Consider the following 109,186-nt stretch of genomic DNA (forward strand, 5'->3'; position numbering starts at 1 on the left):
CATGTAACAAATGAAATAATTTAGGTCACGGGTGTGTCCCAAAGTTGATGGGTTTATTTGATCCCCTCGCCACTCTGGAAGTCACCCTTTGAGTTTCGTCAGCAACACATGACAACGATGGCCCTTCCAAGTAAGTTGGTAGGGGCAAGGGGCTGGTTTGGGATTCAACAAGAGTCTCTTTATGAAGCCATCCATCACTTCCTCAATAGCTCAGTGGGCAGAACTAGAGAACCAGGCACCCCGGGCGTCCTATCAATGGGATGGGGAGGATAGAGGGAGGAGAAAGGAATACAGGAGGGAGGAGAGGGAGGAGTATGGGACTGCTGCATTGTGCTAGTGGGGCTGTGATCTGTCACTCCTTCCCCTCTGAGAAGTCAGCGGGGAAAGTGATTAGGCAAAGCAGCCGCTCCTCCTCCTTCTCCTCCTCCTCTTCTGCCTTCTAATGCAAGTTGTGACCGTTTGCACTGTTAGAGAGCCTTGTTGCTATTTTCCTCACCTCTCAATGGATTAGAGATGCAGAATCGTCCTATCTCCACTTCCCAATACACATCCTTGTTTTCCCTCAATACACATTCAAGCACACACTCTTTAGTTCTCCCTCCCTCCCTCCCTCCCTCCTTCCCTCCCTCCCTCCCTCCCTCCCTCCCTCCCTCCCTCGCTCCCTCCCTCCCTCCCTCTCTCGCTCCCTCCCTACCTCCCTCCTTCCCTCCCTCCCTCCCTCCCTCCCTCCCTCCCTCCCTCCCTCCCTCCCATTCTCCTATGTTTCTCTAGCAGCAGGTTACCACTGATCATCATTCTATTTCAGACTTGTCATTGACATTGGTCAGTGAGCTAGCCATCTACCACAGGTTCACATTGAAGAGAAGTGCAGACCAAGCCAGCGCAGAGCAACACTCAGTCAGCACTCTTCATTCTCACCATTGTGTTTGACCTGCTTACTCTGTACAAGGTATCAGAAGTATGTGACGTTGTTGACCTTAGCTTGTCCCCTTCTCTCTCAGGTTTCCTAAACATTCAGGTCACAACTCAGCAGGTTTTATTGGCCCTCTAAAGTCATCAGCGCTTTGGGATTGGGTGAAAGCCTTCTGATGGAGTTGGTAATTAGTCCAATCAGTTTATTAGGTGCTCTGGTGGTGGGAACAGCTTTAGAGAAAAGTATACATAATTAGCAGAATACTCGTTTATTCAGTCAAGGTAAATGAAATTCCGAAGCTGAAATTGTTTTGATAGAAGTATCTGTACTGTAAGATAAAAACATACAACATTGAAATGAGAGGAAATGGGAGAGGGGGTCTAGAATGGTGCAAATTTTGTACAACATCATAACTGCTTCATCCACTTTTTAAAGGGATTCCCTAATACAAACAGTGCCGCTAACTTGTCGTGAAAGTGTATTTCCTGTGCTCTATTTGCGGTTGGTGCTCAGAGAATTGACAGAGTTGTAAAGAATCTCTCCACTGTGCCACTGAAAAAAAGGAAAGCTTTGGTCTTTGGTCTGACCCGTCCTCTTAAAACACAGGGATGAGTGAAAGGTCCTGACTCTGCATTGAGCCTCAGCTTAGATGTCAAACTATGGCATTCAATCTGCAACACCCCATTCTCTAAGACAAGGAAGCTGCACCCCCCTACTTCACTCGCACGCACACCCCTCGATAAAAGCACTGCCCATCTTCTCAAACCAAGGGTTCTGGATGAGCTGATGAGAAAGAAAAAGAAAACAAGAGTGGGAAAAGCCCCCGAAATAGCCCCCACAACCCCCTAACCCATGGGGGGCTTTCTCCTCTGACCACTGTTTGGGAGCGCCCCCCCCACCCCCCCGGCCCTTTCACCTCGGCACAATGGCGGCCTGGCCGTGTTATTTGAGGCACTAAAGAGGTGGACCTCCTCGCCGCCCCTGGGACAATAGCTCCCCCGTTGAGGCCTTTCTTCCCTTCACCTTTCTAATGACAGGTTTCATCCTCTCTCCCCTGACCTGAGGGAGGGGCCTAGCCTAACACCACCGCCTTCCTCCTGCTGACTGACCCTCCAGCCCTACCGCCTACCACTCCTAACACACACACACAGACGCATGAACACATACACACACACACACACACACAATCACAAACAAAATGGAGACCGAAAGAGATGCATACTATCTGTGAGTGCACTTTTTTGGGGTTGTTTTATGGTTACCGTACTTGAAGCTTTATCAAATATGCTAATATTTATGTAATAATGTATGATTGCTCATGGTCTTTTATTTCCTTCTGCAAAGCTGTTAAAATACATTTTTCCCGTCCAACACACGCCCACACACACCACCTGGTCCTCGCACACGCACAAACACACTCCCTGGTCCTCTGACTGGCCTTTACAGTAAATTCCTCAGTCATCAATTCCAAGCTGTGACCGTGGCTACCATAGGTTAATGCTTGTTCATTATGTGGACTTTCAGCATGGCAGCGGCTAAACTACACTCACTAGGGAAATCACTCTCCATGCTCTTACATAAGCTTAGGCCTCTCTCACTGATGATCGATTATGGTTTGGATTCTTCTGAAAGAAAGAATTTAGATGAAAGAATTTAGTTTAGATGAGTTTTGGACTGAAATTACCAGAAGTCATTATGTACATAACACCAGTGTCTTTGGTTTTGAATTAGTTAACGTCCCAAATCCGAACTTAAGAAGTGTGTGCATTACTCAAGTTGTCACGTAAATCTTAGTTTGACATCAGTGCATGACTGTCTTACGCAATGGTCAGAGTTAATCGTGTTCAACTCAAGCTTTTGGATGGGATTTGGGCGAGAAAAGGAACACTGAGTCCAGGACTCCCTGTGACTCTCTAGGACCAGGATGGCTACTACTTGAATGAGTCAATGTGACGTTCATTTAACACACATTTCAAAAGGAACAGTGGTCACTGGTCAGTCTGCGTTTTGGGGGACGTACTATCTGTGTTGATTGCAGTTTGTTTGGCTACGGTGTCTTACTGGAAAATAAATACCCTTCTTATGAAGTGTCCTTTCTAAGAATTAAAATAACAGTTTTAAGTACTAACAATGTGTATCTACACTGTAATTACACTTTACCTGTCTATGTTACTACAACCATAAATGTAAAAGTCTCAGCATTTAATAATACACATTGGGACTAAATAAGGATTTACAGGAGAAGACAATCCCCTAGTAAACTATAGGTAAGTAACCGCAGCGGTAGATATGTAGGTGGGTTCTGACATGGAGAGAGTGCAAAAAGAAACCTGCCAAGTGGGGCGACATGAGGCGACAGGGTATGACAAGGATGAGTTGTTTGACTGCAGGGCAGATAACCAGGATTCCCCGACCTAGATGCGTGCACACGCACATACACGCGCTCGCAAGCACACACATGCGTACGCACACACGAACATACATGCACACACACCACAAAAATTTCATAGAAATATTAGACACACACACTCAACATGAATAGACATACTATTCTAACACGCACTCGCACACACCCGCGCACACCTGCACGCGCACACACAAACACACACACACATTCCTCTCCAGTCCTCATGGCTCCTCCCTGGGGGGTCACAGTGGCAAAGAGGGGGGGGGGATTTCACGGTTGACCTTCTCCTCACGCCTTCGTGAGCCCCTTCACCCCCGTGTTGATTCTCTTGACCTAGTTGGCCATCCAGGAGCAAGCCACTTATATTACCCACATCTCTCCTCTCAGCACCATCTCACATCTGTCTGTCTTCTGCTGTCGGCCTCATCACATAATTGGGATTCTGGGTGTCGATTATTTTCAGATGAAGAGTTAATCCATTTTTAGCAACCCTTGCCATGTTGGTGATCCTGTCTTGGTTTGGTGCATTTACAAAACCTCTATCAAGTATCTCACATTATTCAACAATTAATGGGTCACATCTTCTTTGAACGACCTGTGCTGTTGTGTTCTGTGCTAGGCTGTTGTGTTCTGTGCCAGGCTGTTGTGTTCTGTGCCAGGCTGTTGTGTTCTGTGCTAGGCTGTTGTGTTCTGTGCTAGGCTGTTGTGTTCTGTGCCAGGCTGTTGTGTTCTGTGCCAGGCTGTTGTGTTCTGTGCTAGGCTGTTGTGTTCTGTGCTAGGCTGTTGTGTTCTGTGCCAGGCTGTTGTGTTCTGTGCCAGGCTGTTGTGTTCTGTGCTAGGCTGTTGTGTTCTGTGCTAGGCTGTTGTGTTCTGTGCCAGGCTGTTGTGTTCTGTGCCAGGCTGTTGTGTTCTGTGCTAGGCTGTTGTGTTCTGTGCTAGGCTGTTGTGTTCTGTGCTAGGCTGTTGTGTTCTGTGCTAGGCTGTTGTGTTCTGTGCCAGGCTGTTGTGTTCTGTGCCAGGCTGTTGTGTTCTGTGCTAGGCTGTTGTGTTCTGTGCTAGGCTGTTGTGTTCTGTGCCAGGCTGTTGTGTTCTGTGCCAGGCTGTTGTGTTCTGTGCTAGGCTGTTGTGTTCTGTGCTAGGCTGTTGTGTTCTGTGCCAGGCTGTTGTGTTCTGTGCCAGGCTGTTGTGTTCTGTGCTAGGCTGTTGTGTTCTGTGCTAGGCTGTTGTGTTCTGTGCCAGGCTGTTGTGTTCTGTGCTAGGCTGTTGTGTTCTGTGCTAGGCTGTTGTGTTCTGTGCTAGGCTGTTGTGTTCTGTGCTAGGCTGTTGTGTTCTGTGCCAGGCTGTTGTGTTCTGTGCCAGGCTGTTGTGTTCTGTGCTAGGCTGTTGTGTTCTGTGCTAGGCTGTTGTGTTCTGTGCTAGGCTGTTGTGTTCTGTGCTAGGCTGTTGTATTCTGTGCTACACTGTTGTGTTCTGTGCTAGGCTGTTGTGTTCTGTGCTAGGCTGTTGTGTTCTGTGCCAGGCTGTTGTGTTCTGTGCTAGGCTGTTGTATTCTGTGCTACACTGTTGTGTTCTGTGCCAGGCTGTTGTGTTCTGTGCTAGGCTGTTGTGTTCTGTGCTAGGCTGTTGTGTTCCGTGCCAGGCTGTTGTGTTCTGTGCCAGGCTGTTGTGTTCTGTGCTAGGCTGTTGTGTTCTGTGCCAGGCTGTTGTGTTCTGTGCTAGGCTGTTGTATTCTGTGCTACACTGTTGTGTTCTGTGCCAGGCTGTTGTGTTCTGTGCTAGGCTGTTGTGTTCTGTGCTAGGCTGTTGTGTTCTGTGCCAGGCTGTTGTGTTCTGTGCCAGGCTGTTGTGTTCTGTGCTAGACAGGTGTGTTCTGTGCTAGGCTGTTGTAATCTGTGCTACACTGTTGTGTTCTGTGCTAGACAGGTGTGTTCTGTGCTAGGCTGTGTTCTGCAGTGTTGTGTGTAGCTGCTGTGCTTCCCCTGTGCTCTGGTGTTTTCCCCCTCAGGGAAGGAGACTGGCACTGTCAGATTTCCCTCTCCCAGAATGAGCGCCTAAGTACTTCTGTCTCGCACTGCAATTTAACGCCAGGCCTGCTGCTGGTATACACTGAGTGTACAAAACATTAGGAACACCTGCTCGTTCCATGACATAGACTGACCAGGGGAATCCAGGTGAAAGCTATGATCCCTTATTGATGTCACTTGTTAAATCCACTTCAATCAGTGTAGATGAAGGGGAGGAGGCAGGTTAAAGAAGGATTTTTAAGCCTTGAGACAATTGAGACATGGATTGTGTATGTGTGCCATTCAGGGTTAATGGGCAAGACAAAAGATTTAAGTGTCTTTCAACAGGCTATGGTAGTAGGTGTCAGGCGCACCAGTTTGAGTGTGTCCAGAACTGCAACACTGCTGGGTTTTTCAGCCTCAACAGTTTCCCGTAGGAATCAAGAATGGTCCACCACCCAAAGGACATCCAGCCAACTTGACACAACTGTGGGAAGCATTGGAGTCAACATGGGCCAGTATCCCTGTGGAACGCTTTCAACACCTTGTAGTCCATACCCTGACGAATTGAGGCTGTTCTGAGGGCAAACGGGGGTGCAACTCAACTCATCAGTTAAGGTAAACCATTTTCTGCTCAGATGATCCCAAACAAAGACATGCATGCGAGGAAAGAGGGGGAGGGCTGCAAGAGAGTCTGTTGTCTGTTTAGTAAACAGATGATGGGAGCACCAACTGTAAAGTAGAGTAACAGGGGAAGAGGAGGAGAGGGAACAAGAGAAGTGGGCATGACACAGGGTCAGCGGAGCGGAGACCTATGTGGAAAGTGTTTACTGTAAATTGGATTCAGGAAGGGACATGGGCTACCTACCTGCCACCACTACTCACTAGGTCAAATCACAGAGTTAGACAAGGGGACAACAGCCCCCTGGCAACACACCAGGACTGCACTGGTTATGTGTGTGTGTGTGTGATTTATTTTATTTAACATTTGATCCCTATTAGCTGTTGAAGAAAAGTGTGTGTGGGGGGGGCATACCTTTTCCATCTGGGTGAGAGAGAAAGAGAGAGAGAAAGAGAGTGAGAGTGAGAGAAGTAACCCCTGCATTGGTCCTTGGTCCTCAGTGTGAGCCCATATGGTCACCAACCCCCTCACTCACTGACGTCAACATATGATCTGGGGTCTCCAAGTCTGCGTTTTTCACCATTTCAGAGCTCCAAGGTCAAAGACAAAAACGGAGGGGTTCCTAAAATCAAACACGGTGACACCCCCATCTGACCCAGAACTTCACCTGAGCCCCGTTGTTTTATTTGAACCCTAATAAATCCTATTATTATTTTTCTCTCCTCCCCTTTAAAAGGCCTGGGTTTCAAAGTGCTAATAAAATAAACTGGAGGGCCCCATTTCTTTATTTGTTTGTGCGAAGGGTGTGTGGGAGAGTGAGGGCGGGGACTGAGGTTTTAGGTTCGGGGGGGGGGGGTAAAAGGGACAGAGGTCACTGGGAACAAAAGAGCAGAGGACTCGAGAGGTCAAACACCCTGGTGTCCAAACTCCCTGAGCTGGCGTTGTTACAGGCCAGCGGCCCCGCTTGTATAATCGCCGGGTACGTTTTGTCCGAGAGTGTAGGATAGAATATATCACGGGCGCCCGACAGATGAACAATAGATCACATTTTGTCAGAGCCCCGAGTCAAGCGTTCTGGCTCTTTTCAGCTTGACCGTACATCTGAAGCGATGAAGATTAACCCTCTATTCACTGGCCTTGCGTTGGGATGACCTTTATGCCCTACGCCCGGCCAAACAATCTCTATAGGACACTACTACCACTACCAACGCACACCAGGTGCCTTTCCTCAGCAATTCAGCAGATTGGGATAGAATGGGGGGCATTCATGAGAGTTTACTGCAACGTTAGGTTTGGGTGACCCAACCGTGACCACTTGTTTTTCCAACAGGAAAAAGGGACCCCATAGCACTACGTGGAATAGCTACCGTTTGCTCTTAAATACTTCCTCAACATCCTGAGAATGAGGCATTCATCTATTCAGTATCTGTGCATGGTCTGATCATTTCCTATAGACAGGGAATGAATTATGAGTTGAAGTTACATTTATGAGTAACCATCCATGTCAGTGCATTTTGGTCCAACATACTAAACCAGGAAGAGACCATAAGGAAGACAGAGTTGATGCTAAAGCAGGCGCCGCACCCTACAGCCATAGGCTCATGTACCTCTGTCGGCTGTCACTCAAAATACTAAAAGATTCCCAACATTTATGTTTGAATAACTTACAACCTCTGACTAAAAACATGAACATTAAGTAATACTCAGGGGGCAAAGCAATAACATCACATGGTAATATGATAATAGCTTCAGGCTGTGCATTAAACATAAATAGGCTCTGTCAGCCCTCTGGGGGGCTCAGCATTGGTATTCCTCTATAAGAAGTGGAGCACGGAGCCGACTTGAATGGCAGGGCTGGTTGAGAAAAAGTTGAGAGAAGGTTGGAGGACAAAGTGCAGCCAAGCTACGTTAGGTGGTCTACAGAGGATTGACATGAGGGCCGGCTAAAAAGCTGAGAGAGAGTTGAGGAAAAGTTAAGAGTGGAATGGAGAAGGTTGAGGGAAGGGTTGAGAAAAGTTAGAAGAAGGCTGCATGACAAAAAAAAACTTTTAGAGAGGATGAGCGAGGCGGCTGGAAGTGGATTCAGAGGGGGTGCTTTGAAACAGTTGAGAGTGAAAGTTGAGAAAAGTTTGAAAATAGTTTGTGCGTAGAACATCGAGAGAAACTATGCGTGGGGGCCGAGAGCGGATTGAGAAAGGGTCCTAAACTAAAAACAGTCGAAGGACGATTAGAAGAAGAGGGAAGATTGAGAAAGGAACGAGAACAGGTTAAAAGACGCATCATAGATCAACAAAAGATCAGAGAAGATCAGAGGTTGCTGAAACGCTGACAGGGGGCTGAGAAAGAGAGAGCTTGAGAGAGGCAGGAGGGAGGACAGAGAGAGACGAGGTTGAAAGAGGGAGTCTTATCTGTGTCCCATCTGTCTTGACATGTACACTCCTCTAGTTGAAGCCCTGCAGGGGAGAGAATAAGAGGCTTGCATGTCAGTTACTGAGCGTGGATTCTCCAGAGGGCTTAGGGGTAAGGCCTGTGCACTCTGGCCCAAAACCAGCCTAACCAGCCCCAGACTCAACTCTGATGTCATGGTTTTCCACTGTCATGTGAGTCAGCGAACCATGCACGCCCCAAAAGTCGTCATCACACAAAGGCAGAAACTCAAATGTTACTCAATTTCATCATTTCTTTGAGTTTGGGGATAGAGTAGATATTTTTACACTATTTAACATTTTGTCTTATTTGGTAGAAAAGGAAAAAACAATCGATATGAACTGCTTTATTTCATGACTGGAGTTTGTGAAGAGGTCAAATATTCTTGCACCCAGAATAAAATAAGTGAAAATGTAAAAGGGCAAAGGTAGAAGAATGCTTCATCTAATGACATGATTGACAAATGTGCGGAGGAAAATGTGCAAAAGTGATTACGTGTGATTGATTGTTTGAAATATGCTTAGCCTCATTCTTAGTCTCAAATCACAACCCTTATCAGTATGACTATTTACTGACCATTATAACGTTTAGATCCAAGATGTTTCTCATCAAGAAACCCTCCAAGATGTTTTGCTTGACTTGGTTATACTGCACACCTGGGAGATCTGCCTTAATAAATACCTGATGTGTAGCGCCAGTTAATTCCCCTATAAAATAACTCCCTTCTTCCTGTGAGCCCGGCTGGTGTTTATCAAACGAGGTAACGTCCTGTCATGTGACCCTGGTTTCTCCCAGAGCCCACCTGTGTGGACTTTTCTCTTAATCCCTGCAGCCCTTTTCTCTGCTTTGAATACTTAGACTACTGAGTGTAACTAATTCTCCCCTATCTCTTTCTTTGTCCTTTTCTTTCAAGCCGCTTATTCACTGAATTCGTTAGTAGGCAGTGTGCTGCGAGAGAGAGAAAAACTTTCCAATTAAAGGACTTAGCAGGCTTTTATAATAGGCTATTACTGTCATCTTAAATCCAACACTTGTTTTTTCTCACATTGTGAAACCAGATAATGATTATTTATCAGATCAGTGTGAACATTTAAAACCTTTTCTGAAGTTTCTAACTTGTAATTAGTGTTTTGAATGTGATGTATTCCCTATTTGGACCTACGAGTGTACTGTGAAGACATGCCAAAGTATGTTTTTAATGCAAAATAGGACAATAAAGTTAGTACAAATCATCCCATATAATAGCCATGGGTCTTTGTAACATTTCCTACAATGATAGTTTTTAACGTGTAACACCCCCAGCTTTATCATTCAAAACATGTCAATTTAACAAGTGTTGTTACTAGTGGGGTTTAATTAAATGTGTTTAACAGGCTCTTCTCCCTCCTCACACATGCTGCACAGACACTGCAGCTGACCAGGGGGGCTGTGGAGGCAGATAGTCCCCTGGGACGGTCAAGCAGGCCCCGGCAGGGCCTTTTCTCAGAGTAGACACCCATTTGTTGCCTCCCTCCCTCCCTCCCTCCTCTCCTCGAGCCCCCCTGACCGCCAACCTGGAGGGGTCAGCTGTGCAAAAGGAGACCTGGTCCAGAGCCGGGAGCGTAAATCAGGGGCCATCGCGGGAACCCTGTCTTGCCCAGGGTCCCAGCCCGGCCTGGCACCATCACTCCTGGCTCTGACGTAGAGCAGGCTACCACTGAGGTGGGTTCCCAGTGATGGATCACCCAGACCGGGACACGTGGGCAACCCGGGACCCCCTGAATGATCCATCATCACCAGTGACCAGCCAGAGGGAAAGCAGCCTCTCTACCAGGGTTGGCTGTAATTTGTTTTAATTTTTAATATTGTCCATCCATGAATTTAATTTCCATTCAGTTCATGAATTGAAGATAACACATTATATGTCAACATTATTTATCGTTTTAAATGAATACATTTCAACGTATTACCAATTGGAAAGCAATTGATCCTAACCCATGCTACCTATAGACCGTCAGAATTTTCTGATTGAGTTCTGAACTAGCAGTTCAATAAACTCTACAAACTCTAATCTCATAACAACTCATGACTGATATCAACCAATCAACTTCGGCATTTTTGTTGCTACAGCACTATGCTATGCTGGTTTAAAATCGTTGACGTGTCCTCCTCGCCACTCCCTCATAACAGCACCTGGAATTGTGACAGGTAAATGTAATTTGCAGAGACAAGTCTTTGCTTCCCGAGGCAGTAGACTTTATTGCAATTGCCTTCACCCTTCGCTTTTTGCCCCTGTTGTAGTAGTTTACGTCTCCGCCTGAGGCCTGACTCTAATAGACAGGGTCATAAAATGGTTGTGTTACTGTTTTCTTTTTTCAAACCAGTGACACCAGTTGTTCACCTTCCTTACAGGGCCTTTTGTAAGGCCTGACAGGTCGTCTATTCCAGACAGGGACGTTTGTAGAAGTCAACCTTGAGTTGACTCCTATTCAATAAGGACCATCTTTATGAGCTTTTCAGCACTTAAAAAAATGTATGGGAAAAATGGCCGCTTGGATGGTTGTTTTAGCTCTGTTGAATATTGTTGATTTAGTTGCATATTTTAAAGTTATCCTGTTTGTTGATGTACTGAAATATTTCAATAAAACCTCCTAAAACATTAAAATGTTTACTAATTTATCGGAAAAACAGCACATTGGGAAAAGATGTTCGTTCACTGTTTGTTTAGGCTATCACCAACAATGTTTTCATGCCATTACTCTTACATGTTTTTGTAATAACAGATATTTTGGCAGGTCCTGGGGTTGAGGGTAGGACAAGAGGACCTTCACGTTGACACATACAGCCGAGACAGAAATAGAAACACACGGCCATGATAGGGTTAGGACGTCATTCTGAGAACCACCAACATCTTTCACCCTGTCTTCTGGCTCTAAGCCATCCACAATAATTAGAAAAGACAGGCTAATATGTCAAATTGATAAGGAAGTAAGTGAACTGTGATACACCCTGTATGTGAGTTTGACCACCTCTATTGACCAACCCTTTATATTCCACAATTTGAGTGATTATCCCCTGTTGCTATAACACTGACATTTTGTTATGGTGAGAAATGAAATAAAAAGTATTATGGGATTTAATAATTACTGCATTGAAGAATTGACAAAAGGCATTGTCATAATGAAATAATGAAGCCATGTCATCATTCTGTCAACGCTGTACTTCACATCAATATAACATTTGCACATACTGCCCTCATGTGGTAACATTAGTACTACATTTAGAGTTCCATTTCAAAATCAAAACACAGCAATTTTTTAAACCTATATTGCGGATGTGTATGCAAAGGTAGTATGCAAAACAAAAACATTACATGCAATATTTCATAAAATTTGTATAATGATATAATGTAATAAATAATGCCAACCACAAAACTGCCCCAATGCACCTGAGAAAACATACTCTTTATTCTGTCTTGACTTCTTGTACTTCTGCCCTCACATACACAACATTTAATTTTCAAACAAAACAGACACACTCCATCACTTCATATCATATCATATAGTTCAATGTACCACATACTACTGAACTACAAGATCTTGAGCCATTCTAGAGTCTAATCTAAAACCCAACTCTTCTTGAATTAAACTGCCAAGAGACCGAAGTCATGCTGCTCATTTAGAAACAACCTCTCAAGCAGTAATGAAATGATATCACACTAGTTTACAACAATGTTAATAGACACCATATTTAACTGCAGGCATATGGGCGTGCAGGTTTTTGTTCCAGACCTGATTAAACTACAGGCATATGGGGCGTGCAGGTTTTTGTTCCAGACCTGATTAAACTACAGGCATATGGGGGGTGAAGGTTTTTGTTCCAGACCTGATTAAACTACAGGCATATGGGGCGTGCAGGTTTTTGTTCCAGACCTGATTAAACTACAGGCATATGGGGGGTGCAGGCTTTTTTTCCAGACCTGATTAAACTAATCAAGGTCTTGAACAGACAACACATTTTAATAGATAAGTTAGTGCTGGAACCAAAGCCTGCACAGGCTGTTACTCTCTAGAACCAGGGTTGATGACTGCTGAGTTTCGGTCAGTCCCATCCAGCCTTGAGTTTCTCCTCCACCGTGTGGTCCCCCTTGGATCCTCCCATGCAGGGTGGGCTCTGGCTATACTGGGGTTGCTGCCCCACTGCTGGGGTGTCTTGGCCTGGATGGCCAGCACGTGGATACAGGTCTTCAGCTCCTCGGCTAGGGTCTCGTTGAGAAGGCGGTGGCGCTGTAGCAGGGAGAGGCAGTCGAATCGTGGGCTGACCACCAGGACTCGGAAGTGGGACTCGGATCCAGGGGGCACGGCGTGCATGTGGCTCTCGTTGTGGACTTCCAGGTGTTCTGGCTCCAGCTGCTGGGTGAGCTTGGTCCGTATGGCCCCCTCCATGAGCAGGTTGGGATCAGGAGCCATGTGGGGTCTGAAGTGGGCTAAGGGCCATGGTGAAGGTGTGGGTGGTGGAGATTGGACGAGCATAGCTGAGAACACTGGGCAACATTCAGAGGATTGGGGCAGGCGACGAAAGTAGCCAGCTTGCAATGAAGAAGTGGTCTGGTGTTCTCTCTTCAGGTTCAGAAGTTACACTCTCAGAAAAAAAAGGTGCTATCTAGAACCTAAAAGGGTTCTTCGGCTGTCCCACCTGTGGAAAGGGTTCTACATGGAACCCAAAATGGTTCTACCTGGAACCAAAAAGGGGACTACCTGGAACCAAAAAGGGTTCCAGGTAGTGAGATAGACTGCACTTGTGAAGGTAGTAAATGACCTTATAATGGCGTCAGACCGATGCTTTGCATCTGTCCTCATGCTCCTAGACCTTAGTGCTGCTTTTGATACCATCGATCACCACATTCTTTTGGAGAGATTTGAAACCCAAATTGGTCTACACGGACAAGTTCTGGCCTGGTTTAGATCTTATCTGTCGGAAAGATATCAGTTTGTCTCTGTGGATGGTTTGTCCTCTGACAAATCAACGGTAAATTTCGGTGTTCCTCAAGGCTCCGTTTTAGGCTCCGTGCTAGCCTCTCTACACTGGCCAACTGTTAAGGCAAGGGCTGATTTCAAGGTTTTACTGCTAACCTGCAAAGCATTACATGGGCATGCTCCTACCTATCTTTCCGATTTGGTCCTGCCGTACATACCTACATTTTCGCTACGGTCACAAGACGCAGGCCTCCTTACTGTCCCTAGAATTTCTAAGCAAACAGCTGGAGGCAGGGCTTTCTCCTATAGAGCTAAATTTTTATGGAATGGTCTGCCTACCCATGTGAGAGACGCAGACTCAGTCTCAACCTTTAAGTCTTTATTGAAGACATCTCTTCAGTAGATCCTATGATTGAGTGTAGTCTGGCCCAGGAATGTGAAGGTAAACGGAAAGGCACTGGAGCAACGAACCGCCTTTGCTGTCTCTGCCTGGCCGGTTCCCCTCTCTCCACTGGGATTCTCTGCCTCTAACCCTATTACATGGGTCACTGGCTTACTGGTGCTCTTCCATGCCGTCCCTAGGAGGGGTGCGTCACTTGAGTGGATTGAGTCACTGACGTGATCTCCTGTCTTATCCGGTGTCCTGTGTAAATTTAAGTATGCTCTCTCTAATTCTCTCTCTCTTTCGCTCTTTTTCTCTTTCTTTCTCTCTTTCTCTCTTTCTCTCTTTCTTTCTTTCTCTCGGAGGACCTGAGCCCTAGGACCATGCCTCAGGACTACCTGACCTGATGACTCCTTGCTGTCCCCAATCCACCTGGCTGTGCTGCTGCTCCAGTTTCAACTGTTCTGCCTGTGGCTATGGAACCCTGACCTGTTCACCGGACGTGCTACCTGTCCCAGGCCTGCTGTTTTCAACTCACTACTGACAGCTGGAACGGTAGAGATACTCTGAATGATCGGCTATGAAAAGCCAACTGACATTTACTCCTGAGGTGCTGACCTGTTGCACCCTCGACAACCACTGTGATTATTGTTATTTGACCCTGCTTGTCACCTATGAACATTTGAACATCGTGGCCATGTTCTATTATAATCTCTACCCGGCACAGCGAGAAGAGGACTGGCCACTCCTCATAGCCTGGTTCCTCTCTAGGTTTCTTCCTAGGTTCTGGCCTTTCTAGGGAGTTTTTCCTAGCCACCGTGCTTCTACACCTGCATTGCTTGCTGTTTGGGGCTTTAGGCTGGGTTTCTGTACAGCACTTTGTGACATCAGCTGATGTGAGAAGGGCTTTATAAATACATTTGATTGATTGATTCTCCTATGGGGACAGCCGAATAACCCTTTTGGAATGAAGAACCCTTTTGGAACCATTTTTTCTAAGTGTAGCTTGCATCCAGTAGCTTGCTATCTGCTGTTAAGCTAGCTATTTTACAGCAGACCCTGCTTTACATAGCTACAGTATCTGTTATCTATAGCTACAACATCTGTTCTTTAATACATGAAAATGCAATGCTGCCCAATGACGTGTGCTAATTTCTTTCACAACATACTATGACTAGCTACGTTAGCTGGCTAACGTTATCTAACTGGTTAGTTAGCTACTTGCAGTAATCACTGCCACACAGACTGCATTTCGTAGCCTCAAATAGTACCTTAGCTAGATTGTGTTGTTATTACCAAATGATCAAAGCTGTAATAACCCAAAGTGAGTTGTAATGCGTCCTCAGTTATCCAACGTACACAGGAAGTGCTGCCTGGTTTGGACTGTCTGGGACTTTGTAGTCTTTATAGACGGCCTGGGACTCATATTTGCAGCAGTAAATTGTAGTCTTTGTAGGCTAGTAAATCTAGTACTGGTGGAGGTTTGTTGCAAAGTACATTTTTTCTCAAAGAGCTATCATGCCTGTTGGTGAAATTACGTTGAACCAACGTGGAATAAGACGTTGGATTGACATCTGTGGCCAGTGGGATGCTGTTCTGACCCCTAGGCGCAGAAGTCAAGAAATCCATTTTATCATTGATGATCAATTCAGTAAATTAAATAATTACAAGGGTTTCATCATTAGGACAGTAGTTTATTTTTCTTTGCTATCCATTGCAGTTCTGAAAAGGTCAATTGCACAACAGTGCAAATAAATAAACAATGACAAAAGATAAGAAAGAAATCTCACACACAAACTTTATAACAGAATCATGAAGTTGTAACATTTAAGTATTCTTCATAACCAGTAGTATTTATTTTGATGTATTTACTTATATTCCATTTTCATTTAAAAATACACAAAATCGAAGACACCATACAATAGTATTCTGTCATTTACACTTCAGTTTTTTTGTCCTTTGTATTTTTTTATGGTTCCACATGTATACAGTATTGTAATTTTCTAATATTATGATCTATACTTACATACAAACAACTACAGATTCTACAGCACAGTACAAAGACAGTGATAAATTATCTGTTACATGTAATTAATTAATGTATTCTTATTGACAAAAGCCTCAAAGACCTAGGGGTAGTTTTAGGAGTGAATATAAGCCATTCAGTCCCATTTAGTAGAAGCCAACACACAGCATTTCAGTGGAAAAGGCCCAGCATATAATATGTTTCATTTCCCAATAGTGTTTTGGGGAGAGATAAAAGACAAATAATCTAACACTTATTGCTATAATTACGTTTTTGCACTCATGATTGACCGTTGACCGAGCAACAAGTTAAGAATACAAAAAAACCCTGTAACAGAATTGAAAATATGCAACTACAGGTACTAGAAACAATCTTGACTTAAAATATCCTGAACTGGTTCACTGAGAGAATAAATAGATAGTTAAGCATTTCACAGCATTCCATGTCATACTATACAACATTAATATTGACATCCTTGTTTATCATTTCATGGGCGGTATAATTAGGACAACATAGAGATAGGATATGGAAACACAGATCAGACACATGCTGCAATGCTGATGCTGATTCTTCAATAACAAATGGAATCTTTTAAGATTACTGCGCTTCTTAGAGGAATTGGGAACAAATGTACTTTCCGACAGACAGGCCATCCACGTCCCAAATCAGTTCATAAAAACTGCTCCCCCTACTACAGGAATATTTTCAAGGGGTCAAAGGTTATAAAGAGCTATAATATATATTAATGATCTATGTTATATTTTATTTATTTTAATTTACATGTTTAAATCTATATTCCAGTTTTTTTATGACATAGTATAAACTTAAGACATACAAAAAGATTTGGCAATAATCAATGAGAGAAGTTACTCATGGCACACTTATAGATCGGCGGTCACCAAACCTGTCAATTTTGAGGAATGTGGTAACGGCTTGAAGTTCCTATATAGATTAAGGGGTCATACATTGAATGTACAATATGCTAGTTTATGGTAATGTAAACATAAAGTAAAGTGAGAGGTTGCTATGTCAATAGTCAACTGCGACTACTGTAAATCAATGTATAATGATTATTTTGTGTGCTGTTCACAACTGCATGCGTGACTCATTTGGTACCAGTGAATCCTTTGGCTACTGTCTTAAATTGGTCGCTTGTAAGCAGTTGTTGTGCGTACGTTAACTGCTTTACCTTCTGTTTCCCTTCATGTGCTAGCTACTGATATATTTTATGTCTCAAAGGTTTTGGTCTTTTCAAGAATGCAAGGCATTAACAACTGTGCATGTACAGCTAAGTACATTTAGTGCAATGGATTGGTCTTTATCTAGAATGCTGTTAAGTCTACATATGGCTGCTATCCTAAAAAATGGCAGTTTATGATCATTTCCTTTGTTGCTGAATCAGTGCTTTGTTGCTTTTCTCAGTTTGTTTCTTTGTAACATGCAATTGTGAACATACCGCACTTGATCAATGTGCTTGCTATAAGGGGAATGTGAAACGTTGTTTGGTACCAAACCAATGTACAGGAAATCTATGGATCAGATATCCCATGAGGACACTGCCCTTAGCAGTGTGTTTAGTCCTAGTCTATCATGTATGATAACAACCTCAGCGGAGGTGTGTAACATGTTAAATATACCCATATATCATGATGTTCTAAGCTTCAAGGGTGGAAATCAAAGGAAAGTTATACTACTTCTATTTCAATGCTCGGTGAAATGTTTCCCATAAGCATCCAATAATGTTCCCCATCTCATTGAGGTTTAATTCTCATTTTGATCATCCGATCAATAAAGCAGCTTTTACTTGTATCGCCACATCAGTTAATCATACTCCAAGTATCGAATAAAACAACTAATAAACAAGCTATCAAGAATCCACAAAAAATAAATCAATATTGCAGGTCAAAGTTCAATATTGCACAGGCAAACAAGCACAGTCTCACAACCAAATCAAAATAAATAATAAAATATGGGCTATGATGTACATGATAGTATTTAATGACAGTGTATATATGTCCTTACCACTATAGTCTCTTTTGAAACACATATATTGCACCCAAAAGTAAATATATCTTAATATCTTTAAAACGCAAAACAAATATAAAATGGAATCTACTGAAAATATATCACATTGTTGCAATGTTTCACTGAAGTTTAGTATATCCTTTCCATATCTTTGTGTATTATTTTCAACTTCATTATTTTGAAGATTTTCGCTCCACTTTGAACATCTAGTTCCTGTTTCACAATATCACAAAAAATCAAAACGGATGTTTCAGTTGTGCACATTAAAATGGTTTGATGTGTTTAAGGGTTGCGAGAATGTTCCAGAAATCCAAGGTCAATGTTAGAACAGGCAAATTATATCATAGGCAGTGTGATTTCTCTCGTAAAAGGACAGGATATAACATCTAACGTCTGACTTATTGATGTACGGTAACATGACACACTTTAATGCCATTTTCGTATTGTGTTCTATCTTTCTAGCAAATTGTCCACAAATTCACTTACATACTTAGTTACATGCATACCACTTCCCAAAAACACATTTTAAGAGCAAAATATAAAACCTATGACAGATGGAACAAAGAAGGCATTTGTTACTACAGGATATATGAAGCAAGAATGACGATTGAACTGTGGGCTTTTAAACGTTAGAACGGCTAGAAAGAATGTTTTAAAGGGAAAAAGCTCAACAGATCACTTTTGTCAACAGTCTCATTCAAACCATAATGAAAGTAAACCTGGAATGTTCTAAAATCTATAAAATGGCAGTTATTTTGTACATAGAATAAACACAAGACCTTGGAAGGTATGATAATGAGGAGAGGCCTTGGTTTAACTAAATGTTTTGGTTTACCCATTAAGTCAAAAATGCTTCAAATCAAGGCATAACGTATCATTTTTGACTGACGTTCTACCATAGCAATGTAGACTCATGTAGATGGGAAGTGAGCTGAGCTTATCAGAGAAATTGGTGTGAATATGGATTGGATGGCTAGTGGTAATTTCTATTACGGGCTTTTGGCATGGCTCATAAACTAGACCCCATGTCCCTACCCCATAACCCCAGTAATCAGTCTTCATTTTGGGGACCTGCATCTAAACTACCTCCTCAACCCTCCTAAACACATACACTCAGTGATTAAGATTACACTGAACAAGGATTCAAGTTGGAACAGCTTATGTTGGTCTAGGGGCAGAGTTTGGTTGCACTTCCCTTTCTCTACCAACTCACAGCCTATTCATGGGGATCAATGTCAAGCAGCGGCAGCACAGTTCCACAGATCTTAGTAGTATCGAGGTGTCTATCTAAACAGTACATCCAATATCAGGCAATCCACAATATTTACAGCTTAGTAGATCTGTGCAGCATCTGCATTGAACTGATTCCTGTGAATAGGCTCTGACTTCAATGGGGCGTACAGGGGAGAGTTTAGGGGTTTCTTGGGCTACTTGTTGTTCACAGTGTGGCTTACTCATTCTGACCCCCCATGTCGCCCCCTAGGGGTGTGGCCACACTATTGCAGCACCTGGCCCCGCGTCTCCGGCAGCTTGAACGCCAGGAAGCTGCCCGCTGCAAGCGCCCCGGAGGCGAACAGGATGGGCACAGCCTTGGTAATGCCCACGAAAGAGGTGAAGATGCTGATGCCCAACACGGCTGCCAGCTTACAGAGGGCGTTTAGAAAGCCAAACGCTGTGCATCTGGGAGGAGAGAGGAAGATCAGTCAGTTCCATAATAACCTCTATTAAACAGTCTCAGATTGAACTCATAATGTAACACCTGCAGGAGGACTGTTCAGCCAGATGGGCAGCACTACTACTCTTTCTGAAATTGGAAAATAATATTTAATCATGGTCCGATATTATTAAGCAAAAAGGCACGAGGGGGTGTGGTAAATTGGCCATTTACCGCAAACCCCCGAGGTGCCTTATTGCTATTATAAACTGGTTACCGACGTAATTAGAGCAGTACAAATAAATATTTTGTCATACCCATGGTATACAGTCTGATATACCACGGCTGTCAGCCAATCAGCATTCAGGGCTCGAACCCCGTTGATAATAATGAACAGCCAGTCTGCTATGGTGAGATCTCAGAGTTTGAAATGGCCAGAAATGTTTCAGTCAACCCAGTTTACTGGGATATACAGATTTGTTGTTGTTGTTGTTGTTGTGTATGTTGGTTGAGGCAGTGCAGTGTTCACTCAGCCATGGGGTGGCAGTAAGGATCCCCACCCAGTTCCACACACCACTACCATCAATGCTCTTACACAGTACTACAACCTCCATTTTCCTCCATCTAGTGTAACCAATCACATCAAGGCACCACTTTTGCCAGTGGAAGCTACAACCTTCCAAAGCTACAACCTTTGGTGTGGCTCTCTGGTTGGGGTTTCCTACCTCTTGTCAGAGGGGTAGAGCTCCACCGTCAGCACGTCCAGGGCATTCCAGGAGGCGATGCTGATGCCCCCGAACAGACAGAGCAGAGCGATCATGGCCGACTCACTGTTGCCGAACGACAGGAAGAAACAGCTGACACAAGAGATCACACTGGAGCCCGCTGAAGAGTGAGAGGAGAGGAGGGAAAGAGATGGGGAGGGAAGGAAAGGGAGGGAGATAGAGGGGAAGGAGGGGTCGAGAGAGGGAGGGGGAAAGGGGGAGAGAGAGAGAGTGAGGGAGAGCGAGAGAAGAAGAGAGGGAAAATCAGTAAATCTATGAATATGTCATCTAATATGACTGCTATTCTTGCTGAATCCATTTTGGCCATTGTGAGACAGACTACATTTTGTTTTCATAAGGTTGCTGATCTCTACGTGTCGAAGACATGCACCAACAGTACAGTGCAAAATCAGATGACAGCATTGTAGCCGTGACGACACTGTCGCCTCTCCTCGCTCTATTACCCAGCATCCTCAGCCGTCCGATCTTGTCCATGAGCAGCGCCGACACGATGTTGCCAGGCAACACGGCCAGGGTGCCCAGGAAGCTGACAAAGTATATCATGTAGGCACTGTTCTCGTCACTGAAGTCGCTAAGCATGCAGCCCTCCTTGTTGTGCAGGAAGGTGCTGTTGACCAGTTTGCTGTTGATCAGCCTGTACTTGAACAGATCTGTTGGGGAGAGGAGGGGAGAGGGGGGGGGGGGATTTACGAGAATTGTGGTTAATTCGATTAAATGTAGGGATAGACTTTAATGCATTCTGTACTGCTCGGATCTTTAAAGTCAGCTGAGATCAGCTGAGATTATGGTATTGTGTTCATATGAGATATATGAACACAGTGCCATAAATCACAGTCATTCTAATGGATGAATGACAGAATATGAACTGGGGCGTAAGGTTCGCATATCTAGGGCCTATTCAATGAGTTACAAAATAAAATACATTCATAACACTGAATTCTTTATTCTACTGTACATGAGAGAACGGTTTGTCCATACTGTCCAAGCCTAACCTCTGACCTCCAACCTCTAGGTTTTGTACTTCTCAGTATAAATCCATCATGTGGTTGGTCCCATAGTGGGTTAACATCCTGCACTATGGCAACAATCTCGCAGCTTCTAGCTCTTAGTGGGAAAGCACAGAGGGATTATGCAATAAAGCAATAGTAGTGAAATGGCTTTCTAATTCAAATTCAAATGAGTAGCTCCTGCATGGCATTGATAGCAGCAGAGCGATTGCTTGACTAGCCTATTGATGGACAAACACCTAACAGTACGAGAGGGAGGGAGGCGTTTAGATAGTCCCTATTGTACCGCTCTGATAACGTCTTGAGAGAGACAGAGAAAGAGAGAGCGAGAGAGACTAAGCCATTATAGGCTTGTGTTTGGCTGATAATAGGTTTCTATCGTTGTAATGTCAGAGATAAAATTGGATTCTGCCGATAGATCGAGAGGACTTCAAGCTCATCAATTTTACCCATCTTTTGTTATCAGCCATACAGATGAATCATCTTCTTGTGCAGGCTGCTTTTGTTTTGGAAAAATCTATCATTCAGTTTGAGATGACTGACAGTTATGTAATTTGCAGGCTGAAGCAAAATAGGATTGGGGCTGTGTTGCTAGGATACCTCTCTCTGTCTGCATTGCCTCATTATGTTACAGGGCCAGGGAGTAGAGTGATGGTAATTGAGCCATTTTGTCTTGTATGAAGCATATAATTGGAGCTGATTCTCTGCTCTGTTTCTGGCTCTGTTTCTGTAAGAGAGGTTTAACACCTTAGCAAGAAATGCATAAGATCTATATGAACAATATAAGACATGTTTATCTCCTTAGACAACAATATGGTATTCAATTGTATTTTTTCTGTCAATCAAACACAGAAGCCACTAACACAATTGAGATTACAGTTCTTAGATGAGTTAATGAAGGGAAAACCCCTTATAAGCAAAACAAGACATTCACAACTTATAATTCCAACAAACACTGATACAACACTCTCATCAGCAGAGAGTTGTAAACAACTGACCTGTGTTGTAGAAGAGGGTGGCGATGAAGGTGCAGTTCTTGAAGAAGGTGTTGCTGGAGGTGATGTCTTCAAAGTAGCACTCCTCAAACAGAGAATCCTCGAACACCATGGACTTCATCTTCAGATTCATAAACCTGACAGAGACAAAGAGACAGAGGGAGAGAGACAGAGACAGAGGGAGAGCGGGAGAGAGACAGAGAGAGAGAGAGAGAGAGAGAGAGAGAGAGAGAGAGAGAAAGAGTTTGTTTTAACATCAGAATGACTGACTGACCCTTGACCTATTTACTGTATGAATGGCTTGGCACCCTGCTGTGTTCCCATGACGACGCTGATGAGGGAAGAGGGAAGGGGACCTACTTGTTGTTGAAGTACTCTCCGTTGCGGTGCACCTGGTTCTCCAGGGTGAAGTTGAAGGTGACGTGCTCCACCTTCTCCTTGATGAAGACCTTGGTGCGCGAGGAGTACTCCTGCTTCTGGAGATACTTGATCATGTCAGGGAACCACACCGTCAGCCCATAGTAACTGAGGGAGAGAAGGGAGATGGATGTTAAGACAGACGTAGGGATCATGATGATACAGTTAATATAATCCACTTAGAAGGGATAGGACACTAACTACATCATCAATATCAGTAATGTAAAACTACATTTTCACTTGAGTCAGACAAAATCAAATCAAAGTTTATTGGTCACGTACATACATTTGCAGGTGTTATAGCAGGTGCAGTGAAATGCTTATGTTTCTAGCTCCAACAGTGGAGCAGAATGCCTCGCAAATACAATACTAATACACAAATAATCAAAACATCTAAACAAGAAGTCAAGTTTGTTTATTATACCTGTAGTTCATTCTATGCGGATCTGACTTTGGCTGTATATTACCTGAAAACTGTTTTGGGAGGTTGACTTTACCTGAACGACATAGAGAACCACACAGCCATCATCATGAGAGTGGTGCGGCGGTACTCAGGAGAGAATATGGCCAGGAAGTTGCTCCACACCTACAGGGAGGTTCACAGACACCCACACCCACACACACACACATGCACACACAAACCGACAAACACACGCAAACGCACACACACAAACAATATATTTCAAAGGAAATCTCTCTACAATCTACAACGGCATTAAATAAACATAATGGTCCACGTTCCACACAAGCCAAGCGTAAACACAGCTAGTAAACATAGCGAGGTAATCTCTGCACACAGGCACTTTATAAACAACGGGGGCTCATATACAAACTATCGTTCCAGTCTGTCATTCTGTAGTTAAGAGCATATAAAAATGAACCTTCTCAGTTCTCTTTGATAGTAATAGCAGTGGTGATTGTCATTCAGGGAGGTATGAGAGACTATAGGCTGAAAGTAGCCTAGCGGTGAGAGCGTTGGGCCAGTCACAGGAAGGTCGCTGGTTTGAATACCTGAGCCAACAAGGTGAAAAATGTGTCGATCTGCCCATGAGCAAGGTGCTTAAACCCTAATTAGCTCCAGGGGAGCTGTACTACTATGGCTGACCCTGTAAACCAACACATTTCACTGCACCTATCTGGTGTGTGACAATAAAACATGTTTTTGGTATACAGATACTATTTAGTTTGAGCTAGAATATAACACATTTTTGTTAGATCAATGATGAGCATTCAAAATGTAGAAGAAGAAGAAGCAGAAGAAGGATGGATAATCCTCCCATTCTTGTTAAAGTATTCACTCAATTTAGCCCCAGTTGACCAAACATCCTTAGGAGAGCAAGTGAAACATTACAATCATCTCTGGTTTAGCTGTTCATTACAAGTATGATGCTATGTTAACTGGTTGAACAGGTTATGGTAGAGTATGTTACCTGGTTGAACAGGTTAAGGTAGAGTATGTTAACTGGTTGAACAGGTTAAGGTAGAGTATGTTAAAACCTCTTACATCTACACGTTCCGCTAGCGGAACGATTGCTCCAATATCCAATGATGGGCGGGCGCGAAATTCAAACTCCTCTAAAATCGAAAACTTCAATTTTTCAAACATATGACTATTTTACAGCTATTTAAAGACAAGACTCTCCTTTATCTAACCAAACTGTCCGATTTCAAAAAGGCTTTACAGCGAAAGCAAAACATTAGAATATGTCAGCAGAGTACCCAGCCAGAAATATTCAGACACCCATTTTTCAAGCTAGCATATCATGTCACATAAACCCAAACCATAGCTAAATGCAGCACTAACCTTTGATGATCTTCATCAGATGACACACCTAGGACATTATGTTATACAATACATGCATGTCTGTTCAATCAAGTTCATATTTATATCAAAAACCAGCTTTTTACATTAGCATGTGACGTTCAGAACTAGCATTCCCACCGAACACTTCCGGTGATTTTACTAAATTACTCACGATAAACGTTCACAAAAAGCATAACAATTATTTTAAGAATTATAGATACAGAACTCCTCTATGCACTCGATATGTCCGATTTTAAAATAGCTTTTCGGATGAAGCACATTTTGCAATAATCTAAGTACATAGCCCGGCATTACAGGGCTAGCTATTTAGACACCCACCCAGGTCAGCCTCCACCAAAATCACATTTCCTATAAGAAAAATGTTCTTACCTTGCTTGTTCTTCGTCAGAATACACTGCCAGGACTTCTACTTCAATAACAAATGTAGGTTTGGTCCCAAATAATCCATCGTTATGTTCCATCAAGACGTTTTGTTCGTGAGTTCTAGACACTATCCCAACGCTAAATCTCGGCCACGAGCATGACGCAAAATATGACAAAAAAATTCTAAATATTCCATTACCGTACTTCGAAGCATGTCAACCGCTGTTTAAAACCAATATTTATGCAATTTATCTCGTAGAGAAGCGATAATATTCCGACCGGGAATCTGCCTGTCTGTAAACTGAGGAAAAAACCGAAAGCCGGGGGCGGGGCGTGTCACGCGCCTAAGGCTTAGTCCATTGAGTGACCACTTAGCTTTTGCTCTCCTTTGTTTCAGCCAGGGCTTTGAATTACGTCATTCCTGTTTTTCCCGGGCTATGAGACCTCATTGGAGACGTGCGAAGTGTCACGTAAGAGCAGAGATCCTTTGTAAACGATAGAGATAATAAAGAAGGGCAAGAAATGTTCAGACAGGGTACTTCCTGAACAGAAGCATCTCAGGTTTTTGCCTGCCATAGGAGTTCTGTTATACTCACAGACACCATTCAAACAGTTTCAGAAACTTTGGAGTGTTTTCTCTCCAAAGCTATTAATTATATGCATATTCCAGTTTCTGGGCAGGACTAATAATCAGATTAAATCGGGTACGTTTTTTATCCAGCCGTGAAAATACTGCCCCCTAGCCATAAGAGGTTATTAACTGGTTGAACAGGTTAAGGTAGAGTATGTTACCTGGTTGAACAGGTTAAGGTAGAGTATGTTACCTGGTTGAACAGGTTAAGGTAGAGTATGTTACCTGGTTGAACAGGTTAAGGTAGAGTATGTTCCCTGGTTCAACAGGTTATGGTAGAGTATGTTACCTGGTTGAACAGGTTAAGGTAGAGTATGTTACCTGGTTGAACAGGTTAAGGTAGAGTATGTTAACTGGTTGAACAGGTTAAGGTAGAGTATGTTACCTGGTTGAACAGGTTAAGGTAGAGTATGTTACCTGGTTGAACAGGTTAAGGTAGAGTATGTTAACTGGTTGAACAGGTTAAGGTAGAGTATGTTAACTGGTTGAACAGGTTAAGGTAGAGTATGTTACCTGGTTGAACAGGTTAAGGTAGAGTATGTTACCTGGTTGAACAGGTTAAGGTAGAGTATGTTACCTGGTTGAACAGGTTAAGGTAGAGTATGTTAACTGGTTGAACAGGTTAAGGTAGAGTATGTTACCTGGTTGAACAGGTTAAGGTAGAGTATGTTACCTGGTTGAACAGGTTAAGGTAGAGTATGTTACCTGGTTGAACAGGTTAAGGTAGAGTATGTTAACTGGTTGAACAGGTTAAGGTAGAGTATGTTACCTGGTTGAACAGGTTAAGGTAGAGTATGTTAACTGGTTGAACAGGTTAAGGTAGAGTATGTTACCTGGTTGAACAGGTTAAGGTAGAGTATGTTACCTGGTTGAACAGGTTAAGGTAGAGTATGTTACCTGGTTGAACAGGTTATGGTAGAGTATGTTACCTGGTTGAACAGGTTAAGGTAGAGTATGTTAACTGGTTGAACAGGTTAAGGTAGAGAATGTTAACTGGTTGAACAGGTTAAGGTAGAGAATGTTAACTGGTTGAACAGGTTAAGGTAGAGAATGTTAACTGGTTGAACAGGTTAAGGTAGAGTATGTTACCTGGTTGAACAGGTTAAGGTAGAGTATGTTAACTGGTTGAACAGGTTAAGGTAGAGTATGTTACCTGGTTGAACAGGTTAAGGTAGAGTATGTTACCTGGTTGAACAGGTTAAGGTAGAGTATGTTAACTGGTTGAACAGGTTAAGGTAGAGTATGTTACCTGGTTGAACAGGTTAAGGTAGAGTATGTTACCTGGTTGAACAGGTTAAGGTAGAGTATGTTACCTGGTTGAACAGGTTAAGGTAGAGTATGTTACCTGGTTGAACAGGTTAAGGTAGAGTATGTTAACTGGTTGAACAGGTTAAGGTAGAGTATGTTACCTGGTTGAACAGGTTAAGGTAGAGTATGTTACCTGGTTGAACAGGTTAAGGTAGAGTATGTTACCTGGTTGAACAGGTTATGGTAGAGTATGTTAACTGGTTGAACAGGTTAAGGTAGAGTATGTTACCTGGTTGAACAGGTTAAGGTAGAGTATGTTAACTGGTTGAACAGGTTAAGGTAGAGTATGTTACCTGGTTGAACAGGTTAAGGTAGAGTATGTTACCTGGTTGAACAGGTTAAGGTAGAGAATGTTACCTGGTTGAACAGGTTAAGGTAGAGTATGTTACCTGGTTGAACAGGTTAAGGTAGAGTATGTTACCTGGTTGAACAGGTTAAGGTAGAGTATGTTACCTGGTTGAACAGGTTAAGGTAGAGTATGTTACCTGGTTGAACAGGTTAAGGTAGAGAATGTTACCTGGTTGAACAGGTTAAGGTAGAGTATGTTAACTGGTTGAACAGGTTAAGGTAGAGTATGTTAACTGGTTGAACAGGTTAAGGTAGAGTATGTTACCTGGTTGAACAGGTTAAGGTAGAGTATGTTACCTGGTTGAACAGGTTAAGGTAGAGTATGTTAACTGGTTGAACAGGTTAAGGTAGAGTATGTTACCTGGTTGAACAGGTTAAGGTAGAGTATGTTAACTGGTTGAACAGGTTAAGGTAGAGTATGTTACCTGGTTGAACAGGTTAAGGTAGAGTATGTTACCTGGTTGAACAGGTTATGGTAGAGTATGTTACCTGGTTGAACAGGTTAAGGTAGAGTATGTTACCTGGTTGAACAGGTTAAGGTAGAGTATGTTAACTGGTTGAACAGGTTAAGGTAGAGTATGTTACCTGGTTGAACAGGTTAAGGTAGAGTATGCTACCTGGTTGAACAGGTTAAGGTAGAGTATGTTACCTGGTTGAACAGGTTAAGGTAGAGTATGTTAACTGGTTGAACAGGTTAAGGTAGAGTATGTTACCTGGTTGAACAGGTTAAGGTAGAGTATGTTACCTGGTTGAACAGGTTAAGGTAGAGTATGTTAATTGGTTGAACAGGTTAAGGTAGAGTATGTTACCTGGTTGAACAGGTTAAGGTAGAGTATGTTACCTGGTTGAACAGGTTAAGGTAGAGAATGTTAACTGGTTGAACAGGTTAAGGTAGAGTATGTTACCTGGTTGAACAGGTTAAGGTAGAGTATGTTAACTGGTTGAACAGGTTAAGGTAGAGTATGTTACCTGGTTGAACAGGTTAAGGTAGAGTATGTTACCTGGTTGAACAGGTTAAGGTAGAGTATGTTAACTGGTTGAACAGGTTAAGGTAGAGTATGTTACCTGGTTGAACAGGTTAAGGTAGAGTATGTTACCTGGTTGAACAGGTTAAGGTAGAGTATGTTACCTGGTTGAACAGGTTAAGGTAGAGTATGTTACCTGGTTGAACAGGTTAAGGTAGAGTATGTTACCTGGTTGAACAGGTTAAGGTAGAGTATGTTACCTGGTTGAACAGGTTAAGGTAGAGTATGTTACCTGGTTGAACAGGTTAAGGTAGAGTATGTTAACTGGTTGAACAGGTTAAGGTAGAGTATGTTACCTGGTTGAACAGGTTAAGGTAGAGTATGTTAACTGGTTGAACAGGTTAAGGTAGAGTATGTTACCTGGTTGAACAGGTTAAGGTAGAGTATGTTACCTGGTTGAACAGGTTAAGGTAGAGAATGTTACCTGGTTGAACAGGTTAAGGTAGAGTATGTTACCTGGTTGAACAGGTTAAGGTAGAGTATGTTACCTGGTTGAACAGGTTAAGGTAGAGTATGTTACCTGGTTGAACAGGTTAAGGTAGAGTATGTTACCTGGTTGAACAGGTTAAGGTAGAGTATGTTACCTGGTTGAACAGGTTAAGTGTAACGCCCTGGCCATAGAGAGGGGTTTTTGTTCTTTATTTTGGTTAGGCCAGGGTGTTACATTGGGTGGGCGTTCTATGTTCCTTTTTCTATGTTTTGTATTTCTTTGTTTTGGGCCGTGTGTGTGGCTCCCAATCAGGCACAGCTGAAGCTCGTTGCTGCTGATTGGGAGTCACACATAAGGAGCATGTTTTTCCTTTGGGTTTGTGGGTAATTGTTTCTGTCAGTGTTTTGTTCCAGACAGGACTGTTTGCTGTCGGTTTGCTCATTTTCTTGTTTTGTATAGTGTTCATGTTGTTGATATTAAATTCTAATAATGAACACTAACTCCGCTGCACCTTGGTCCACTTCTTCAGACGACAGCCGTTACAGAATTACCCACCACCAAGGGACCAAGCAGCGGAAGAGGGAGGTCCGGTCAATGGAGGAGACGCCGGCCAGCAGACGGGGTCGCTGGCGTCGGTCGAGGAAGCCCGGAAGACACCCCCAAGAAAATTTTGGGGGGGGGCTAATGGGGTGGTCCGGAAGGGCAGAGGAGGAGCCCAGACCACTGCTCTCGTGGGGGATGACGGCAGAGGAGGAGATACAGATGATGAGGCAGTTGATTGAGGACCTGCAGAGGGATGATCTGGAGGAGCCTTGGTATGCGGAGTTGCGCGCTGTGTCGCCAGTGCGCCCGCACAGCCCGGTGCGTCCGGTGGACATGCCCAGCACATGCCGTGCTAGGAAGGGCATCCAGCCAGGACGAGTGGCAAAACCGGCTCCACGCTTCAGTTCACCAGTGCGTGTTCACAGTCCTGTCTGGCCCGTCCCTGCTCCCCGCACCAAGCCCAAGGTGTGTGTCCACAGTCCTGTCCGGCCCGTCCCTGCGCCCCGCACCAAGCCCAAGGTGCGTGTTCCCAGCCCTGCCAGTCAGCAGTCGTCAGAGCTGCCCGCCAGTCAACAGTCGTCGGAGCTGCCCGCCAGTCAACAGTCGTCGGAGCTGCCCGCCAGTCAACAGTCGTCGGAGCTGCCCGCCAGTCAACAGTCGTCAGAGCTGCCCGCCAGTCAACAGTCGTCAGAGCTGCCCGCCAGTCAACAGTCGTCAGAGCTGCCCGCCAGTCAACAGTCGTCAGAGCTGCCCGCCAGTCAACAGTCGTCAGAGCTGCCCGCCAGTCAACAGTCGTCAGAGCTGCCCGCCAGTCAACAGTCGCCAGAGAGGTCAGACTGCGCTGAACTGCCGGAGTGGCCAGACTGCGCTGAACTGCCGGAGTGGCCAGACTGCGCTGAACTGCCGGAGTGGCCAGACTGCGCTGAACTGCCGGAGTGGCCAGACTGCGCTGAACTGCCGGAGTGGCCAGACTGCGCTGAACTGCCGGAGTGGCCAGACTGCGCTGAACTGCCGGAGTGGCCAGACTGCGCGGAACTGCCGGAGTGGCCAGACTGCGCGGAACTGCCGGAGTGGCCAGACTGCCCCGACCTGCCGGAGTGGCCAGACTGCCCCGACCTGCCGGAGTGGCCAGACTGCCCCGACCTGCCGGAGTGGCCAGACTGCCCCGACCTGCCGGAGTGGCCAGACTGCCCCGAACTGCCGGAGTGGCCAGACTGCCCCGAACTGCCAGAGTGGCCAGGGACGCCCGCCAGCCCGGTGAGTCCTGTGCCTACGCCTAGGGCTAGGCCTCTGTCATGTCTCCCCAGCCTGGTGAATCCTGGGTCAGTGCCGTCAGAGCAGCCAGGGTCGCCCGCCAGCCAGGCGCAACCATCGCCGCCCGCCAGCCGGGCGCAGCCAGGGTCGCCCGCCAGCCGGGCGCAACAAGGGTCGCCCGCCAGCCAGGCGCAACCATCGCCGCCCGCCAGCCGGGCGCAACCATCGCCGCCCGCCAGCCGGGCGCAACCATCGCCGCCCGCCAGCCGGGCGCAACCATCGCCGCCCGCCAGCCGGGCGCAACCATCGCCGGCCGCCAGCCGGGCGCAGTCAGTGTCGCCCACCAGACCTTCGGCGCGGCCAGGTGCGCCACCGAAGAGGGCGACGTCAAGGGTGGAGCAGAGGCCACGTCCCGCACCTGAGCCGCCGCCGTAAGAAGGCCCACCCGGACCCTCCCCTTCAGAGTCAGGTTTTGCGGCCGGAGTCCGCACCTTTGGGGGGGGGGTACTGTAACGCCCTGGCCATAGAGAGGGGTTTTTGTTCTTTATTTTGGTTAGGCCAGGGTGTTACATTGGGTGGGCGTTCTATGTTCCTTTTTCTATGTTTTGTATTTCTTTGTTTTGGGCCGTGTGTGTGGCTCCCAATCAGGCACAGCTGAAGCTCGTTGCTGCTGATTGGGAGTCACACATAAGGAGCATGTTTTTCCTTTGGGTTTGTGGGTAATTGTTTCTGTCAGTGTTTTGTTCCAGACAGGACTGTTTGCTGTCGGTTTGCTCATTTTCTTGTTTTGTATAGTGTTCATGTTGTTGATATTAAATTCTAATAATGAACACTAACTCCGCTGCACCTTGGTCCACTTCTTCAGACGACAGCCGTTACATTAAGGTAGAGAATGTTACCTGGTTGAACAGGTTAAGGTAGAGTATGTTACCTGGTTGAACAGGTCAGCCAGCTTCATCCTCCATCTCTGGTGCCAGGCGGTGCCCTCTCCCATGTCCACCAGCTCATCCATCTGCTTAACTGTCTTGATGGTGGTCACCTAGGAGCAACAACACAACTCAGTCACACTTCCTTAACATAATTACTCCCTAAACAACTTTATCAAAGCTTAATTCATCCTCAAATAACTAATAAGTTCAAGCTAATTCATGCAAATTGTACAAGGGTCCTCCTCACTGTAAATGTATGAGAGAGGCTGTGTTTGCTCAGCGGCAGTAATTGCAAGATGATAAATGAATATAAAAATGTCCCCTCATTTCTTTTCTCTGAATAAAAGACTGCTTCACTTCACAGACTAGATGTGTCTGATAGGGGCTTGATAGTAGTTTAGGATGGATATACTGTGTGTGCATGTGTGTGTGTGTGTCACTCACAGAGAAGACCCTCTCTGGGTAGCCCTTCGCCCTCATGTTGGTGTCATGGACCTGCTTCAGAATCATCCAAGCCTCATCGTGTTTCCCATTCTACAACAGACAAGACAGACACATTTGTCTAATGAATAGCTAAATAAATAGAAACTCATTATAGTACATTTGTCAGCATAATCAGGATCCCAGCAGCTGTATAATGAAGGTAGCTACTGTAGGTGTTGTGATATTCAAACACAGCAGTAAGTCCCAAGTTAAACACAAGATGATAAACAATGCCTTGGGTAGCCACTATTATTTTTGTTATATTTTGATTGGTGGTTGGTGGACTGACCTCCAGGAAGAAGCGTGGGCTCTCGGGCATTGTGGTGAGGGCAGAGATGGCTGCCACAGAGGGGAAGGCACACACCAACACAAACACACGCCAGCTGTGGAACTGGTACGCAGAGCCCATCTGGAAACTCCAGCCTGGAACAGGGACATAAAGAGGTTGAAGAACTATGGTGCAAGGGTCATACCAGAGAGCAGTATACAGGACGATAAGCATATGCATCCATGTTTGATAGGAGCATAACAAAGAATATCATGATTGTTTCTGTGTGTATAAATCTTGTGCATTCAATTGTATTTAAATGTACAGAATGTGTAATCTTTGCTTGGAAACCAAATTTCACTCTGGGGTGGTAGAAATGAACCGACGAACATTGACCGACGAACAACCCCCCAACCTACTCACTGATTTGTTGATTGATTCATTGACTGATTGACTGGTAGGTTGATTGGTTAATTGACATTTCTCACCATAGTGGGGAATGATGGCCCAGGCCATGGCAGAGGCGTAGATGCCACCGATCATCCAGAACATGCAGAGCCAGCTGAGGTGCTCTCCTCTCTTCTCCTGGGCCAGGAACTCAGAGTAGTAGGAGAACACGATGGGGATGGAGCCACCGATGCTGCAGAGAGGGAGAGAGAGAGGGAGAGAGAGGGAGGAGAGAGAGAGAGAGAGAGAGAGAGAGAGAGAGAGAGGGAGAGAGAGAGAGAGAGAGAGAGAGAGAGAGAGAGAAATAAAGAAAGAAAGACAGAGCGAGAAAGAGAGAGAGGTAATAAAGAGTCTCTTCGGGCTATTAAACCATTTAAATAATCTGTGCCAGCACAATAACATTGTCAACATCAATAATAGATAGGCTTCATACACATTTCATCCAGTTGATTTAACCAAGCTGAGATTGCTTACAGACTTCCAGCTTTGGGAGTCATTGTGGGGCACATTAATTTTAGCATCATTTACAGTTGGCACTAGTATTTATAGCCGAGTCGTTCTCAGAGGAGAAGGGGTGTGTGACACAGCGTCCTTCCTTACCCCACGCCAGAAAGCAGACGGCATAAAAGGAAGGAGCTGTATCCTTGAACGAAGGAGGAGAAGAAGGCAAACACACTGTTGATGGAGAGGGAGATGAGGAGGGTCTGTCGCCGTCCAATCCGGTCGGCCAGGCCGCCCCACAGGAAGGCCCCCACCATCATCCCCAGGTACACAATAAGACCTGAAAGAGGGAGAGAAAGAGAAGGGGTGGGGAAGTGGGAAGGAGAACAAGTGAGAGAGAGAGAGAAAGAGGAGAAAAAGTGAGAGGGAATATAGGGATGGAGGGGGAGAGAGAAGGAGGGAAAAGAGAAAATCAGTTATTAATACCTATCAGGGTTATTATAAAAAAAGGGTTCCAAAATGGTTCCGCTGTCCCCATAGGAGAACCGTTTTTGGTTCCAGGTAGAACTATTTTGGGGTCCATGTAGAACCCTCTGTGTAAAGGGTTCTACATGGAACTCAAAAGGGTTCTACCTGGAAATAAAAGTGTTCTAACCGGAATGAAAAGGGGTTTTTCAAAGGGTTCTCCTCTATGGGGACAGCCAAAGAACCCCTTTAGATTCTAGATAGTACCTATTTTTCTAAGAGTGTATGGATCATAGAAATAGAATGGATAGAACGGGCGTCCCCATTCAAGTCAATGATGGTGTAATGGGCGGACAGCCATTGTGAGTGTACCCATAGGAGCAAATCAGGAAGTAAAAGCAGGAAGTGTATCCATTAATCTCTGCTGTGATTTTTTGACTCAACTCAACTGACATTACAAAAAATACATTCCATTGCATGAGCCACATCAGTTAGCATCATGTAAATGAACATTCTAAACTCTAAAAAAAGAAATGTCCTCTCACTGTCAACGGCGTTTATTTTCAGCAAACTTAACATGTGTAAATATTTGTATGAACATAACAAGATTCAACAACTGAGACATAAACTGAACAAGTTCCACAGACATGTGACTAACAGAAATGGAATAATGTGTCCCTGAACAAAGGGAGGGTCAAAATCAAAAGTAACAGTCAGTCTCTGGTGTGGCCACCAGCTGCATTAAGTACTGCAGTGCATCTCCTCCTCATGGACGACACCAGATTTGCCAGTTATTGCTGTGAGATGTTTCCCCACTCTTCCACCAAGGCACCTGCAAGTTCCCAGACATTTCTGGGGGAAATGGCCTTAGTCCTCACCCTCCGATCCAACAGGTCCCAGACATGCTCAATGGGAATGAGATCCGGGCTCTTCGTTGGCCATGGCAGAACACTGACATTCCTGTCTTGCAGGAAATCACGCACAGAACGAGCAGTATGGCTGGTGGCATTGTCATGCTGGAGGGTCATGTCAGGATGAGCCTGCAGGAAGGGTACCACATGAGGGAGGAGGATGTCTTCCCACAGCGTTCAGATTGCCTGCAATGACAACAAACTCAGTCCGATGATGCTGTGACACCGCCCCAGACCATGACGGACCCTCCACCTCCAAATCAATTCCGCTCCAGAGTACAGGCCTCGATGTAATGCTCATTCCTTCGACGATAAACGTGAATCCGACCATCAACCCTGGTGAGACAAAACCGTGACTCGTCAGTGAAGAGCACTTTTTACCAGGCAGCCATTGCGAGTGTACCCATGAGTTTGCCAGGCAAATTGCCAGGGTTAGAGGTTCCAAGCCTGTTCCTTTCATTGTATTCTATTGTATGGATCAATACATTCATTGACATTTCATTCTGTTTAGCTCTTGATAGAGTTCCAAGCAATCCTTAATCTAGCTAACTAGACAATCTCATCGGACAGATATACAATTGCTTCTTCTACCACAAAAATGTATTAAAGAATGTTGTATACTTTTAACATTATTATACATCAGGGGACATATGTGTCAAGCGTCTGAGAATACAGGTGTAGGATCTTAATTTGATCGCCCTGTTGTAGGAGAACTTTGCAGGGGGAAAAAACTCGTAGATTAGAATTTCATTTTCCACTTTAAAAGACTTTCAGACTTGATTTTCCCTTGCTTAAAATGTATCAACCCCTACAAAAATGTGCATTCATTATAATCCACATAATAATTCACTTTTCCTGTTGCTGCAGGATGCTACAGAAAACTGGTTCAAATTAAGATCCTACACCTGAATGGGTGTTTCATCTATATAGAGTTTTCATCTATTTTCTTTGTAGCTGTTTACATACCACCACAGTCCGAGGCTGGCATTAAGATAGAATTGAATGAGTTGTATTCCGCCATAAGCAAACAAGAAAACGCTCACCCAGAGGCAGCGCTCCTAGTAGCCGGGGACTTTAATGCAGGGAAACTTAAATCAGTTTTACCAAATTTCTATCAGCATGTTAATAAATGTGCAACCAGAGGGAAAAGAACTCTGGACCACCTATACTGCACACACAGAGATGCATACAAAGCTCTCCCTCGCCCTCCATTTGGCAAATCTGACCATAATTCCATCCTCCTGATTCCTGCTTACAAGCAAAAATTAAAGCAGGAAGCACCAATGACTAGATTAATAAAAAAGTGGTCAGATGAAGCAGAAGCTAAGCTACAGGACTATTTTGCTAGCACAGACTGGAATACGCTCCAGGATTCCTCCGATGGCATTGAGTAGTACACCACATCAATCATTGGCTTGTCACAACAGTGGTAGGCCTGATCACCGACAACAACGAGACAGCCTATAGTGAGGAGGTCAGAGACCTGGCCGTGTGGTGCCAGGACACCAACCTCTCCCTCAACGTGATCAAGACAAAGGAGATGATTGTGGACTACAGGAAAAAGAGGACTGAGCACGCCCCCATTCTCATCGACAGGGCTGCAGTGGAGCAGGTTGAGAGCTTCAAGTTCCTTGGTGTCCACATCACCAACAAACTAACATGGTCCAAGCACCCCATGACAGTCGTGAAGCGCACACGACAAAACCTATTCCCCCGAAGGAGACTGAAAAGATTTGGCATGGTTCCTCAGATCCTCAAAATGTTCTACAGCTGCACCATCGAGAGCATCCTGACTGGTTGCATCACTGCCTGGTATGGCAACTGCTCTGCCTCCGACCGCAAGGCACTACAGAGGGTAGTGCGCACAGCCCAGTAATTACTGGGCCAAGCTTCCTACCATCCAGGACCTCCCTACCAGGCGGTGTCAGAGGAAGGCCCTAAAAATTGTCAAAGACTTCAGCCACGCTAGTCATAGACTGTTCTCTCTACTACCGCACGGCCAGCGGTACCGGAGCGCCAAGTCTAGGTCCAAGAAGCATCTAAACAGCTTCTACCCCAAGACATAAGACTCTTGAACATCTAGACAAATGGCAACCCAGACTACTTGCAGTGCCCCCCCCCCTTTACACCACTGCTACTCTCTGTTGACATCTATGCATAGTCACTTTAAAAAAATCTAACTACATGTATAGTCGTGGCCCCTGTATAGTCGTGGCCAAAAGTTTTGAGAATGACACAAATATTAATTTCCACAAAGTTTGCTGCTTCAGTGTCTTTAGATATTTTTGTCAGATGTTACTATGGAATACTGAAGGAATAATTACACGCATTTCATAAGTGTCCAAGGCTTTTATTGACAATTTCATGAAGTTGATGCAAAGAGTCAATATTTGCAGTGATGACCCTTCTTTTTCAAGACCTCTGCAATCCACCCTGGCATGCTGTCAATTAACTTCTGGGCCACATCCTGACTGATGGCAGCACATTCTTGCATAATCAATGGTTGGAGTTTGTCAGAATTTGTGGGTTTTTGTTTGTCCACCCGCCTCTTGAGGATTGACCACAAGTTCTCAATGGGATTAAGGTCTGGGAAGTTTCCTGGCCATGGACCCAAAATATCTATGTTTTGTTCCCCGAGCCACTTAGTTATCAATTTTTCCCTTATGGCAAGGTGCTCCATCATGCTGGAAAAGGCATTGTTCGTCACCAAACTGTTCCTGGATGGTTGAGAGAAGTTGCTCTCGGAGGATGTGTTGGTACCATTCTTTATTCATGGCTGTTCTTAGGCAAAATTTTGAGTGAGCCCACTCCCTTGGCTGAGAAGCAACCCAAAACATGAATGGTCTCAGGATGCTTTACTGTTGGCATGACACAGGACTGATGGTAGCGCTCACCTTGTCTTCTCCGGACAAGCTTTTTCCGGATGCCCCAAACAATCGGAAAAAGGGGATTCATCAGAGAAAATGACTTTACCCCATTCCTCAGCAGTCCAATCCCTGTACCTTTTGCAGAATATCAGTCTGTCCCTGATGTTTTTCCTGGAGAGAAGTGGCTTCTTTGCTTCCCTTCTTGACACCAGGCCATCCTCCAAAAGTCTTTGCCTCACTGTGCGTGCAGATGCACTCACACCTGCCTGCTGCCATTCCTGAGCAAGCTCTGTACTGGTGGTGCCCCGATCCCGCAGCTGAATCAACTTTAGGAGACGGTCCTGGCGCTTGCTGGACTTTCTTGGGCGCCCTGAAGCCTTCTTCACACCAATTGAACCGCTCTCCTTGAGTTCTTGATGATCCAATAAATGGTTGATTTAGGTGCAATCTTACTGGAAGCAATATCCTTGCCTGTGAAGCCCTTTTTGTGCAAAGCAATGATGACGGCACATGTTTCCTTGCAGGTAACCATGGTTGACAGAGGAAGAACAATGATTCCAAGCACTACCCTTCTTTTGAAGCGTCCAGTCTGTTATTCAAACTCAATCAGCATGACAGAGTGATCTCCAGCCTTGTCCTCGTCAACACTCACACCTGTGTTAACGAGAGAATCATTGACATGATGTTAGCTGGTCCTTTGGTGGCAGGGCTGAAATGCAGTGGAAATGTTTTTTGGGGATTCAGTTCATTTGCATGGCAAATAGGGACTTTGCAATTAATTGCAATTCATCCGATCACTCTTCATAACATTCTGGAGTATATGCAAATTACCATCATACAAACTGAGGCAGCAGACTTTGTGAAAATTTATATTTGTGTCATTCTCAAAACGTTTGGCCACGACTGCACAGTACCAGTCAAAAGTTTGGACACACCTACTCATTCCAGGGTTTTCTTTATTTTTACTATTTTCAACATTGTAGAGTAATAGTGAAGACATCAAAACTATGAAATAACACATATGGAATCATTTAGAAATCAAAAAAGTGTTAAACAAATCAAAATATATGTAACCACCCTTTAACTTGATGACAGCGTTGCACACTCTTGGCATTCTCTCAACCAGCTTTTTATAAAAAATGTATTTAACATTTATTTAACTAGGCAAGTCAGTTAAGAACAAACTCTTATTTACAATGATGGCCTACCAAAAGGCAAAAGGCCTCCTGCGGGGACTGGGGCCTGGGATTAAAAATAAAAAATGAATACAATATAAATAAGAGACATCACGACAAGAGAGACAACACAACACTACATAAAGAGAGACCTAAGACAACAACATAGCAAGGCAGCAACACATGACAACACAGCATGGTAGCAACACAACATAACAACAACATGGTAGCAACACAATATGGTAGCAGCACAAAACATGGTACAAACATTTTTGGGCGCAGACAACAGCACAAAGGGCAAGAAGGTAGAGACAACAATACATCACGCAAAGCAGCCACAACTGTCAGTAAGAGTGTCCATGATTGAGTCTTTGAATGAAGAGATTGAGATAAAACTGTCGAATTTGAGTGTTTGTTGCAGATCGTTCCAGTCGCTAGCTGCAGCGAACTGAAAAGAGGAGCGACCCAGGGATTTGTGTGCTTTGGGGACCTTTAACAGAATGTGACTGGCAGAACGGGTGTTGTATGTGGAGGATGAGGGCTGCAGTAGATATCTCAGATAGGGGGGAGTGAGGTCAAAGAGGGTTTTATAAATAAGCATCAACCAGTGGGTCTTGCGACAGGTATACAGAGATGACCAGTTTACAGAGGAGTATAGAGTGCAGTGATGTGTCCTATAAGGAGCATTGGTGGCAAATCTGATGGCCGAATGGTAAAGAACATCTAGCCGCTCGAGAGCACCCTTACCTGCTTATCTATAAATTATGTCTCCGTAACCTAGCATGAGTAGGATGGTCAGCTGAATCAGGGTTAGTTTCAGCTTCATGTGGTAGTCACCTGGAATGCATTTCAATTAACAGGTGTACCTTGTTAAAAGTTCATTTGTTGAATTTCTTTCCTTCCAAATAAATGCTTCACAGAGTTCAAGTAACAGACACATCTCACATCTGTTCAGAGGAGACTGCGTGAATCAGTCCTTCATGGTTGAATTGCTGCAAAGAAACCACTACTAAAGGAAACTAATAATTAGAAGAGACTTGTTTGGGCCAAGAAACACGAGCAATGGAAATTAGACCGGTAGAAATCTGTCCTTTGGTCTGATGAATCCAAATCTGAGATTGTTGATTCCAACCTCCGTGTCTTTGTGAAATACAGAATAGGTGAACGGATGATCTCCGCATGTGTGGTTCCCACCGTGAAGCATAGAGGAGGTGTGATGGTGTGTGTGTGCTTTGTTGGTGACACTGTCTGTGATTTATTTAGAATTCAAGGCACAATTTTACAGCATGGCGACCACAGCAATCTGCAGCGATACGCCATCCCATCTGGTTTGCACTTAGTGGGACTATCATTTGTTTTTCAACTGGACAATGACCCAACACACCTCCAGGCTGTGTAAGGGCTATTTGACCAAGAAGGAGAGTGATGGAGTGCTGCATCAGATGACCTGGCCTCCACAATCACCTGACCTCAACCCAACTGAGATGGTTTGGGATGAGTTAGACCGCAGAGTGAAGGAAAAGCAGCCAACAAGTGCTCAACCTATGTGGGAACTGCTTCAAGACTGTTGGAAAAGCATTCCTCATGAAGCTGGTTGAGAGAATGCCAAGAGTGTGCAAAGCTGTCATCAAGGCAAAGGGTGGCTACTTTGAAGAATCTAAAATCTAAAATATATTTTAACTTGTTTAACACTTTTTTGGTTACTACATGATTTCATATGTGTTATTTCATAGTTTTAATGTCTTCACTAAAATCCTATAATGTAGAAAATAGTAAATGAAATCCCTTGAATGAGTAGGTGTGTCCAAACTTTTGACTGGTACTGTATATAAAAATTATATACACATCCACACACACTCCTACATAACATAAGCAAATCCAATGTAAGTCACTGGTGAGTGAGATCTGCTAAAGGATTCTCCTTCTTTTTAAATTTTAGTCATTTAGCAGATGCTCTTATCCAGAGCGACTTACAGGAGCAATTAGGGCTAAATGCCTTGCTCAAGGGCAGCTGGACAGATTTTTCACCTAGTCATCTAGGGGACTCAAACCAGCGACCTTTTCGGTAACTGGCCCAACACTCTTAATCGCTTTCTCACAAGCACAAGTGTGTACACACATACCACAGACATCAATGCAGACCCGCTTGTGTGTACTGTATGTCTGTAGTATGTGTGTATACCACAGACATACAGTCTCAAGTTATTTTTATACCTCAGTGGTGTAAATACACCAACACGATGACTCACACACACCAGCCTGTTGGCGAGAACAAAGCTAGTCTGTCTCTGTCTCTGTCTCTCTCTCTCACTCTCATGATCATGTTTTAACGGTTATTGGACTTACCATGTCACTGAGAATGAATTGAAGACATATAGCATTCTCACTATGTCTCAAAGTGCTTTAGCTGTACATTGTATGAGGATGACGGATGGCAGCCATTTTGAACTCACCAAATCACAATAGAACAGTAACACAGCCCTAATGTTGCTAAGTAGCACAGCCAGTGTTGGCCTGGCAGATAATAACACACTATGGGCCCAATGCAGGGTTAGTGTTGGCTAATGTTGAAATGGCGCTTTCATGGTACCAAGGCTAACAGTACAGAAGCACTGTGTTGTTGGTGAGAAAGAGACCTGTGTGATGTTGTGTGTCCCACCGCCTTCCCCTTCAGCTGTGTGTGGGTGTGTGTATGTGTGTGTGTGTGTGTGTGTGTGTGTGTGTGTGTGTGTGTGTGTGTGTGTGTGTGTGTGTGTGTGTGTGTGTGTGTGTGTGTGAAGGTGACTTTCTTCCTCTTGCTAGGAGGTGTGTACGAGACCTCTCTATCTCTGTGTGTGCAGCGACGTTGTAGAAAGCCAGCTGTCAACGCCGTTGTGTGTCCCCCGCCTTAACAATAGGCCTGAGCGGCAGGAGGGAGCTGGTGATGATGACTGAGCTTGAAAGCCATCGCCGCAATGCAGTAGCAGAGGCAGCCAGTGGCCTGGGTGGCTGTGCCTCGCTCCCTCTCTTCCCTGGCCTATAGGGGGAGCAGAGCTCTGCTGGGGGAGCTGTCTGTGGTGCTGATCCTCAATCTACCCTAGCGCTCACTGTATCGCTCAGTGCTTCCCAAATGGTACCCTACTTCCTGTATAGTGCACTTATTTTGACCAGGGCCATTAGGGCTTTGGTCATAGGGCTCTGGTCAAAAGTAGCCTCAATCTCTGTATCTGTATTTCTGTCGTCAAGTTAGCCACCAAGGCTATCGCAGCCACAGTCAGCAGCACATCCCAGGGACAGGCCGGAATGCAATAGCCCATCCACAGAGGAAATCACATAGGGTGTGATAAATGCTTTATCTTTTAATGTTGTGAGAGATTGTTCCTGGTGAATTGAGTCAGTCTGACACGGCCTGAAAAATACATCTACAGGCCTTTTATTACTAATACAGCGGGAGAATATTAAAAATGCCAACAGGTCTAAAATAGAAGACCTGACAAAATAAATGATTTGCAATTTTTAAATAATGGTTGCCAATGGCAACTGTATAAAATACACTCACAAAAAAAAATGCTATAGTTGAGGAGATATTCACAGATGGCTTGTGAATTCTGCCATGATACCCCTTCCATACTTCATATTAGGCATTTTACAAATTGTGGCATATTGGCTACGGATCCCATGATGAAACATACAGTAGCCTAAAGTAGCACTCATAAACATCGCTAATGTTTATTTTTCATTCATGCATAATTGAGTGAGTTTGTTACAATATTCATTCTGTAGTTCCGGCTTGCATCCAATGGTGGTCTGTTATCATTCTGCCAACTCTGAGTGCTGTTGGTAACCAAAGTTGAATCTGTTTACTGTACCCAAGAGGATCACGGAAACAGTAGGGGAGACTCCCATGGGAGGCAGTTAGAGAGAGAGAGAGAAAGATGGGAGAGAGAGAGAGCCAGAGAGAGAGAGAGGTAGGAGGAGCCTTCCAGACAGCTGAGCTCCACATGATTCAAAAGAGAAAATAGGATGTGGGGAGGGGAGGGGAGGGGAGAGGAGGAGAAGAGAGAGAGTGATGAGAGGAGGGAGTCCACAATCTGTGAGCTGCAGCGCGGTGACAGAGCTCACTGAGGCTGCAGGGCTATGGAGGAGTGTGTGTGTGTGTGTGTGTGTGTGTGTGTGTGTGTGTGTGTGTGTGTGTGTGTGTGTGTGTGTGTGTGTGTGTGTGTGTGTGTGTGTGTGTGTGTGTGTGTGTGTGTGAGAGAGAGAGAGAGAGATTCACCTATTTACTGATGATGAAAAGCAGCTTTAATGTACATAGATTGTTATTGATTCCATGTGATTCTGATGATAGCAAAGTGCATACCATATAACATGAATGTAATTGCATTTGAAAGAATGAGATGATTGCATTTCTGTTCCAATCACCGGTAATAGACCCAAATGATGGCACTACAATGCAGTCATACACAGTTTACTTTCTCACAGTTGAAGGGGACCTGAATATCTGGTAGGATTCTCATTGTGGGTGCTATTAGTAGCCATTTTCCCCTTTCTGCGAGAGCGTACAGGGCTTTTTTGAGTGAGCCTGGGGCAGAGGATCCTTCATAGAGTAGAGAGCATTGTGCCAGTTGATTTAGTTGACCATCACCATTACAGTCAAAATGCTACTACTCTCACAAATTCTGTCCTCTCGTAAAAAAGCAGTATAAATCTACCATGGTGTTACTGTTTTCTTTGCAAAAGCTAAAATGCTTCCTACTTTGCTGTACATTGTTAAAATGCTGATGTTGCACACTGAACATAGGACATTCTGTTCCCTAAAATATCCCAAATGCTAATATAATACTACCAATGCTAAGATCGTTTTCTAATACACTACTACATCCATCACGCATCACTAAACGCTAACATGGCTCTACCCTTGCTAAAAAGCTCTACATCTTCCATTGCTAATATGCTAACACACTGCCTTCACAGTTCCTTAAATGCTAACCATGTTCCTCCTTGCTTTGCTGAGTAAAACAGACACACACCTCTGCTCTGCTGTCACGGTCTAGCCCTTTTTTAATCATCCCTCTCTCCCTCCTTCCATCTCTGCCATGTTTATCTAAAGGCCAAGGAGACACCAGGAGAGAAAGGTTCTCTTTACCCTCAGGGCTACCAGCCGAGCTATCTGAAAACAAGAGACAAGCACACAACGAAAAGACCAAAGGGACAATGTGAATTTCCCCAAGGTTATGGCTAAGTTGACATCCACCTTGAAAACATCACCACGGTAAAGAGAAAAGGCACCATGACTAACGGTTTGAATATAACCACACTGTCAACAAGACACAATGGTATCATTTTAGAAAATGGAGTCTTGATATTGCTTGTCAGTAGAAATGAAGTGCATCTGCTCAACTGTGTTAAATCTGTCTGACAGTGAAATCGTACAGCTACATCTCCAGCAGTTCCCCAGAAATCTCTTGCTGAGCGGCAGACAGTACTAGTGCAAAATGGCAACCAAAGATTCTCCATTTGCGTTCTACAAAGAGAAATGTAACAATGCATCTGTAGCTATGTACCTTTCTGTCTTTCGTGAAAAAATGGATGTTCCAAGCACAGTGTCACGATTTCCAAATTCACCTCTTTGACTATTGTGGATGCTTACTGCTGCTGGACGGGTGCACCAGGGGTGGATATATTATGGTCATTATCGCACACACACACACACACACACACACACACACACACACACACACACACACACACACACACACACACACACACACACACACACACACACACACACACACTGTGTGGTTCCGCCAGAGTGCGTCAGGTTAAAGAGACTGGCTCCTTGACAACAATAACAGTGGTCTATTCTGACTACTAATACAATGGCAGGCAGGGTAACACAATGGCAGGCAGGGAGGAGGGAACAGCGAGGACACTAGGACCCATGGGCGGCACAGCGGCATACATGAGTGAAGCACTCCAGCATGAGTCAGGCATGTTGTGTAACAGGGGAGAGACCAAGGGCCTTGTTTCCATACTGGCTCCCCCAACACAGCACGTACAGAGACCCAGTGAGGGACATAGAGAGAGAGAGAGAGCGAGAGAGGGCGAGAGAGATACACATGCAAGCCAGTCGTCAGCCAGAGACCACACATACAGTTCACACAGACACAAACACAAACATATACGCCTGCCAGAGCACATGCGGGGGGTGTCACTGCTGGGTCCATACCTACACATCCATTACATACGAAAGCATGCACACATGCCATATGTCGACTAGAAAACAACCCACACATGCATGACTGGATGTCAAATGAGTCATCTCTATGGCAGTGTTATGTGGAGTGTATATGATCATTCACTGAATCAATCTAAATATGAGCAAAAACTGCCATTGACAAAATAATCAATATGGATCAGTATGACTTTTGGCCGAACAACAATAGAGGAGAACGTAACGGTGATGGAGAGAGGTTGTTTGAAACCATTCTCAATTCTGCTATGCTATAAAAACATGACCCTTTGAACACGCCATTCAATACGCTTACCTCACTCCCCACATCAAACAAAAAGCAACAAGACAAACAAAACGAATCGATAAAAAACAACATGCACAACACAGCCTGCCAGTAAAAATGGAGAATGAGTTGAATGTGTTAGGACCATAGCCCTCGTTCATTGTGTCCTTGCTGAATGGCCAAAGACAGATGGTGTGTTAGGCATGGAATGGACATTGTCCCCCAGGAAGGGAAATGGTCACATGAGTAACTTCACACTGCACACACCATTCTCTTAATGGGCCTATGCTATGGTCTCCAGTGTGCAGTATATTCTGCTATAAAACACCTGAACCAAAGCATGTATAGGATTTGGCTTGGATTTGGCTTGGATTTCAGAGATGGTTTGAGAATTAAAGGGGGCGTTCAGTAGTTACATGGGCAGTGAATGCTAAAGGCCTTTAGATACTGTAAACCCATATAAAGTGTGTTAAAATAATAAGAGTATGGGGAAAATGTGGCATGGGGAACAATTTATATTAAAGGGATACTTCAGGATTTTGGCAATGCGGCCCTTTATCTACTTCCCCAGCATCAGATGAATTTCTGGATACTATTTTTATGTCTCGTTTTATTTAACTAGACAAGTCAGTTAAGAACAAATTCTTATTTACAATGACGGCCTGCCCCGGCAAAACCCGGACAACTGTGCGCCGCTCTATGCGAATCCCAATCACTGCCGGATGTGATACAGCCTGGAATCAAACCAAGGACTGTAGTGATGCCTCTTGCACTGAGATGCAATGCCCTAGACCACTGCGCCACTCGGGAGCCCGGTATGAAGGACATTAGAGGTAGTTTCTCGAGTCAATGCTAACTAGTGTTAGCGCAATGACTGGAAGTCTATGGGTATCTACTAGCACGCATGCCTCATTGCCAAAATCCCGAAGTATCCCTTGATTAGGATACCTCTTTGAACTCAAGCTTGCTTTTGTAGGGAATAAAGAGATGCAGACAAAAACTGATGAAGACCGTGAGAGGACTAAATAGAGTGAGAGGACTAAATAGAGTGAGAGGACTAAATAGAGTGAGAGGGCTAAACAGAGTGAGAGGGCTAAATAGAGTGAGAGGACTAAATAGAGTGAGAGGACTAAATAGAGTGAGAGGACTAAATAGAGTGAGGGCTAAACAGAGTGAGAGGGCTAAATAGAGTGAGAGGACTAAATAGAGTGAGAGGACTAAATAGAGTGAGAGGACTAAATAGAGTGAGAGGGCTAAACAGAGTGAGAGGGCTAAATAGAGTGAGAGGACTAAATAGAGTGAGAGGACTAAATAGAGTGAGAGGACTAAATAGAGTGAGAGGACTAAATAGAGTGAGAGGACGAAATAGAGTGAGAGGACTAAATAGAGTGAGAGGACGAAATAGAGTGAGAGGGCTAAATAGAGTGAGAGGACTAAATAGAGTGAGAGGGATAAAGAGAGTGAGCGTGCTAAAGAGAGTGAGAGGGCTAAAGAGAGTGAGAGGGATAAAGTGAGTGAGAGGGCTAAAGAGAGTGAGATGGCTAAAGAGAGTGAGAGGACTAAATAGAGTGAGAGGACTAAAGAGAGTGAGAGGACTAAAGAGAGTGAGAGGGATAAAGTGAGTGAGAGGACTAAATAGAGTGAGAGGGCTAAAGAGAGTGAGAGGGCTAAAGAGAGTGAGAGGGATAAAGTGAGCGAGAGGACTAAAGAGAGTGAGGGCTAAATAGAGTGAGAGGGCTAAAGAGAGTGAGAGGACTAAATAGAGTGAGAGGATTAAAGAGAGTGAGAGGGCTAAAGAGAGTGAGAGGGATAAAGTGAGTGAGAGGACTAAATAGAGTGAGAGGGCTAAAGAGAGTGAGAGGGCTAAAGAGAGTGAGAGGGATAAAGTGAGCGAGAGGACTAAAGAGAGTGAGGGCTAAATAGAGTGAGAGGGCTAAAGCGAGTGAGAGGACTAAATAGAATGAGAGGACTAAAGAGAGTGAGAGGGCTAAAGAGAGTGAGAGGGATAAAGTGAGTGAGAGGGCTAAAGAGAGTTAGAGGGCTAAAGAGAGTGAGAGGACTAAATAGAGTGAGAGGACTAAAGAGAGTGAGAGGGCTAAAGAGAGTGAGAGGGATAAAGTGAGTGAGGGCTAAAGAGAGTGAGAGGGCTAAAGAGAGTGAGAGGACGAAATAGAGGGAGAGGACTAAATAGAGTGAGAGGGCTAAAGAGAGTGAGAGGTAAAAAGAGAGTGAGAGGACTAAAGAGAGTGAGAGGACTAAATAGAGTGAGAGGGATAAAGAGAGTGAGAGGGCTAAAGAGAGTGAGAGGACTAAAGAGTGAGAGGGAAAAAGAGAGTGAGAGGGAAAAAGAGAGTGAGAGGGAAAAAGAGAGACAGGTGAAAAAGGGAGTGAGAGGGAAAAAGAGTGAGAGGGATAAGAGAGTGAGAGGGATAAGAGAGTGAGAGGGGTAAAGAGAGTTAGAGGACTAAATAGAGTGAGAGGACTAAAGAGAGTGAGAGGGCTAAAGAGAGTGAGAGGGATAAAGTGAGTGAGAGGGCTAAAGAGAGTTAGAGGGCTAAAGAGAGTGAGAGGACTAAATAGAGTGAGAGGACTAAAGAGAGTGAGAGGGCTAAAGAGAGTGAGAGGACTAAATAGAGTGAGAGGACTAAATAGAGTGAGAGGGATAAAGAGAGTGAGAGGTAAAAAGAGAGTGAGAGGACTAAAGAGAGTGAGAAGACTAAATAGAGTGAGAGGGATAAAGATAGTGAGAGGGCTAAAGCGAGTGAGAGGACTAAAGAGAGGGAGAGGACTAAATAGAGGGAGAGGACTAAATAGAGGGAGAGGGCTAAAGAGAGTGAGAGGGGAAAAGAGGGTGAGAGGACAAAATAGAGTGAGAGGGCTAAAGAGAGTGCGAGGGGTAAAGAAAGTGAGAGTACTAAATAGAATGAGAGGACTAAATAGAGTGAGAGGGATAAAGAGAGTGAGAGGGCTAAAGAGAGTGAGAGGACTAACGAGTGAGAGGGAAAAAGAGAGTGAGAGGGAAAAAGAGAGTGAGAGGACTAAAGAGAGTGAGAGGGAAAAAGAGAGTGAGAGAGAAAAAGAAAGTGAGAGGGAAAAAGAGAGTGAGAGGGAAAAAGAGAGACAGGTGAAAAAGAGAGTGAGAGGGAAAAAGAGTGAGAGGGTGAGAGGGATAAGAGAGTGAGAGGGATAAGAGAGTGAGAGGGATAAGAGAGTGAGAGGGAAAAAGAGAGTTAGAGGACTAAAGAGAGTGAAAGGTTTAAAGAGTTAGAGGACTAAAGAGAGTGAGAGGGAAAAAGAGAGACAGGTGAAAAAGAGAGTGAGAGGGAAAAAGAGTGAGAGGGATAAGAGAGTGAGAGGAATAAGAGAGTGAGAGGGGTAAAGAGAGTTAGAGGACTAAAGAGAGTGAGAGCAAAAAAAAAGAGAGTGAGAGGGAAAAAGAGAGACAGGTGAAAAAGAGAATGAGAGGGAAAAAGAGTGAGAGGGATAAAGAGAGTTAGAGGACTAAAGAGAGTGAGAGGGAAAAAGAGAGTGAGAGAGAAAAAGAAAGTGAGAGGGAAAAAGAGAGTGAGAGGGAAAAAGAGAGTGAGAGGGAAAAAGAGACAGGTGAAAAAGAGAGTGAGAGGGAAAATGAGTGAGAGGGCTAAGAGAGTGAGAGGGAAAAAGAGAGTCAAAGGGAAAAAAGAGTGAGAGGGAAAAAGAGAGTGAGAGGGAAAAAGAGACAGGTGAAAAAGAGAGTGAGAGGGAAAAAGAGTGAGAGGGAAAAAGAGAGTGAGAGAGAAAAAGAAAGTGAGAGGGAAAAAGAGAGTGAGAGGGAAAAAGAGACAGGTGAAAAAGAGAGTGAGAGGGAAAAAGAGTGAGAGGGCTAAGAGAGTGAGAGGGAAAAAGAGAGTCAAAGGGAAAAAAGAGTGAGAGGGAAAAAGAGTGAGAGGGATAAGAGAGTGAGAGGGATAAGAGAGTGAGAGGGGTAAAGAGAGTTAGAGGACTAAAGAGAGTGAGAGCAAAAAAAAAGAGAGTGAGAGGGAAAAAGAGAGACAGGTGAAAAAGAGAATGAGAGGGAAAAAGAGTGAGAGGGATAAAGAGAGTTAGAGGACTAAAGAGAGTGAGAGGTTTAAAGAGAAAAAGAAAAAGAGTGAAAGGGATAAGAGAGTGAGAGGGATAAGAGAGTGAGAGGGATAAAGAGAGTTAGAGGACTAAAGAGAGTGAGAGGGAAAAAGAGAGTGAGAGAGAAAAAGAAAGTGAGAGGGAAAAAGAGAGTGAGAGGGAAAAAGAGACAGGTGAAAAAGAGAGTGAGAGGGAAAAAGAGTGAGAGGGCTAAGAGAGTGAGAGGGAAAAAGAGAGTCAAAGGGAAAAAAGAGTGAGAGGGAAAAAGACAGTGAGGGCTAAAGAGCGAATAAACAAGGTGGGAAAGAAGAATAAGGGAACCGGAATAGAGAGAGAGTAATACAGTTAGAATAATCAATATTAAGCTGGCCATTAGAACCATCTTACCCAACATGCCCTTGCTTTCCTCTGACAGACACATGTCCTTCTCTGCGCTGGGCAGCACAAAGCCCACCACGAAGATCTCCACACCGTCTGCCATGAGGGCCAGCCCCAGCACAAAGTACAGCGTCCACTGGAACTTCCCATGGCCACACTCCTGCAGGATGGTCTCGTACTGCTGGGCCAGCTCCTCCTGATCCTTCCTCCTCTCCGCCTCGAACTGGGCCAGGTCCCTGATCTGAGCTTGGGGGGCCATCCCGTCCACCGGACCCGTTTTGCCGGAATCCGCCCGGGGGATCCCCTGGTACTCGCCCTCGTAGATCTCATCGTCTTCGTCGTGACCTTCCGTGGAGTCGCTGTGGCCACCCTCGTCATCGTTGGCCCGGCTGTCGTTGCGGTAGTAGCCATCGCCATCTTGGTTCTGCTGCACGGGGTAGTCGTCATCATCGTCCTCTTCCTCGAAGCGCTTGTATGAGCGCTTGGTGTACTCGTCTGCCATTTTGTCCACACTGCGGCCCACCTTCTTGCCCGCCTGCTTCTTCACCACCTTAGCGATGTCTTTGGCGCCACGGATGAAGTCCTGCCGTCCGTCTCGTCCGTAGCCGTCATCCATCTTGGCTCTGGCGGTGAGGTTGGTTGCTGCTAGGAACAGGAGATATCAGGAGTGGCACAAGGGCATGGGTGTGCACTGGGGATATCTGTGGATCTGGAATTCAGCGCCACGGACAGCTCCTTTATCAGCTACAGACAGAATATTTTCCTCCAAATTGAGAGCTGGAATGAAAGAGAGGATTGTGTTAGAACGGCACCTCCAACACTGTGGAAAGAAACTACGCAGCATCAACTGTCCATCACAATTCTCACTCATTCTCACTCCAACTTTCAATCAAGAAATACAAACTATGGTGTTTCCATACTGTTGTAATTTTCATAAGAGTATACACCTGCGTCTGTACATGACAGATGGCCGGTGGCACCTTAATTGGGAGGTCGGGCTCATAGTAATGGCTTGAACAGAATAAATGGAACGGTATCGAACACATCAAACACGTGTTTGACACCATTCCATTTCCTCCATTCCAGCCATTATTATGATCCGTCCTGCCTCCTGTGCTGCACATGCCACAGAAAGACAAACTCAAGAGAAGTCAGTAACCGCATGGAGGTTCTCAATACCTGTATTCATGATTCTCAACAAATGGCCTTATTCCTATGGCTGAGCCCAGTCAGCCCACCTTATCTGACCCAATGTAATGTCCTTAATAAGTGGAAATGACAGCTTTAAGTAGAAAATGACAGAAGAGCTCCTGTTCTACCTCAGTGGCCTGCATTGATTGAGCACCAGTTATCTCATAGCTCTCTCCCAGCCCATCCACAAGTCACAGCATGGCATTTCCAATGGCTCTCGGCTTGAATCAAACCTTCAAGGGAACATACCGCGACACTGACGGCCCAGTTAGGAGCACTGCAATTACATTTGTTCCCAGGAAGTCTACAAAGAGACATTAGTATTTCCTGTCTGACAATCTGGAGAATGGGGTGATATAAGCCTATATGTCCAGCAGAGGAATGCATTAATCTGATGAGCAGCTGTAGGTAATTAGGTAACACTACCAGTTTCTGTTGGGAGATAGCTTAGTCCTTCAGCTATATCAACTTAAAAATCATCTTGTGGTATTCAGTGAACTGATGTGGAAATAATGTTATCTAAGTTTGCCTAGTGTGTGTCTAGTGAGTGTCTAGTGTGTGTCTAGTGTGGTCTAGTGTGGTCTAGTGAGTGTCTAGTGTGGTCTAGTGTGGTCTAGTGTGGGTCTAGTGAGTGTCTAGTGTGGGTCTAGTGAGTGTCTAGTGTGGTCTAGTGAGTGTCTAGTGTGGTCTAGTGAGTGTCTAGTGTGGTCTAGTGTGGGTCTAGTGAGCGTCTAGTGTGGTCTAGTGAGTGTCTAGTGTGGTCTAGTGAGTGTCTAGTGTGGTCTAGTGAGTGTCGAGTGTGGGTCTAGTGAGTGTCTAGTGTGGTTTAGTGTGTGTCTAGTGTGGTCTAGTGTGTGTCTAGTGTGGTCTAGTGTGTGTCTAGTGTGGTCTAGTGTGGTCTAGTGTGTGTCTAGTGACTGTCTAGTGTGGTCTAGTGAGTGTCTAGTGTGGTCTAGTGTCTGTCTAGTATGGTCTAGTGAGTGTCTAGTGTGGTCTAGTGTGTGTCTAGTGAGTGTCTACTGTGGTCTAGTGTGTGTCTAGTGTGGTCTAGTGAGCGTATAGTGTGGTCTAGTGTATGTCTAGTGAGTGTCTAGTGTGGTCTAGTGAGTGTCTAGTGTGGTCTAGTGTGGGTGTAGTGAGTGTCTAGTGTGGTCTAGTGTGGGTCTAGTGAGTGTCTAGTGTGGTCTAGTGTGGTCTAGTGTGGTCTAGTGTGTGTCTAGTGTGGTCTAGTGTGGTATAGTGTGGGTCTAGTGAGTGTCTAGTGTGGTCTAGTGTGGTCTAGTGTGTGTCTGGTGTGGTCTAATGTGTGTCTAGTGTGGTCTAGTGAGTGTCTAGTGTGGTCTAGAGTGTGTCTAGTGTGGTCTAGTGTGGGTCTAGTGAGTGTCTACTGTGGGTCTAGTGAGTGTCTAGTGTGGGTCTTGTGAGTGTCTAGTGTGGTTTAGTGTGTGTCTAGTGTGGTTTAGTGTGGTCTAGTGTGGTCTAGTGAGTGTCTAGTGTGGGTCTAGTGAGTGTCTAGTGTGGTTTACTGTGTGTCTAGTGTGGTCTAGTGTGTGTCTAGTGTGGTCTAGTGAGTGTCTAGTGTGGTCTAGTGAGTGTCTAGTGTGGTCTAGTGTGGGTCTAGTGTGGTCTAGTGAGTGTCTAGTGTGGTCTAGTGTCTGTCTAGTGTGGTCTAGTGAGTGTCTAGTGTGGTTGAGTGTGTGTCTAGTGTGGTCTAGTGTGTGTCTAGTGTGGGTCTAGTGAGTGTCTAGTGTGGTCTAGTGTGTGTCTAGTGAGTGTCTAGTGTGGTCTAGTGAGTGTCTAGTGTGGGTCTAGTGAGTGTCTAGTGTGGTTTAGTGTGTGTCTAGTGTGGTCTAGTGTGTGTCTAGTGTGGTCTAGTGTGTGTCTAGTGTGGTCTAGTGTCTGTCTAGTGTGGTCTAGTGAGTGTCTAGTGAGTGTCTAGTGCGGTCTAGTGTGGGTCTAGTGAGAGTCTAGTGAGTGTCTAGTGTGGTCTAGTGTGGGTCTAGTGAGTGTCTAGTGTGGTCTAGTGTGGTCTAGTGTGGTCTAATGAGTGTCAAGTGTGGTCTAGTGTGGTCTAGTGAGTGTCTAGTGAGTGTCTAGTGTGGTCTAGTGTGGGTCTAATGAGTGTCTAGTGTGGTCTAGTGTGGTAAGGTGTGAGTCTAGTGAGTGTCTAGTGTGATCTAGTGTGTGTCTAGTGAGTGTCTACTGTGGTCTAGTGTGTGTCTAGTGTGGTCTAGTGAGTGTCTAGTGTGGTCTAGTGAGTGTCTAGTGAGTGTCTAGTGTGGTCTAGTGTGGGTCTAATGAGTGTCTAGTGTGGTCTAGTGTGGTCAGGTGTGAGTCTAGTGAGTGTCTAGTGTGATCTAGTGTGTGTCTAGTGAGTGTCTACTGTGGTCTAGTGTGTGTCTAGTGTGGTCTAGTGAGTGTCTAGTGTGGTCTAGTGTAGTCTAGTGAGTGTCTAGTGTGGTCTAGTGAGCGTCTAGTGAGTGTCTAGTGTGGTCTAGTGTGGGTCTAGTGAGTGTCTAGTGAGTGTCTAGTGTGGTCTAGTGTGGTCTAATGAGTGTCTAGTGTGGTCTAGTGTGGTCAGGTGTGAGTCTAGTGAGTGTCTAGTGTGGTCTAGTGAGTGTCTAGTGTGGTCTAGTGTGGTCTAGTGTGTGTCTAGTGTGGTCTAGTGAGTGTCTAGTGAGTGTCTAGTGTGGTCTAGTGTGGGTCTAATGAGTGTCTAGTGTGGTCTAGTGTGGTCAGGTGTGAGTCTAGTGAGTGTCTAGTGTGATCTAGTGTGTGTCTAGTGAGTGTCTACTGTGGTCTAGTGTGTGTCTAGTGTGGTCTAGTGAGTGTCTAGTGTGGTCTAGTGTAGTCTAGTGAGTGTCTAGTGTGGTCTAGTGAGCGTCTAGTGAGTGTCTAGTGTGGTCTAGTGTGGGTTTAGTGAGTGTCTAGTGAGTGTCTAGTGTGGTCTAGTGTGGTCTAATGAGTGTCTAGTGTGGTCTAGTGTGGTCAGGTGTGAGTCTAGTGAGTGTGTAGTGTGGTCTAGTGAGTGTCTAGTGTGGTCTAGTGTGGTCTAGTGTGTGTCTAGTGTGGTCTAGTGAGCGTCTAGTGTGGTCTAGTGTGTGTCTAGTGAGCGTCTAGTGTGTGTCTAGTGAGTGTCTAGTGTGATCTAGTGTGTGTCTAGTGAGTGTCTAGTGTGTGTCTAGTGTGGTCTAGTGTCTGTCTAGTGAGGTCTAGTGTGTGTCTAGTGTGGTCTAGTGTGTGTCTAGTGTGGTCTAGTGTCTGTCTAGTGAGTGTCTAGTATGGTCTAGTGTGTTTCTAGTGAGTGTCTAGTGTGTGTCTAGTGTAGTCTAGTGTGGTCTAGTGTGGTCAAGTGTGCTCTAGTGTGTGTCTAGTGTGTGTCTAGTGAGTGTCTAGTGTGGTCTAGTGTGGGTCTAGTGTGGTCTAGTGTGGGTCTAGTGAGTGTCTAGTGTGGTCTAGTGTGGTCTAGTGAGTGTCTAGTGTGGTCTAGTGTGTGTCTACTGTGGTCTAGTGTGGGTCTAGTGAGTGTCTAGTGTGGTCTAGTGTGTGTCTAGTGAGTGTCTAGTGTGGTCTAGTGAGTGTCTAGTGTGGGTCTAGTGAGTGTCTATTGTGGTTTAGTGTGTGTCTAGTGTGGTCTAGTGTGTGTCTAGTGTGGTCTAGTGTGTGTCTAGTGTGGTCTAGTGTGGTCTAGTGTGGTCTAGTGTGTGTCTAGTGTGGTCTAGTGAGTGTCTAGTGAGTTTCTAGTGTGGTCTAGTGTGGGTCTAATGAGTGTCTAGTGTGGTCTAGTGTGGTCAGGTGTGAGTCTAGTGAGTGTCTAGTGTGATCTAGTGTGTGTCTAGTGAGTGTCTACTGTGGTCTAGTGTGTGTCTAGTGTGGTCTAGTGAGTGTCTAGTGTGGTCTAGTGTGGTCTAGTGTGGTCTAGTGAGTTTCTAGTGTGGTCTAGTGAGCGTCTAGTGAGTGTCTAGTGTGGTCTAGTGTGTGTCTAGTGTGGTCTAGTGTGGGTCTAGTGAGTGTCTAGTGTGGTCTAGTGTGGTCTAGTGAGTGTCTAGTGTGGTCTAGTGTCTGTCTAGTGTGGTCTAGTGAATGTCTAGTGTGGTTTAGTGTGTGTCTAGTGTGGTCTAGTGTGTGTCTAGTGTGGGTCTAGTGAGTGTCTAGTGTGGTCTAGTGTGTGTCTAGTGAGTGTCTAGTGTGGTCTAGTGTGGGTCTAGTGAGTGTCTAGTGTGGTCTAGTGTGTGTCTAGTGTGGTCTAGTGTCTGTCTAGTGTGGTCTAGTGTGTGTCTAGTGAGTGTCTACTGTGGTCTAATGTGTGTCTAGTGTGGTCTAGTGAGTGTCTAGTGTGGTCTAGTGTGGTCTAGTGTGGTCTAGTGAGTGTCTAATGTGGTCTAGTGAGTGTCTAGTGAGTGTCTAGTGCGGTCTAGTGTGGGTCTAGTGAGTGTCTAGTGAGTGTCTAGTGTGGTCTAGTGTGGGTCTAGTGAGTGTCTAGTGTGGTCTAGTGTGGTCTAATGAGTGTCAAGTGTGGTCTAGTGTGGTAAGGTGTGAGTCTAGTGAGTGTCTAGTGTGGTCTAGTGAGTGTCTAGTGTGGTCTAGTGTGGTCTAGTGTGTGTCTAGTGTGGTCTAGTGAGTGTCTAGTGAGTGTCTAGTGTGATCTAGTGTGTGTCTAGTGAGTGTCTACTGTGGTCTAGTGTGGTCAGGTGTGAGTCTAGTGAGTGTCTAGTGTGATCTAGTGTGTGTCTAGTGAGTGTCTACTGTGGTCTAGTGTGTGTCTAGTGTGGTTTAGTGAGTGTCTAGTGTGGTCTAGTGTGGTCTAGTGTGGTCTAGTGAGTTTCTAGTGTGGTCTAGTGAGCGTCTAGTGAGTGTCTAGTGTGGTCTAGTGTGGGTCTAGTGAGTGTCTAGTGAGTGTCTAGTGTGGTCTAGTGTGGTCTAGTGTGGTCTAATGAGTGTCTAGTGTTGTCTAGTGTGGTCAGGTGTGAGTCTAGTGAGTGTGTAGTGTGGTCTAGTGAGTGTCTAGTGTGGTCTAGTGTGTGTCTAGTGTGGTCTAGTGAGTGTCTAGTGAGTGTCTAGTGTGGTCTAGTGTGGGTCTAATGAGTGTCTAGTGTGGTCTGGTGTGGTCTAGTGAGTGTCTAGTGTGGTCTAGTGTGGTCTAGTGTGTGTCTAGTGTGGTCTAGTGAGCGTCTAGTGTGGTCTAGTGTGTGTCTAGTGAACGTCTAGTGTGTGTCTAGTGAGTGTCTAGTGTGATCTAGTGTGTGTCTAGTGAGTGTCTAGTGTGTGTCTAGTGTGGTCTAGTGTCTGTCTAGTGAGGTCTATTGTGTGTCTAGTGTGGTCTAGTGTCTGTCTAGTGTGGTCTAGTGTGGTCTAGTGTGTGTCTAGTGTGGTCTAGTGTGGTCTAGTGTGTGTCTAGTGTGGTCTAGTGTCTGTCTAGTGTGGTCTAGTGTGGTCTAGTGTGTGTCTAGTGTGGTCTAGTGTGGTCTAGTGTGTGTCTAGTGTGGTCTAGTGTCTGTCTAGTGAGTGTCTAGTGTGGTCTAGTGTGTGTCTAGTGAGTGTCTAGTGTGGTCTAGTGTGGTCAGATGTGGTCTAGTGTGTGTCTAGTGTGGTCTAGTGTGGTCAGGTGTGGTCTAGTGTGGTCTACTGTGAGTCTAGTGTGGTCTAGTGTGGTCTAGTGTGTGTCTAGTGTGGTCTAGTGTGTGTCTAGTGAGCATCTAGTGTGGTCTAGTGTGGTCTAGTGTGTGTCTAGTGTGGTCTAGTGTGTGTCTAGTGAGCATCTAGTGTTGTCTAGTGTGTGTCTAGTGTGGTCTAGTGTGTGTCTAGTGTGGTCTAGTGTGTGTCTAGTGTGGTCTAGTGTGGTCTAGTGTGTGTCTAGTGACTGTCTAGTGTGGTCTAGTGAGTGTCTAGTGTGGTCTAGTGTCTGTCTAGTATGGTCTAGTGAGTGTCTAGTGTGGTCTAGTGTGTGTCTAGTGAGTGTCTACTGTGGTCTAGTGTGTGTCTAGTGTGGTCTAGTGAGCGTATAGTGTGGTCTAGTGTATGTCTAGTGAGTGTCTAGTGTGGTCTAGTGAGTGTCTAGTGTGGTCTAGTGTGGGTGTAGTGAGTGTCTAGTGTGGTCTAGTGTGGGTCTAGTGAGTGTCTAGTGTGGTCTAGTGTGGTCTAGTGTGGTCTAGTGTGTGTCTAGTGTGGTCTAGTGTGGTATAGTGTGGGTCTAGTGAGTGTCTAGTGTGGTCTAGTGTGGTCTAGTGTGTGTCTGGTGTGGTCTAATGTGTGTCTAGTGTGGTCTAGTGAGTGTCTAGTGTGGTCTAGAGTGTGTCTAGTGTGGTCTAGTGTGGGTCTAGTGAGTGTCTACTGTGGGTCTAGTGAGTGTCTAGTGTGGGTCTTGTGAGTGTCTAGTGTGGTTTAGTGTGTGTCTAGTGTGGTTTAGTGTGGTCTAGTGTGGTCTAGTGAGTGTCTAGTGTGGGTCTAGTGAGTGTCTAGTGTGGTTTACTGTGTGTCTAGTGTGGTCTAGTGTGTGTCTAGTGTGGTCTAGTGAGTGTCTAGTGTGGTCTAGTGAGTGTCTAGTGTGGTCTAGTGTGGGTCTAGTGTGGTCTAGTGAGTGTCTAGTGTGGTCTAGTGTCTGTCTAGTGTGGTCTAGTGAGTGTCTAGTGTGGTTGAGTGTGTGTCTAGTGTGGTCTAGTGTGTGTCTAGTGTGGGTCTAGTGAGTGTCTAGTGTGGTCTAGTGTGTGTCTAGTGAGTGTCTAGTGTGGTCTAGTGAGTGTCTAGTGTGGGTCTAGTGAGTGTCTAGTGTGGTTTAGTGTGTGTCTAGTGTGGTCTAGTGTGTGTCTAGTGTGGTCTAGTGTGTGTCTAGTGTGGTCTAGTGTCTGTCTAGTGTGGTCTAGTGTGTGTCTAGTGAGTGTCTACTGTGGTCTAGTGTGTGTCTAGTGTGGTCTAGTGAGTGTCTAGTGTGGTCTAGTGTGGTCTAGTGAGTGTCTAGTGTGGTCTAGTGAGTGTCTAGTGAGTGTCTAGTGCGGTCTAGTGTGGGTCTAGTGAGTGTCTAGTGAGTGTCTAGTGTGGTCTAGTGTGGGTCTAGTGAGTGTCTAGTGTGGTCTAGTGTGGTCTAGTGTGGTCTAATGAGTGTCAAGTGTGGTCTAGTGTGGTCAGGTGTGAGTCTAGTGAGTGTCTAGTGTGGTCTAGTGAGTGTCTAGTGTGGTCTAGTGTGGTCTAGTGTGTGTCTAGTGTGGTCTAGTGAGTGTCTAGTGAGTGTCTAGTGTGGTCTAGTGTGGGTCTAATGAGTGTCTAGTGTGGTCTAGTGTGGTCAGGTGTGAGTCTAGTGAGTGTCTAGTGTGATCTAGTGTGTGTCTAGTGAGTGTCTACTGTGGTCTAGTGTGTGTCTAGTGTGGTCTAGTGAGTGTCTAGTGTGGTCTAGTGTAGTCTAGTGAGTGTCTAGTGTGGTCTAGTGAGCGTCTAGTGAGTGTCTAGTGTGGTCTAGTGTGGGTCTAGTGAGTGTCTAGTGAGTGTCTAGTGTGGTCTAGTGTGGTCTAATGAGTGTCTAGTGTGGTCTAGTGTGGTCAGGTGTGAGTCTAGTGAGTGTGTAGTGTGGTCTAGTGAGTGTCTAGTGTGGTCTAGTGTGGTCTAGTGTGGTCTAGTGTGTGTTTGGTGTGGTCTAGTGTGGTCAGGTGTGAGTCTAGTGAGTGTGTAGTGTGGTCTAGTGAGTGTCTAGTGTGGTCTAGTGTGGTCTAGTGTGGTCTAGTGTGTGTCTAGTGTGGTCTAGTGAGCGTCTAGTGTGGTCTAGTGTGTGTCTAGTGAGCGTCTAGTGTGTGTCTAGTGAGTGTCTAGTGTGATCTAGTGTGTGTCTAGTGTGGTCTAGTGTGTGTCTAGTGTGGTCTAGTGTCTGTCTAGTGAGTGTCTAGTGTGGTCTAGTGTGTTTCTAGTGAGTGTCTAGTGTGTGTCTAGTGTAGTCTAGTGTGGTCTAGTGTGGTCAAGTGTGGTCTAGTGTGTGTCTAGTGTGTGTCTAGTGAGTGTCTAGTGTGGTCTAGTGTGTGTCTAGTGTGGTCTAGTGTGGGTCTAGTGAGTGTCTAGTATGGTCTAGTGTGGTCTAGTGAGTGTCTAGTGTGGTCTAGTGTGTGTCTACTGTGGTCTAGTGTGGGTCTAGTGAGTGTCTAGTGTGGTCTAGTGTGTGTCTAGTGAGTGTCTAGTGTGGTCTAGTGAGTGTCTAGTGTGGGTCTAGTGAGTGTCTAGTGTGGTTTAGTGTGTGTCTAGTGTGGTCTAGTGTGTGTCTAGTGTGGTCTAGTGTGTGTCTAGTGTGGTCTAGTGTGGTCTAGTGTGGTCTAGTGTGTGTCTAGTGTGGTCTAGTGAGTGTCTAGTGAGTTTCTAGTGTGGTCTAGTGTGGGTCTAATGAGTGTCTAGTGTGGTCTAGTGTGGTCAGGTGTGAGTCTAGTGAGTGTCTAGTGTGATCTAGTGTGTGTCTAGTCAGTGTCTACTGTGGTCTAGTGTGTGTCTAGTGTGGTCTAGTGAGTGTCTAGTGTGGTCTAGTGTGGTCTAGTGTGGTCTAGTGAGTTTCTAGTGTGGTCTAGTGAGCGTCTAGTGAGTGTCTAGTGTGGTCTAGTGTGTGTCTAGTGTGGTTTAGTGTGGGTCTAGTGAGTGTCTAGTGTGGTCTAGTGTGGTCTAGTGAGTGTCTAGTGTGGTCTAGTGTCTGTCTAGTGTGGTCTAGTGAATGTCTAGTGTGGTTTAGTGTGTGTCTAGTGTGGTCTAGTGTGTGTCTAGTGTGGTCTAGTGAATGTCTAGTGTGGTTTAGTGTGTGTCTAGTGTGGTCTAGTGTGGTCTAGTGTGTGTCTAGTGAGTGTCTACTGTGGTCTAGTGTGTGTCTAGTGTGGTCTAGTGAGTGTCTAGTGTGGTCTAGTGTGGTCTAGTGTGGTCTAGTGAGTGTCTAATGTGGTCTAGTGAGTGTCTAGTGAGTGTGTAGTGCGGTCTAGTGTGGGTCTAGTGAGTGTCTAGTGAGTGTCTAGTGTGGTCTAGTGTGGGTCTAGTGAGTGTCTAGTGTGGTCTAGTGTGGTCTAGTGTGGTCTAATGAGTGTCAAGTGTGGTCTAGTGTGGTCAGGTGTGAGTCTAGTGAGTGTCTAGTGTGGTCTAGTGAGTGTCTAGTGTGGTCTAGTGTGGTCTAGTGTGTGTCTAGTGTGGTCTAGTGAGTGTCTAGTGAGTGTCTAGTGTGATCTAGTGTGTGTCTAGTGAGTGTCTACTGTGGTCTAGTGTGGTCAGGTGTGAGTCTAGTGAGTGTCTAGTGTGATCTAGTGTGTGTCTAGTGAGTGTCTACTGTGGTCTAGTGTGTGTCTAGTGTGGTTTAGTGAGTGTCTAGTGTGGTCTAGTGTGGTCTAGTGTGGTCTAGTGAGTTTCTAGTGTGGTCTAGTGAGCGTCTAGTGAGTGTCTAGTGTGGTCTAGTGTGGGTCTAGTGAGTGTCTAGTGAGTGTCTAGTGTGGTCTAGTGTGGTCTAATGAGTGTCTAGTGTTGTCTAGTGTGGTCAGGTGTGAGTCTAGTGAGTGTGTAGTGTGGTCTAGTGAGTGTCTAGTGTGGTCTAGTGTGTGTCTAGTGTGGTCTAGTGAGTGTCTAGTGAGTGTCTAGTGTGGTCTAGTGTGGGTCTAATGAGTGTCTAGTGTGGTCTGGTGTGGTCTAGTGAGTGTCTAGTGTGGTCTAGTGTGGTCTAGTGTGTGTCTAGTGTGGTCTAGTGAGCGTCTAGTGTGGTCTAGTGTGTGTCTAGTGAACGTCTAGTGTGTGTCTAGTGAGTGTCTAGTGTGATCTAGTGTGTGTCTAGTGAGTGTCTAGTGTGTGTCTAGTGTGGTCTAGTGTCTGTCTAGTGAGGTCTATTGTGTGTCTAGTGTGGTCTAGTGTCTGTCTAGTGTGGTCTAGTGTGGTCTAGTGTGTGTCTAGTGTGGTCTAGTGTGGTCTAGTGTGTGTCTAGTGTGGTCTAGTGTCTGTCTAGTGTGGTCTAGTGTGGTCTAGTGTGTGTCTAGTGTGGTCTAGTGTGGTCTAGTGTGTGTCTAGTGTGGTCTAGTGTCTGTCTAGTGAGTGTCTAGTGTGGTCTAGTGTGTGTCTAGTGAGTGTCTAGTGTGGTCTAGTGTGGTCAGATGTGGTCTAGTGTGTGTCTAGTGTGGTCTAGTGTGGTCAGGTGTGGTCTAGTGTGGTCTACTGTGAGTCTAGTGTGGTCTAGTGTGGTCTAGTGTGTGTCTAGTGTGGTCTAGTGTGTGTCTAGTGAGCATCTAGTGTGGTCTAGTGTGGTCTAGTGTGTGTCTAGTGTGGTCTAGTGTGTGTCTAGTGAGCATCTATTGTTGTCTAGTGTGTGTCTAGTGTGGTCAGGTGTGGTCTAGTGTGGTCTAGTGTGGTCTAGTGTCTGTCTAGTGTGGTCTAGTGTGGTCTAGTGTGTGTCTAGTGTGGTCTAGTGTGGTCAGGTGTGGTCTAGTGTGGTCTAGTGTGTGTCTAGTGTGGTCTAGTGTCTGTCTAGTGAGCATCTAGTGTGGTCTAGTGTGTGTCTAGTGTGGTCAAGTGTCTGTCTAGTGTGTGTCTAGTGTGGTCTAGTGTGTGTCTAGTGTGGTCTAGTGTCTGTCTAGTGTGGTCTAGTGTGGTCTAGTGTGTGTCTAGTGTGGTCTAGTGTGGTCAGGTGTAGTCTAGTGTGGTCTAGTGTTAGTCTAGTGTGGTCTAGTGTGGTCTAGTGTGTGTCTAGTGTGGTCTAGTGTGTGTCTAGTGAGCATCTAGTGTGGTCTAGTGTGTGTCTAGTGTGTGTCTAGTGTGGTCTAGTGTCTGTCTAGTGAGTGTCTAGTGTGGTCTAGTGTGGTCTAGTGTGGTCTAGTGTGGTCTAGTGTGTGTCTAGTGTTGTCTAGTGTCTGTCTAGTGAGTGTCTAGTGTGGTCTAGTGTGTGTTTAGTGAGTGTCTAGTGTGGTCTAGTGTGTGTTTAGTGAGTGTCTAGTGTGGTCTAGTGTGGTCTAGTGTGGTCTAATGAGTGTCAAGTGTGGTCTAGTGTGGTCAGGTGTGAGTCTAGTGAGTGTCTAGTGTGGTCTAGTGAGTGTCTAGTGTGGTCTAGTGTGGTCTAGTGTGGTCTAGTGAGTTTCTAGTGTGGTCTAGTGAGCGTCTAGTGAGTGTCTAGTGTGGTCTAGTGTGGGTCTAGTGAGTGTCTAGTGAGTGTCTAGTGTGGTCTAGTGTGGTCTAGTGTGGTCTAATGAGTGTCTAGTGTTGTCTAGTGTGGTCAGGTGTGAGTCTAGTGAGTGTGTAGTGTGGTCTAGTGAGTGTCTAGTGTGGTCTAGTGTGTGTCTAGTGTGGTCTAGTGAGTGTCTAGTGAGTGTCTAGTGTGGTCTAGTGTGGGTCTAATGAGTGTCTAGTGTGGTCTGGTGTGGTCTAGTGAGTGTCTAGTGTGGTCTAGTGTGGTCTAGTGTGTGTCTAGTGTGGTCTAGTGAGCGTCTAGTGTGGTCTAGTGTGTGTCTAGTGAACGTCTAGTGTGTGTCTAGTGAGTGTCTAGTGTGATCTAGTGTGTGTCTAGTGAGTGTCTAGTGTGTGTCTAGTGTGGTCTAGTGTCTGTCTAGTGAGGTCTATTGTGTGTCTAGTGTGGTCTAGTGTCTGTCTAGTGTGGTCTAGTGTGGTCTAGTGTGTGTCTAGTGTGGTCTAGTGTGGTCTAGTGTGTGTCTAGTGTGGTCTAGTGTCTGTCTAGTGTGGTCTAGTGTGGTCTAGTGTGTGTCTAGTGTGGTCTAGTGTGGTCTAGTGTGTGTCTAGTGTGGTCTAGTGTCTGTCTAGTGAGTGTCTAGTGTGGTCTAGTGTGTGTCTAGTGAGTGTCTAGTGTGGTCTAGTGTGGTCAGATGTGGTCTAGTGTGTGTCTAGTGTGGTTTAGTGTGGTCAGGTGTGGTCTAGTGTGGTCTACTGTGAGTCTAGTGTGGTCTAGTGTGGTCTAGTGTGTGTCTAGTGTGGTCTAGTGTGTGTCTAGTGAGCATCTAGTGTGGTCTAGTGTGGTCTAGTGTGTGTCTAGTGTGGTCTAGTGTGTGTCTAGTGAGCATCTAGTGTTGTCTAGTGTGTGTCTAGTGTGGTCTAGGGTTGGCGCCCCCCCCTGGGTTGTGCCGTGGCAGACATCTTTGTGGGCTATACTCGGCCTTGTCTTCGGACGGTAAGTTGGTGGTTGTAGATATCCCTCTAGTGGTGTGGGGGCTGTGCTTTGGCAAAGTGGGTGGGGTTATATCCTGCCTGTTTGGCCCTGTCCGGGGGTATCATCGGATGGGGCCACAGTGTCTTCTGATCCCTCCTGTCTCAGCCTCCAGTATTTATGCTGCAGTAGTTTATGTGTCGGGGGGCTAGGGTCAGTCTGTTACATCTGGAGTATTCTCTTGTCTTATCCAGTGTCCTGTGTGAATGTAAATATGCTCTCTCTAATTCTCTCTTTCTTTCTTTCTTTCTTTCTTTCTTTCTTTCTTTCTTTCTTTCTTTCTCTCAGAGGACCTGAGCCCTAGGACTACCTGGCATGATGACTCCTTGCTGTCCCCAGTCCACCTGGCCATGCTGCTGCTCCAGTTTCAACTGTTCTGCCTGCGGCTACGGAACCCTGACCTGTTCACCGGACGTGCTTGTTGCACCCTCGACAATTACTATGATTATTATTATTTGACCATGCTGGTCATTTACGAACATTTTAACATCTTGACCATGTTCTGTTATAATATCCACCCGGCACAGCCAGAAGAGGACTGGCCACCCCTCATAGCCTGGTTCCTCTCTAGGTTTCTTCCTAGGTTTTTGGCCTTTCTCAGGAGTTTTTCCTAGGGAGTTTTTCCCAGCCACCGTGCTTCTTTCACATGCATTGCTTGCTGTTTGGGGTTTTAGGCTGGGTTTCTGTACAGCACTTTGAGATTTCAGCTGATGTACGAAGGGCTATATAAATAAATTTGATTTGATTTGATTTGATTTGGTCAGGTGTGGTCTAGTGTGGTCTAGTGTGGTCTAGTGTCTGTCTAGTGTGGTCTAGTGTGGTCTAGTGTGTGTCTAGTGTGGTCTAGTGTGGTCAGGTGTGGTCTAGTGTGGTCTAGTGTGTGTCTAGTGTGGTCTAGTGTCTGTCTAGTGAGCATCTAGTGTGGTCTAGTGTGTGTCTAGTGTGGTCAAGTGTCTGTCTAGTGTGTGTCTAGTGTGGTCTAGTGTGTGTCTAGTGTGGTCTAGTGTCTGTCTAGTGTGGTCTAGTGTGGTCTAGTGTGTGTCTAGTGTGGTCTAGTGTGGTCAGGTGTAGTCTAGTGTGGTCTAGTGTTAGTCTAGTGTGGTCTAGTGTGGTCTAGTGTGTGTCTAGTGTGGTCTAGTGTGTGTCTAGTGAGCATCTAGTGTGGTCTAGTGTGTGTCTAGTGTGTGTCTAGTGTGGTCTAGTGTCTGTCTAGTGAGTGTCTAGTGTGGTCTAGTGTGGTCTAGTGTGGTCTAGTGTGGTCTAGTGTGTGTCTAGTGTTGTCTAGTGTCTGTCTAGTGAGTGTCTAGTGTGGTCTAGTGTGTGTTTAGTGAGTGTCTAGTGTGGTCTAGTGTGTGTTTAGTGAGTGTCTAGTGTGGTCTAGTGTGGTCTAGTGTGGTCTAATGAGTGTCAAGTGTGGTCTAGTGTGGTCAGGTGTGAGTCTAGTGAGTGTCTAGTGTGGTCTAGTGAGTGTCTAGTGTGGTCTAGTGTGGTCTAGTGTGTGTCTAGTGTGGTCTAGTGAGTGTCTAGTGAGTGTCTAGTGTGATCTAGTGTGTGTCTAGTGAGTGTCTACTGTGGTCTAGTGTGGTCAGGTGTGAGTCTAGTGAGTGTCTAGTGTGATCTAGTGTGTGTCTAGTGAGTGTCTACTGTGGTCTAGTGTGTGTCTAGTGTGGTTTAGTGAGTGTCTAGTGTGGTCTAGTGTGGTCTAGTGTGGTCTAGTGAGTTTCTAGTGTGGTCTAGTGAGCGTCTAGTGAGTGTCTAGTGTGGTCTAGTGTGGGTCTAGTGAGTGTCTAGTGAGTGTCTAGTGTGGTCTAGTGTGGTCTAGTGTGGTCTAATGAGTGTCTAGTGTTGTCTAGTGTGGTCAGGTGTGAGTCTAGTGAGTGTGTAGTGTGGTCTAGTGAGTGTCTAGTGTGGTCTAGTGTGTGTCTAGTGTGGTCTAGTGAGTGTCTAGTGAGTGTCTAGTGTGGTCTAGTGTGGGTCTAATGAGTGTCTAGTGTGGTCTGGTGTGGTCTAGTGAGTGTCTAGTGTGGTCTAGTGTGGTCTAGTGTGTGTCTAGTGTGGTCTAGTGAGCGTCTAGTGTGGTCTAGTGTGTGTCTAGTGAACGTCTAGTGTGTGTCTAGTGAGTGTCTAGTGTGATCTAGTGTGTGTCTAGTGAGTGTCTAGTGTGTGTCTAGTGTGTGTCTAGTGTGGTCTAGTGTCTGTCTATTGTGTGTCTAGTGTGGTCTAGTGTCTGTCTAGTGTCTGTCTAGTGTGGTCTAGTGTGGTCTAGTGTGTGTCTAGTGTGGTCTAGTGTGTGTCTAGTGTGGTCTAGTGTCTGTCTAGTGTGGTCTAGTGTGGTCTAGTGTGTGTCTAGTGTGGTCTAGTGTGGTCTAGTGTGTGTCTAGTGTGGTCTAGTGTCTGTCTAGTGAGTGTCTAGTGTGGTCTAGTGTGTGTCTAGTGAGTGTCTAGTTTGGTCTAGTGTGGTCAGATGTGGTCTAGTGTGTGTCTAGTGTGGTCTAGTGTGGTCAGGTGTGGTCTAGTGTGGTCTACTGTGAGTCTAGTGTGGTCTAGTGTGGTCTAGTGTGTGTCTAGTGTGGTCTAGTGTGTGTCTAGTGAGCATCTAGTGTGGTCTAGTGTGGTCTAGTGTGTGTCTAGTGTGGTCTAGTGTGTGTCTAGTGTGCATCTAGTGTTGTCTAGTGTGTGTCTAGTGTGGTCAGGTGTGGTCTAGTGTGGTCTAGTGTGGTCTAGTGTCTGTCTAGTGTGGTCTAGTGTGGTCTAGTGTGTGTCTAGTGTGGTCTAGTGTGGTCAGGTGTTGTCTAGTGTGGTCTAGTGTGTGTCTAGTGTGGTCTAGTGTCTGTCTAGTGAGCATCTAGTGTGGTCTAGTGTGTGTCTAGTGTGGTCAAGTGTCTGTCTAGTGTGTGTCTAGTGTGGTCTAGTGTGTGTCTAGTGTGGTCTAGTGTCTGTCTAGTGTGGTCTAGTGTGGTCTAGTGTGTGTCTAGTGTGGTCTAGTGTGGTCAGGTGTAGTCTAGTGTGGTCTAGTGTTAGTCTAGTGTGGTCTAGTGTGGTCTAGTGTGTGTCTAGTGTGGTCTAGTGTGTGTCTAGTGAGCATCTAGTGTGGTCTAGTGTGTGTCTAGTGTGTGTCTAGTGTGGTCTAGTGTCTGTCTAGTGAGTGTCTAGTGTGGTCTAGTGTGGTCTAGTGTGGTCTAGTGTGGTCTAGTGTGTGTCTAGTGTTGTCTAGTGTCTGTCTAGTGAGTGTCTAGTGTGGTCTAGTGTGTGTTTAGTGAGTGTCTAGTGTGGTCTAGTGTGTGTTTAGTGAGTGTCTAGTGTGGTCTAGTGAGTGTCTAGTGTGGTCTAGTGTGTGTCTAGTGAGTGTCTAGTGAGTGTCTAGTGAGTGTCTAGTAAGTGTCTAGTGTGTGTCTAGTGTGGTCTAGTGTCTGTCTAGTGAGTGTCTAGTGTGGTCTAGTGTGTGTCTAGTGTGGTCTAGTGTCTGTCTAGTGAGTGTCTAGTGTGGTCTAGTGTGTGTCTAGTGAGTGTCTAGTGTGGTCTAGTGTGTGTCTAGTGAGTGTCTAGTGTGGTCTAGTGTGGTCTAGTGTGAGTCTAGTATGGTCTAGTGTGTCTAGTGTGTGTCTAGTGAGTGTCTAGTGTGGTCTAGTGAGTGTCTAGTGTGGTCTAGTGTGGTCTAGTGTGGTCTAGTGTGGTCTAGTGTCTGTCTAGTGAGTGTCTAGTGTGGTCTAGTTTGTGTTTAGTGAGTGTCTAGTGTGGTCTAGTGAGTGTCTAGTGTGGTCTAGTGTGTGTCTAGTGAGTGTCTAGTGAGTGTCTAGTGTGTGTCTAGTGAGGGTCTAGTGAGTGTCTAGTGTGTGTCTAGTGTGGTCTAGTGTCTGTCTAGTGAGTGACTAGTGTGGTCTAGTGTGTGTCTAGTGTGGTCTAGTGTCTGTCTAGTGAGTGTCTAGTGTGGTCTAGTGTGTGTCTAGTGATTGTCTAATGTGGTCTAGTGTGTGTCTAGTGAGTGTCTAGTGAGTGTCTAGTGTGTGTCTAGTGTGAGTCTAGTATGGTCTAGTGTGTCTAGTGTGTGTCTAGTGAGTGTCTAGTGTGGTCTAGTGAGTGTCTAGTGTGGTCTAGTGAGTGTCTAGTGCGGTCTAGTAAGTGTCTAGTGTGGTCTAGTGAGTGTCTAGTGTGGTCTAGTGAGTGTCTAGTGTGGTCTAGTGAGTGTCTAGTGTGGTCTAGTGAGTGTCTAGTGTGGTCTAGTGTGGGTCTAGTGAGTGTCTAGTGTGGTCTAGTGAGTGTCTAGTGTGGTCTAGTGAGTGTCTAGTGTGGTCTAGTGTGTGTCTAGTGTGATCTAGTGTGTGTCTAGTGAGTGTCTAGTGTGTGTCTAGTGTGGTCTAGTGTCTGTCTAGTGAGGTCTATTGTGTGTCTAGTGTGGTCTAGTGTCTGTCTAGTGTGGTCTAGTGTGGTCTAGTGTGTGTCTAGTGTGGTCTAGTGTGGTCTAGTGTGTGTCTAGTGTGGTCTAGTGTCTGTCTAGTGTGGTCTAGTGTGGTCTAGTGTGTGTCTAGTGTGGTCTAGTGTGGTCTAGTGTGTGTCTAGTGTGGTCTAGTGTCTGTCTAGTGAGTGTCTAGTGTGGTCTAGTGTGTGTCTAGTGAGTGTCTAGTGTGGTCTAGTGTGGTCAGATGTGGTCTAGTGTGTGTCTAGTGTGGTCTAGTGTGGTCAGGTGTGGTCTAGTGTGGTCTACTGTGAGTCTAGTGTGGTCTAGTGTGGTCTAGTGTGTGTCTAGTGTGGTCTAGTGTGTGTCTAGTGAGCATCTAGTGTGGTCTAGTGTGGTCTAGTGTGTGTCTAGTGTGGTCTAGTGTGTGTCTAGTGAGCATCTATTGTTGTCTAGTGTGTGTCTAGTGTGGTCAGGTGTGGTCTAGTGTGGTCTAGTGTGGTCTAGTGTCTGTCTAGTGTGGTCTAGTGTGGTCTAGTGTGTGTCTAGTGTGGTCTAGTGTGGTCAGGTGTGGTCTAGTGTGGTCTAGTGTGTGTCTAGTGTGGTCTAGTGTCTGTCTAGTGAGCATCTAGTGTGGTCTAGTGTGTGTCTAGTGTGGTCAAGTGTCTGTCTAGTGTGTGTCTAGTGTGGTCTAGTGTGTGTCTAGTGTGGTCTAGTGTGGTCAGGTGTAGTCTAGTGTGGTCTAGTGTTAGTCTAGTGTGGTCTAGTGTGGTCTAGTGTGTGTCTAGTGTGGTCTAGTGTGTGTCTAGTGAGCATCTAGTGTGGTCTAGTGTGTGTCTAGTGTGTGTCTAGTGTGGTCTAGTGTCTGTCTAGTGAGTGTCTAGTGTGGTCTAGTGTGGTCTAGTGTGGTCTAGTGTGGTCTAGTGTGTGTCTAGTGTTGTCTAGTGTCTGTCTAGTGAGTGTCTAGTGTGGTCTAGTGTGTGTTTAGTGAGTGTCTAGTGTGGTCTAGTGTGTGTTTAGTGAGTGTCTAGTGTGGTCTAGTGTGGTCTAGTGTGGTCTAATGAGTGTCAAGTGTGGTCTAGTGTGGTCAGGTGTGAGTCTAGTGAGTGTCTAGTGTGGTCTAGTGAGTGTCTAGTGTGGTCTAGTGTGGTCTAGTGTGGTCTAGTGAGTTTCTAGTGTGGTCTAGTGAGCGTCTAGTGAGTGTCTAGTGTGGTCTAGTGTGGGTCTAGTGAGTGTCTAGTGAGTGTCTAGTGTGGTCTAGTGTGGTCTAGTGTGGTCTAATGAGTGTCTAGTGTTGTCTAGTGTGGTCAGGTGTGAGTCTAGTGAGTGTGTAGTGTGGTCTAGTGAGTGTCTAGTGTGGTCTAGTGTGTGTCTAGTGTGGTCTAGTGAGTGTCTAGTGAGTGTCTAGTGTGGTCTAGTGTGGGTCTAATGAGTGTCTAGTGTGGTCTGGTGTGGTCTAGTGAGTGTCTAGTGTGGTCTAGTGTGGTCTAGTGTGTGTCTAGTGTGGTCTAGTGAGCGTCTAGTGTGGTCTAGTGTGTGTCTAGTGAACGTCTAGTGTGTGTCTAGTGAGTGTCTAGTGTGATCTAGTGTGTGTCTAGTGAGTGTCTAGTGTGTGTCTAGTGTGGTCTAGTGTCTGTCTAGTGAGGTCTATTGTGTGTCTAGTGTGGTCTAGTGTCTGTCTAGTGTGGTCTAGTGTGGTCTAGTGTGTGTCTAGTGTGGTCTAGTGTGGTCTAGTGTGTGTCTAGTGTGGTCTAGTGTCTGTCTAGTGTGGTCTAGTGTGGTCTAGTGTGTGTCTAGTGTGGTCTAGTGTGGTCTAGTGTGTGTCTAGTGTGGTTTAGTGTCTGTCTAGTGAGTGTCTAGTGTGGTCTAGTGTGTGTCTAGTGAGTGTCTAGTGTGGTCTAGTGTGGTCAGATGTGGTCTAGTGTGTGTCTAGTGTGGTCTAGTGTGGTCAGGTGTGGTCTAGTGTGGTCTACTGTGAGTCTAGTGTGGTCTAGTGTGGTCTAGTGTGTGTCTAGTGTGGTCTAGTGTGTGTCTAGTGAGCATCTAGTGTGGTCTAGTGTGGTCTAGTGTGTGTCTAGTGTGGTCTAGTGTGTGTCTAGTGAGCATCTAGTGTTGTCTAGTGTGTGTCTAGTGTGGTCAGGTGTGGTCTAGTGTGGTCTAGTGTGGTCTAGTGTCTGTCTAGTGTGGTCTAGTGTGGTCTAGTGTGTGTCTAGTGTGGTCTAGTGTGGTCAGGTGTGGTCTAGTGTGGTCTAGTGTGTGTCTAGTGTGGTCTAGTGTCTGTCTAGTGAGCATCTAGTGTGGTCTAGTGTGTGTCTAGTGTGGTCAAGTGTCTGTCTAGTGTGTGTCTAGTGTGGTCTAGTGTGTGTCTAGTGTGGTCTAGTGTCTGTCTAGTGTGGTCTAGTGTGGTCTAGTGTGTGTCTAGTGTGGTCTAGTGTGGTCAGGTGTAGTCTAGTGTGGTCTAGTGTTAGTCTAGTGTGGTCTAGTGTGGTCTAGTGTGTGTCTAGTGTGGTCTAGTGTGTGTCTAGTGAGCATCTAGTGTGGTCTAGTGTGTGTCTAGTGTGTGTCTAGTGTGGTCTAGTGTCTGTCTAGTGAGTGTCTAGTGTGGTCTAGTGTGGTCTAGTGTGGTCTAGTGTGGTCTAGTGTGTGTCTAGTGTTGTCTAGTGTCTGTCTAGTGAGTGTCTAGTGTGGTCTAGTGTGTGTTTAGTGAGTGTCTAGTGTGGTCTAGTGTGTGTTTAGTGAGTGTCTAGTGTGGTCTAGTGTGGTCTAGTGTGGTCTAATGAGTGTCAAGTGTGGTCTAGTGTGGTCAGGTGTGAGTCTAGTGAGTGTCTAGTGTGGTCTAGTGAGTGTCTAGTGTGGTCTAGTGTGGTCTAGTGTGTGTCTAGTGTGGTCTAGTGAGTGTCTAGTGAGTGTCTAGTGTGATCTAGTGTGTGTCTAGTGAGTGTCTACTGTGGTCTAGTGTGGTCAGGTGTGAGTCTAGTGAGTGTCTAGTGTGATCTAGTGTGTGTCTAGTGAGTGTCTACTGTGGTCTAGTGTGTGTCTAGTGTGGTTTAGTGAGTGTCTAGTGTGGTCTAGTGTGGTCTAGTGTGGTCTAGTGAGTTTCTAGTGTGGTCTAGTGAGCGTCTAGTGAGTGTCTAGTGTGGTCTAGTGTGGGTCTAGTGAGTGTCTAGTGAGTGTCTAGTGTGGTCTAGTGTGGTCTAGTGTGGTCTAATGAGTGTCTAGTGTTGTCTAGTGTGGTCAGGTGTGAGTCTAGTGAGTGTGTAGTGTGGTCTAGTGAGTGTCTAGTGTGGTCTAGTGTGTGTCTAGTGTGGTCTAGTGAGTGTCTAGTGAGTGTCTAGTGTGGTCTAGTGTGGGTCTAATGAGTGTCTAGTGTGGTCTGGTGTGGTCTAGTGAGTGTCTAGTGTGGTCTAGTGTGGTCTAGTGTGTGTCTAGTGTGGTCTAGTGAGCGTCTAGTGTGGTCTAGTGTGTGTCTAGTGAACGTCTAGTGTGTGTCTAGTGAGTGTCTAGTGTGATCTAGTGTGTGTCTAGTGAGTGTCTAGTGTGTGTCTAGTGTGTGTCTAGTGTGGTCTAGTGTCTGTCTATTGTGTGTCTAGTGTGGTCTAGTGTCTGTCTAGTGTCTGTCTAGTGTGGTCTAGTGTGGTCTAGTGTGTGTCTAGTGTGGTCTAGTGTGTGTCTAGTGTGGTCTAGTGTCTGTCTAGTGTGGTCTAGTGTGGTCTAGTGTGTGTCTAGTGTGGTCTAGTGTGGTCTAGTGTGTGTCTAGTGTGGTCTAGTGTCTGTCTAGTGAGTGTCTAGTGTGGTCTAGTGTGTGTCTAGTGAGTGTCTAGTTTGGTCTAGTGTGGTCAGATGTGGTCTAGTGTGTGTCTAGTGTGGTCTAGTGTGGTCAGGTGTGGTCTAGTGTGGTCTACTGTGAGTCTAGTGTGGTCTAGTGTGGTCTAGTGTGTGTCTAGTGTGGTCTAGTGTGTGTCTAGTGAGCATCTAGTGTGGTCTAGTGTGGTCTAGTGTGTGTCTAGTGTGGTCTAGTGTGTGTCTAGTGTGCATCTAGTGTTGTCTAGTGTGTGTCTAGTGTGGTCAGGTGTGGTCTAGTGTGGTCTAGTGTGGTCTAGTGTCTGTCTAGTGTGGTCTAGTGTGGTCTAGTGTGTGTCTAGTGTGGTCTAGTGTGGTCAGGTGTTGTCTAGTGTGGTCTAGTGTGTGTCTAGTGTGGTCTAGTGTCTGTCTAGTGAGCATCTAGTGTGGTCTAGTGTGTGTCTAGTGTGGTCAAGTGTCTGTCTAGTGTGTGTCTAGTGTGGTCTAGTGTGTGTCTAGTGTGGTCTAGTGTCTGTCTAGTGTGGTCTAGTGTGGTCTAGTGTGTGTCTAGTGTGGTCTAGTGTGGTCAGGTGTAGTCTAGTGTGGTCTAGTGTTAGTCTAGTGTGGTCTAGTGTGGTCTAGTGTGTGTCTAGTGTGGTCTAGTGTGTGTCTAGTGAGCATCTAGTGTGGTCTAGTGTGTGTCTAGTGTGTGTCTAGTGTGGTCTAGTGTCTGTCTAGTGAGTGTCTAGTGTGGTCTAGTGTGGTCTAGTGTGGTCTAGTGTGGTCTAGTGTGTGTCTAGTGTTGTCTAGTGTCTGTCTAGTGAGTGTCTAGTGTGGTCTAGTGTGTGTTTAGTGAGTGTCTAGTGTGGTCTAGTGTGTGTTTAGTGAGTGTCTAGTGTGGTCTAGTGAGTGTCTAGTGTGGTCTAGTGTGTGTCTAGTGAGTGTCTAGTGAGTGTCTAGTGAGTGTCTAGTAAGTGTCTAGTGTGTGTCTAGTGTGGTCTAGTGTCTGTCTAGTGAGTGTCTAGTGTGGTCTAGTGTGTGTCTAGTGTGGTCTAGTGTCTGTCTAGTGAGTGTCTAGTGTGGTCTAGTGTGTGTCTAGTGAGTGTCTAGTGTGGTCTAGTGTGTGTCTAGTGAGTGTCTAGTGTGGTCTAGTGTGGTCTAGTGTGAGTCTAGTATGGTCTAGTGTGTCTAGTGTGTGTCTAGTGAGTGTCTAGTGTGGTCTAGTGAGTGTCTAGTGTGGTCTAGTGTGGTCTAGTGTGGTCTAGTGTGGTCTAGTGTCTGTCTAGTGAGTGTCTAGTGTGGTCTAGTTTGTGTTTAGTGAGTGTCTAGTGTGGTCTAGTGAGTGTCTAGTGTGGTCAAGTGTGTGTCTAGTGAGTGTCTAGTGAGTGTCTAGTGTGTGTCTAGTGAGGGTCTAGTGAGTGTCTAGTGTGTGTCTAGTGTGGTCTAGTGTCTGTCTAGTGAGTGACTAGTGTGGTCTAGTGTGTGTCTAGTGTGGTCTAGTGTCTGTCTAGTGAGTGTCTAGTGTGGTCTAGTGTGTGTCTAGTGATTGTCTAATGTGGTCTAGTGTGTGTCTAGTGAGTGTCTAGTGAGTGTCTAGTGTGTGTCTAGTGTGAGTCTAGTATGGTCTAGTGTGTCTAGTGTGTGTCTAGTGAGTGTCTAGTGTGGTCTAGTGAGTGTCTAGTGTGGTCTAGTGAGTGTCTAGTGCGGTCTAGTAAGTGTCTAGTGTGGTCTAGTGAGTGTCTAGTGTGGTCTAGTGAGTGTCTAGTGTGGTCTAGTGAGTGTCTAGTGTGGTCTAGTGTGGGTCTAGTGAGTGTCTAGTGTGGTCTAGTGAGTGTCTAGTGTGGTCTAGTGAGTGTCTAGTGTGGTCTAGTGTGTGTCTAGTGAGTGTCTAGTGTGGTCTAGTGTGTGTCTAGTGTGGTCTAGTGTGTGTCTAGTGTGAGTCTAGTGTGGTCTAGTGTGTGTCTAGTGTGGTCTAGTGAGTGTCTAGTGTGTGTCTAGTGTGTGTCTAGTGTGGTCTAGTGTGGTCTAGTGTGTGTCTAGTGTGGTCTAGTGAGTGTCTAGTGTGGTCTAGTGAGTGTCTAGTGTGTGTCTAGTGTGGTCTAGTGAGTGTCTAGTGTGGTCTAGTGTGTGTCTAGTGAGTGTCTAGTGTGGTCTAGTGTGGTCTAGTGAGTGTCTAGTGTGTGTCTAGTGTGGTCTAGTGAGTGTCTAGTGTGGTCTAGTGTGTGTCTAGTGTGGTCTAGCGTGGTCAGGTGTGGTCTAGTGTGGTCTAGTGTGGTCTAGTGTCTGTCTAGTGTGGTCTAGTGTGTGTCTAGTGTGGTCTAGTGTGGTCAGGTGTGGTCTAGTGTGGTCTAGTGTGAGTCTAGTGTGGTCTAGTGTCTGTCTAGTGAGCATCTAGTGTGGTCTAGTGTGTGTCTAGTGTGTGTCTAGTGTGGTCTAGTGTCTGTCTAGTGAGCATCTAGTGTGGTCTAGTGTGTGTCTAGTGTGGTCTACTGTCTGTCTAGTGTGGTCTAGTGTGGTCTAGTGTGTGTCTAGTGTGGTCTAGTGTGGTCAGGTGTAGTCTAGTGTGGTCTAGTGTTAGTCTAGTGTGGTCTAGTGTGTGTCTAGTGTGGTCTAGTGTGTGTCTAGTGAGCATCTAGTGTGGTCTAGTGTGTGTCTAGTGTGTGTCTAGTGTGGTCTAGTGTCTGTCTAGTGAGTGTCTAGTGTGGTCTAGTGTGTGTTTAGTGAGTGTCTAGTGTGGTCTAGTGTGTGTTTAGTGAGTGTCTAGTGTGGTGTAGTGAGTGTCTAGTGTGGTCTAGTGTGTGTCTAGTGAGTGTCTAGTGAGTGTCTAGTGTGTGTCTAGTGAGTGTCTAGTGAGTGTCTAGTGAGTGTCTAGTGTGTGTCTAGTGTGGTCTAGTGTCTGTCTAGTGAGTGTCTAGTGTGGTCTAGTGTGTGTCTAGTGTGGTCTAGTGTCTGTCTAGTGAGTGTCTAGTGTGGTCTAGTGTGTGTCTAGTGAGTGTCTAGTGTGGTCTAGTGTGTGTCTAGTGAGTGTCTAGTGAGTGTCTAGTGTGGTCTAGTGTGGTCTAGTGTGTGTCTAGTGAGTGTCTAGTGTGGTCTAGTGAGTGTCTAGTGTGGTCTAGTGAGTGTCTAGTGTGGTCTAGTAAGTGTCTAGTGTGGTCTAGTGAGTGTCTAGTGTGGTCTAGTGAGTGTCTAGTGTGGTCTAGTGAGTGTCTAGTGTGGTCTAATGAGTGTCTAGTGTGGTCTAGTGTGGGTCTAGTGAGTGTCTAGTGTGGTCTAGTGAGTGTCTAGTGTGGTCTAGTGAGTGTCTAGTGTGGTCTAGTGTGTGTCTAGTGAGTGTCTAGTGTGGTCTAGTGTGTGTCTAGTGTGGTCTAGTGTGTGTCTAGTGTGAGTCTAGTGTGGTCTATTGTGTGTCTAGTGTGGTCTAGTGTGGTCTAGTGTGGGTCTAGTGAGTGTCTAGTGTGTGTCTAGTGTGTGTCTAGTGTGGTCTAGTGAGTGTCTAGTGTGTGTCTAGTGTGTGTCTAGTGTGGTCTAGTGTGGTCTAGTGAGTGTCTAGTGTGTGTCTAGTGTGTGTTTAGTGTGGTCTAGTGTGGTCTAGTGAGTGTCTAGTGTGTCTAGTGTGTGTCTAGTGTGGTCTAGTGAGTGTCTAGTGTGGTCTAGTGTGTGTCTAGTGCGGTCTAGTGTGTGTCTAGTGTGGTCTAGTGTGTGTCTAGTGTGGTCTAGTGAGTGTCTAGTGTGGTCTAGTGTGGTCTAGTGTGGTCTAGTGAGTGTCTAGTGTGGTCTAGTGTGTGTCTAGTGAGTGTCTAGTGTGGTCTAGTGTGGTCTAGTGAGTGTCTAGTGTGTGTCTAGTGTGGTCTAGTGAGTGTCTAGTGTGGTCTAGTGTGTGTCTAGTGTGGTCTAGTGTCTGTCTAGTGAGTGTCTAGTGTGGTCTAGTGTGTGTCTAGTGAGTGTCTAGTGTGGTCTAGTGTGTGTCTAGTGAGTGTCTAGTGAGTGTCTAGTGTGGTCTAGTGTGAGTCTAGTATGGTCTAGTGTGTCTAGTGTGTGTCTAGTGAGTGTCTAGTGTGGTCTAGTGAGTGTCTAGTGTGGTCTAGTGAGTGTCTAGTGTGGTCTAGTAAGTGTCTAGTGTGGTCTAGTGAGTGTCTAGTGTGGTCTAGTGAGTGTCTAGTGTGGTCTAGTGAGTGTCTAGTGTGGTCTAGTGAGTGTCTAGTGTGGTCTAGTGTGGGTCTAGTGAGTGTCTAGTGTGGTCTAGTGAGTGTCTAGTATGGTCTAGTGAGTGTCTAGTGTGGTCTAGTGTGTGTCTAGTGAGTGTCTAGTGTGGTCTAGTGTGTGTCTAGTGTGGTCTAGTGTGTGTCTAGTGTGAGTCTAGTGTGGTCTATTGTGTGTCTAGTGTGGTCTAGTGTGGTCTAGTGTGGGTCTAGTGAGTGTCTAGTGTGTGTCTAGTGTGTGTCTAGTGTGGTCTAGTGAGTGTCTAGTGTGTGTCTAGTGTGTGTCTAGTGTGGTCTAGTGTGGTCTAGTGAGTGTCTAGTGTGTGTCTAGTGTGTGTTTAGTGTGGTCTAGTGTGGTCTAGTGAGTGTCTAGTGTGTCTAGTGTGTGTCTAGTGTTGTCTAGGGTGTGTCTAGTGCGGTCTAGTGTGTGTCTAGTGTGGTCTAGTGTGTGTCTAGTGTGGTCTAGTGAGTGTCTAGTGTGGTCTAGTGTGGTCTAGTGTGGTCTAGTGAGTGTCTAGTGTGGTCTAGTGTGTGTCTAGTGAGTGTCTAGTGTGGTCTAGTGTGGTCTAGTGAGTGTCTAGTGTGTGTCTAGTGTGGTCTAGTGAGTGTCTAGTGTGGTCTAGTGTGTGTCTAGTGTGGTCTAGTGTCTGTCTAGTGAGTGTCTAGTGTGGTCTAGTGTGTGTCTAGTGAGTGTCTAGTGTGGTCTAGTGTGGGTCTAGTGAGTGTCTAGTGTGGTCTAGTGAGTGTCTAGTATGGTCTAGTGAGTGTCTAGTGTGGTCTAGTGTGTGTCTAGTGAGTGTCTAGTGTGGTCTAGTGTGTGTCTAGTGTGGTCTAGTGTGTGTCTAGTGTGAGTCTAGTGTGGTCTATTGTGTGTCTAGTGTGGTCTAGTGTGGTCTAGTGTGGGTCTAGTGAGTGTCTAGTGTGTGTCTAGTGTGTGTCTAGTGTGGTCTAGTGAGTGTCTAGTGTGTGTCTAGTGTGTGTCTAGTGTGGTCTAGTGTGGTCTAGTGAGTGTCTAGTGTGTGTCTAGTGTGTGTTTAGTGTGGTCTAGTGTGGTCTAGTGAGTGTCTAGTGTGTCTAGTGTGTGTCTAGTGTGGTCTAGTGAGTGTCTAGTGTGGTCTAGTGTGTGTCTAGTGTGGTCTAGTGTGTGTCTAGTGTGGTCTAGTGTGTGTCTAGTGTGGTCTAGTGAGTGTCTAGTGTGGTCTAGTGTGGTCTAGTGTGGTCTAGTGAGTGTCTAGTGTGGTCTAGTGTGTGTCTAGTGAGTGTATAGTGTGGTCTAGTGTGGTCTAGTGAGTGTCTAGTGTGTGTCTAGTGTGGTCTAGTGAGTGTCTAGTGTGGTCTAGTGTGTGTCTAGTGTGGTCTAGTGTGAGTCTAGTGTGGTCTAGTGAGTGTCTAGTGTGGTCTAGTGTGTGTCTAGTGTGTGTCTAGTGTGGTCGAGTGTGTGTCTAGTGAGTGTCTAGTGTGGTCTCTCCCTCTCCTCTTGCTCATTCTCTGTTCCTCCTTCCCTATCTCTGTTTCTCTCTCCCTCCCTGGCTCTCTCTCTATATCTCTGTTATTTGTGGGTAAGGATAATTGGTTCTCAGCTTCACTCTGTTCTTTCTGTTGTGTATTCCTCTCCTCGTGGCCCTATCCGCAACGCTAACCTGCCTGGGCTGTGCTGTTTAACCTCCCAGAGTCTCTCTCTCCTGCTAGAGTCTCCAGAGATAGCAGGCAGGTTAAACATTGACCCGGAGAACAAGGCCGACAGAAAAATGGGCAGCCGAGTGGCCTGCACCTCTGTCACCATAACACACACAGGCCCGTCTAATTTGTCTCACAGAGGAATACAGCAATACAGCAAAGGGAAACAGATGCAGTCAGATTGTCAGATTAATATACAGTGTCTTTAGAGAGAAAGTGGGCACACTGTTCATTGAAATCCATGCACAATATATAGCCTAGCCTACTATACAACCTTAAAATATGATGTTTCTTTCGTGAATATTAATTTGATTATGTCAGAAATGTGACTGTATGCTGTTAGTTTGAGAATAACACCAATCCCAAATGGTGGTGTGTAGGAGACAGTGTGAAGCTGATCCCTTGATGGAGTGGTGTTGGTGCCCACTGTGGCTGCCTAATGCTATTGGATTCTCTGGCCCTTTGAAGAGGAGGAGACACAGCAGGAGAAGAGAACAGGCCTCAGGGAGGATCCATAGACCATAGCTGAACCCAATGACCATGCACACACTCTGAAATACTGTAACAGTCCCCACCCTTCTTTGGTTAGTGGCCCCCCTTTTATCTGTTAACACTTTATTTTACAGTCCTATTTCAGCTAGTACCTGTTGGACAAGGGGTACTCTCTGGTGCTGTGATTCAGTACCTGGTACCTAAAAGGCACATACGCAATTACCAAGTCAACTGTGTAACAGGCGGCTACTATTACAGCCTTACCAAACTGACTACTTCCTGTACTGTGTTAGGAGTGTCCTGGCACAGTAGCATGAGATCAGATGGGATAGAAACTGGAGGAGATGAGAGGGGAGGAGAGGAGAGGAGAGGAGAGAAGAGAAGAGGAGAGGAGAGGAGAGGGGAGGAGAGGAGAGAAGGACAGAAACTGGAGAAGAGGATGGAGGGCTGGGGAGCTGCTCAGACAACAGACTGGCAGAGATCACTGAACCCAAAGGTCTTCTGGGAAGACTGTGTTTCCAAGAAACACTCACTTAGACTGAAAATGAACCCCGGAAACAACAGCAGCTATATCAGTCATCTCTGACCTCTGTCTTTTCTACCAAGGTAAGGAGCGCTAATGTTCCACACATATAAAGGTGACATTGGTGATGTCTATGCGTTGAGAATAATATGAATACAATGGATGAAAAGAATGGATGGAAATTATTAAATTCATATGAATATGACATATTATCCCAGCTTTGTGTCCTATGTATGACCAGTTCCTCCAAACATGCACTGTATTAGCAGATACTGTGACACTGAAACATGATTGCATGTCAATGTAAATGAATTAGATTGCATTGAATTGCATGTTAAAATTCTCTACATATCATGTCCTCTCCTTGTTCGCTGCTGGGCTAATATAGGCTAGTATACTGTATGTGGATTTGCTTCATCCACTTCACACGGTAAAGTGCACATTAGGTGCCACCAGAGTGGTACATAGAAGCCTGATTTCCATATAAATGGCAGTGAGTGAGATGGCCCCTACTAGCCCTTGAAATCCCTGCCTCTGAGTCAGACCCCATCTGCTAGCTACAGATGTAGGATCTTAATCTGATCATTGTTGCTGAGAATTTTCATGCACAGCAGGACATGCAAACTTTTAGTGTATTTGAGTTTTAAAAAGGCTTCTAAAGTTTGTTATTTTCACTTTGAAATTTCAGACTTGATTTGCCCTAACGAAAAATGTATCAACCACTACAAAAATGTCCATTAATTATTATCCACATAATAATTCACATTGCCTGTTGCTGTAAGGTTATTTTCCTGCTGTAGAAAACTGGCGCAAATTAAGATCCTACATCTGTATTGCTCGAGAATCCTGAGAATCCTACCACAAGTATCTTTCAGGGAAGAGAAATCACAAGAGAGACAATCTTCCATTCCTACTGTACAGAGCTTGTCGTGCAGGTGGGAATATGAATTATATTAAAGCCAAAAGGCTGAAATACTTGAAAAACATATGGAGGTAAATATGAAATTGAAATCCTCCTGCAGGACCTTTGGCAGGTGAACAAGAGCAGACATACAGTATGTATTAAACATGAGGCTTGCAGTAACAAGCAGGTTTCCCAGGAAGGGAACAACCTTGTGGTTGCATTATACATGGAGTTAGTGCGTAAAGAGGCGGAAGCGCAAGAATAGTTCTATATGCTGATTTGTATGCCAGCAGCCTCTCTAAGAAAACAACATTGAATAATTGAATATTTTGACAACAGTATTTTAATTGGAAATTAGATTGGAAATGTGGGCTGAGAGCGAATCCAATGAATCCATGTTGATATAAATTCCATTCAAAGAAGAGAAAATTATATAATTTGAAACAGACAGATAATGTATCAGAATATGTCACCATGCAAAAAAACTTTTGTCCTTGTGCCTACTTGTATTGGTGCAGGAGTTTCCATTCCTCCTGACAGAGCTGGTGTAACTGAGTCAGGTTTGTAGGCCTCCTTGCTCGCACACACTTTTTCAGTTCTGCCCACAATTTCTATAGGATTGAGGTCAGGGCTTTGTGACGGCCACTCCAATACCTTGACTTTGATGTCCTTAAGCCATTTTGCAACAACTTTGGAAGTATGCTTGGGGTCATTGTCCATTTGGATGACCCATTTGTGACCAAGCTTTAATTTCCTGACATATGTTTTGAGATGTTGCTTCAATATATCCACATAATTTTCCTCCCTTATGATGCCATTTATTTTGTGATGTGCACCAGTCCCTCCTGCAGCAAAGCACCCCCACTGTCACGCTCTGACCTATGAGAGCTGTTTTTTCTCTGTGTAGTTAGGTCAGGGTGTGATATGGGTGGGCAGTCTATGTTTGTTTCTATGTTTAGTTCTTGTTTTTCTATTTCTATGTTGAGTTTTGGGATGATCTCCAATTAGAGGCAGCTGGTTCGTGTTGTCTCTAATTGGAGAACATATTTAAGTTGGGGTTTTTCTATGGGGTTTTGTGGGTAGTTGTTTTCCATTTTGTGGTTGTTGCCTGATGGAACTGTTTGCTGTCGTTTTTGTTACTTTGTAAAGTGTTTCATTTTTTCATTAAATAATAATCATGAGCACTCAACACGCCGCGCCTTGGTCCCCTCTATACGACTGCCGTTACACCCACAACATGATGCTGCCACCCCCATGCTTCACGGTTGGGATGGTGTTCTTCGGCTTGCAAGTGTTCCCCTTTCTCCTCCAAACATAACGATGGTCATTATGGCCAAACAGTTCTATTTTTGTTTCATCAGACCAAAATACATTTCTCCAAAAAGTATCATCTTTGTCCCCATGTGCAGTTGCAAACCATAGTCTGGCTTTTTTGTGGCGGTTTTGGAGCAGGGGCTTCTTTCTTGCTGAGCGGCCTTTCAGGTTATTTCGATAAAGGACTGGTTTTACTGTGGATATAGATACTTTCAAACCTGTTTCCTCCAGCATCTTCACAAGGTCCTTTGCTGTTGTTCTGGGATTGATTTGCACTTTTCGCACCAAAGTATGTTCATCTCTAGGAGACAGAATCCGTTTCCTTCCTGAGTGGTATGACAGCTGCGTGGTCCCATGGTGTTAATACTTGCATACTATTGTTTGTACAGATGAACGAGGTGCCTTCAGGCATGTGGAAATTGCTCCCAAGGATGAACCAGACTTGTGGAGGTCTACACATTTTTTTCTGAGGTCTTGGCTGATTTCTTTACATTTTCCCATGATGTCAAGCAAAGACGCACTGAGTTTGAAGATAGGCCTTGAAATACATCCACAGGTACACCTCCAATTGACTCAAATGATGTCAATTAGCCTATCAGAAGCTTCTAAAGCCATAACATAATTTTCTGGAATTTTCCAAGCTGTTTAAAGGCACAGTCAACTTGTATGTAAACTTCTGACGCACTGGAATTGTGATACAGTGAACTATAAGTGAAATAATCTGTCTGTAAACAATTGTTGGAAAAATGACTTGTGTCATGCACAAAGTAGATGTCCTAACCAACTCGCCAAAACTATAGTTTGTTAACAAGAAATTTGTGGAGTGGTTGAAAAAAGAGTTTTAATGACTCCAACATAAGTGTATGTAAACTTCAGACTTCAACTGTATTTCATGTGTAGTCAGAGAAGATGAATGAGGCCCTCCCATAGGACATATTTAGTTATATGTTTGGATAAGAAAACGTGACAATAAAACAGAAGAGTAAAAGCTGTATTAAACCTCCCCCACCTACTGAAATATAGTTACTCCTTACTCCCTAAAAGGTCTAACCTCCTGATCTTTAATAGTTTAAGAGGGCTCACCTACTCCATTCTAGAGACCCTGGTGTACCTTACTTTAATGGCCCACTGAGTTAAGCTATTCTGTAAAATAGCTGCTCCAAAACCAAAGCATATTGTATCATCTCTTAGCAATCCAAGATCTTCAGGGCACATAAAACCGCCCACCTTGGCTCTTGGTCTGGAAATCTTGATCTTCGCACAGCGCCTCAATCAATCTTCAATCCCTCTTGGAGGCGCCAGCCAATTGGCTTGCCATGCTTTGTCTCCATGGACACGACCTTCACACCAGGAGACACTCACAACTCCATCTAAATGCAATGAGCTAGCCATCACCATCAGATTACCCTTTTACCATCCCCACTACTGATAGATATGAGTAGGTACAGATAGGCTCTTTAGCCTGGAATAATAAACCATTCTCTACTTAAGAGTTATGCTGCTGCAAGTACGCGGTTGTTAGCACAAAAAAATATAGCTGAGAATATTTAATTTCCCTTAACTAATCTGTGAGTCATGATATGGACATTTGGCCGCAACAAGACAGCAAATCCTTCTGGAAATATGCAACAACAAAAGGCTTAATATATGGGATAAGCAGCAGGAAAGTCGATAAGATAACAACATAATGAGTTATTCCAAAGTAAATCACATCTCCTATTAGGCCTGGCATCTTTAATGAAGTGTAAATTGATAATAAATTAAGTGTCCGAGAGGAGCCGGACCAAAACCCTAGCTGTCATTTGCCAGTGATGAAAGACTTAATTATGTAAACCTATTTCCTTCTAGTGAGCTGAGAGGATGCCAGGGGGTCAGTGGAGCTCCTCTCTACACCACACACAATACTGGAACAGAGCAGCAGCTTGCTAACAACAAAAGAGAGCAGAGAGAAACAGGAAATAAGATAACGCTAGCTAGCACGTTAAAACTGAGGCAGTGCACTAAAGCGGAACAGTCTTTTGCTCTGGCTGAAGCTACTTTATTTGCTTATCTTAAAACCTGTTTGGGCTAGGGGGCAGTATTGAGAATTTTGGAAAAAATATGTGCCCATTTTTAACTGCCTCCTACACCAACTCAGAAGCTAGAATATGCATATTATTGTTCAGGTTTGGATAGAAAACACTCTGAATTTTCTAAAACTGTTTGAATGGTGTCTGTGAGTATAACAGAACTCCTATGGCAGGCAAAAACCTGACAAGGTTTCATGCAGGAAGTACCCTGTCTGACAAGGAGTCGTGCGTCTTGCACCTGTTTATTGAAAAGTAAGGAACTTAGCTGTAACGTGACAATTCCCAGGGCTCCGATAGGCTCTCAGAACCCGGGAAATACCTGAAGGTTGACGAGGCAGCCTCAGGCTGAAACACATTATCGCCTTTGGTAAGTGGCGGATCAGAGGACCTTTGAATGAGGCGCGTGCACGATTCGCTCCTGAGGAGAAATTTAATTCGGCTGTTTAGGCTCAATGCATATTCCCGGTCGGAATATTATCGCTTTTCTACGAGATAAATGGCATAAAAATTGGTTTTAAACAGCGGTTGACATGCTTCGAAGTACGGTAATGGAATATTTAGACATTTTTTGTCACGCCAATGCGCCATGCGCGAGACCGTGATGTAGCATTCTGATAGTGTCTAGAACTCACGAACAAAACGTCGCTGTTTGGATATAACGATGGATTATTTGGGACCAAACCAACATTTGTTATTGAAGTAGAAGTCCTGGCAGTGTATTCTGATGAAGAACAAGCAAGGTAAGAACATTTTTCTTATAGGAAATGTGATTTTGGTGGAGGCTGACCTGGGTGGGTGTCTAAATAGCTAGCCCTGTGATGCCGGGCTATGTACTTAGATTATTGCAAAATGTGCTTCATCCGAAAAGCTATTTTAAAATCGGACATATCGAGTGCATAGAGGAGTAATGTATCTATAATTCTTAAAATAATTGTTATGCTTTTTGTGAACGTTTATCGTGAGTAAGTTTGCGGGGGTTATGCTTTTTCTGAACGTCACATGCTAATGTAAAAAGCTGTTTTTTGATATAAATATGAACTTGATTGAACAGACATGCATGTATTGTATAACACAATGTCCTAGGTGTGTCATCTGATGAAGATCATAAAAGGTTAGTGCTGCATTTAGCTGTGGTTTGGGTTTATGTGACATGATATGCTAGCTTGAAAAATGGGTGTCTGATTATTTCTGGCTGGGCACTCTGCTGACATAATGTAATGTTTTGCTTTCGTTGTAAAGCCTTTTTGAAATCGGACAGTGTGGTTAGATTAACGAGATTCTTGTCTTTAAATAGCTGTAAAATAGTCATATGTTTGAGAAATTGAAGTAATAGTATTTCTAACGATTCAAAAATCGCGCCACTGGATTTCAGTGGCTGTTACGTAGGTGGGACGAATTCGTCCCACATGCGCCAGAGAGGTTAACAGGCCCTACCACAGCTAAAGTACAGCTAGTAAATTTAGACTCGAGCACTGGGCTCGGCAACTGTCAACAGCTGAAATTGTGTGGGTCAATTTCCAATCAAAATCATTGTTAATGCTAACAGGAGCAACCATTTGCTAAATGTGATACAACACTGTCAATTTCCACCCTAAAACCATTGTGCTAATAGTAATGGAGGAATATATGCTGAGGTTAAAGACAACAAGTTTAGACAGTTCTGTGCCAGAAGGGTGCATCACCGTGGCTTAAAACAACTCTAGCATGTTTCAGATTTAGCTTAGTGCTAATGCTACCAAGGCTATTAATCCAGCCAAGAAAGTTTATGAGAGTGGAAAAACTGTATGTATGTTTAAAGAGAATTGTAGAGACACAGGCCCAACTTTATGTAATGCGGTATAAGGTGTGAGACAATCAATAAAAGTCACAAGTCAATGAAAACAGATACAGTGGAGTAGGCCCTATAACTCAATAGAAGGTTTGTTTGCACAGTACAGTTGTCTGGCCAGCTGTCCAAAAGCCTTGTTTGTTTAATCACAGCACATGAGACCCTACATACCTTTCAGTGTATAAATTCGTACCGTAAGCAGTATTGACTTTGTGCACAGTGTCTCCCTCTGTTCAAACGGTGGAGTAAGGAGGGAATATGATATTTCCGTTTTAGTCGACTCTCTCTGACTCCTCTGTTTACAGTTCACTAGAGCACAGACAGTCACTCTGCTAAGGACAAGAGTCAAGATCCCATTAGAAAATATCATGAGTCGCTTGGGGAGTCTGTTAGTGCATGCTAACTGCTGTCATATCTCCTACCAGCAAGAAAACCCTTCCACAGAAAACCACAAAGATCCACAACTGTGCTGAATAGGGACACTTCAATTTAGCCTTTGGCTACACTTGGATAAGCTAGGTGATTGTGCATATAAATCGGTCATTTAAATCCACTTCAAACAGATCTCCATTTGACAAAGTGGGGTATATACCCACCAAAGAGAGAAATGCACGTGATAAAGGAGTGACATTTTATTCAGCGGAGGCTTTATAAACGTTTAGCAGGAGACAGGGTTGCCGGGGAGAAGTCAGCCAGTAATGGAGTAAGAAGATGGATGACAGTAGGACTAAAAACACCAAACAGATAGATAGTGCACTGTGTAGACAGGAGGTCTACTCTCCCACTCAAATCATATCCTCTCGACTAAACTGTGGTTTGATGAAATCCTACAGATACTGTATGGGGTTGGACAACTAAATTTACTTCCACGAGAGCATAGTTTGCCTCAACAATATAGTATTGTTTGTCTGTCCAATACAGTAGTCTGGCGAGTGCTTACGTGAACTAGCTAATCAGGAAGATTATCCATAATGCTCAAGATGGAGTTTACAGTAAAGTATTATTTGAGGACAGAAGAGTGAATGAGATTGGCTCTTTATGGATGTGTTCATCTATGGGGTTTTGGTGACAGGGTACAAACAGTAGGGCTTTAGCATTGTGTTAATGTTAAATCTCTCTAGGGATGCATATACCTCCACTTCTAATCACACACACACATCTCTCCCCAACACCTCCACGTTGGCCCTCTGCCACCTCATCCAACTGCAGATGTCTGTAATAACTCCCCCGTGTAAGTACGTGCTCCACTGTCATCACTCTAAATCCCATTTCTTTTAAATGTATTTTTATTTCAACTTTATTTAACCAGGTAGGCCAGTTGAGAACAAGTTCTCATTTACAACTGCGGCCTGGCCAAGTTAAAGCAAAGCAGTGCGACACAAACAACAACCCAGAGTTACACATGGAACAAACAAGCGTACAGTCAATAACACAATAGAAAAAAAGGGAAGTCTATATACAGTGTGTGCAAATGGCGTGAGGAGGTAAGGCAATCAATAGGCCATAGTAGCGGAGTAATTACAATTTAGCAAATTAACACTGGAGTGATAGATGAGCAGATGATGATGTGCAAGTAGAAATACTGGTGTGCAAGAGCAGAAAAGTAAATAAAAACAATATGGGGATGAGGTCAGTAGATTGGGTGGGCTATGACCAGTGAGATATACCTGCTGGAGCGCATGCTATGGGTGGGTGTTGTTATCGTGACCAGTGAGCTGAGATAAGGCGGAGCTTTACCTAGCATAGACTTATAGATGACCTGGAGCCAGTGGGTCTGGCGACGAATATGTAGCGAGGGCCAGCCGACTAGAGCATTCAGGTCGCAGTGGTGGGTGGTATAAGTGGCTTTGGTGACAAAACGGATGGCACTGTGATAGACTGCATCCAGTTAGCGGAGTAGAGTATTGGAAGTTATTTTGTAAATGACATAGCTGAAGTCGAGGATCGGTAGGATAGTCAGTTTTACGAAGGTATGTTTGGCAGCGTGAGTGAAGGGGGCTTTGTTGCAAAATAGGATGCCGATTCTAGATTTAATTTTGGATTGGAGATGTTTAATATGAGTCTTGAAAGAGAGTTTACAGTCTAGCCAGACACCTAGGTATTTGTAGTTGTCCACATATTCTAAGTCAGAACCGTCCAGAGTGGTGAAGCTAGTCGGGTGGGTGCAGGCAGCGAACGGTTGAAAAGCATGCATTTGGTTTTACTAGCGTTTAAGAGCAGTTGGAGGCCACGGAAGGACTGTTGTATGGCATTGAAGCTCGTTTGGAGGTTAGTTAACACAGTGTCCAAAGAAGGGCCAGATGTATACAGAATGGTATCGTCTGCATAGAGGTGAATCAGGGACTCACCAGCAGCAAGAGCGACATCATTGATATATAAAGAGAAAAGTCGACCCGAGAATTGAACCCTGTGGTACCCAATAGAGGCTGCCAGAGGTCCAGACAACAGGCCCTCCGATTTGACACACTGAACTCTGTCTGAGATGTAGTTGGTGAACCAGGCGAGGCAGTCATTTGAGAAACCAAGGCTGTTGAGTCTGCCGATAACAATACGGTGATTGGCAGAGTCGAAAGCCTTGGCCAGGTCGATGAAGACGGCTGCACAGTACTGTCTTTTATCAATGGCAGTTATGATATCGGTTAGCACCTTGAGTGTGGCTGAGGTGCACCCGTGACCAGCGTGGAAACCGGATTGTACAGCGGAGAAGGTATGGTGGGATTCGAAATGGTCAGTGATCTGTATATTAACTTGGATTTCGAAGACTTTAGAAAGGCAGGGCAGGATGGATATAGGTCTATGACAGTTTGGGTCTAGAGTGTCACCCCCTTTGAAGAGGGGGATGACCGCGGCAGCTTTCCAATCTTTAGGGATCTCTGTCGATACGAAAGAGAGGTTGAACAGACTGGTAATAGGGGTTGCAACAATGGCGGCAGATAATTTTAGAAAGAGGGTCCAGATTGTCTAGCCCAGCTTATTTGTACGGGTCCAGGTTTTGCAGCTCTTTCAGAACATCTGCTATCTGGATTTGGGTGAAGGAGAAGCTGGGGAGGCTTGGGCAAGTAGCTGCGGGGGGTGCGGAGCTATTGGCAGGGGTTGGGGTAGCCAGGAGGAACGCATGGCCAGCCGTAGAGAAATGCTTATTGAAATTCTCGATTATCGTGGATTTATTGGTGGTTACAGTGTTACCTAGCCTCAGTGCAGTGGGCAGCTGGGAGAAGTTGCTCTTATTTTCCATGGACTTTGTGTTTTAGGGAACGTTTGACAGTGATGACAAGGCAATGAGGCAGTGATCGCTGAGATCCTGATTGAAAACAGGTGTATTTGGAGGGCAAGTTGGTCAGGATAATATCTATGAGGGTGCCCATGTTTACGGATTTAGGGTTGTACCTGGTGGGTTCCTTGATCATTTGTGTGAGATTGAGGGCATCTATCTTAGATTGTAGGACTGCCAGGGTGTTAAGCATATCCCAGTTTAGGTCACCTAACAGAACAAACTCTAAAGATAGATGGGGGGAAATCAATTCACATATGGTGTCCAGGGCACAGCTGGGAGCTGAGGGGGTCTATAACAGTGAGAGACTTATTTCTGGAGAGATTTTTTTTAATTAGAAGCTCGAACTATTTGGGCATAGACCTGGAAAGTATGACAGAACTTTGCAGGCTATCTCTGGAGTAGGTTGCAACTCCTCCCCCTTTGGCAGTTCTATCTTGAAGGAAAATGGAAATCTCAGAATTTTTGGTGGCCTTCCTAAGCCAGGATTCAGACACGGCAAGGACATCAGGGTTGGCGGAGTGTGCTAAAGCAGTGAGTAAAACAAATTTAGGGAGGAGGCTTCTGATGTTAACATGCATGAAACCAAGGCTTTTTCAGTTACAGAAGTCAACAAATGAGAGTGCCTGGGAACATTTAGAAGCGGACCGCCTTCATAAAAGGACATGTTTGTCTCATTGATTATATACTAGACCTATAGGCTGTTCCTTCCCAAGCATAAATCCTCAGTGCAAATACTGTGCAAACAGTACCATCTGCCCATTATAGAACAGGTATTTTCCGATGATGAGGTTTCAGATGATAGATGCCTTTATTAATAAGATAAGAAGTGTCTTTAGTTACAAACCCAAACCGGATCAGGTCACCACCAATTACAAAGCCACAATCAACTCTCATTGGCTGTGTTTACACAGGCAGCCCAATTCTGATATTTTTTTTCTAATATTTCGTCTTTTGAGCAATCACATCTGATGTTTTCACATCAGATCTTTTTCAGAGCCCAATATAACAATAATGTGCAATTGAAAAGCCACTTATTCTTACATTGGTTCAAAATACTGCCTTCAACAAGGCAAAAGGAAGTGTCCTCTTCAGCTGTGGATTAAGAAGGACAGCTGTCGGTTGGTATGATCACACATCTTCCCTTAAACTATGCTATTCTGGTGAGAAGACATGCTAAACCAGTGTTACAATGTTACAGCATATTAACTAGAGCTTCCGAAAGGATTGAATGAAAAAACAGATCAGAATTGGCCTGCCTGTGTAAACGCAGACATTGAAGCTGACTAAGAGGTAACATAATAGAACCTTTAATGGAAAACCTCATCAACACCAAGTTACAGTACAATACTGCAGAGAGAGAGTGGCTTGGAGTCATCAGCAGCCTTGCGATATTCATCAGAAGTGCAGCTAAAGCAGCTCTGCTAAACTGCAGCTCCAGTGCATTATGACTCATGCCTGATAAACCCAACTGAAATACAGTGGAACATGCCAGTAATTGCCTGCTGATGTCCAAAATAGTTTTCTTACTATTAATAAACACACAGTCAAATGTGAATTAAGTTGCTGGGAATTTCCACATATATGATTTGATGTGTTATAGTCCAAATTAATATCAATTGGCTTCAGATTTACATGGTGAGGAGATAAGACGCATGGCCATGATTAGTTATGGGGAAAACCATCAATATCTTTATAGGTAACTGCAGTAATCTTCATCCCTGTTTCTTCACTACCTGGGTAGGCCTACAGTATATGTAATTATAAACTGGGTGGTTCGAGCCCTGAATGCTGATTGGCTGACAGCCATGGTATATCAGATTGTATACCATGGGTATGACAAACATTTATTTTTACTGCTCTAATTACGTTGGTAACCAGTTTATAATAGCAATAAGGCACCTCGGGGGTTTGTGGGTTATGGCTAACATACTACGGCTAAGGGCTGTTTCCAGGCACTCCGCGTTGCGTCGTTCTTAAGAACAGCCTTTAGCCTTTGTATATTGGCCATATACCACACCCTCTCGTGCCTTATTTATTTATTTATTTATTTTATTTTATTTCACCTTTATTTAACCAGGTAGGCAAGTTGAGAACAAGTTCTCATTTACAATTGCGACCTGGCCAAGATAAAGCAAAGCAGTTCGACAACATACAAAAACACAGAGTTACACATGGAGTAAAACAACATACAATCAATGATTATTGCTTAAATATACCTCAAACAGTATCTAATGTATCACGTTTCTGGTTGAGCCATATTTTCACACCATACTCCCACTTGTGGTTTTGCTAACAAAACCTTGGCTTGACTCAATGTCATGTGTGCAGAGCATTGCATGCTGGGCCGTGTCAGTGCGGCCCACTCACTGCTGGCACACGTCCGGTCTGTTTAAAGTGATCCCCATAGGGTCCAGTCAACAAACACCTATGCTGGTACCATTCTGTCCACCATGGTGAAACACATACACACTGAGGAGGATGTATATCTAGTCAAGTCTATTTGATTGGGAGTATGTTTCTGTTCAACAGGGAGCAAATAACACTTTGATAGATATTACTCATTTCCATTGTACACATCGAGCGAGAGACCAAATTCACACAAAAATTGGTTCCCCTTGGAGCGGATGAGGTGCCGCTTTGAAAGACCAGAGGTTAAACCAATACCATTTCACTTCATCTAACTTGAAGCGAAAGTTGCATGAGTTGCAGTTAGGAGAATACTCAACAACATGATAGACTATCTGCAGAAATTGTTGCAACCCCTATTACTAGCCTGTTCAACCTCTCTTTCGTGTCGTCTGAGATTCCCAAAGATTGGAAAGCAGCTGCGGTCATCCCCCTCTTCAAAGGGGGGGACACTCTTGACCCAAACTGCTACAGACCTATATCTATCCTACCCTGCCTTTCTAAGGTCTTCGAAAGCCAAGTCAACAAACAGATTACCGACCATTTCGAATCCCACCGCACCTTCTCTGCTATGCAATCTGGTTTCAGAGCTGGTCATGGGTGCACCTCAGCCACGCTCAAGGTCCTAAACGATATCTTAAACGCCATCGATAAGAAGCAATACTGTGCTGCCGTATTCATTGACCTGGCCAAGGCTTTCGACTCTGTCAATCACCACATCCTCATCGGACTCAATAGCCTTGGTTTCTCAAATGACTGCCTCGCCTGGTTCACCAACTACTTCTCTGATAGAGTTCAGTGTGTCAAATCAGAGGGCCTGTTGTCCGGACCTCTGGCAGTCTCTATGGGGGTGCCACAGGGTTCAGTTCTTGGGCCGACTCTCTTCTCTGCATACATCAATGATGTCGCTCTTGCTGCTGGTGAGTCTCTGATTCACCTCTACGCAGACAACACCCTTCTGTATACATCTGGCCCTTCTTTGGACACTGTGTTAACAATCCTCCAGACGAGCTTCAATGACATACAACTCTCCTTCCGTGGCCTCCAACTGCTCTTAAATACAAGTAAAACTAAATGCATGCTCTTCAACCGATCGCTGCCTGCACCTGCCCGCCCGTCCAGCATCACTACTCTGGACGCTTCTGACTTAGAATATGTGGACAACTACAAATACCTAGGTGTCTGGTTAGACTATAAACTCTCCTTCCAGACTCGCATCAAGCCTCTCCAATCCAAAGTTAAATCTAGAATTGGCTTCCTATTTTGCAACAAAGCATCCTTCACTCATGCTGCCAAACATACCCTTGTAAAACTGACCATCCTACTGATCCTCGACTTCGGCGATGTCATTTACAAAATAGCCTCCAACACTCTACTCAATAAATTGGATGCAGTCTATCACAGTGCCATCCGCTTTGTCACCAAAGCCCCATATACTACCCACCACTGTGACCTGTACGCTCTCGTTGGCTGGCCCTCGCTTCATACTCGTCGCCAAACCCACTGGCTCCAGGTCATCGACAAGACCCTGTTAGGTAAAGTCCCCCCTTATCTCAGCTCGCTGGTCACCATAGCAGCACCCACCTGTAGCACGAGCTCCAGCAGGTATATCTCTCTGGTCACCCCCAAAGCCAATTCCTCCTTCGGCCGCCTCTCCTTCCAGTTCTCTGCTGCCAATGACTGGAACGAACTACAAAAATCTCTGAAACTAGAAACACTTATCTCCCTCACAAGCTTTAAGCACCAGCTGTCAGAGCAGCTCACAGATTACTGCACCTGTACATAGCCCATCTATAATTTAGCCCAAACAACTACCTCTTCCCCTACTGTATTTATTTATTTTGCTCCTTTGCACCCCATTATTTCTACTTTGCACTTTCTTCCACTGCAAATCTACCATTCCAGTGTTTTACTTGCTATATTGTATGTACTTCGCCACCAGGGCCTTTTTTTGCCTTTACCTGCCTTATCTCACCTCATTTGCTCACATTGTATATAGACTTATTTTTCTACTGTATTATTGACTGTATGTTTGTTTTACTCCATGTGTAACTCTGTGTTGTTGTATGTGTCGAACTGCTTTGCTTTATCTTGGCCAGGTCGCAATTGTAAATGAGAACTTGTTCTCAACTTGCCTACCTGGTTAAATAAAGGTGAAATAAAAAATGTAATAAAAGGTAATAAAGTCATTGAATTGCCCTCAAGGAATAAGTCTAGGTAGACATTTGAGTGCTCTGTTGAGGTAAGGCAGACAGATAGAGAGCCTTGGGACTCCCCTGAGGACATGCATACAAGCTCGCACGCACTCACACACACACACACCATTTTATTTCATGTCTATCTGCCCCAAACTGCAAAGAAAGGAGAGAAAAGAGTATCATTTTGAAAAAGAAAGTTGTGGAAAATAGGAAAGGGTGAGGTGAGGTTATTACAGTAACAGCTAAGTTATGACTCAGTTCCTTTTTCTCTCTCCCATTATTCAGATATCTGCTGCTCTGGTTTAACCATCCAGGGGTGGCCTGGGCTGGTCGAAACATCCATCAGTTATTGACTGCTCTGGTCTGAGCGTCCAGGGGGGGCCTGGACCGATCGAAACACCCATCCATTATTCATGCCTGGTTTTCTGGGCACAAGGACAGAGGTGCAGCGGCCAAGTCATCCCTAAGTGGTGATGTATGGGTGCATGAGGTGATAAACTCCCACCAACAGGATATTGGTCAAATGTATTCAGCTTACAGTAGTCTACAACGATGTGGGCAATATACAATACCCGTCAAACATTTGGACACACCTACTCATTCAAGAGTTTTCTTTATTTTTTCTATTTTCTACATTGTAGAATAATAGTGAAGACATCAAAACTATGAAATAACACATATGGAATCATGTAGTAACCAAAAAAGTGTTAAACAAATCCAAATATATTTGAGATTTGAGATTCTTCAAAGTAGCCACCCGTTGCCTTGATGACAGCTTTGCACACGCTTGTCATTCTCTCAACCAGGTTCATGAGGTAGTCACCTGGAATGCATTTCAATTAATAGGTGTGCCTTGTTAAAAGTTAATCTGTGGAATTTCTTTCCTTCCTAAAGCGTTTGAGCCAATCAATTGTGTTGTGACAAGGTAGGGGTGGTATACAGAAGATAGCCCTATTTCGTAAAAGACCAAGTCCATATTATGGTAAGCACAGCTCAAATAATCAAAGAGAAATGACAGTTCATCATTACTTTAACCTCTACAGGATCAGTGTTCCCACCCGCGGGACGGTTGAGCTAACATAGGCTAATGTGATTAGCGTGAGGTTGTAAGTAACAAGAAAATTTCGAAGGACAAAGACATATCTGATATGGACAGAAAGCTTTAATTCTTGTTAATCTAACTGCACTGTCCAATTTACAGTAGCTGTTACAGTGAAAGAATACCATGCTATTGTTTGAGAGTGCACAGTTATGAACTTGAAAATGTATTACTAAACCAATTAGGCACATTTGGGCAGCCTTGATACAACATTTTGAACAGAAATGCAAAGGTTCATTGAATCAGTCTAAAACTTTGCACATACACTGCTGCCATCAAGTGGCCAAAATCTAAATTCCGCCTAACCTGGAATATTACATTTAGGCCTTTCTCTTGCATTTCAAAGATGAGAAGAAAAAAAAAATTAAAACATGTTTTTTTATTTGTATTATCTTTTACCAGATCGAATGTGTTATATTCTCCTACATTAATTTTACATTTCCACCAACTTCAAAGTGTTTCCTTTCAAATGGAATCAAGAATATGCATATCCTTGCTTCAGGTCCTGAGTTACAGGCAGTTAGATTTGGGTATGTAATTTTAGGCGAAAATTGAAAAAAAGGGTCCGATACTTTAAGACATGAAGGTCAGTCAATCCGGAACATTTCAAGTTTATTCAAGTGTAGTCGCAAAAACCATCGAGCGCTATGATGAAACCGGCTCTCGTGAGGACCGCCACAGGAAAGGAAGACCCAGGAAAGGAAGACCCAGAGATACCTCCGCTGCAGAGGATATGTTCACTAGAGTTAACTGCACCTCAGATTGCAGCCCAAATAAATGCTTCACAGAATTCAAGTAACAGACACATCTCAACATCAACTGTTCAGAGGAGATTGCGTGAATCAGGCCTTCATGGTCGAATTGCTGCAAAGAAACCACTACTAAAGGACACTAATAATAATAAGAGACTTGCTTGGGCCAAAAAACACGAGCAATGGACATTAGACCAGTGGAAATCTGTCCTTTGGTCTGATGAGTCCAAATTGGAGATTTTTGGATCCAATCGCCTTATCCACTTATCCATTCACCTACGCAGAGTAGGTGAATGGATGATCTCTGCATGTGTGATTCCCACCGTGAAGCATGGAGGAGGAGGTGTGGGGGTGCTTATTTAGAATTCAAGGCACACTTAACCAGCATGGCTACCACAGCATTCTGCAGCAATACGCCATCTCATCTGGTTTGTGCTTAGTGGGATTATCATTTGTTTTTGAACAATGACCTAAAATACACATCCAGGCTGTGTAAGGGCTATTTGACCAAAGAGAGTGATGGAGTGCTGCATCAGATGACCTGGCCTCCACAATCACCCAACCTCAACCCAATTGAGATGGTTTGGGATGAGTTGGACCGCAGACTGAACCTAGACAGTATGCATGGTTCTGCAGAGAAAGAGAGAGAGAGGTCCCCTCTGGAAAGGGCACAGCCCAACATGAGTCACGTCATCATTGTCATCATTCCCTGGGTGGAACCTCTCAGTGTGCGTAGTCAACCTGGGCTCACTACAGCAGTTAGCAACACCACGTCAAACAGCATGTCATCCCAGCATCCATTTTAGTTCCCTTCACTACTATATGGATATTCAAAGTAAAACTGCATTCGCAGTACCTATAATGAAAACGTTAATTATAAGCATCTGTGGCAGTTGCCCTTGCTACAGAAAAGTTGAATATACAAAATATTGTACTATTTGAGAGGGCTTCTTCATGTCAGTTTTGAGAGGTAACAAGGGAATGAAATGAGTGGTATATGCAGAGGGAGACAACTCAATGAGCTTGTTATACCCTTCAATGATGTAACGGTCCATAGGTTTTAACAGTCCAGTACTTGAATTTGATGTTGGTGGTGTCCATGTCAAGGGGAACTACTTTGTACCACTTCTGTCCACCTTTAAACGGAGACTCTGATTCTCTAATAGAAGCTATTGGCATTTGATTATACCTACTGTAATGCCTGAGTTGTGATGCCTACGTATGAAATAATAGATATGTAGAGGGTTTTTACAATTTTCATGGTCGTTTCATGACTCATAACAACAATGTTGCAGTCAATCTACTGTTTCAAATGTAGCAGTCGGTGTAGATGCTAACACAATAATGCCAGGCTTTGAACTGAAATACGAGAAGACAGTGACTATGTGTGCTGTATTGTGAAAACTTGGAGAGGAAAGTATAAAGCCTCCTTGCTGGAGAAAAGGAATCTTACCAACAGGAAATTGTACACTGCAGTGAAATACCAGAGAGGAGAAGGTAATTTCTCTAACAGAACCCAAGAATATACTGCAGGGATTATGGGAGGAGAAGATGATGATGCTGGGGACTGGGGTACTCTCTATGCAGATATCCTCACCACTGCATTCTGTAGAAACTATGGCAAGCTCTCCATGCTCAGTGTTATGCATTGGATTAATACCATTTGTTGTTGTTGGACTTTTACGAATTTAGCCAATGTGAAGCGTTTGAAATGGCTGCTATACAGCTACAATGCTTGCTCTTGTTTTCCTACTGCGTGCACTGAGGCTATTTGTTTTGCTATTGTGCAGCTACACTGTGTTGTTTACTAGCGCTTTACCGTTTGGTTTACAACATCACGTTCCTCTGAGGTAGATACCCCATATGGCAGATTAAAAGCAAATGTGCTGTCAGTGGAAGACTGATGGTAATGTGCTTTGAGAACTCCGTCGAGAGGCAGAAAAAAGGCATTGATTATCTCTCAGCTGTACGGTAAATCTATAAGAGAGTAGAAATGTAAAACACGTAAGTATGTAATTGACCGATGGCCTGTGTTTCTGGGTTGCTAGGTGGTGATGGAAGTGGACTGTCTAAATTTAGCAGCACCTGCACTGATCAAGTGATCTCAACGATATGTATTGGATACTGGTGGATGGGAATGAGAATGAGTTGAATGTCTGTGTTGCTGGTCCACAGGCTATTTCAGCCTGTTTTAGGATGTGTTATGGTAATGCAGTGCTCACAGTGCTCACAGCCACCGCAGAGTCAAGTTGTAACTTGTGACAAGGCTAATCTTTGAGGACAGCCCAGAGCACACCCTAATCAGCAGAGGTAGCAGGCAGAAAACAAGAGCACCAAACAGTCCAGCTCCCTTCTCTGTCGTCTGGCTAACTGTGGAGGCTGGAGCTGCTGTCTCATATCCACGATACTCTCTCTCTTCAATGGATAACCTCCATTATATTGTTATTGTATCGATTAGATCAACTCTCCCTTAGTATAACCACCCAGAGCTTGATGTCGCAATACTTCCCCAGTTTGCTGGTACTTGATGTACTTGATTGTACTTCTGTGCCACATCACAGCTCAAGGAGACCAAATAGCCACTGTATTTAATGAATACTGCCTTTAACACCACTTTGGCAACGGCTCATCTGGCTTCAAAGGGTTGTTGAACAAGCACAAACAACAGAGGGAGTAATATCAAAACTCCAATGACGATTATGCATTGAAGAGGAGTGTATCATCATGGGCATGACTGTAGCTCTCACCAACCTGAGCTGCCATGCCATTCTCAATGTGTTCTGTTTTACCCTGTACTCTACAGTACACACACCTTTCAGAACGAATCTCTTAAGGTTACACTACAATGAGTATTGCAGCATCAAAAGAGTAGTGAATCAGCCAAGAGACTGACCGAGGAATTACTGCAAGGTTAGAGAAAAACAGACATTTTTATATCTGAGTCACCAACAGGCTTTGCAAGTAGCTACAGCAGGACTTGATTGACAACAAGCATAACAAATGAAAGGGAGGGTAGTAAATACTGTGTCACTATTTGGCAAGCACTGTAATCCAATCCATAGGCTTAGTCAATTAGATTATGAACTGATGTAAATCACAAAGCATCTTCCAATCACATTTTGATCTTAATAAATAGTGTGTTAACCAAATAAAATGAACATTTATAGACTATCATTCTATTGGTAAAGGCCATATTGTAGTTGATCCCTTCCAAGGTGAAAACACATGGACATTGTAAAAACATTCTATGGCTATAGCCTAGTAAACAAAATGTAACAGTGATTGGGAATAAAGGATTGTAAAAGAGATAGGTGTCAATTGTTGTCAAATTATTTTACAATCGGATCGAATATTTTTCCCTGAAGGCCCTTTCTATCAGGCCAACATGTCAATCAGTAACCGTAGCCTATCCGTTCTAGACGCTGGGACAAAGTTGCCTTCAGAAATCGACTGTATAGGCCTATGTGTCATGTTTTTTAATGGCGAGGTCATTGTAGCAGAACTAACGCGACACTGCACGGACAAAGAAAAAAAGTTCTAAGCAAGATTCGTTCATCTTCAGGTTCACAGAGCGCAAGGTCATTTATCGTGTTCTACGCGTAATGAATAGGACGCAGGCGTTTAGCCGGTTATCTTAAAAATAAAAATAAACAGTCTACATATAGCCTATGGTAAATACATTCACTGATGCTCAACAGTGTGTGTAGCCTATACCTTATGGTTCAGGGTGAATATATCCAATCATCAAATCAAATTAAAGCAGTCCAGACTGGTGAAGGGGCGAGGCGATAAGGTGAGTCATTATTTAAATCAACGAAATTTAACCATAAACTAAACTATGGAAGAGTCTTCACCACTATACGTACACGTACTGTAGCCTATATTTAACCAGGTTATGTCACGCTTGAGAAGGGGGGGGGGCAGTGCCCCTGTGACAACAATTTTGGACCCCCTTGTGGCCCCCCTAAATGTGGAGTATGAAATAATTTTTACATAACTAATTTTTGCTATCTTTCTTGTTTTACATCCGTTATTAGACAGTGGCAACGCGGAACACTAATGATTATGAACATGGTCTTTTGCCTGCTAATGCCTGCAATGCAGTGAAGAAAACGATATGACAACAATAACGTCTAATGTAACTGGCCCCTCTAACAGTACAACTGGCCCCAGCTTGGCCCCCCCAGTTGAAATGGTCTAGAACCGCCACTGACAGGGATGGAGCAGGGATGCAGGTTTACATTATTACGCACGAGACCACCGGGCCAAATTCGGTGGCTTTAGAAATGCTATTCGTTCTTTGGAGATATGTTGTTTTTGTTGTAGAAACAGATGTATATCACTTGTATTTTACACACAGACGTTGACTTCTCCTCTTGCTCTTTCACTAACAGGCTATTTAGGGATGGGGTGGGGGGTCATTTTCTATCGGTTGTGCGTTCTTGCTATCACTCAAAATAACCTCGGCAGCTCGGCGTGGACAGCGGTGGAAAACTATTGACTAGGCTATTTAACACAATTATTGCAATACTACCCTAAATGCTCTCGATAAACATCGAGTATGACGAAATATACGGCAAATAAATGTAACCGAGACTTATACTCTTCCTTACCTTTGGTAGAGAAGGTTGGCGTTTTCCCAGTTGACCTCAGCTGTATTTATTTGTTAATAAGGTTGTCACCGTGTTAAAAAAAAAATCAAAAGGTGTTAAATCCGGTCTCTGAAAATTGTTCTGTGGTCACCTACCCAGTTTAGAATACAACCTAACCCTGTTATGTGCACAAGGCTAACGTGGTACGACAGCGCTACCCTACCACACAGCATCCTTCTTGGAGCATCCCCCTCCTATCGAGCATCCCCCTCCTCTCGAGCATCCATCCCTCTAGTCTCGCGTACACCATTCTCTTCGGAGAGGGTGTTCTTTTGGAGCCGTACACTGTTTGTGATGTGGAATTCATTCATTCGTCAAACCACGGGAGCATTTGAAGACATATTTGGCAATATTATAGACGCTATAGATTTCTGCCCAAACTGATATGGATTCGATCGTCTTTCTCGCCATACTCACCAAATTGTTGGTGCATTGAGCTGTGCACGAGATGCCTCTGCCTACACGTGCTGCAGCTCGTGGCTATAATTGGACATGAGAAATTATACTGTTCGATACTGTGTTTGTAAAAGACTGATAAATCTTCTGGGAGAAGTAAAACGTGTAAAATCTTTCGGAAAGGTATTGCTGTAAATTCATCGGGTATTCACAGTCTGCGCAAACCATGTTGTAACACCAAAATATACTAACATACACTACCAAACTGTACACTGCACCAAACATCTAACCCTTATAAGCCTACATATTGCCATGCCAACTGCAAACCCCCTCCATCATGATCTCATCAGACCAGATGAGTTCCTGGCCTTTAGCTTCAAGCCTTACTATAGTCGCCAGCCACAGTCTATTTCAGAGATGGCCAGCTGCCATTTGGACAGGTCCTACAGGCTGGTATCTATTGACCACAGCAGTTCCACTCCTATCTTTTCCCCAATCTCTGCCCTGATTCCACATTAGATAAGCCTATACCCTTTCATTCACAAAAAGTGAGAAGAGTGATTGATTGAAGCTGTCAAAGTAACAGGTCACATGACCGTGATGATGATGGGAACAGGACGAACATCAGGACACCCCATAGTACTCCTGACCTCTGATGCTCTGCACTCAGTCCCAGTGGGATGCTTTGTGCATGCCTAGCATTATGTTACAATAGCTATATGGCTTCTCTTATACTCTTCCCCCCCACCCTGGCTGACATATGGGAGTAGTACAGTGCAACTTCGTCACTGTTCCAATCATTTCCAGCAACGCGTCACTGTCTTCCAATCATTTCCAGCACGGTTTGTTGGTGAGAGATCTGATTGGTTGGGGTCAAAAGTCGACAGATTAAAGCTGCCTTGTTATTTAATCAGCATTGATGTGAGAGATCTGCATTAGAGTTCCAAGTGACTTCTCACTCGTCTCACGATCCAACTTGGAAAGCATACTTGAAAAGCGTACAATTAAGATCAGAACAGAAGTCAGGAAATGGAACTCTCAGGATGCTGTGATACCATCTCAGAATTCATTAGGGAGGCCATGCTGGTTTTAATGATACACATTAAAAGATATTTGGGGAAGTTGTGTTGCCTATTGCTACAGTAAACAAAACATGTTTCTATATGATTTTCATGTTATGAAATTACATGATAACAATACTGTAATGAACAGAGACCATCTTATTTCCATTACAATCTATAATACTTAAACTAAATTCATATTAATATAATACTATACTCCCTATAATCACTGTATCACTGCAACCACACACAACCCTGAGTAAAATGATAATCCCGTATTGCAGTAGGTGCTTATAATGCTGTACTGTATCTCAACTAGACATCATTTCCACAGGTGGTCCAGACTCCAGTGGAGGGAGGAGCAACAGCTATCCATGCATCACCCTCAGAGGAACCTGTTAGAAAACTGACAGACCTGATCAACACTCCCACACAGCTGCACAAATTGCCCCCAAACCAGTCAGCAGATGGGCTGGCTGATGTGAGACCCACATAACTGAAGGAAAAGATTACAATCTTAACAAACAAATGTGCCTGAAAGTAAAGACTGCCCAGACTAGCTAGCATCTCATGTGGCCTACAATAGAATGGTCTTCATTGCTATTTGCAGCTATTTGACTATTATTTGCCTGTTATTACATTTCATTTAGAAAAATATAGGACTGTGTCATATCTTTGTACTATAACAAAAGTGAGCCTAGCCAGTGCTGGTTTACCAAGAACACCTAATTTAATTACAAAGAGATCCAATTTCCTGAGCACAATAGTGGCATCATGGGCTAATCTTACGGTGCATTTCCTTCCCAGCCTTATCATTTCATACTTTATGATAACAATATAAGACAAATAATAGAACACTTGCATTGGAACAACAATATTTTTCAAACGTCAAGTTAAAACCATTGACTGACTATATCATTAAAAACGTATTGATTGTAGCCCATAGCTGACATTAAAACTCGGTGGGCCAGTAAGTTTAGTCAAAGAATGCTCAGGTATGTATCGCCACCATGTGGCTACCTTGTGAAGTGATGCCTTCATGTAGCGATCGCCGCATCCTAATGACCCCGATATACCACAAGAACACATGAACATGGCCCATAAAGAGAAAAACCCTATGCGCGTTTGGAGTCAGACCATTTCATTCATTTGTTGCTATATGCCGAAACGCCAAGTGTAGCCTATAGACTTTCCATGTATGTTAATAAATAACGTAAAGGTCAATCTCAACTGTCCCGTTTTCATCGCATTGGTCAAATCTAGTCTACGTCGTGTGCGCTTTTAGTCTGTCCTGATTACTTCAGCTGCTCCACTTCGTATTCGGTTTCTGTTCGCGTGCCGTGTATACTTGTGTCAATGTAACCTACTGTATGTAGAGGAAACACCGCCATTGTAACGTTATTCCTTTTCTCTCGACTAGAACTGGTACAACGATACTGCTTTGTTATGCGTTTTGGATTTGCCTAATTTTCATATTTAGGGTGGTTTTAAGGACTACAGAGATTGTAACATATGAAATAAGACCGACGCAAAGAGGATGTGGCCCAGAAACCAGGTCGATGAAATATTGGCGCTATCATGAGAGGAAATGGTATGGACCTTTTATGGAGAATCTTAGCGGCTCTGAGCTTCGATTGTTTTAAGGATTCGGCGTCTTCACAGAGGTGAGTGTGAGAAAATTCCATCAAATTTTCCCAATGACCGTAATTGTTTGTTTAATATTGTACGATATGCCACAGTTTTTATGCCATTATATATTACACTGAACAAAAATGTAAAGGCAACATGCAACAATTTCAAAGATTTTACTGATTTACAGTTCATATAAGGATATAATTCAATTGAAATAAATTATTTAGGCCCAAACCTATGGATTTCATGACTGGGAATACAGATATGCATCTGTTGTGCACAGATGCCTTAAAAAAAGGTAGGGGCATGGATCAGAACCAGTTAGTATCTAGTGTGACCATCCATTTTCAAGTGCCTCATGCAGCACAACACATCTCCTTCGCATAAAGGAGATCAGGCTGTTGATTGTGGCCTGTGGAATGTTGTCCCACTCCTCTTCAATTGCTGTGTGAAGTTGCTGGATATTCGTGGGAACTGGAACACTCTGTCATACACGTTGATCCAGAGCATCCCACACATGCTCAATGGGTGTCATGTTAGGTGAGTATGCTGGCTATGGAAGAACTGGGACATCTTCAGCTTCCAAGAATTGTGTACAGATCCTTGCGACATGTGGCCATGCATTATCATGGTGAAACATGAGGGGATGGTGGCAGATTAATGGTACGACAATAGGCCTCAGGATCTAGTCACGGTATCTTTGTGTATTCAAATTGCCATCGATCAAATGCAATTGCATGCGTCCGTAGCTTATGCCTGCCAATACCATAACCCTACCGCCACCATGGGGCACTCTGTTCACAACATTGACATCAGCAAACCGCTCACCCACACAACGCCATACACGCTGTCTGCCATCTGCCCGGTACACTTGAAACCAGGATTAATCCGTGAAGAACACACTTCTCCAGCATGTCAGTGGCCATCGAAAGTGAGCATTTGCCCACTAAAGTCGCTTACGACGTCGAACTGCAGTTAGATTAAGACCCTGGTGAGGACGACGAGCATGTAGATGAGCTTCCCTGAGAAGGTTTCTGACAATTTGTGGATAAATTCTTTGGTTGTGCAAACCCATAGTTTTATCAGCTTTCTGATGGCTTGTCTCAAACGATCCTGCAGGTGAATAAGCCGGATGTGGAGGTCCTGGACTGGCGTGGTTGCATGTGGTCTGCGGTTGTGAGGCCAGTTGGACATAATGCTAAATTCTCTAAAACGATGTTGGGTGCAGCTTATGGTAGAGAAATGAACATTCAGTTCTCTGGAAACAGCTCTGGTGGACATTCCTGCAGTCAGCATGCCAATTGCATGCTCCCTCAACTTGAGACATCTGTGGCATTGAGTTGTGACAAAACTGCACATTGTAGTGGCCTTTTGTCCCCAGCACAAGGTGCACCTGTGTAATGATCATGCTGTTTAATCCACCCCTTGATATGCCACACCTGTCAGGTGGATGGATTATCTTGGCAAAGGATAAATGCTCACTAACAGGGATCTAAACAAATTTGTGCACAGAATTGGAGAGAAATAAGCTTTTTGTGCGGATGGAATATTTCTGGAATCTTTTATTTCAGCTCATGAAACATGGGACCAACACTTTACATGTTGCATTTTATATTTTTGTTCGGTATATTATGGAGTCAGAGCCGAAGTGTCAATATCACAGTAAGTAATGTTTCATTTCAGTTTTAAGTCTAGATTAATAGCATATGGATAATCTATTTGATCCCCCCTCTATAAGAGTTTGTGAAATATAACAATACATTTGCTATGAAGAAAAAATCCATCCTTTAGTTGTTATGACAAAAGGTTTGTGAAGCAAAAAGGTTTGCCTCCATTCTCCAGTATTGTCTTCATGAGACAAATTATGAAAGGGATGAAATAATGTGTTACAAGACCACAAATGTAGCCAGAAATGCATCTGACTTTTTTGGATACCCTTTGTTAAACCAAAACATATCATACAGTGTATATCTTGCGGATATCATTGCATTTTCAGTATGTATGATATATGTTTTCTATTCAGGATTGATGAATGATAGTTTCTATACTTAGATGATCCTATTACATACCATTTTGCCCCACAGCATTTGTTTGGGATAAATTAATTTTAAAAGATTCACAGAGTACTACACTGTATAGTCAATACCATTGCACTTCAGCAAACACCTTGTCACGCCTACTCCTGCTCCCTCCCTCGGGCGCTCAACGTCAACGGTCTACTAACTACCAGTCCTGGCAACCCACATTGTGTAAACCTGGCAACCATCATGGCGCACACCTGGACTTCATCACCACCCTGATTACTTTCCCTTCATATAGCCCTCAGTAATCCTCAGTCATCAGGCAGTATTGGGTTTTGGTCACTTTCAGTACGCGTATCCTGTTTTGTATTTTCTTCATGTTTATTATTATTAAACTCACCTTCTGCATCTGCTCCCTGACTCCCTGTGTATACATTACATACCTCTTACCAAGAGTCCAACCCCTAACTTCTCATCCCCTCTGTAGGTCTCCAGGCAAGCTGAGCTCCAGCCAGGCAGGTAGTCTGGAAAGCAGCTCCCTGACTGGCTCTCTCTCCCTGGGGCCAGACCTGCCTCACTGCCAGTGCTGCATCTCCTACGAAGCCCGCCTGAAACGCCTGTCCTGCGGCCACCTTTACTGTGACCCCTGCACAGACCAGATCGTCAACCTGGCCTTCGAGGACATCGAGGGCCTCTCTGATTACCCCTGCCCCATGTGCAAGTCCCTCCGCCAGCTAGGGGACCTGGGCCCCCATTCTTATGGGTACCTGGGGACCCCCTCTTTTGGGCCATGTGGGACCCTGCAGCAGCAGGTGGCTAAAGAGCATGGGAGCAGGTGGGGGTAAAACTGAGGCAGTTTATACTGTACATCAAGGGGTGTGGTTGAAAAAAAATGAATGTTGTCCCCTCTCCAGATGAAATACTGTAGGAACCATTTTGTCTTTTCAGTTATGTCTTTAGTGTTTTGATTTTAATATTTTAATGCACTGCCTTACACTGTGATTGTGATCTGGTAACGTGTGATGGATAGTGGCTCTGTGTTTCTTCTTTGTGTAATATGGAGGTGGAAGTGCATAACATTACAGATAATGTCCATTGGTGTGCCATAACTTACTGTAAGTGGATATTGCAGGGTGATTAAGCCAGAGCTAAGATAAGTATTAGATGTTTGTGTCAGACAGTTCTTTACATTTATGTGTACTGATTATTATTAGTAGACATTTGCACCTTATTTTAAAAATATTTATATTTTGAGTGTACTTACTGCTTATGCATTTTAATTTAACTTAATTGTACAGTGCCATGCTACTTTTAAAGTGTTCAATATCATATTGTAAATATTTATTTTGCTAAAAAATAAAGTTTGAATTGTATTACTCTGTTTGAAGACTTGAATGATTGCAGCACATCATTATCTGGTCGTCTGGGGTCCATGGCATGCCCTCCATTGTGATCTCTGGCCTGACTCTTCTGCAGACCTGGAATATGTTCTGGGATTCATCCGATGGCATTGAGAAGTGTACTACCACATCCGTCACCGCCTTCATTAACTGCATCGATGATGTCGTTCCCCACAGTGACCGTACATACATATCCCAACCAGAAGCCATGGATTACAGTCAACATCCACACTGAGCTAAGGGCTAGAGCTGCTGCTTTCAAGGAGCAGGAGACTAATCCGGTCACTTATAAGAAATTACGCTACACCCTCCAATGAACCATCAAACAGGGAAAGCGTTAATACAGGACTAAGATCAAATTTTACTACACCGGCTCTAACGCTCGTCGGATGTGGCAGGGCTTGCAAACTATTACGGATTACAAAGGGAACTCCATCCGCGACCTGCCCTGTGATGTGAGCATACCAGACGAGCTAAATGCCTTCTGTGCTCGCTTCGAGGCAAGCAACACTGAACCATGCATGAGCGCACCAGCTGTTCCGGACGACTGTGTGATCATAGATAATGTGAGACCTCTTTTAAACAGGTTATCATTCAGATTACCAGGAAAAAATACTCAGAGCATGTGCTGACCAGCAGGCAAGTGTCTTCACTGACATTTTCAATCTCTCCCTGACTCAGTCTGTAATACATGTTTCAAGCAGACCACCATAGTCCCTGTGCTCAAGAACGCAAAGGTAACCTGCCTAAATGACTACTGCCCCGTAGCACTCACATCTGTAGCCATGAAATGTTTTGAAAGGCTAGACATGGCTAACATCATCATCCCAGAAACCCTGGACCGGCTCCGATTCGCATACTGCCCAACAGATCCACAGATGATGCAATCTCTATTGCACTCCACACTGCCCTTGACAAAAGGATCACCTACGTGAGAATGCTGTTCATTGACTACAGTTCAGCGTTCAACACCATAGTGCCCTCCAAGCTCATCACTAAGCTAAGGATCCTGGGACTGAACACTTCCCTCTGCAATTGGATCCTGGACTTCCTGACAGGCCGCCTCCAGGTGGTGAGGTGTTACGAGAATTATGTTCTCAATGTTCTTAAACTGAACTACAATTAAACTACTCAGTCTGCAACCCAGAGTTTGTAAGATTTTGGTTGAATGAAACAGACAGAGTCCCAGCTTACAATAGTCAAAATGTTTATTCACGAACGCTCTAAATATCATACAATGCACATAGCCTTTTATACCTCACACGTTTGGTTATGACATACACTTTATGAATGCCCCTCCTCTGACTCTGTCACAATGTTCAACTTCGATAGCTCCTTCGATCTACCCGGGTTCCTCAATCTTTATGTCTGCAACTGACAAGTCAAGCTCAGAAACAGGAAACCTCTGTGGTTTCCCAGCGCCTGACTTACTTCTCCTCTCGGAACACAGTCTAGTCTATAAGGTCAGAGTAATATAACACAATTGTTTCCTGTAAATCCTCACAGACATGTTCCATCCTAGAATTGTTAGTATTTCTGTAGCCTACTGTAACACACACATGTTAAATGTCTTCTATTATTTGGCATTAACTCAATAAATGAATACTATATGCAAGTCTTCTCCAAACGGTCATTGCTTATCCTATTCTGCAACATGCTTCCTAATCTACTGCAAGTCTAACGGTTTTCTCCCCTCCCTGGGTTGGGAGACCTTCCTGTTATCAGTTTCACAGTTGTCACAATACATTGAGTGGTTGTTTTAACTTTTAGCCTTTAACTTATATAATTTCTATATCATGAGGGTAGGCAACAACACATCCACCACGCTGACCCTCAACACGGAGGCCCCTCCGGTGCGTGCTTAGTCCCCTCCTGTACTCCCTGTTCACCCATGACTGCGTGGCCACGCACGACTCCAACACCCTCAAGTTTGCAGACGACACAACAGTGTTAGGCCTGATCACCGACAACGATGAGACAGCCTATAGGGAGAAGGTAATAGATGTTATGTTACATTACGGTTGTCCATCATATCTGATGATGACTTCTAAGTTAACAGTGAATACTTTGATGACTGTAGAATCCAATCCGAGATCCACAAACTGTATTGCAGGTGGGGCATACAAGGTCGCACCAGGTGATTCCCAGGATGCGCTTCAGGCATCTTATGTGACCCATGCTTCACAGCTGTAAAGAAGTGTGGTGATACAGACTGCTTGATAGACGGCAACTTTGGTGTGGATGTGGAGATCCCTGTTTTGGAAGACCCTGCGTCTTGAGTTTCCTGAAGGCAATTGATGCTTGCTTGATCCTATATTTAATTTAGAGGTCGATGCTGCAGTCCTCCGAGAGGATGCTGTCCAGGTATTTGAAGGATGGGACTATTGCCAGTGATTTGTGTTCAATGGTGAAGACAGGCATGGTGGGTGGAGGGCTGGATCTCCATTAGTAGACCACCTCTGTCTTGGTGGTGTTGATATACGGTCTCATCCTGCTATAGACACTCACAGCCGCTACAAGGACGGACAGAAGGTCTTCCAGAGTCATCAGCATACTGCAGCTCAAGAACCGCGCCGTCAAAACCTTGGTGGTTGCTTGGAGCCTCCTGATGTTGAATAGGTTTCCATCCAGCCTGAAGTCCACTGCAAACCCGCTGCTGTCCTCAAGCTTCTTATGGAGAGGCTGGGTGACACATAGGAGGAAGATGTTAGAGTACAGGTGCCAGCACACACCCCTGCCTCTCAGCGATGATTACTCCAAAGGGCACTGACTCCTGCCCTCCTATGGCCACCCAAGACATCATCCCATCATGGAACTGGCAAAGGATGTTGACAAATTTGTCTGGACAGCCAAATTTGAGTAGAATGCCCCATAGTAGTTCCCTGTTCAGTGTTGAAGGCCTTGGAGAGGTTGACAAAGGCAATGAAAAGGTCCTGATGTTGTTCACAGCACTTCTCCTGGAGATGCCATGCGGTGAATATCGTGTCGACTGTACTCCTGTTCTTTCTGAAGCTACATTGAACTGCTGCCAGAGTCACCTCTGTTGTTTACGAGCCTGTGTAGCATCACCTTGGCCAGGACCTTGCTGGCAACAACCAGAAGGGATATTCCCCAGCTGTTGCCGCAGATGGACTTGTCACCCTTGTTCTTATAGATGGTGCAATGTTTGCATCCCACCACTGTTTGGGGACGATCTCCCAGTCCCAAACCTCAGTGATGTACTGGTGGAGTGTTCTGGTGCAGAAGTAACCCCCCCTTAAGTAGCTCTGCCAGGATGTTGTCAGCACCAGGAGCTGTGTTGTTCTTGAGGGAACGGATAGCTGATAACACCTCTTGGAAGGTTGGCGAATGGTTGATGTCTTGAATTGTGTGGACGGATTGGCAGTTCTTCCAGGATGGAGTGGTCAGTAGGAGAGCGCTGATTGAGTAGTGCTTCAAAGTGGTCAGCCCACCTCATCAGGATCTGGTTTTGGTCCTTCAAGAGATCAGACCAGTTGTTTTCAGGGGGGTGATGGAGCGACTTCTAGGGCCATAGATAAAAATTGTGCATGTTGTTTTTGTCAGCATAAATTTTGATTTCCTGTGCCTTATTCATCCACCATTCATTCTGCAGTGCACACAATGTTTGCAGTTCCTTGTGTGATGCATTTTAACCTTTATTTAACTAGGCAAGTCAGTTAAGAACAAATTATTATTTACAATGACGGCCTACTCCGGCCAAACCCTCCCCTAACCCGGGCCATGCTGGGCCAATTGTGCGGCGCCTTATGGGACTCCCGATCACGGCCGGTTGTAATACAGCCCGGATCGAACCAGGGTCTGTAGTGAAGCCTCTAGCATGCCATTGATGGTGGAGGGTAGCAGATGTGTGGCTGTTGAAAATAGCCCTGTGTGCTTTGTGCATATTGTCTAGTATGGTTGTGATGGTGTCAGAGTTCTCATCGAAGCAGTCCTGATGTTTCCTACCTCTGTAGCCAATTAAGTGGGCCACTTCCTGATAGAGCACTGAGCTAATAGATGTCCACTTCTGGTCCATGGGGTCCTCTGTGCTCAGAAGAGGCTAAATCTCCCTCAGCCTTTTAGTGAGAGGGCGACAGAACTCGTACCTTACTGCAGCTTTCTCAAGCCGGGTACAGTGCAGAGGCTTCTTACTGGACTTCTGCAGGTGTTGGGGGGACGTATTCTCACCTGGAGTTTAGCCAGTATCATACAGTGATCTGTCCAGCATTCAGCACCCTTCATGGCATGTGTCAGCAGGACGTCATTTGTGTCAGAACGTCTCACTATGGCGTAGTCAATCAAGTGCCAGTGTTTGGAACGTGGGTGCATCCATGATGTTTTATATTTGTTCTTCTGCTGGAACAAGGTGTTAGTGAAAAATGAGATCGTGCTCGGCACATAGTTGGCAGTCTCATGCCGTTCTCATTGACCTGGCCAACACCATGCCTACCCAGTACTCCACTCTATATCCTGTTGTTCTGTCCC

The 109,186-nt window shown here is 44.8% G+C and overlaps 1 protein-coding gene and 1 pseudogene across 1 annotated transcript; both read right to left on the reverse strand.

Moving 5' to 3' along the window:
- Positions 1 to 12,452: 12,452 nt before the first annotated feature.
- On the reverse strand, positions 12,453 to 12,969 carry LOC115177543 (bolA-like protein 1; annotated as a pseudogene).
- A 2,413-nt stretch (positions 12,970 to 15,382) lies between these two features.
- Positions 15,383 to 98,524, reverse strand: LOC115176884 (synaptic vesicle glycoprotein 2A). The gene is made up of 13 exons (XM_029737240.1): positions 98,153 to 98,524; positions 49,317 to 50,084; positions 33,073 to 33,253; positions 32,514 to 32,665; positions 32,047 to 32,180; positions 31,719 to 31,808; positions 31,277 to 31,384; positions 23,116 to 23,204; positions 22,562 to 22,726; positions 22,205 to 22,338; positions 20,643 to 20,849; positions 20,140 to 20,299; positions 15,383 to 19,440 (listed from the first exon to the last, which is right to left on the reverse strand). Exons 2-13 carry the CDS (start codon positions 49,921 to 49,923, stop codon positions 19,257 to 19,259), a joined length of 2,211 nt encoding a protein of 736 aa, XP_029593100.1. The 5' UTR covers positions 49,924 to 50,084; positions 98,153 to 98,524; the 3' UTR covers positions 15,383 to 19,256.
- Positions 98,525 to 109,186: the final 10,662 nt, after the last annotated feature.

Source organism: Salmo trutta, chromosome 37, assembly GCF_901001165.1.
Source record: "Salmo trutta chromosome 37, fSalTru1.1, whole genome shotgun sequence".
Lineage (NCBI taxonomy): Eukaryota > Metazoa > Chordata > Actinopteri > Salmoniformes > Salmonidae > Salmo > Salmo trutta.

What these genes read in the sequence shown, in the direction of transcription:
- LOC115176884 (XM_029737240.1), bottom strand. Translation starts at nt 49,923, where the DNA reads ATGGATGACGGCTACGGACGAGACGGACGGCAGGACTTCATCCGTGGC. An exon ending in GGAAAGCAAGGGCATGTTGG is followed by an intron (nt 33,254 to 49,316) that starts GTAAGATGGTTC and finishes TCCCTCTTTCAG; the next exon opens with GTCTTATTGTGTACCTGGGG. An exon ending in GCCCACGCTTCTTCCTGGAG is followed by an intron (nt 31,809 to 32,046) that starts GTCAGTCCACCA and finishes TGTCTGTTGTAG; the next exon opens with AATGGGAAACACGATGAGGC.